General features: G+C 38.2%; 2 protein-coding genes across 6 annotated transcripts; one reads left to right on the top strand and one right to left on the bottom strand.

Annotated features, from left to right (window-relative positions):
- Window positions 1–17,532: 17,532 nt before the first annotated feature.
- Window positions 17,533–53,901, top strand: LOC105186416 (heat shock factor protein). 5 transcript variants are annotated; one of them, XM_011146593.3, is made up of 12 exons: window positions 17,533–17,777; window positions 22,011–22,119; window positions 22,207–22,331; window positions 22,464–22,802; window positions 22,883–22,965; window positions 28,566–28,757; window positions 33,079–33,141; window positions 35,220–35,756; window positions 38,244–38,346; window positions 41,020–41,122; window positions 41,337–41,575; window positions 53,655–53,901. In XM_011146593.3, the coding sequence occupies exons 1-11, from the start codon at window positions 17,628–17,630 to the stop codon at window positions 41,537–41,539; spliced, it is 2,007 nt and encodes a 668-aa protein (XP_011144895.1). In that variant the 5' UTR covers window positions 17,533–17,627; the 3' UTR covers window positions 41,540–41,575; window positions 53,655–53,901. The 5 variants fall into 5 exon arrangements, with proteins under 5 accessions (XP_011144895.1, XP_011144893.1, XP_011144894.1 ...); XM_011146591.3 differs by having other exon boundaries at window positions 53,494–53,901; XM_011146592.3 differs by having other exon boundaries at window positions 53,482–53,901.
- Window positions 53,902–63,663: 9,762 nt separating this feature from the next.
- Window positions 63,664–65,167, bottom strand: LOC105186415 (UPF0184 protein AAEL002161). The gene is made up of 2 exons (XM_019842892.2): window positions 64,906–65,167; window positions 63,664–64,143 (listed from the first exon to the last, which is right to left on the bottom strand). The coding sequence occupies exons 1-2, from the start codon at window positions 65,090–65,092 to the stop codon at window positions 63,959–63,961; spliced, it is 372 nt and encodes a 123-aa protein (XP_019698451.1). The 5' UTR covers window positions 65,093–65,167; the 3' UTR covers window positions 63,664–63,958.
- Between the last annotated feature and the right edge of the window lie 72,706 nt (window positions 65,168–137,873).

Genomic DNA, 137,873 nt, shown 5'->3' with positions numbered 1-137,873 from the left:
GACGTACGTTTGTCACAATTTCGGACATAGGACGTCCGATGGACGTACATCGGACGTCCTACAAGTTCGATGTACGTCCACAAGTCCACAAGGATGTCCAATAAGGACATCCTTGTTACGTCCAATTTATGTCCATGGACGTAAATCGGACATACGGACATAAATTGGACGTGAAACGTACATCCATTGGCTGTCCGGTGCTGTCTGGGTAGTTGCGTCTTCCTTGACTGAAAACGTTCAAAACTTTCCCAGACTTAAGGCTCGTCTACATTAGTTGTAAGAGTAAGGCTGTAAGGCTGTAACGTAAGCTGTCAGTGAATGAAAATATTTCATTTCGTGTTTTACAACTTTACAGCCTTACTCTTACAGCTAATGTAGACGAACCTTAAAGGTCATTCTACAATACGGCCTGGTCTACAATAGATGTTGTAAGCTGTAAGCCGTAAGAACTGACCAATTATAGCTGATTATTTTTGTAATAATCGATTGTGATTCGCCAATTCTTACGGCTTACAACTTACGACACGTATTGTAGATCAGGCCTCAGTGTCGTAAGTTGTAAGTCGTAAGAATTAGCGAATCACAGTCGATTATTACAAAAATAATCGGCTATAATTGGTCAGTTCTTACGGCTTACAACTTACGACACGTATTGTAGAATGATTTTAACCCCTCGTCTACAATAGAAGTCGTAGAGTCGTAAGTCGTAGAAATTGACCAATCATAGTCCGGTAAGAGAAAAATAATCGACCGCGATTGGTCAATTTGTACGACTTACGACTCTATGACTTCTATTGTAGACGAGGTATTACTTGTATAAAGGCTCGTCTACAATAGCTGTAAGAGTAAGGCTGTAAGGCTGTAACGTAAGCTGTCAACGAATGAAAATATTTCATTTCGTGTCTTGCAACCTTACAGCCTTACTCTTACAGCTAATTAGACGAGCCTTAAGGCCTGGTCTACAATACGTGTTGTAAGCTGTAAGCCGTAAGAACTGACCAATTATAGCTGATTATTTTTGTAATAATCGACTGTGATTCGCCAATTCTTACGGCTTACAACTTACGACACGTATTGTAGACCAGGCCTAAGTTAAAATTCCATTTAACGATAGTATAAATCACGAGCGTTAGGGCAAGAGCACAGGCTTTTGCACATAATACATAATACATAACGTATTCAATTCAATTCAATAAATGGCTCTGGGCAAAATAGGGTACTGCTCCAACGCTACTCTCACGGTATAGATAGATTAAATTCTGTAAAGCCCGTGTCACACTACGGATTGAAGATCAAGGATTGCGGATTGGAGATTAGATTTCGACGAATCAACGAACTTCGGTTTTGATTTGCTTCATTCCGATTGGTCAAATATCAATCTTCAATCCGCAATCCTTGATCTTCAATCCGTAGTGTGACACGGGCTTAAGACTATTTTCCAGTAGTATGGAGGTTGTTACGTCCTGGACAAGCATAGAACATGCAATGTCTAGATTTGTTTGGTTTATTTCCGATCAGCACTATTCTTGTCCAAATCTTTATTATTTGAATCTGTTGCCTTTGGAAGTGGGTTACTGTTAGGTTTAAAAATAATAATATTCTCGCTAGTGTTGAATTTAACTTCAAATATATTTCCCTTTATTTCAGATTTTATTCTCGGGACCGAAGATTTTGATGGATCTGTTTGGAAAACAGCCAGGTCGAGCGTGCCTGGATTATAATAACTTTTTAACAGACGTCTAAATTGAATCCGCCGTCCAGCTCTCCTTGTTCTTCTCGATATAAGAGGTTTTTTGGTAATACTTATTTTAACAATATCTATTATAGGGTAGGTGGAAGGGACGTGGTTAAGTTTAAAGAATAAAAAGGCGAATGGTGCTCGTGGTTCAAGCACTATCGTTCTTAGGGAAATGAGGAAGAATGGTGCTCGTGGTTCAAGCACAACACTCTTAAAGTAAGGAAGAGAAGAACGGTGCTCGTGGTTCAAGCACTGCGTTCTGGAAAAAGAATGAAGATGATAATCAGTGAGGGAAGAGAGGTAAAGAAATCTGTATACATACATATATATATATATGTATATATATTAGGTGTACAAATGTATATACATATATATATATATATTTATATATATATATATATATATATTAGGTGTACAAATGAATAATCCAATTTTTTCAGCTATATTCAAGATTTATTTTAAAAGAAAGTAAATTAAATTGTTCAATCAAAGTATTCGTCGTTGCTTTCTATAACTTTAAGCCATCTTTCAAGCAGCTGATGAATTCCATCTCGGAAAAATGTTACGTCTTTGGACACGATAAAGTCGTTAAGCCATTTTCGGATCTCATCCACTGATTGGAAGTGCATATCGGACAGTGATAATCGGATGGAGCAATGTCTCGTGAATACGCCGGGTGCTGCAAGACGTCCCAGCCAAGACTCATTATGGTGTCTTTTGTATTGGAAGCAATGGCTGCGTTCAGCAGAACAAAGTTATCAGTGAGCGCTTAGTGATTCTCGCTTCTGATTGGTAAATACTTCTGGATCTATGAAGAATCTAACAGAATGCTCCAATCACTAAGCGCTCACTGATCATTTTGTTCTATTGAACGCAGCCATTGTGTGGCCTGACGTTGTCATGCAACAATTTCACTGGACATTTTCCTTTGCCAGTATACGGGCGTTTTCTTTCCAATTCTTGACTCAAGCAGATTAATTGACGTTGGTAGCAGTCCGTAGTAACTGTTTCATCCAGTTCCAACAACTCATAATAAAGCACGCCCTTGATATCCCACTAAATGCAGAGAAGAACCTTCTTTCCGAAACGATTGGGTTTTGCGACCGAGTTTGATGATTCGCCGGGATTTACCCATGACTTTCTGCGTTTCGGATTGTCATAGAATATCCATTTCTCATCGTCCGTAACGATTTTCCACAAGAAAGACTTTCGACGCTACTTATTGAGAAGAAAAAGATACGCTGTCACTCGTTGATTTTTGTTGGTTTCAGTGAGTTCATGCGGTTAGGTACCCATTTTCCTTCTTTCTGGATCTTTCCCATCTCATGTAGGCGTTTGGAAATCGTTTGCTGCGTTACTCCCAACTGTTCTGCAAGATCTTTTTGTGTTTGTGCCGAATTCTCAGCGAGCAGTTGTTCCAAATCATCATTAACGTACTTCGGAGGGCCTCCAGGGCGTTGTTTGTCGATTAGACTGAAATTACTGCTTTTAAACCGCTTAAACTGAAATGCGCACACATAGTACGATGCAACACTTTCGCCGAGAAAGGAACAAATCGATTTGCATGCTCTTGCAGCATTTTTTCCTTGTTGGAATTCGTTTCGTTCGTTGGATGTCGTGCAAAAGAATGCAGTGTTGGATTTGCACCTTATCTGTTACCATTTTCGACTGTACTGAACTGAATACTTTTGAAAGTTATGTTGGGCCTTTCGCCAAACTATATGTCCTTTTTAGTAGCTATATGTCAACATTGCGTAATCACAAAAGAGCGGGAAAATCTATCCAATTTAAAATTGATTTCATAACTGCTTAAAATAATTTGGATTATTCATTTGTACACCTAATATTATAAAATTACTCTATATATATTGTTAAGCTTTAAAATTCATACACTAAGTTTAATATAGCTAATCGCTGGCTCAATACTTATTCAAATAATAGAAATGATTTTCTTAAGTATCATTATGAGGAAAAGAGGCTCGTTCGACCTCTACCCTGGCCGGCTCCCCCCCCTCGTGGAGCTCCTGGCTCATGAGAGGTATACCCTCTACTGGAGAGTCAAAGCGCTCCGCGAGGGAGGGGAGGGACCAATGGCCAGGGGCCTGGCGACCCTGAAGTTACAGGCCAGAGCCCGGGTACTGGAACGGTGGTCGGACATATTAGCTGACCTCTGGGGACCCGGGCTTCGAACGGCCGAGGCCGTCCGCCTCTGTCTGCCCGAAGTGGCGGACAGGAGGGGACGGGGAACCACTTTCCATCTGGTGCAGGTGCTGACGGGATACGGGTGTTACGGTAAGTACCTGCATCAGATAGGGAAGGAGCCCACCACCGGTTGTCATCACTGCCCGGAGCCTGTGGACACGGCGCACCATACGCTGGTGACATGCACTGCATGGAGCCAGCAGCGCCATGTGCGGGAGCGAGGAGACATGGGGGGCGGCGGCCTCCTTCTATCGCGATGTTATGTCGCGAAAGGAAGCCGCCGAATGGGAACGCCGCCTTGTTATCCGCCGCCGCAAAGAGCGGCGACGGCAACGGCGGCGCTCTCCAGGAATGGATAGCGGGCCGGAGGTAGCGCCGGCCGAGGAGAAGTGGCCACCAGCTCGCCGGAGGCCGCCTCCTCGGCCGCCTCGGGCCCGTCTTCGGACGCGTGGGGGGAGGAGGGTGACGGGTGCGTAAAACCCACCCGCCTCCCCCTAGGCGTCGGTAGGGGTAGGCGAAGGGGGAGTGGAAGCCTGGTTGGGGCCGGGCTCCACTCCCCCACCCCCCTTGATGACAAGGGGGCGTGGAGCGAGAGTGGATGTCTCCTCCCTCCAGTAAGTAAAACTAGAAGGCTAACCCGGCCGGGCAACTGGTTGGGGATCGCGCCCCTGACTCCTTTTGTGGGAGGGGGCGCGGTACATAGGTGGGGAGCTCTTAGTACGAGCCCTGGGGCCGGGGTGTTGGGGAGGGAATACGAGAGTAGTTCCCCTGACTCTCCCCACCACAGTTCGAAAGATAGACACCCCGCAGGGGTTTTAGCCGGTAGGAATCCGGCATAATCCCTGACCCTTAGAGAGAGGGTCGGGGATATCCATAATGGATTTCCCCTGCGTGATAAAAAAAAGGCTCGTTCAACCTTTAGTGATTTAGATTTTACGTCTTGACAAATGTTTTTTTTTTTTTTTTTGATGACCCAGGTGAAACCCCTTATGGGTACCACCGGGCCTTGCGGGAGGCCCGGTGGTTATGTGGGACTCGCACCTACTAAAACGCCTGGGGGACATCTCCGGCAGGGTGCCTCGCGGCGGCCACTGAAATGATTCCTCAGTTCCTCAGCTTAAGTCGCCGCACCCTATGCTCGCAATAGCGAGGTGAGCTTCCACCTAGAGTGCTGCGCTCCGCAGGGCTCACCTAGGGGTGGGATTATGGGGAAGGAAGGGAGAGTCGCCTTACCTCGCAAGCCAAGGCTCCTCAATCGCCGTTCCTATAATTCTCCGTCTCCGTCCCTCAACCCCGTCCAGCAGGGGAAGGTCAGTCTAGACTGCTTGACGTGACCATAAAGGTAACAGACCTCCTTAACCACTCGATCTCCGTGATCTGACCGTACTGGACAGTTCCGCCCTTTACTGTGGCGCGCGACTCCGGTCGGCCGAGAGGACCTCGATCGACCGCCGCACAATGGGATAGAATCCCGAAAAAGTGGCCAAAATTAATATCTCGTAAAATATGTGAAAATACCTAATACCGATATACTTATATAAGGTTCTCAGCATCGCTGATTCCATTTTTGATGTCAAAATTGCGAAATTCAAAATAGCGGATCCAATATTATATGGCGGACCAAAATGTAAAATTTTCTTGGATTTGAATGAAATTCATATTCCAGGGGTTTTTGGGGTTGTTGATTATGAATTTGAAGTCAAAATTTCAAATTTCAAAATGGCGGACCCAAAATGGCGGGCAAACTATTGAATTTTCAATCGGAGCCATCTGAGATTACGTATACATAGGTTTTCGACACTGCTGAATATGAATCTGAAATAAGAATTTCATAATTCTGACCCAAAATAACGGACAAACTTTTGAATTATCAAGCAGAGCCTTTACAGAGTTTTTAGTGAGTCCCTTCGCCTCTCGCGAATCGGGGTGCTTCTTTTACACGAGTCCCCTCGCCTCTTGCGAAACGGGGTGCTTCTTTTACGCGAGTCCCCCCTTGCTCCTCGTCCATTCGAATGCTTTAGTATTTTGGTTCTGTTTCACATTCTCCTTCTTCGTCGGTTAATTGAACTTCATCTAATAACTCGAAAGTTTCCTGAAGTCCAGATACTTCTTCTAACTCGTCAGCGTCAGTATCTGATTCGCTATCAGAATTTAATTTAGGAAGAGCAAGTAGATTACAAACTTCAGCAGGAAGAGGTAATTGCTTTCTTTTACTGCTTTTTTGAAGACGTGAACTCAAATTCATACTTGAAATAAATGGATCGGAGGTGTCCATGACTCGATTAAATAGATCTTGTATATTGCATAGTCGATCATGCTTGCGGCTGTGACTGAGTCTATAATTTTTGTAATGCTTGTTCCTACTTTCGCTGGCTTCTTCACCAAGCATTCCAAGAGGCAATTTACAATATTTAATGATGTCTGCGCCGTGTATTAATACTTTATGTACAAAAGATGGCATGTTGTACCAAGGATAAAGTTGAACGAAAAGTTTTGCAGTAGAAGTACATAGAATGTTAAATCAATTTACGTCAATTAGCAAATGGCAAGATAATGATATTAGGATAAATTTGAAATTCGAAAGAAGCTGTTTATCCAGTCCAAGACAATCAGCGAAATCATCTGGCTTTTCGAATGTTCTTCGGGCAGTATTACCGTCATTCGTAGTACCGCTTCCACCTACCTTTGGTAGATCGACTCGAAGACCAAATTTGCTCCAAAGAATACTGCCATTCGCCCGAGGCTGCGACGCGCGGCGGCGCAGCATTGATGCGTGATGACTGTCGTAAAGACTATATCGAAATTTTTCAAAAGGCGCATATAGGCGTAGGTAGTAGCACACATCGGGAACAAAGCATTGACATTTCATTTTTATGATTTGAAGGTGGGGCATAGGAGGACATTGAATCGAAAGTTGGCGTAACGTAGTTTTATCGACAAAATCATGTTCAATTATGTGCAAACATAGATATTAAAGCCAAATATTTTAATTTGTAATTACATTATCAACATAAAAAATTATTTTTAACTACTTTAGTATATATAGATACTGATAAGAAACTTCACGAACGTATATAAAACAGTATATATATAATAGACAAATCCATGTTAAATTAGTGCAAGCGAAGACCACAATGCCAGATATTTCAATCTGTAATTAATATATAAACATAAAGTTTGTTTTTAATTACTTTAATATGTGTAGATAACGATAAGAGACTTCATTAATGGATATAAAATAGTTGACTTTTGTGACTTTTGGCCACTTTTCCGGGCTTCTATCCCATTGTGCGCCGGCCGGTACTGCACAGAGCCGGCGAGGGAGGAGGGATGTCCAGCCCCCTCCCTCTCCCCACCTCGGATGGTCTGAGGTGAGGGGTGGACGGAGGGAAACGGGGCCGGCCCGCACCGGTTATCCCGCTCCCCCCTAACCTCCCCCTTAGCTGCACAGGAAGGAGAAACTCATTCATCCCCCCCGTGGGCGGCACGCACCAGGGGGGAGGGGAGAGAAACCCGCACGCCACGGGAGAGATCCTCCCTCCACACGAAGGCGCAGAGAGGCGGGGTCTTAGTTTAACCGGGTCGTGCAGTAGATCTGGGGGCGCCACGGAGGGGGACACAAGCCCCCCCTTACGCTTACACAAAAAGGGAGGGGCAAGCGTGCCACCCCCGATACAATCCCCAACCAGATCCTTAGTCGTGAGCGCGTTATCGCGCCCGCCTCCACCGCCAACCGGCTACTTTCCACCCCCAGTTGCAGGCGTGGAAACGCGCCCGCCCCCAACGGTTCCCTCGCTGGGAGGACTCTTGACAAATGTCTTAGCATTTGCAGACGGAGTCCCCAGAACAATAATCTTTAACACCGACCTTCCTGATTCCAGGCTCAAGACCCTTTGGCAAACGGGTGACAAGAAGCTCAGTGAAAGACTGGCTGAAGACTGATTAGAGGCTAACAAGAGACTGCCTGCGCACGAAGGGCCGAGCCCTTTTATACCCAAGCCCGATATGGGTGTCAATTGAGGTGTCTTTTCCAAATTCACTATTTATTATTTATTGGTTCAAAATATAAAAGGTGTTATTATCTAGTGATTAAAATTATACTTAATCATATCAGGTGTAGTAAAAAGAAATCCATTATTTTTGCATGAAATTGAAGGCTTTAATTACCATAGTTAGAATGATCCGATTTAGGTCAAATATGCGCCGTTTTGTTCGATAACTTGTTGCCATTTTGAAGGTAATTTCATTATGCCTCTCTCATAGAAGCCCTCGTCCCTATTGGCAAAAAATTGAGACAGTCGATTTTCACAAGCCTCTCTTGAAGCGAATTTTTAACCAGCAAAATTGTTCGCCATGGACAGGAACAGATGGTAATCACTTGGTGCCAGGTCCGGACTATAAGGTGGATGCATAAGAACCTCCCAACCAAGCTCCTGGAGCTTCTGGCGAGTCACTATCGATGTGTGTGGCCTGGCGTTGTCCTGATGGAACACAATTTCTCTCCTATTGGCCAAAACTGGCCGCTCCTGGGCGATTGCTTCCTTCGGACGGTCCAATTGTTGACAGTACAGTTCCGAGTTAAGAGTTTTGCCGTAGGGGAGCAGCTCATAGTAGATAATTCCCTGCCAATCCCACCAAACACACAGCAAAACCTTCCTGGCCGTCAATCCTGGCTTGGCCACCGTTTCCGCCGGCTCACCGCGATTCGACCACGACCGTTTTCGCTTGACGTTGTCGTAAGTGATCCACTTTTCATCACCAGTGATCAACCGTTTCAGAAATGGGTCGATTTTGTTGCGATTCAGCAGCGATTCGCAGATGGAAATTCGGTCCATGAGGTTTTTTTTCGTTAACTCGTGTGGCACCCATACATCGAGCTTCTTTTTGTATCCAGCCTTATTCAAATGGTTCCAAACGGTTTTTTGTGCAATCTTTAGCTCTTGGGCAATCGAAATAGTGCTTACATGACGGTCGGACTCGACAATGTCCATGATTTTATCGATATTTTCGACAATTGGCTTTCCAGTGCGTGGTGCATCTTTGACATCGAAATTACCGGAACGGAATCGACGAAACCAAAATTGCGCGTGATTGGCTGTTACAGTATCAGGACCATAAACACTATTCACATTTTCAGCCGCCTGGCTTGCGTTTTCGTCTTTATCGAAGAAAAACTGTAAAATATAGCGTATTTTCTCTTTGCTAGTGTCCATCTTTGACGCGCGCTCAAACAAAACTGAGTTAACTAATCACAAAACTGTCAGAAAAGTATTTTTAGTACGAAATCTCATCTTTCTAACGCCATCTAGTGGAACCCGATCGGACTTATACAACGCGAGATACAGATAACTAAAGCCATCTATTGGAAAAATAATGGATTTCTTTTTACTACCACCTGATATGTAGCGTTTAGTATTTCAGTTGTCTCGTTGTTGGCTGATTTATTAATAAAATTATGTTTTACGAAGAAATGGAGACGTTGTTATTAATTTCCTTTGGTGTAATATAAGAATTTGGAAATTTTGAATATTTAAAAACGATCTCATTCGGGCGTAGTAATTGTTAAACTTTATTTATATGAATAAATTCTCTTACGATTCTAAAGCGCATATACAGGGTGTTTGATAGCTGATCATGCAGACGAAAGTTGGAGATAGATTGGGTGTAGCCGAGAAGAAAAGTCATGTACCACAATGTCAAATTGGCAATAGTTACCGAGTTATTAATTAAAACATGTGAGCCAACGAGCGCGTAGAGAGCGGAGGGCGGCCGCAGTAAGCACATAGACATTTGATATAGGCGGAGTCAGTGAGTAGCGGTAGACAAGCGCGCGCGGCGAGGGGCAACATAAGCGATAAGAGGCGATCGCGCGCGACGAGGAGCGAGCGAGCTTTTTCTTTATAGCTCGCTCCTCGTCGTTCGCGCTCGCTCGCCTCTTGTCGCTTGCGCTCGCTCGCTCCTCGTCGCGCGCATTCGCCTCTTGTTGTTTAGGTTGCCTCTCGCCGCGCGCGCTCGCCTACCGTTACTCGCTGACTCCGCCTGTATCAAATGTCTACGTGCTTACTGCGGCCGCCCTCCGCTCTCTACGCGCTCGTTGGCTCACATGTTTTAATTAATAACTCGGTAACTATTGCCAATTTGACATTATGGTACATGACTTTTCTTCTCGGCTACACCCAATCTATCTCCAACTTTCGTCTGCATGATCAGCTATCAAACACCCTGTATATTATGATAGGCGGTTTCCGTTCACGTCGGGCCGACGATAAAATATCTCGGCCTGACGTTGGACGGCCGATGGGACTTTGGGCCGCACTTCAAGTTCTTAACCTTCCGGTCCGCAAGATAGGTTTGGCTTTGGCCAACCTAATGAGGACCCAAGGGGACCAATAGACCAATCACAATTGACTACTACAAGAATAATCTATTGTGATTGGTCTATTTTTATTCTTATTGCCTGTTGCCTGGCATTGTGCAAGGGGCTTTACTGCTCCGCCTGTGGAGCACGCCTGCGCAGTGACTCACGACGAAAGGTGAGAAATGAAATATACGCGGTGGGACATATTATAATAATACAGACTCAGATGAAATGAATATTCCAGTATTAAATGGAAATGAGGGAACACAGAACAGACAAGAATCATCCGATGTAAGTCTTATATTCCGGGGGACACCCGAAAAAGGTAAAATACGAAGTTAATTAAGAGAATTAAGCTACATTACGATAGTTACGATTCTGTTATACATTTATATGTGATTTATTGTTCCAGCAACAGCCATCTTCTATAGCAGAAGCAATGATATTATAATATCATTGCATTATAATCATATCATTGCATTATGGCCATTATGCATTATGCAGCCAATGGCTGCATTCAGCAGACTCAACAGTTGGACAACATTACTAGATTTTCCACTGAATCTCGCTCCTAATTGGTAAATACTTCTGGGTCTATGAAGAATCTAAAAGAATGCTCTAATCACAGACAATAATCACTAACCCCTCGTCTACAATAGAAGTCGTAGAGTCGTAAGTCGTAGAAATTAACCAATCATAGTCCGGTAAGAGAAAAATAATCGACCGCGATTGGTCAATTTGTACTACTTAGGACTCTATGACTTCTATTGTAGAGGTATAAGCACTCTTTGATCACTTTGTTCTGCTGAACGCGGCCATATGCTGGATTCACACTGCATCCGACGTACATCGTACGACGCTCCGCAACCAATCAAAAAGCAGGATTTTACTTCGTATCATCGGATCGCTTGGCCGTCCGTCATCGTCCGATGTCGGACGAATGTTGGTCATGATTCAACATTTGTCGTACGATAACGCATGATATGAAGGGCAATCTGGACAAAATTGGGAAAAGATGGTATACCTTACTCATCTTAATATATTATAAAGTTTATGTCATTAGAGTTGTCGATAGACAGAATAGAGTTTTCTTACTTAGTTTGAGACATTTTAGCACACAAGACATTTTTTCATGTCAGACTTTTTTCATACAAGACATTTCTTATGGTCGGAAAGTAGGCGATAAAGTAGAGTTAACAATAGTGAAGAAAAATATTACACATATCTTACACATATATATATTACACATATCTTGTTGACCGTACATAACTACGCTTATGCGTATTTCTTGCTGTCATGAGTCTGTGCCATTGGCTGTCACTAGACGATTGCGCATTCGACCTGCGCAGACAAGGAAAGAAAACTTCCCCGATATCTTGCCTCTCTCTCCGTCCTGCCAAACCCGCTATGCTAAGTCTATTATATATGTCTATGGAATAAATAAATATCAATTCTAACTTTTTAGGTTATGCGCATATTACTATTAGAGGAACTGTAGTCACTATTAACCATTTACGCCACCTACAGACTTTAAATCGTATTAGTTAACGTATGCAGTATGAACAGCATTTCGCACGGCTTCGTACCGTCGAATAACGGACGACGCACGTCGGATGCAGTGTGAATCCAGCAATTCTTCTCGAGTCGGGATGCGTTCCGAAAGTTGCAAAACAACGGTCACAAACCTTTATGTCCGCGAGTGTACAGTTTTAAGATGTCGTAAACTGATCACAACAGAGACGTATGAGCGTCTTAAAAGGCATTACTTCCCAAACAGCATCGGACATCCAATGGATGTACGTTTCACGTCCAATTTATGTCTGTATGTCCGATTTACAGTACCGGCCAAAAATATATCACCTTTAAGATTTTTTAGCATAACTTGGTTTAAAGTGTATGGATATCTATTAGGTCATAACATGTTTTGACAACAGGTGTAGCTTACCGAACAAAGTACTTTTCATCAAATAATATAAACAACTCGTGAAAAAAATAACTTTATTTCAAATGTCCAAAGTACGTGAAAATGAGTAGTAAACTTTAAATAGCCATAACTATGTTCAATGTCAACAGAGGAACACCAGATTCATAATTTAAATTAAGTAACTCTAGTATTTTGTAGCAAAGCCTTTTGCATCGATTACAGCTTGACAACGTCTGGGAATGGAATCAATGAGTGCGTCGATTGTAGCTTGAGGGATCTTTTTCCATTCTTCTTCAAGTTGAATTTCTGGGTCGTATTCGTAGCTCGCTTTCCTGCCAAACGTCTCTCCAGCTCTTCCCACAACGATTCTATAATATTTAGATCGGGCGATTGACTTGGCCAATTCATGAGAATTACGTGATGGCGTCGGAACCACTCCTGCACTTTAACTGCTCGATGTTTCGGATCATTGTCTTGTTGGAAGATGAAACCGCGACCAAGGAAACGTTTTGCATATGGAAGCATTACATTCTGGAGGATGTTTATGTAGACTGTTTGATCCATGATACCGTCGATTTTATGAAGGGGACCCATTCCTTTTGCGGAAAAAGCACCCCACACTATAACCGAACCGCCTCCATGCTTCATTGTAGGAAGTTGATATTTGGGATCAAAGCGTTTGCCTTCAGGACGACGAACCCACTTTATTCCATCACTACCGAACAGCATAAACTTACTTTCGTCGCTCCAGGGAACGTCAGACCATTGCCGTGATGTCCAGTTAAGGTGTGCTTTGGACTACTCTACTCGCGCCTTCCGATTCTTCGCAGAAATGAATGGCTTCTTCACAGGTCTTCGACTATGTAGTCCTGCGTCTTGCAGGCGACGGCGTATGGTATGTACAGATGGATTAGACTGTCCTGGAATCAATATTTCTTTAGCAATGTCCGGCGCCGTGAGATGTGGGTTGCTACGAGATGTACGCAAAATGTTGCGATCGACGAGAGAAGTAGTACAACGCGGTCGGCCACGTGTTTTCTTATTAATAGAACCTTTAAACCTGAATCCTTTAACCTTTAAACCTTAAATCCTGAACCTTTAAACGCTTAAGCAACTTGGTCACCGCTGATTTGGAAATGCCAAATTGCTGGGCGAGTTCTTTATGCGTCCGTCCTTGTTTGCGACCCTCTACGATAGCTTTCCGTTGTCGTTCGTCCACATTTCGAACACCACGAGTCTTCGCCATCTTCTAAGATACTAAACTAATGTTTACAGCCGTGTAGAAGTAGCGACAGAATACATAAACATAACGAGTACACAAAGGTTGTCAACGGACGATTTTGGCACAATCAATAAATAACTTTGAAAATCATAGTATATGATGTCAAATTTTTTTATACATTACACACACAGTGTACATGATACCAGCTATCTGCTGTAAAAATTTGAATTTATTTTCTTTACTGTGAAAGAAGTTATGGTCAAAAACCCTGAAGGTGATATATTTTTGGCCGGTACTGTACGTCCGTGGACTTAAATTGGACGTAACAAGGATGTCCTTATTGGACATCGGACCTGTAGGACGTCCGATGTACGTCCATCGGACGTCCTATGTCCGAAGTTGTGACAAACGTACGTCCTATGAACGTCTTTTGTAAAAAAAATGGACATATAACGGACGTCCAGTGGACATCCGTGTGCTGTCTAGATTATGAATATTAGTCACTGATTAGGTGAACTCGTGAATTAAAAGGTATGTGCACCGATTTTTTGTTGACTTCGGAACGCGCTCCAACTTGAGGAGAAAGACAACCACTGCTTCATACGTCAGCGCTGTCACTCATTACGAGAGCAGGAGGATGGCATATACGAGTGTCAAATAAGTAGTGATTGTGGCGTAGACACAAATGTCTTGGAGACTTTGAGTTATAATTGAAGAAATGAAGAAAACAAATAGTGATTGTGAAGAAAAGTGGCAAAAGGCTTCATAAAATTTGTAAAACAGCATATTAAAGGAGAGTATTAATTGTCTAATAATATTTTAAGTGAAAAATATTTTTAGATTTGAGTGTAAGTTAAAAAAGTTATAAACCATAATTTCTTTAATGTTAATAATTGTATAATTATAAATTTGCCATCGACGTTAAATGAATATGTACCAGGTGTGTCGGTAATAGTAACGGGATAATTCCTTTCCGGTTTTTTCGCTAAAGAAAACACGTTATTTACAATGGATAGTTAAAATATATTTATTCAAAGTATTGGCCATTTGATTTTATACATTTTGCCCATCTCTCAGGCAATTTATGGATGCCATTCCAAAAGAACTGTTTCTCCTTTGAGCTAAAACATTCATCGAGCCATTTTTTAACTTCTTCGAAATCGGCGAAGTACTGCTCTGCAAGCGCGTGCCCCATCGGTGCGAAAAGGTGGTAGTCGGATGGAGCCAGGTCTGAAGAGTACGGCGGGTGCGATAAAACTTCCCATCCAAGTGATTTCAACACTTCTTTGACTGGTTTTGCTATATGAGACGGCGGGTTGTCATGCTGCAAAATCACCTTATCATGTCTTTGAGCGTATTGTGGACGTTTTTCGATCAATGCACAGTTCAAATTGATCATTTGTTGTTGGTAGCGAGTATTAACTATTTCTCCAGGTTTCAACAGTTCATAATATACGACACCAACCTGGTCCCACCAGACACAGAGCATGGTCTTGCGACCAAAGCGATTTGGCCTTGCAGTCGATGGGCCGCCTTCGCCAGGTGATAACCATGATTTTTTTCGCTTGGGATTTTCGAAATAAATCCATTTTTCATCACCCGTTACTATTCGATGCAGAAATGACTTCCTTTCATACCTTAGAAGCAGTATTTCACTGACGATTTTTCGATTTTCCAATTGCCTGTTATTCAATTCATGTGACACCCATCTTCCCATCTTTTGGATCTTTCCCATCGCTTGTAATCGTTCACAAATTGCTACTCGGCTCACATTCAACTTTTCTGCCAATTGTTTTTGAGTTTGTTGGGTCTTCACCTAATAACTCCTGCAATTCCGCATCTTCAAACGTTTTCGGCCTACCAGGACGTTTTTTGTCTCGAACGTTGAAATCACCACATTTGAATTGTCGAAACCACGTTTCACATGTTCTTATGGTTGGAGCATGCTCACCGTAAGTCTCTATCAGCAAACGATGACTTTCAGCGGCTTTTTTCTTTTGATTAAACAAGAAAAGTAATGCGTGCCGCAAATGCATGTTTTCAGGCACAAAACTCGACATTTTCAAAAAATTATTAATCTATAACGCTGTTATTTTGGCGGAACGTAACTTGTGTAGTTTTGAGGTTAATGTCAGTAGAATAAATGACATATGTATCAAATCATAACATTGTATACTTATGGCTAGTGACATCTGTTACAAAAACCGGAAAGTAATTACCGACATACCTGGTATGTAATGCTATCATTTACATAGGTGGAAAATTATGTTATTGCGCTCATAAAAAATAAGCAGCAGACCAAGTCGAGTGATATTTTTTTAACAAGATACTCATATCACTCAACTTGGTCTGCTGCTTATTTTTTATGAGCGCTATAACATAATTTTCCACCTATGTAAATGATAACATTACATACATATTCATTTAACGTCGATGGCAAATTTATAGCTATACAATTATTAACATTAAAGAAATTATGGTTTATAACTTTTTTAACTTACACTCAAATTTAAAAATATTTTTCACTTAAAATATTATTAGACAATTAATACTCTCCTTTAATATGCTGTTTTATAAATTTTATGAAGCCTTTTGCCACTTTTCTTCACAATCACTATTTGTTTTCTTCATCTCTTCAATTATAACTCAAAGTCTCCAAGACATTTGTGTCTACGCCACAATCACTACTTATTTGACACTCGTATATGCCATCCTTCTGCTCTCGTAATAAGTGACAGCGCTGACGTATGAAGCAGTGGTTGTCTTTCTCCTCAAGTTGGAGCGCGTTCCGAAGTCAACAAAAAAATCGGTGCACATACCTTTTAGTTCACGAGTATACACGCGCGTGAGGCGCGCGCGCCGGACCTAAGCACCACATAGAAGAGCACTTAGGCCCAGTTCCACAACTTGCTTTAAACGGAGTTTAAAGCAAGTTGTGGAACTGGGCCTTATTCGTTAACTTTAATACGTTCTTCTACAAAAACTACTTGTCGGACGCAATTTTACTAAAGGAAAAAGTAGTTTATTTTAGCATAAAGTATTATTTGCTGTACTCCGAATGCAGAAATTTCGGATCACCCTGTATATATATAAATAATTCTAATAGATATGATACATCAGGTAAATAATTCTAATAGATATGATACATCAGCAAATTTGATTTTGAGTTTTCTTTTGCTCACTTTCCTTGTTTTCAATAGTGGATTGATGTTAGGTGAACTTATATGAGGTTAGGTGGTGTCATCTTTGTCACTATATTGGTTGCGTTCAGAAAACAAAGCGCTCACTGAGCGCTTAGTAACTATTGGTCCTTACTATTAAATCCTTACATTTAGACCAATAACGTTGACGAATTACTCAACCGTTGTGTAACCGTTGTGTTTTCTGAACGCAGCCATTAGCGAGCATTATGGGCCTTCTACAATAAGCTATTAGTCATAAGTTGTAACCAAATTGACCAACCACAGTCGATTATTTTTGAAATAATCAATTGTGATTGGTCAATTTGCTTATAGCTTATGACTAATTGCTTATTGTAGAAGGCCTCTATTCATTAGTGTGATTACTGTTTCACGAGTCCCAAGGGTGATATATATAATGAGGAGACACCCAATTCGATACAGCACGATTGGATACAACCAACCGGTGCAAAATATTATCTGGTAAATTACTAGATCCAACCAATCATTTACTTTGTGTCTGATCATGCTGTGTCGAATAGATTTACACCCAATCATGTAGATGGTGTAGATCTGTCTGGAGCAGTGTGCCAAAATTCACTGCTAGTACTGAAAATATATAGTTTGTGTCACTTATATTATAGATTTTTAATGCTGGCAGTAAATATTGGAACACAGCCTAATAGTTTGTTCTTTTTAGCTGCACTGCGGAACTAGTGCAATAAGTTAGAATGAGACAACTATATTTTTTTTCACTTTAACTTATTGCACCAGTTCAGTAATGCAACTAAAAAGGATAGACCATAGGTCTGTAAAGCTGAGTTCTGCTGGACTCAACCAATGGATTGGTTATAAGCGACGTATCAGCATGCATTTGCCCCCTCTTTCTTATCCCTTTCGGCACTGGTAACGGATGATCATAGCAGAAAACATCATCGCCAGCCATTATATCAAGAGACGCGAATGTTTCGGTGTCAACGTTACTGAGCTGATTTGTACGCAAAATGTACGAAGGGGAGTTTTCGAAGATACTGAATCCCCCTGATGGGGAACAAAATCCATCACAATTGCCGAAGAATATAGCGATGTTCCTTGTAAAACTTTGGAGGCTTGTCAATGATCCGAAAACGGATAAGTTCATTTGCTGGTCGGCGGTAAGTGCAATTTTATTTTGTATCTCGCACCGCGTTGACGGTTGATTGGCACGAATTAGCGAAGTAACATCTGCGTATAACCAAATATCGACGCCGCATTCAGTTTCCTTTGTTGTTGAATTCCTATCGTTGTCGGCACGTAATTATAGTTCAAACAATGAAGCATCCGACGTTTCTACTGCGACGCTCGTACAGATTACGTTTGTTATTCGCTGATATTGTAAAGCTTTTACTACCTTTTTAAGCTATTCGAAGGGCTCATGCGTTATTACGATCTAAGAATCTCCTTATTTTCCATTTTAATATCAGATTGCTTCTTGTAATACTGATATATGCTATCAACTTGGTGGCATTCAAGTAGACTAAATAGAAAATATTTACATTCTTATTGCTGAATAAGCTTATTATGAATATATGTATAGTTTTAATTTAACAACTGCAACAGACTTTTATAACTAGTAATTGGCCTGACTAGTAAATGTAAGGGATGGGTATTTTTGTAAGCAAATGTGAAGTTGATATATATATATATATACAGGATGTTCCATTTTAAATCCCCCAGGCAAATATCTCGAAAAATATGGAAGATACTGAAAAATATTTCAGACAAAAGTTGCATGATTTTAAGAGGGACATAAAACAACTATATTAGTTTGTTTGCACATAATGCCACTTTCGAGATACTCACTGATCGTTTTATTTTCCTTAAATAGAAATTCCAATTTTTTATTATATCATCTTCTTCTATCAATTAATTTGAACAACTTTTGTCTGAAACATTTTTTTATTTGCTTAATATTCTTTGAGATATTTAAGGAAAACTTGATAACTTTTTCAATATTTAACTTACAATATCTCGCTAACTTATTGTCGAAAGAAAAAATGGTACTAGACCTTTTTTACTCTACTTAGTTTTAAGAATATATTGTTACAATAGCATCCTGATTTTTGTTAATTTGATGATTTTGAAATTTCCAAAAGTTGATAAGTTAACAAATGTTAGGGTACTATTGTAACAATATATTCTTGAGATCAAATAGAGTAAAAAAGTCTAGTATTATTTTTTCTTTCAACAAATAACGAGATAAGTTAAATATTGAAAAAGTTATCAAGTTTTCCTTAAATATCTAAAAAAATATTAAATAAGAAAATATTTCAGATAAAAATTATTCAAATTAATTGGTAGAAAAAGATGATGTAATAAGAAGTTTAGGTTTCCATTTAAGAAAAGTAATGATCAATGAATATCTCAAAAATGGCTCCATCTGTAAACAAATTGATATAGTTATTTTATGTCCCTGTTGAAACTATTTAACTTTTATCTGAAACATTTTTCCATATCTTCCATATTTTCCGAGATATTTGCCTGGGAGATTTAAAATGGGATACTCTGTACATGCAGGGCCATTTTAATTTATCCACACTGATAACCTCGAAGATTATGGAAATATCGAAAAATGTCCAAAAGAAAAGTTATAGGGTTCGTGCGGGGTCAACTGATGGTGACCTTGACTTTGACTTTGAAGGGCATTTTCAAGGTCAATCGAAGGTCAACTTAATTTTTTAAAATAGAAAATATAATTTTATATTATATCTTCTTCTTCTACCAATTAATTTTAACAACTTTTATTTGAAACATTTTTTTATTTGCTTAATATTTTTTGAGGATTTAAGGAAAACTTGGTAACTTTTTCAACATTTAATTTACGATATCTCGCTAACTATTCGTCAAAAGAAAAAATGTTACTAGACATTTTTACTCTATTTAATATCAAGAATATATTGCTGTAGTAGTGCCTTTACTTTTGTTAATTTATCGATCTTTGGAAATTTCAAAATCATCAAATTAACAAAAGTAAAGGCACTATTGTAGCAATATATTCTTCATATTAAATAGAGTAAAAAGTCTACCATTTTTTCTTTCGACAAATGATTAGCGAGATATCATAAGCTAAATATTGAAAAAATTATCAAGTTTTCCTTAAAAATCTAAAAATATGTTAGGCAAATAAAAAAATATTTCAAACAAAAGTTGTTCAAATTAATTGGTAGAAAAAGAAGATATAATAAAAAGTTGGGCTTTCTATTAAAAAAAATTAAGTTGACCTTCAATTAACCTTGAAAATACCCTTCAAAGTCAAAGTCAAGGTCACCATCAGTTGACCCCGTACAAACCCTATAACTTTTCTTTTGGACATTTTTCGATATTTCCATAATCTTCGAAGTTTTCAATGTGGATAAATTAAAATGGCCCACCCTGTGTATATATATACACATATACATACATATATATATATACATATTATAGAACTGTATATGTATATTGATGATGCAAGTACTGTTATATTTCATAAATTATGAAATTGAGAAAAATGTATAAATATGTGTGTATGTGAGGTATGATATATGTGTGCATATGTGCGTATGTGAGGTATATCCGTGTGTGTGTATGCATTTAAACCTAAAGTTCTAAGGCTAAAGTTCTGGAAATTCTAGGATGAGAAGTTATAAGATTTAACAAATTAATTACATGGTCTTTATATGTAGCAAATATTATAAATTAGAGAAATAGTTAATTAGATAATTAGACAAAACTAATAATATAAGTTGTATTAAAAGATAGCTGGAGATAGGATAAAAGAAGGGAAAGTAGAAGAAAAAATATTAAAACTTGCATGTAATTTTATTATTAAAACAAATAAAGTTATTTTAAGTATGAAGGAAACAAAACTATAGCTTAGAAAATGGAAACATATTGAAAACGAAAAGTTATTGACTGAAAACAGAATAACATATTCTATGATTGATTAATTTCTCATTTTTTTTTGTTCTATATGATTTTTTTATTCTATATAGCCATATGTATAATTAAATGTTTCAAACTTGCAATATATATAATGCAATGAGTTTTACAATGTATCCTGTATTTAATAGAAAAATTTACTTTTTTAGTAATTCTCAGCAAATAGATATTTGTTTATCTTATGCTGCTTATTATGATGTATCTTATATAAACAATCAATAGATATATGAGATTCCTTAGAGCAGTTAAATAAAACAAAAATTATTATTACTTAGTTTACTAAGTAGTAATAACTTCTTACAAGTTAGATCTCTAAATTTTTAAGATTTTGGTTATAAGAAAAAAAAATATAATATTAATTGTGCATTGGAAAGCTAAAAGAGATATACCTCTATATTTTATAAATGATTAAAAGAATCTAAAAAAATCTTTAAACACATTTATAGAAACTTCGAGTATTCTTTTTAACTTAATATTACATACAATATTACAGAATACTTTTAGTTTTATTTTGTTTCAAAAACTCAGTATATATTTCTGAAACTTAAAAAGAAACAAGTATATAGTTTATATTCAATAAGAAAAAGATGAAAAGAGAACTATAGTACAAAATACAGGAGGTGCAATGAAAAAGAATAAATTAAATATAACCATACAACATTTTTCAAAATTGACCTATTTTGTGTTGATATATGAAAAATTATTTTAAAAAAATCAACATTATTAATTGCTCAAACTTTTGTGAAAATATATAAATATGCCCTAGATTGTACGAAAATTATATAATATGCTAAACTCTAACTAATAGTAGTTATAAAATAGAAGTTTATTATATTTTATGTTATATTGTTTTCTTTATTTTGTTTTATAATGTAGGGTCGAATATAATTTTGTGTGTGACTTTTGCATGTGATATGATGTGTATTTTCTGTGAAATAATTTTTAATGAAAAGATGGAATAAAACATCAAGGTTCTTGAATATATAATCAGTAAGAAATTTAGAAAAGTCAATAAAAACTATACAATGCAAGATTTAATTTATAAAATTTATTATTGAAATAAAATATAAAATAGAGTATCAAATGAATTTTAATCTTATACAGATTTTGAAATTTGGGTTGCCTTCCTAAGATTTTTGCTTTCTATTCTGGTGATAATCCTGATGATAATCTTTAATAAAAAAATTCTAGTTTGATGTTATATCTAAGCTTTTCCATTCAAGAAGATCAAATGATGACCAAAATATTTAGACAATTCTTAAATTCAATTTCTTTGTGCATTTCTATTTAACTTTAATGATTAAGTTTTACAAATTAAATTTTATATTGATTTTTATTATATTTTTTTATTTCTTGTTAATTTTTAATATTTATATGCTACATACACATATGAATAAGTACTTTAAAATGTAATTTGATATTTCTTCTAGGATGGAAAAAGTTTCATAATCAAAGATCCGGCATTGTTTGCGAAAGAGTTATTGCCACATTATTATAAACATAATCATATGACTAGTTTCGTGCGACAACTGAATATGTGTAAGTACAACCAAGTTTTATATAATTTTTTCGTGGTTTATTGATATAATAAGAAAACATGAAAAAAATGGATTCTTTACTTTTAAGATGGCTTCCACAAGAAGGTATCTCCAGATCTAGGTGGGCTACGATGTGATAAGGATGAGATGGAATTTGCACACCAGTACTTTTATAAGGAATGTCCTACTTTAATGGCTTATATCAAGAGAAAGGTATATTATAAATATGTGCTTTATATTATATATTAAATACCATAATTACATTACATATATTTATGTTACATTAAATATATTTATTTAATTTATTAAATATATTTATATAATCAAATATATTTATATTTATAGGCTTCAAGTAGCAAAACTTCAAATCAAGATACTGCAAAACAACCTTTCAAACCAGAATTAATGTCTAAAGTATTAATGGAAGTAAAAAGTTTACAAGGACGTCAAGAGCAGTTTGATACTAAATTAGGTACGATGAAGACTGAAAATGAGATATTGTGGAGAGAAATAATATTGCTAAGGCAGAAGTCTATGACACAACAAAAGGTCATAAACAAACTTATTCACTTCCTTGTTACCGTTGTACAATCGAGGAGAGGCGGTCTCACTGTCAAGAGACGTTTGTACCCGTTAATGATAGACAATTCAAATCGTCCACGTAAGAAAAATAAATTGTCAGAGGTAAGATCATTATTGTAATATTTCTCATGTATAATATCAATTATATCAATCTCTATAATTGTAAATATTTATTTTTGTAGTCGCAAGCGTCACCCACTGGACCAGTAATTCATGAACTCGATACATCTGAGCCAGGGTTGGATTCCGAATATATTGCTGCTGAGTTAGTAAATACATCTAATTTATATATCCTTTTTCTTTTATTTGAAAAATAACGGTTTTAATTTTTTGTTTAATTTTCTAAATAACAATTTACTTTGTCGCATCTTCATCTTTAGCCTTCCGAATTCCATTTCTGGATATAGGCTTCCATATTTTCTCCACTTCTGTCGATCTTGTACCGGTAACATCTAATTTTTCCCCGCTGTTCTCAACAGATCGTCTCTTCATTTCGCCTGAGGTATACCGATGCCTCTCTTGGTTTCTCTCGGTCTCCACTGCATTATCTTTACCCATTTTACATCGTCCCGTGCTACATGTCTTGTCCATCGCCATTTGTTTTTTTGCGGTATACTCCACAACGTCAGTGACTTTGGTCCTTTTTCTAATTTCGTCGTTCTTTATTTTGTTTCTCAAGCTAATTTTCAACATCGCACGCTCCATTGACCTTTGACATACTTTCAGACGTTGTGCACTCTTTTTCGTTAAAGTGACCGTTTCCAGTCCATACGTCGTCACTAGTAGCACGCAAGTGTCAAAAACTCTATGCTTGAGATTAATCAGGATTTTTGAATTCATGAGGATATACTCGAGTTTATCAAAAGCCGCCCACGTTAAACTAATTCTTTTCGTTATTTCTGCTGTTTGGTTATCCTTCCTCAGTTTCATAACCTGTCCGAGATATACATACTCGTCAACTATTTGTAACTCGTAGCCGTCAATTACTACATGTATGTTACTCATATTTGTCTTGAGGAGATTCATCTGCAAACCGACTTTTTTGACGCGTTTTTTAGTTCCCTTATTATGTTTTCCTCTTTGTTATTGTTCCTCTTCGTTATTGTTAAACAGTACAACGTCATCCGTTTAGGTATTTTCCATTGATGCAGACTCATCTTTCCTCCCATGCTAGTCTTTTGAAGACATCTAATGCTAAGGTAAATAGTTCTAGAGAGATTGAATCTTCCTGTCTAATCCCCCTCAGGATGAGTATCTTTCCTGTAGTCAGGTCTTCATTAATCTTCATGTGTAAAGAAGTCCTTTCGTATGTGTCCCTGATGATTTTAGTGTATCTCGAGTCGGTTCTCGCTTTATCCATAGTTTCCAATACCGCCCAGCCTTCAATTGAATTTTGGTAATTGATGAAAATCAAGTGTAACGGAACGTTATACTTGGTGCATTTTTCAATAAGTGTGCATATAGTTTATAGATGGTTTGTCTGATGGATCCGTCGTGCCGTAACCCTTCCGGAAACCTGTTTGGTCCATTGGTTGGTAGAAGTCAAACTCTTTATCTAGACGGTTTGTAATCATTTTCATGAATACCTTATATAGAGCTGACAAGAAACTTCTGGGTCTATAGTTCTCGATGTTCGCACGGTCCCCCTTTTTAAAAAGTATGATCTCTGCGTTTTCCCATACTTCCGGAACTTTCCCCTTTTGTAAACATTTATTGAGTAGATCCAACAATGTTCTCTCCAATGTTTCTCCTCCCGACTTCAGCATCTCATTCGCTCGATGTGATCTTTGGAGTTTTTCTATTTCTCATTTGCTTCAACATTGTTCTTAACTCTGAAGCCTCAATTTCCGTGATATTCCACATTCAAAACAACTTGAAGTTTTATGTCTCTAACCAGTGATGGGACAGAGTAGTTGTATAATCTTTGGTAAAAGTTTTGCACAATAAAAGCAATTCCTTCCATCTCCGTCACAGTTTCTGCTTCTTCGTTTCTCATCTTGTATATGAACGTCCTTCCTCTTATTCTTTTGATGCGCAGGACTTTCATGTTCATATTATCTTTTATAGTTTCTTGGATGAGTCGCAGCGTGGCTGGCAGGTAGAGCGCCAGATTCGTAATCCGGGAAACTGGATTTGAATCCCGCTAGGCCACAAAAAAGAACTGTGCTCTTTATTTAGTGGTAAGAAGAGGTAACCTTCCTAGAAAACTGGGCTCCGTCTTCCGGAAAAGACGTTAAACAGTGAGTCCACTCATGGCTGGCACCCGCTATGAAGTACCTCAGTGCGTACTGACTTATGTCAACTGTTCACTTTTATGCCGATCTGTACCGGCTACCTAAGCCTGGCTAGCAACAAATTTAGGGAACTTCAAAATGCTCACAGTTCTAGTAACCGACCTCGGAATTGAAAAGCTAAAGAATACGGTTATTAACGGAAACAGGTTTTGACCTAGGAAGAGAGTAGGAAGACGAAATTTCTTGAATTAACTGTGTATTGTATACTCAAATCTTTTCTATTTAATAGTTCTCTTTACTGTTTTATCTAATTCCCTGTACGCTGGTGAATCTCTATCCATCTTTTTACGTTTCTGAAGGAGCTCAAGCGTAGTTTAGTTTTGAGGCCAACTTTTTTCTTATAGAGCACACTTTTTTAGTTGCTGTTTTTGAATGCTGCTAGTTTTCGCTAACTCATTGATTCCCATATTACTTAGGGCTTCTGTTGGTACAAGCCTCTTTTCCAGTTCGGTGTTATATTCTAATTTATTCCTTAGTTGAATTAACCTTGGTCGTTGTCCTCTCCCTATCATTATTTTTCGCTCCAGGTGAGTGTTTATGTTGATCTTAGTTCTGACGATTCTGTGATCACTTCTCACCTGTACTGAATCTGTTCAGGATTGACACATCTGTGCAAATGCTTTTATCAGAAGTAATTACATAATCAATTTCGTTCTTCACTTTCCCATCTGGGCTTCTCCAAGTCCTCTTTCTTTGTGGAGGCTTTTTAAAGAACGTGTTCATGCAATATATCCACTCTCTGCTCAGAAAATCCAGCAGTATTTGTCCCCTTCCGTTTCTTGTGCCCAGTCTGTAAAATCCAATTTACAGGGTCTATTATCAATTTACAACCTATCTTCGCATTCAGATTGCCGATCATAACTGTGAATTTTTTAGGTTCTTCACATTTCGCTAACAAAAGATCTTGAAGTGGATGTTGAAGTGGGTGCATAAGTCTGTATGATTTTTATATTAAATCCGCTGTTTAATTTAAGGGTGATATATATAACCCTATTTAAAACTTTGCATTTCGAAACTAAATATTTTAGTCTTCTGCGTACTAATATTGTTACCCCATCATTCCGATAATTTTCTTCAAAATTCTTTTGGAATAGCACATGCCCTAATTCTAGGATCGTATTTTCTTCTCCCTTCAACCTGGTTTCACTAATTCCCAATACATTCCATTTGATGTTTTCTAGTTCTCTCTCCAAGCTCTCTAAATGCTTCTCTAATCTCATAGTACGGATGTTGTACGTTAGTATATGTCTTTATTCTTCCATTGTCTTTTCTTTTGTATCGAAATTTTGCCTTCCCCAAAATTCTTAAGGCATCCTGACGAATCAGGATGAGATTCTGAATTGATAGCTCCATTCGTCTGAGATATATCCATGTTTGTTTTAAACTTCGACATCATGAAGGTTTAAGAAGGTAGTGACAACCAAGTGCCACACTTGCCGAACAGGTTTTATTAGCCACCCCAACTTGGGAAACAGACGCTGTTGGTAGTCTGCTCATTTTGAGACAAACGCTATCGGAGGGTACTTTTCTATCGGGGTCGTCTTCTTTAGAAAACGTTCCGGTTTTACGACACCAAAAATTCGCCGTTATCCTTTTCCGTCTGCTACAGACAAGTCGTATCCAGAGTTCACGACGCAATGGAGACATGGAAGTAGGATTTACTGGCAGAGCTACGAAATAAAGTTTCTTAGAAACAGTGTTCCGTGGAAATATATCAGATTCTGGTAGCAGTTTCCAAACAGCGGACATTGCTCTATTTTTTATAGATGAACGTTTTACTCAACATCAGCGGATAGAGGCTCTTTATCAGTCTTTGAGCCTCATCAGTCTTTGAGTTCCTTTTTGAACCTTTTTAAATTTTGAGATTTTGTTGCATAATATATATATTATCACTTTATATTGATCATGTTTTATTTATATTGGCTGCGTTCAGAAAACACAACGGTTACACACCGGTTGAGTAATTCGTCAACGTTATTGGTTTGAATGTAAGGATCTAACAGTAAGGACCAATAGTTACTAAGCACTCAGTGAGCGCTTTGTTTTCTGAACGCAACCATTGTTTTCAAATTTGACATACAGGTTGCGTGAAAGGTTCGCGGAGCGGCATCTATAAGTAAACGGTAGAATTATAAATTGTAGTCGGTTATATAGAATCACTCTTCACATGAACCTAAGTTAGGTTTCATTTCCATCTGTCAATTCTTTCTATGTTTACAAGCCAATTGTAGTTGACGTGTCAGTATATTTGTTTGCAATGGAAAATTTGAAACAGCGTGCAGTGATTGAGTTCTTTGTTAAAAGAGGTTTAAAGGCAATGGAAATTCATTCCGAGATGGTAAATGTGTTAGGGGAATCTGCTCCTTCAAAAACAATGGCTTGTAAATGGGTACTTGAGTTTCAACGTGGTCGTACAAGCATTGAAGATGATCCACGCAGTGGACGTCCAAAAAGCGCATCAACACCAGAAATCATTGAGCAAATACATGTTATTGTTTCTGAAGACCCAAGTGTGACTACGCGTGAAATTGCTCATACCATAGGCATTTCAGATGAACGGGTACAGCATATTTTGCATAAAGAATTACAAATGAAAAAGGTGTTTGGAAAAGTGGTGCTGCATACGTTAACAATTCAACAAAAACTTGCTCGAAAGCAAATTTCTCAGCGTCATTTGGATCGTTTTAAGAAGAATAAAACCGATTTTGTGCGTTGTTTTATAACTATGGATGAGACTTGGATCTATCACCATGATCCTAAATTGAAACAGGAATGTTTACAGTGGACTGAAGCTGGATGTTCAGCTCCAAAGCAAACAAAGCATGAAAGATCGGCAAAAAAGGTTTTGGCATCAGTTTTTTGGGATGCTAAAGGGATTTTGTTAATTGACTATCTGGAAAGAGATAAAACAATTAACTCTGAATATTATTGTAACTTTTTGGATCAATTGGATGTAAAAATCCGTGAGAAAAGACCTAGTTTGCAGTACAAACAAATCATTTTTCACCAAGACAATGCACCTGCTCATAAAAGTGTTTTGTCAATGTCTAAATTCAATGAATTGAAGAATTGCTTGATCATCCACTGTATTTGCCAGATTTGGTACCCAGTGACTTCTATCTGTTCTGAAACCTGAAACAATTCCTCTGTGGAAAGCATTTTTTGTCGAATGAAGAAGCTATAGCAGCCGTAGAGACATATTTCGCAGACCTTCCAGAAACACACTTTTGTGATGGAATAAAATTGTTGGAGAGCCATTGGGCCAAGTGTATTGAAGTTAATGGAGACTATATTGAAGAATAAGATCATTTTTAGAATTAGGTATTCTTTATTTCAGTTTCGCTCCGTGAACTTTTCATGCAACCTGTATATTAAATAGTTTATAATGCGTGCGCATAAGCGTTATATATTAGTATTGATATATTATTTACCACTGTTGATATGAACATAAGATAATAAAATTACTGTCGCTATGTGTATATGACGTCAGTATCTCATAAAAATATATGCACTACACATATATGTCATGTAATAATGAAGAAATTAAATTTTTTATACTTTTTCATTCTAGCATAATGCAAAGTGGAACTCCAACTGTCCAGAGTCCGGAGTCTACCCATGAATATGTTGAAAAACAGGAACCGGTAGGTAATGAAGCTAACACATATGTTAATCTAACAGATCCTGGAAGATTTTTGGATGAGATAGACATGTCTGATCTACCAGAGCTAGATGAAACACAGAAATGTACTTCCGAACACAAGTAAGTTTTATCAATTATATTTTTTATTAATAAATATAGCAAATATAAGTATTTATATTTAAACTTTTACATATTAATATACTTATATATTTACTTTATATATATGTATACATATATATATATAAATTATATAAATATATTAATCCTTTAATAGGCGCACTCAATTTTGTCCTAACTTTAGGTGCGTGAATACTATCGTAGACCACGATATCTCGATCCTCATAGATGAGGCTAATTGCATCCGATTTTCTAGACAATTATATAAAATGTTAGGGAAATTCAGTACTTTCTGTGACATAAATAATAGTGTCCAAAAAAAAAACATTAGTCTACGTATGTGAGTTACGCGCCTACTGGAGGGTTAATATAATTAATATTATATGGATATAATAACACATTTCGTATAAATTAATTTATATACAGGATATTTAGTAACTCATGTGGCCATAGCTAGGAGGCGTAGAGCTGATTGAGATAAAGAAAAAAATCGAATACCGTTGTGCAAAAATCGTAAAAATGGTCGAGTTACATGTGGAGGAAACTCGGGTGAATTAGTGTGCGTCGCGGCAGTATTGGGAGGCGTGCTTAGCGTGGCGAGAGGAAGGACAGGTCGCACGTCAGCAGCTATTGCCAGGCGAAGTGGGCTGCGCTACAATCTCGAGCGGCTGAGCGACTGTTCCACTATTACTGTGGCGCACGATAATTTATTCGATTTTTCTCCATGCGTAGCTCAGACATTTTTGAAAACGATATTTGACTTTTTTTTCTATTTCAATCAATATTACGCTTCTATTGGCTATGGCCACATGAGTTAACGAATACCTTGTATATATTGATAGAATATACATTCTCGCAGTTCAAAAAATTGTGTATATTCTATATTCAATATTACATTTATAAACTTATTTACAAAGATTCGAAGGATCATCTTCAAATTTCTTGAATCTGGTTGTAAGGAACTATGACAAAAATAGGAGACATATCAGGCATAGTAGACTATGTCGGAGAAGGGGAGGATTATCGATGTTTTATATAAATTAGTTATATAACAAACTGAACAAAAAACTTCTTTACAATCGTAAAATTTTGAGTTATAAATTAGAGATGTGCGAGAGATTAGCGCGTGCGAAGTGATATCTCAAACCTTTACTTACTGTTTGCCAATTGGTAGTAAGTAAAGGGCAAAATAATGCTCTTTTAGTATAATTTAAACATATACAAGTGTTTTGCGTCATACGCTTTGTATAGAGGCATTTTATAACACGATAGGTTTTTAGTTTTAGAGATTGTATATAAGCTGTCTGAGAAAGAGAGAGACTCGTCGCATATGCACATCCGCTCATATGCAGGTCTTTTATGAAACTGAGTGAAAAGGTCTTTTATCATTTTGCAAACAACTACATGATAAAATTTCAAGTTATTGATATAAGAAAATTTACAAATAAATACGATAGGACGAGTTCTTAACACTTTGCCGGCCGCTTACTTCTCGCATCGCCTTTACGCTGTCGCCGGCGAATTTCGCGCGGGTTCTACTGCTCGCCGACGGTGATATTAAAGAATGTCAAGAAAAGATAATCGGGATAGTTAAAACAGAAGCATAGTGGAAATATTGTTGCCGCGCTGAATCGAAGTCACGCGTACATGACAGCAACCGATAACCGTCGGCGAACAAAAGTCACGCGTACGTGATAGCGCCCGGCAAAGTGTTAACAGTAATACATGATACTGGATAATATGATACATCTTCACTGAATTCTACTTGCACATGAGCAGACATGTGCAACATATCAGACAACCTATATACCAAAGTAACCCTACAGTAAAAAGAAAACTATAAAGAATGCAAATATTCTGAATCAAAACTCTCAAAATTTTATGGGAAATTTACATACGTTTTTAGCGATGTATAATATTCTGATGTCAAGATCAGTTACATTCTCTTCATTAATCGTATATATTGACCTCGATAATTATGTCTTACAAAGAAACATATGGAAATGTCCTTTTTCGATTTTGATGAGCTTGAAATAATTTAGAGTTGTAATCTGAATCAAAATAAGAAACATGAATTTTTTTTTATACGTGCCTAATCGACTTTTTAAAGGGTGAAACACTCTAAAAAAAATCGGTATTTTTTTTCCGAACATATACCATCAAAACATAATATATATATTCAACACATTCTCTTCGAACTTTCTCATACTAAGAGACGATTAATATACAGAATATATAATCAAAAAACATTTTAATATATAATAACAATAATGCAATAATAACGATAATAATGTTTATGGGCATTATATTCTATTATTATACACTTTGTATCCCGTTATATATATTTTATTTAGTTAAACAATGTCTTATACATGCGAATATTAAATTGTGGAAGGGTAATAATATCTGACAGAGTGTTATTGCATGCATTGAATATTTTTCCGGACTTACAACACGTTAATAAATACGAACAATCTTGCAACGTGAATAGCTTCCGTCGTAGTAGTTACGTCACACATTACAAAAATAGATACATAAACTTCTTATAAATAAAATTTCATTTTTAGACAGCGTATATATACAGGGTGCCCCATTTTAAAGGACTCACTCAAAAATCTCAGAAACACTGCGTTAAATCGAAAAATGCTTAAGACAAAAGTTGTTTAGCTTGAAGGGGGACATAGGATAGCAATAGCATTTTGTTTATAGATGGCTTTACTTTCGAGATATTCACTGATTATCAATTTTCTTAAATGGAAATCCTAGTTTTTTATTATATCATCTTTTTCTATCAATCAATTTAAACAACTTTTGTCTGAAACATTTTTTTATTTGCTTAATATATTTTGAGATATTTAAGGAAAATTTGATAACTTTTCCAACATTTACCTTACGACATCTCGCTAACTATTCGTCAAAAGAAAAAATAATATTAGGCTTTTTTACTTTATTTACTATCAAGAATATATTATTATAATAATGCTCTAACTTTTATTAACTTATTGATCTTTGGAAATTTCAAAATTATTAAATTAATAAAAGTTATGACACTATTATAGTAGTATATTCTTGATAGTAAATAAAGTAAAAAAGTCTAATATTATTTTTTCTATCGACGAATAGTTAGCGAGATATCGTAAGGTAAATGTTGGAAAAGTTACCAAGTTTTCCTTACATATCTCAAAATATATTAAGCAAATAAAAAAATGTTTCAGACAAAAGTTGTTCAAATCAATTGGTAGAAAAAGATGATATAATAAAAAATTTGGATTTCCATTTAAGATAATTGGTAATTAGTAAATATCTCGAAAAGGGAGCCATCTACAAACAAACTGCTATCGCTATCCTATGTCCCACTTCAAGCTAAATAACTTTTGTCTTAAGCATTTTTCGATTTAATGCAGTGTTTTTGAGATATTTGAGTAGGTCCTTTAAAATGGGACACCCTATATATCTTTTCAGAAAGACGAAGTGGCGATATGATTATTGTTGCATATAAAATAATTAGTATTATTATTGTTGTTATTATATATTAAAATGTTTTATGATTACATATTCTATACATTAATACTAATCATCTCTTAGTATGAAGAAGTTCTAAAGGAACGTGTTGCATATGTATATCGAATGGAATAGGCAGCTATATACAGTGTTACAAATATATAGAGGTGTTCCTATCTATCTTTCGAATAGTCTCTATGTCGGAAAGCAGCGTTAATATACATGATTGGATTCGGCATAAAATATCCTTTCATTTGGTAGAAACAAAATGTTTGGATTATAAAAAAATTGGTAAATGGGGAGAGAACGTTTATAATTTATTATATTATAATTTTAATAATAAAAAAGACCGCTTTAAAGTAACTTTTTTTAACTATTTTTTTATTTGCTTAATATATTTTGAGATATGTAACGAAAACTTGGTAACTTTTCCAGCATTTACCTTACGATATCTCGCAAACTATTCGTCGATAGAAAAAATAATATTAGACTTTTTTACTTTATTTACTATCAAGAATATACTACTATAATAATAAAAAAACACCGTTATAAAGTACTCTCCAAACCATTAAATTTCTATTCGGAAAGTTCTTTTCTGCCTCTTGTATTTTTGTCGATGGTATATGCTCTGAAAGAAAAATATCAATTTTTTTTTCAAAAGAGTGTTCTCTTTTTATAAGGTCAATTGAGCATAAATAGATTCATGTCCTTTATTTTGGTTTAGATTACAATATATTGTATAAGCTCATGAAAATCGGTGGGGGACGCTTCCATGTGTTTTCTTGTTAATAATTTATTGTACAACTCATTTAAATATTATCAGGAGGAAAACCAAGGTGCCTGTTAAAATTTTGATTCCACCTTTGGGAAATGGAGAAAAACCAAGGTCAAATATAATATTTTACTCTCGTTTTTCTTACTTGGTGTTTGGTACTCAGAAATATAGAGAAAGTATTTGCACGTTTTGTGAACATAATATTGAGATATCAAAGAAAACGGTTGCTATAAAATGCGCTTTTATCCTCACACACACACGCATATGAAAAATTGACTTTAAAGTACAAAACATACAAATATTTTAACTCACTGTACTCTTGTTTGTAGAACAGTTTGAACACGTTTTTTCGACTCACTCTGGAATGTAGCGGACGTCCAATTGACGAATTTACTTTTGAGTAATTCTCATAAAATGGCTTTATTCATTGGACGTGTCGGATACACTTTCAAATATGTAGGAAAGGAAATGTTCGTACCGTTCTGCAATAGAGTGTGCAATGTGTCTACAGTTATTTTGTTTTAGTGAATTGCCATACGTTACTTTGCATGAAATTCATTCATTTGTGATATCGTTTTGTAGAAATATATTAGATGAAAATGATGGCACCACAAAACTTATTCGTTATTCGACGAGATCGATAATGATTAAAAATGTTTTAGAAAACGCATACTTAATGACGTCAGAATAAAATATCCTTCATTATTTCATCGTTACTTCCTATAGCATGTTGACTTTTTTAAAATTGTTTACAGGAACTCTTAATTGTTTCTGTTACACTATACTTCATTTTTTTGCATTTCAATATTAACATATTTGTTTCAAGGAATGGAATATTCCGCCTAGAAAAAAAGTGTCAACTATGAGAAAGATATGGCACTTTATTGTCAAAAGCAATTTTTGCCTTCTATGTTTTTATTTCCCTGTATAATATCGACTTACATTCAGCATAATTATATTTATTTGATAGCGATTGTATCGAGATATATTTTGTTGTTAATTTGATGAATTTAGAATATTTGCATGAATTTTCTTCTAATAGTTTCTAAAATATATGGTAGACTTTTTTTTGTATTTTAGTTATTTATCTTGAGTGGTAATATTGACCTTTTGAGTGCAAAATATCTCAGAATGAAACAATCGCTGGGAGTGAAATTTATGACTTTGGATTGTTGTACGTTAATTGATGAAAAAAAGAAATAACTTCCTGAATATCGAAAACAGGAGATTTAGACATATGAAACTTAATCTATCTTCTATAATTTATTTATTGAATAGTTATAATTTACTAATAATGAAATTTTTAATAACAATTATAATTTAATATTAAATATTTAATATTAAATATTTGTTACATATTTATCCATTTAACTAATTATATAGTTTATATATTATTAAACTGTACTAAATTAATTCTATTAGGTTATATATTATTATTGCTGAATTTATTATTATTATTGAATGATTTATAAAAACGCAAGAACAGTCAGTCAGTATGATTATCTAACAATAATTGATAATTATAAATAGCAATAATTGATAACTACTGTTTATGAGAGCGATGATACAAATTGAAGAAAATAATAGGATACATATATGCATCTATAGTGCATGTCATAGCATTTAACGCAGAGGTTTCCAACCGGAGGTGCTCGCATCCCTTAGGGGTGCGAGAAAACATTCTTGTGGGTGCGAGGAAAAGTGATTGTAATTGATAATGATTAAGATGAATTCTGAAATAATCTGGCATTTTTACTATCAAATAAAAAAAATGTTATTGAAATTATATATCTTTTATGTATCTGTACGTATATATTCATTACGTATCACTATGCGAAGCTTGATATCATGGATAATAATTTTATAATATTAAAATGATAGTTAATTTCTATAAAACAATACTATATGATAATAAATTACTATAAATTAACTTCTTACCTTAAAATTCCAACAACTAATTTTTACCATAGAACATACGAATAATTTTTTTTTGTAGGGGATGCGAAATGCGTTCATTAATAAATTTTTAGGGGTGCGAAATACAATAAAGGTGAGAAACCCTGATTTAAAGGATGCATATATGTATCCAGAGCACTCAAGAGGTTAATGAAACAGGAAGGGAGAAATGAATTTCCAATGGTGTTATAAATTAAAATTGAGGATTAGCATTAGTTTGTCACCACTTATAGGGAAGAGTTACATTTACTCGAAATACCGGTCGAGGAGGAAGCACCAGTACCTATTACTTTATTGAACAACAAGTCGATTGGTTCAAAGCCAGTACCCGTAGCGACGGTGCGCAGTTCGAAACTTACAGCAATGGCAGCTAACATGAAGAAATCTCAGCAAAACATTGATCTAGAAGTAGATATGGAAGCTTCAGTAGATCTAGATGATGAAACTTCAGACAATGATACTTCTAGTCCAGTGGAGTTTGAAGATATTCCAACAGTTTCGAAAGCATCCAACAATAAGAATGCACGTATTTACAAAAAGAAGCAATTAATCATCGATCGCAGACTTAATAAAGGGATTAACAAGGGATTTAATAATATTTATGGTGGTAAAAGCGTTCTGAAAAAGAATAGTAAATGGCACGAGAAAGATGCAGTGGTGAAACCTTTACATGAGGAGAAAGATAATCACAACATAGCGAGTACGAGCTCGTCCAAGGACTTGTCCTTGAGCTGTCTCAATTCATCCAGTACATCTGAGACTAATTACAGGTACTAATATAATCTGCGAACGATCAGTAAAGAAAACAATTTTGTTTAAATAGAATGAAAATCAAATTTATATGATGGACCGAATTAATAACGCATTATTTTTATTTTTTTTATGCTTTATATATTGGACATAAAGTTCTTCACATATATATAAACTTTATATATTGGACATAAAAGACTTCACTCATTATATTAGCACCAAAATTCTACTCAGTATAATTCATTCGAATTGATTGGGAAGCCAAAATTTGATTTGATAAATTCTATCTGAATCAGATAGAAAACAAAAATGATACTAGAAATGGACTACTATCAACAATATACAGGATGAATCATCTAAAACAGGTTACCTGAATAACTTTGAAAATATGCAAGATAGAAAAAAATGTTAAATATAGAAGTTGTAGGTTTTTAAGTGATACATCACATAGCAATATTAATATGATCTTGAATAGTGCCGAGGTCACATAAGAATCACTTTGAAATTTGTGATTGGAAATCCCCTTTTTTATTATATCATTTTTTTCTACTAATTAATTCGAAGAACTTTTATCGAAAACACTTTTTTTGTTTAATATTTTTTCATTCAAGATATTTAAGGAAAATTTAGTAATTTTTTAAATATTTGGTACGATACCTCGGTAATTATTGTCGGAAAAAAGTGGTATTTGACATTTTACTCTATTTGGTTTTTTAAGTTAATAAAAGTTAATGTAACTATTGTAACAGCATATTCTTGAGACTAAATACAGTAAAGAAGTTTAATATCACTTTTTCTCCGACAAATAGTTACTAAGATATTATAAGGCAAATATTGAAAAAATTATCAAATTCTTCTTAAATATCTTGAAAAATAGATAAATAAAAAAAATATTTTAGATAAAAGTTGATCGAATTAATTGGTAGAAGATATAATAAAAAATGATAATTTCCATTAAAAAAATTAAATTCTTCTCGTAATCTTGATGACGGTGTTCGAGGTCATACTAGTATTGTTATGTGACACGTCACTTAAAGCCTTACAATTTCTATTTTTAAAATTGTTTTCTATCTTCCATATTTTCAAAGTTATGCAGGTGGCCTGTTTTACGTGCCTCATCCTGTTATTTTGCACTATAATGTATAATATAATAGAGGTTAAATACATACCTCTCTTATCAAAATTATTATCGTGTATAAACTATATTGTTTGTGCGAATTTTTAGGACTATTCTATAATATCTTATATTGAATATTTTACTATAAGATTACTATAATAAGATATATGCTATAAGATTACTATAATTGAACATTTTATAAACTGCTGACTATAACTGCTGCTTTTATTTATTTTTCATTTAACGTTTTAAGATGCATGCTTGCTAATACTTGATATATGCTTTTGTTATATACTTGTACGACATAGAGTAAAACACATATCTTTTGTTAAAATTATGATGAATTGCATAGTTTATGTGATAATTTTTCAAGAAAATTAATTGCTCTTTCTATTTGATCTCTAATGATTCACGCTTGCTAACACTTTGTTACATACTCTTGCTGCACTTATATTTATATAATATAGATGTAAAATAATTACATCTTGTCACAAAATTATGACATCATCGTGAACTGTACTGCTTAAATAACCATTTTTCAGAAGCATTCCATAGCATATTATATTGGACATCTTTTATAAGCTGATTATAATTACTGCTTTTATTTATTCTTCATTTAATAGTTTAGGATATGCACTTACTAACGTTACGTTGATACATGCTTTTATTGCATTTGTATCTGTACAATATAAAGTGTTGGGTGAGTGCGAAAGTTTTGATGGATTTTTCAAAGATGTGACCGATGTGTGACCGATATAGTTTTATAGCAGCAGTTACAAACATGTAGATGTATAATATAACAAAAACAATAGAAAATAATGTTGATTACTTGGTAGAAAAAAAGAGAATACATCAATATACAAGTTTTCAATAAAATTACTCCATTATTTATTAGTTAATTCTTCTATGATGAAATCTATCAAAACTTTTGCACCCAATACATCATTCTTATCAAAATTATTATCACAAACCACACTTTAAACAATTATTTTTGAGGATTATTCTGTATCATTTAGGAACATTTTATATCATCTTATATAGAGCATCTATATAAATTAACCATAGTTGCTACTTCTATTTATTTTTCATTTAATAGTTTAAGACACGCACTTGTTAACGTTTGATACATACTACTAGTAATATATTTAGTCATACTTGCACTCTGAATAAGGATAAAGTATGTATCTCTTATCAAAATTATTATCGTGAACCACACCATTTGAACGATCATTTTTCAGAAGCATTCTATAGCATTTTACATGGAACATTTTACATAAGTCATCTATAATTGCTATTTCTGCTGCTTTATTTTCTATTTAATAATTTTCTTTCCGTTCATATAATGTTCTGTCCATATTAAAATTTCTAACCATTGTGTAATTATTTATAGAGATTTAGATAATCACCTGGAATCGATGCAAGCGGAGCTGGACAACATTTGTGATTTGCTGCATACTGAAGGCTGCAGCATTGATGCCAATGCCTTCCTTGGAGTTAGTATTAATACTGCAATAATACAAATAGATATATGTGTGATAATACTTGGTATATGATAATTTCCATATTTGGATATTTACTCTTAATAACTTGGTGCTTAATTTGAATATTTCGCTTGAACTCACAAATGCATACTCATTCTTATCATGAAATACAATTAAAGCTTATTTTTTCATCTTATTTTCGGGATCATTTCAAGATTAATGAAAGTATTTTTAGAGAAAAATATTATATAAATAAGAAATAAATATTATATAAATAAGAAAAATATTTGAGACAGAAAAGTTTCTTTTTTGCGTATAATCCAAATCTATAATTAAAAAGTATCATTAGTCATCAAGTACATTAAATGGTCGCATTAAAATATTACAAAAAACTTCAATTTTTGGTGTGGATGACATATTTCCGGACCGAATTGGAAGTTAAAAATATTATCCCTTGTATAAGCCTTAAATAGCATCCCTTACGGAAAAAGTACTTAAATATTGAGTTTACATTCAATTGTACAAATTTACTCTCAAATATGGATATATGTATACATTGAAATATATATATATTTGAGAGTATATACCCACATTTAAGAGTAAATTCGAACAATTGAGTATAAAAACTCTGAGTGTTTTCCTATAAAAGATCCGATGTAGAGTGTGTCTGATTTACTTATCAAAATTATTCGGAATTTTGATAAAAACTACTTCTACTTTCACGCTTAATTTTCTGAAAATGAGGAAATTTCACTTTTAGCAGATATGATTGAAACCATAAGAACAAATAATTATAATAGACATAATATAGTATTTCACAATTGTGTATTAAAATTTTTCGAAAATTTTTTTATTTATCAATTCCACTATTATTTTTATGAACTTTGAGATTTTTATAAGAGTAAATTAAAAAATAACATCAAATTTACTATATACAGAGTGTCCCATTTTAAAGAACCCACTCAAATATCTCAGAAACACTGCGTTAAATCGAAAAATGCTTAAGACAAAAGTTATTTAGCTTGAAGGGGGACATAGGATAGCAATAGCATTTTGTTTATAGATGGCTCTACTTTCAAGATATTCACTGATTATCAATTTTCTTAAATGGAAATCCCAGTTTTTTATTATATTATCTTTTTCTACCAATCAATTTAAATAACTTTTGTCTAAAACATTTTTTTATTTGCTGAATATATTTTGAGACATTTAAGGAAAACTTGATAACTTTACCAACATTTACCTTACGATATCTCGCTAACTATTCATCGAAAGAAAAAATAGACTTTTTTACTTTATTTACTATCAAGAATATATTATTATAATAGTGCCCTAACTTTTATTAACTTATCGACCTTTGGAAATTTTAAAATTATTAAATTAATAAAAGTTACGGCATTAATATAGTAGTAGGTAATTAGTAAATATCTCGAAAATGGAGCCATCTATAAACAAAATGCTATCGCTATCCTATGTCCCACTTCAAGCTAAATAACTTTTGTCTTAAGCATTTTTCGATTTAATGCAGTGTTTCTGAGATATTTGAGTAGGTCCTTTAAAATGGAACACTGTATAACAATGAAAAGTATAAAAACTTATATATACATAGGCGCGCGCGCGCTCCCCTCTCACTCTTTCTTTTTTAGTTTCGATAATATTACTAAAAGTAAAATTTCCGCATTTTCGGAGTTAAATATACAGGGTGTCTCAGAACTTTGGGACACGGGCTCCGTAGGGACATAGAGCTAAGTGAAAAGAACAAAAAAGTCCTCTACCATAATGAAAATCGTAATAATTTTTTAGTAATAATCGCGGAAAGTTTGGCGTTTTCCAAGCCCAGCGCGGCCTATAGATGCTCCGCAAGCTGTATGCGTAGGGGCTGAGCAATAATCAGCATCTCGCGCTGACTGTCGCGATGGCGTCTTGGCGCTTTGACGCCGCGCGACGGTCAACGCGAGCCGCGTTATCGCTCAGCCCCTACGCATACAGCTTGCGGAGCATCTATAGGCCGCGCTGAGCGTGGAAAACGCCAAACTTTACGCGGTTATTACTAAAAAACTATTACGATTTTCACATTATGGTAGAGGACTTTTTTGTTCTTCTCACTTAGCTCTATGTCCCTATGGAGCCCGTGCCCCAAAGTTCTGAGACACCCTGTATACAAGATGGGGGGTTATAAGTTTACAACCCGAAATGTAAAGGCTTAGGCCCAGTTGATCCAGCAACTGTTGCCGGTGCGTGGCGAGGGGAAAGACAATGCGCTGATATTCGTTGTTTTATCTCGCCGGACCTACGTCTCGCCGCACGCCGCCAACAGTTGCTAGATCGAGTGGGCCACGCTGCGGCCTAAGCAGCTGCAACGCTTCTCTAATTATTTATGCCGGCGCGCTCCCACTCCTCAGATTTCTGTCATTAATAACTCGATAATTATTGCGAATCTCGCAAAACGGTATGGGATTTTTATGTTTGTCTTAACCCAATCTATCTTCACACTTCTGGTTGTAAACTTATAACCCCCCACCCTGTATATAAAAAAATTAAACGATATTTATATATATATGTGATTAACAATGGATACAAAAAATGTTTAATACTTTTTACATATTTTACAAATATGTATTTAAAGTTTAGTGAAGCACTTCTCTCCGCGTCTTTTAACTTATAAAATTGATTTTTTTCTTGCAGTTATTCGATTCAGAAGAACCTATGGCATATGGAATTGCAGATTTACCACTGAATCCGGAATTAAATCCGGAAAGCGATAAAGAGATAGAAAATCGTTTTCCCGGTTAGTTATCATATTTTTTATAATTTTATAATAAATTCTTGGTAAGTTATCTAATTTTTTATAATTTACGGTAAGTTATCTAATTTTTTATAATTATATTTTTTTAATTTTTTCTAATTTAAATCTTGGAACTATCTTTAAATTTTTTTCTTAATTAAATAAAAAGAATGAAACGTGGATCAAATGGAAGTGATGAAAATAATTTTGATTATAGAACCGGGAAACGGATTCAATCGTGGACTCATGACGTATAATTCATCAAACTATGATTTTGAGGATATATTTTTACTTGAGGACCCATCATCTTCATTGTCAGTGCCTGAAACTATAAGTCTAGCTCCAGAGCAAATGTCCAATCCTGATTCTTCAAATTCAAAAGAGGAAGAAACACCTTCATTTCTCGAGAATTTTCAATAAAAGGATATGAACTCAACGTAAATTCTACTGTTTCTGGTAAGTCTATTTTTTTTAATCGATTTTTAAAGCTAATGTTTTTTTATACATTCTTCGATGGTAGATGTTCTTCATATTGGCAGAGGAGCCGTAATATCAGTGGCAAGAATAAAAACTTTCTCCAGCATAACAAATGCATTTTTCACCGCATAGCAAATGCGAGTAAGTTCTGTTGCGTGCTACGAGTGGTAAAGATAGACAGCAATGAACAGCAAATCTGTGTTTGTCCTTGTCTCACATAGGATAGCTGACATAGATTAGCAACGGTTGGCATGAGTCAGCGGCTTATTTCTCATGGTCTACCCTTCATGTATTCTTTCTTTCACGCGATGTCTTAACCCTTTAACGCCCGACTTTTTTATAAGTATTTTAAGAATAAAATTTGAGTTTTTTTTTAACTGAGACTGTAAATAGTGATAACCAAAAAAAATATCAGAATTTTATATGTACAGAAAACTACCTTCTGAATAAATGAGTACATGACGTTTCCGCTTTTCGTTTGTTTCGTTGGTTTCGTTAGTTGGGTTTTTTTTATCGTTCGTTTTCTGTTTATTGGTAAATATGACTTAGATCCTAAAAGCATATACGAAATGAGCAACCTATACAGAGAAAAATGAAGGATAATCTATACGACATAACTCTGATAGTTAGCTTGATATTTTTTAGCTGAAACTTTACTATATTTGTGAGTGAAGTTTATCATTCAGAGCGTCAAGCATACTATTTCAGAAGAATATCTTATAGATCACCATTTAGATAATCAATCGTCTCTTCATTTTTCGTCGCATAAAAAACTATAGGTCACCAGGTTTCACGAAAATAGGTTGATTTCTTGATTTTCGTGTCCATCATATTGGATTCGTCATTTTGAATTTCTGTATTCTTTTGATTTCACATTTTGTATCTGAGAAAGCTTCAAAATGTATAAAATTATAACAGATACCAACTATTCATTTATAATGCACTTCTAGATGTCAATAACTATGCCTACTTGGAATTTGACAACATATTATCATTAACACATTATCATTAATATATTATCATTAAAACTGAGCTAAAAACAGAATAAACCGAATCTATATACAATCTATGTATCATTTTTTAGAAGAAGAATTCACCTTTACAGTGGTGCAAAGAAAACGAAAATATCTTCTTTTTTGACTAAGTTATGGATTCTTAAATGCGTTTTTAGTAACTATAGTTACCAGTAGGCGTTAAAGAGTTAAGACCTGCGTATATATATTACTGTAATCCCTTACGCTATTTTCTGTTATGCGACATTCTACAGAAACGTAACGTAATGTAACATAATGTAAGACGTTACATTGTTTTTCCTTGTACATTGGGTTAGTTTATGTGTCACGTAACATAAACTTCTGACGTAAATAGTATATAAGATACTATACGACAATGGGTATGCTGTGGTCCTTAGTCAGATAGAAAAATATTTGGAGGCTTGGGACGACTCGTAACATTGGCATATCGAAGCCAGTAAACGCCCACTTTTTACAAATTTTAGTATGCTTGCATACGTACGCGCATATGTGTATAATTTATACATAATAATTATATGCGTTTGTTCTTACGTTATATAGGATAATAAGAAATAACATATTGGTTAATATGTTAAAGTAAAACATGCCAACAATAATAATTGACAAGGAAAGTGTACGAAGTGATGATTGCGAATGGCTATATATTATATATTATTGGAAAGATTTAGACTAGCAGACTTTACTTGTGCAATGGTTTGCTGGAATGGCACTTCTAGAAGGTGCTTTATGCAATATAAGTTATACAGGGTGAAGAAAAAGTTAAAAAATTTCCGAAAAGAATGTTTCATACTAAAGTTGTAAGATTGTAAATGACGTATTACATAGCAGTGTTAGTATAGGATCTTGAGTAGCGTTATCAAGGTCACGTGAAGGTCACCTTAAATTTTTTAATAACCCCTATTTTTTTATTACATATTGTTGTACCTCACCTTGAGAATTTTTCAAAACATAACGAAAAATTTTTTTTATAAAGTACTTTTCAAATTATGGAGCTTAAAAATTACGGTATCGTCAGTATTAGCATTATCCAAAGTGTTCCAAATTTGGCAAATTAGACAAGAGATTCGTATGAAATTTCTTCCAAAATGTTTTTAAATTCATCGTTGACCGAAATTCAGAAAAAAAACCATTCTGATTATATTGCATTATATTGCATTATTACTATTACAATAGATTCGTGGGGATTTGCGTGCTTATGCACACACACACACACACACACACACACACACACACACACACACACACACACACACACACACACACACACACACACACGCACACGCACACGCACACGCACACGCACACGCACACGCACACGCACACACGCACACGCACACGCATGCACACGTACACGCATACAGAGGTGTAAATTCAATCTCTACGCGGTACATTTTGGATAATGCTAATGCCGGCGGTACTGTAACTTCCAAGTTTCATAACTTGAACAATATTTTATAAAAAAATACTTTGTTATATAAAAAAAATAGTGTTTTGAAAAGCTCTTGAGGTAAGCTATAACAATATGTAATAAAAAATGGAGGTTTCACTTAAAAAATTCAAGGAGACTTTCACGTGGCATTGATAACGCTACTCAAGCTTAATACTGCTACGTAACGCGTTATTTAAAATCCAACAACTTTTGTATGAGACATTTTTTCGAAAATGCTTTGATTTTTTCCTCATCTTGCATACATTGCATATAGCGCCTTCTAGAAGCGTCATTCAAGCGAACTATTGTATAGGTAAAGTATGCTAGTCTAAACTTTTCCTATAATATATAGCCATTCGCAATTACCATTTTGTGCACTTTCTTTGTAAGAGACTTACTACGTTTTTACTTTCGAGGAATTTTAAATATAGATTACATATAGTTTTGATTTATTGACAAAAAGAGTACCAAGGATTGTCCTTTCCGGTTTTACCGAATTTGATATGTTTTAGTACTTCCCCATTAATTAAAAGTAAAGTGATTCGACATCATTCTCAAGTACTAGGTATGCAAATATGAAACCGGAATTTTTGTATAGAAAATACACGTTTATTGTATGAAAATGATAAAAAATATTTTATTCGAAGTATTGCCCATCGCTAGCTATACATTTTTCCCACCTGTCTGACAATTTGTGGATGCCACGCCAAAAAACTGTTGCTCTTTTGAGGCAAACCAGTCATCGAGCCATTTTCGTACATTTTCATAAGAAGTGAAGCACTGCTCAGCAAGTGCGTGTCCCATCGATGCAAATAAGTAGTAATCCGACGGAGCAAAGTCTGGTGAGTAAGCCACATGCGAAAGTATTTCCCAACTAAACGCCTCAATCGTTTCCTTGACCAGTTTTGCTGTGTGTGATGGTGCATTATCATGAAGCAAAATCACTTTGTGTTGCCTTTTTTGATATTCTGATCGTTTTTCACGCAAAGCTTGATTCAAATCGATCATTTGTTGTCGGTAGCGTTCAGTATGAACGGTTTCGCCAGGTTTTAGCAGCTCATAATAGATCACACCCTTCTGATCCCACCAAACACAGAGCATTGTCTTCCGTCCATAGCGATTTGGTCTTACAGTCGATGTCGATGGTTCGCCTGGAGTTACCCATGATCTGTTATGCTTAAGATTCTCAAAATATATCCACTTTTCATCACCAGTCACAATTCGATGGAGAAATTACTTTCTTTTGTACCTGGCGAGCAGCATTTCGCAAGTGGTTTTTCGGTTTTCCTGCTGTCTTTCATTCAGTTCATGTGGAACTCATTTTTCTATCTTCTGGATCTTTCCCATGGCTTTCAAACGTATGGAGACGGCTTCTCGTGTCATATTTAATTGATCCGCGAGTTGTTGTTGCGTTTGAGCGTCATCCTCATCTAACAATGCTTGCAATTCGCTATCTTCAAACTTTTTCGGTGGTCTTCCACGTTCTTCGTTTCTCACGTCAAAATCGCCACGTTTGAATTTTTTAAACCACTCAAAGCACTGTGATTTATCAAGAGCATGCTCACCGTAAGCTTCGACAAGCATTCGATGTGATTCTGCAGCAGTTTTCTTCAAATGGTAACAGAAAATGAATGCTGTCCGCAAATCGTAGCTTCCAGGCACAAAATTCGACATATTCAACGCTACTACAAACTATGCTGTTGTATGAAACTTGTATTGTTGTGAGTTGAAAATCTTTGTCAGATGTCAACAAATGGAAATGGCGCCAATGACGCGGTTTGACGGTAACTACATTGACAGCTAGGGCCATCTGTGGGCAAATTCCGGTTTCATATTTGCAGACCTGGTATTCGCAAAAGAAATTAATATTATGAATTTAAAGTGTACCTAATGTACCAAGTTATAAATAGTTATAACGTACCAAGTTATAAGAATAGATTTTCAAGAAACGGCGATAATTGAGATTATAAGGCAATTGATTGGTATGCTGCAATTCTGTATGTTGCGGATTCGAAACTTGTTTTTATCAATTCTTTTATCTACGGTAAAGCACAATATTGTATAATGTATTTTTATTAATAAAAACATAACAAAAATTAATTTATTTTATATAAATCAAAATTGCAAGTAAAAGGACAATCAAGAGTCAAAGATTAAAGAAAATCAGCGCATATAATCCAAATTACAATAGCTTACGCAGAACATTTCGACCATAGTATTTGATTATCATCAGCTGCATACAAATATCCAACACATAAATATATACATTATATAAATATATACATTATATATATAAAAAGAATGCAGACGCAGTCGACATCATGTTCCCAATGTCAGTTGATGAATTTGAATAAAGAGTAAGTCTAATAGATCTTCACTATTTGCGTAGCGATGTAGCGATTAAGCGCGTACGTATATTACCGAGCACCTTGCTTATGGTATCACTTTCACTTATAAAATTGCAATGTCCGTATAATTTAAATATAAAACATTATATATGGATGGATTCAGAATGAAAAATGCTAACTTTTTCTTCCATATAATGAATTTGAATGAATTTAAATTAATTAATTAAGGCTGATATGGTCATTTTGTTAATTATCAAAAATATTTCTTTACTTTAACCAAGTCTATTTTATTTTTCATAAAAAACCGTACAACTTTTGTTTAAAAAGTTTTTTTCTATCTGCAATAGTTATTGAAATAGTATAAAGGAGATGAAACTTTGAGGGGTAGTTTCACCCCTTAAACCTGCGCCATTGCCGATAAAAAATACGGGTCTTTTATTTTTGGCATATTCTACAAATATCCCAAATTTCATCGAAATCAGAGACACACACTTCGCGGATGTTCGTTATGAGTCTTTATTCAGACTCATCAACCGATATTGGGAACTTGTAGTGTCGATTACGTCTGCATTCTTTTTATATGTATTGTTGCATCTGTGTTTTCGAGAACAAGGATTGTTTCGAGAGTTTCAATTGTTGTTGGTCTTGATGCAAACAAAATGTCGAGTCCTAGATAAAAGAAGAGTGTATTTCCCGGGATAACGAGTCAACACATAAAACAACTGCGAACGACTGAGAGTTGCATACGAATCTCCGCGCCGCTGGGTTGACATATGGCGAGTTCGAAATCACGAAATTACAATTATCTTCAGCATGCTGTAAAGACGAGCTTATTAAGGGGCTTACCTAGTGTGACCACATGAAAATGAGGGCGATTTTCGAGGATTTAAAAAAAAACTATTCTACCAAAAAACTATTCTATTTTAAAAGTTTGAGGCTATATTAAGTAACATTTGAAGAAGTTATAAAAATTTTATTACGAAAAAATATTAACATGTATTGGAAATATTAATAATTTCTCGGAGGTAAAAAAAAAAAAGTAGCCCAACTGCTGCAGCGATAAGTGACGTCAGAGTGCCTGAAATAAAAAAAGACAAAAAAGGCGTTAAACGAAATAAGTTTTCCTTTACAGTGAACTAGGATTATGAAAAAATATTGAAAATTAAAAAAATTACGGTGTTGTAAAAAAAAAGTTCGAATTTAGCAAAAAAAGTTCGTTTTTTGCGTGGCAAATTGACATTTGTTGACGGATTGAAAAAATCCTAGTTTACTGTATGACAAAACATGTACTGAGTATGCCTATCAAATTTGAAGTTGATTCATTAATTTGTTCGCGAGTTATGACTGCAGCAAATTTCGAAAACGTTGTTTCGAGAAAAACGCGTTTCAAGTTTTAACTATTCAAGTTTTAACTATTGATTTTTTTGTTATAAAAGAAAATTTATCATACTTACAGCTATTCAGCTATTCCAGGCCCATATAATTCGCCTTCCTCTTGTTCGAAAAATTGTTGCTGGGCCGCTGAAGCTGTCCTGCGAGCTGTCCGAGCCTCCTTTGAAGCCTCGCGGTGCTGTTTTTCTGCTACCTTCATGTCTCGTTTTTCTGCATAATCTTTGGCAGAGGGCCCAATAATCATTCCTATTGTTCCAAATGCTTCCAAAATAGCTTGGAAACCTTCATTAAAAATTGCAACAGCAAAGAAATTGGCCAGTTTTATTGTTTTTAAACCACTGTGAAGGTATTTAGGAGCAAAGTGTCACAACAAACCATTATAACTTTCGTTATTATTTTGTGTATTAGTATCCTTGCACCTGTTTAATAATTCAGGCCTACTTAAATCACTATAAATTGGCTCTAGAACTTCTTGAATCTGTAGGTCCAGAGGGAGATAGTCATGTTTAAATTTCATCATGTCGTACTGGTGTACTCGGTCGACTGCTCCAACGTGTGTCGATTTCCCTGGAACTTTCTTTTCTTATTGGTACTTCTACGCGCTAGAGTATCGTGTGTGCCTTTTTGAACACTAGATTGACTTTTCTCACTCATTTTGAATGAAATTCGCGCTGCGATATGCTCTGCACAGTGGCTAAAAATAAACTAAACGGGCCACTTACGTATATCTGCGTCGAGCGGCTTCGAAATCTTTTGAGCTGTTAATAACGCTTTCGTACAAACATATAGGGATTATTGTGAGTCCTTGGAACTACCAGGCTCTCTTTTCTATCTTTGAAGTATAAACGATTACGTCAAAGCCTAAGAACTACCGCAACTGCCCGGCGTCCTGCCTCGCCGGCGAGAATCGAGTTTATGGTCCCCGACTAGCTGCACTGTCGTTTCATACCTGTCGTTTCTAAAATATTTCAGATACGACCATAACACTTCAGGATATTATTCTACAGATGTTAAACTGTCAAAAAATGCAAAAAAAAAATTCGATTTTTTCAAACCGTCACACTAGGTAAGCCCCTTAAACGTTGATTTTTTATAAACGTGTGTATTTATTTCCTGGTTATGAGTGAGCGCAACATTTCATGGGAGTCTGTCCGGTATTAGAATTGTCGGACGGATTGTGAGCGGGTTTACAAAAAGTGTAGTGAAAAGTGAACAGTGACAATGAAATGATGCACATGCTGAGGAAGACACGAGGATAGACCTCAGTGGTTCTAGAGGCGTCCTGCTTTCAGCTGACTGCTGCCGGAGAGCTACTGACCACGCAAGGGAAGACGAAGGACGCACTGCGAAAGATTCTGTAGGCAGCAATGGAGGAGCTACGGAGGGTGTATGAAGTTGGTACCCCGTTTTTCGAAATTTATAATTTTGAAAGTTGTTCCAAATTGTTCTGACTTTGTATTACATTGTTTCAAAGTGTTATTGCTTCATTCCAAACGGTTTTCGAATAAAACAAAAAAAAATGATTTTTTGAGCTGTCACTCCTTTTTTAAAAAATCGAATATTTCGATACCGCTATAGATTGTTTTAGTTGTTCCAAACATTGTTCCAAAAGGACAAATTCATAAGTTGAATTATAAGTCCGAAAAGTGAAAAAAATGTTTTTTTGACAAACAGTCTACCGGACCAAGAGTAAACTTATACTATCTTTCTTGTTCCAACCGAGTCCTTTTTGTTCTGAATTGTTCTAGACTTAAAAATTATAGTTCTAAAGTGTGCATCTCGTACCATTATTCGTTCTCCCAAAATTCGAAAAAAATCGATTTTCCAGCACCCGACGTCAAGAGTAAATACATATTTTTTTTCTTGTTCCAACTGAGCGCTTTTTGTTCTGAGTCGTTCTAGGCTTAAAAATTATAGTTTTAGAGTATGTATCTCTTAAAAAAAGTATGTGTTTACTCTTGACGTCGGGTGGAAAATCGGTTTTTTTTTTTTCGAATTTTTGGAAAACGGATGATGGTACGAGATTCATACTCTAAAACTATAATTCTTAAGCCTGGAACAACTCAGAACAAAAAGCGCTCGGTTGGAACAAAAAAGAAAACATGTATTTACTCTTGACGTCGGGTGCTAAAAAATCGATTTTTTTCTAATTTTGGGAGAACGGATGATGGTACGATGATACTCTAAAACTATAATTTTTAAGCCTAGAACAACTCAGAACAAAAAGCGTTCGGTTGGAACAAGAAAGAACATGTGTTTACTCTTGACGTCGGGCTGGAAAATCAATTTTTTTTTAATTTTGGGGGAACGGATGGTAAGACGAGATTCATACTTTAGAACTATAATTTTTAGGTCTAGAACAATTTAGGACAAAAAGGGCTCGGTTGTAACAAGAAAGATAGTATAAGTTTACTATTGGTCCGGTAGACTGTTTGTCAAAAAACTTTTTTGACACTTTTGTCACTTTTCGGACTTATAATTCAATTTATGGATTTGTCCTTTTGGAACAATGTTTGAACAACTAGAACAATCTATAGCGGTATCGAAATGTTCGATTTTCGAAAAAAGGGGTGCCAGCTCAAAAATAATTTTTTTGTTTTATTCGAAAACCGTTTGGAATGAAGCAATAACACTTTGGAACAATGTAGTACAAAGTCAAAACAACTTTGGAACAACTTTCAAAATTATAAATTTCGAAAAACGGGGTGCCAACTTCATATACCCAACTACGGATGTTGTGAGAGAAACAGCAGAAGCCGTGGCCGAGATGAGCCAGAAGAACATCTCTTGATAGGTCAATGTCATTCCTCTGTGATTAAATTTAGGCCGAACATTTATGACGAAAGTGAACCGCTATATGAATATCTCGCGTAGTTTGATTCGGTGGTGCAAACGAATAGGAAGAGAGGGGAAAAGTAATAATTCTTGAGGTAAATTTAAGAGGCAAGGCGCGTTCGGTATTAGAAGATTTAGATAAAGATCTTAGTCATTTAGAATTAAAATCTAAATTAGAATTATGTTTTGGAAAGGTCCTTATGAAAAATAGTAAAAAAACTAAGTGATGTAGTCTGTTGTATCCAGTTGTCTCCAAGATATAAAAAGAAAATAGTTCATGCAGATAGATTAGCGTCTTTTCAAGAAAGAAAATTCCGAAATTTACTATATTTTTAGGAGACCGATAGATTTTGGAAAAAAATGACACTCGTAGATGTAGATATAAAAAACAATTTCCCAATATGCCTTTTTTCATTATTTGTTTTAGGAAAAGGTTTTAGAAAAAGGTTGCTGGATTCGACGGGAGGATTTTTTTGTAGAACATTTAACTAACTTTATTGTAAGTAATTATTGTAAGAAGACTCCTTCATGGTTTTTGACTATAGTTTTTTTTTCTACAGAGCATTGGGCTATCGAGGCAAGGATTTGGAGTGTTCTTAAAAGAGGAACATTGGATCTATGGATATTAACCCCCTCTTGTCCAAAGATGGAGTTTGAAGAGCCAGTACGGGAGACAGTACACTAAACCCAAAAAGGATCGGCATCGCAACTGTTGGATTCTGGATTTGGGATAGTTTTTGATTGGGATTTGAAGAACGACGCTCATTATAATCTGCAGCACCGGTTCAAGGAAGAGCAGGAAGTCATTTTGGTGCCTTAGAGTCAGCACTTCGGATAAAGAATGTCAGAGTTGTCTTTCCTGAGACCTGGAATTGTCGGGACGACAATTCTGAAAAAGAGGAGGAGGAAAGCATGTTGCGTCCGCTCTTTCGAGAATAAGGATTGTTTCGAGAGTCAATTGTTGTTGGTTTTGATGCGAGCGAGGCATCGAATCCTAGACGAAAAAGGAAGTATTCCCCAGAACAACGAGTCAATGCACAAAACAACAGCTAACGACTGAGAGTCGCACACAAACTTCCAAGCCGGGTTGACGTGTGGCGAGTTCAAGATTGTGAAATTATAATTATCTTTAGCACGCTGTAAATATGAGCTTATTAAACTTTGAGTTTTTTTATGAACATGTGTATTTATTTCCCAGTCGTGTGCGAACATGAGCGAGCGAAAGAGTATAATGTATATATTTTTATGTTGGATACTTATACGCGGCTGATGATGGTGACCGCTTATTTCAATACATCATTGCTGTAAGTTGTCCCAAGTAGTGATGCGATTTCAAGTTCGCACACACAAGCATTTTTCCTCCTTCACTTACGTATGCAAAGCACTCTGTGCATCGGTATGATAACGTCATCACACGATTAGACAGAGAATATTTGTGTGCTAAGAGGAAGCGGGCAAACGCGTACATAAGCTTAAAAAAAAGCTCACTCATCCTGAGCCATGGAATGTTTTCCTGTTTCTCCGATTGTTCTTGCAAACCAGCGCGGTACGCGACGTGTGATATCCAATGAGCGTTCTTCGCAAAATATATAGAATTGCTAAAAATATTAACATCTTCGTCAGTTTCTGACGAAGAACCATATGCACATTAGATATCACGCGTTGCGCATTATGCTGGTCTGCGAAGGCCATAAGGCGTCATTCGAAAGGAGAGACAGATAAGAGAGATGGACTATGAGATAAGACCGCTGCTAGCTCATGCCTGCTAATGCCATTGTCAGTTGACCAATAGTGAGACAAAAACGGACAGAGATTCGTTGTTCATCTTTGTTTAACACATTTTATCCATAGACACAGCACGGAAAAGAACTCAAGAATTCCGACATGTTACATGCAGTGCCTCTCGCTGCAAAATGCTGGACTAAAAAGCGTGAAAAAGTGACGTATTGACAGCTGAATTTATTTTTACGTGCCATTTTTTATTATTCGTGGATTTCTGTAACATGTGATATATTCAGGGAACTTGTTAGAAATTCCGAGTTCTCGTTTTTCATGAAATATAATGTCTGGAAGTATAATTTCTATTCGTTTGATTAACTGTTAGACCATGCGTGAATAGCTCTCATTTTATGACCTATTTTACGATTCTGTATTAATTGTTCAGGGAAAAGGGGAAAACTCGGAATTTTTTACAAGTGTGTTGAAGCCATTTCGAATGTTATTTTTGAGGAATATCTTTTTATTTAAAAATGGCACGCAAGAATTCCCAGCATGTCAATTTTTGTCTATGACATCACAATTTCAATATGGCTGCGAAGTATTTAAGGGCCTTGAATCTGTCAGTTATTATGTACTATAGTTGTACATATATTTATCTAAGGATTCTAATACTGAATGGATTGGAATATTTTCCTTTGGAGAGACTGAGAAGAAAGTAGAACTTTCTTCTTGAATTTGTACCATTGCATATTTTATATAATAATAATTTGCTCACATAATGCTAAATATTGAATTTTAAATTATAGAATTTATCAATATATTTTGTCGAAATAACAATAATAAGTTAGGCAAGTGAGAGCTAACGCCCGTGGACAAACGTAAATAATAACGCCAATAATGTAAATAATATACCGCGTTATTATTTACGTTTGTCCACCGGCGTTAGCTCTCAGTTACTTAACTTATTATTGTTATTTTGATTTGTATCTTTGTGAGCTTAGTTTTTTTATATTTAATATAGTTTATATAATTATAAATTAAATTTCATATATATATATATATATAAATGTATCATTAACAATATGTGCATTCCCATCGTTTTATTGTATGTAATATGAGTTATTTTAGTTTGTTTTTCAGTTATAACAAAGTCACAAAAATTTTAACTATTTGGATAGAAATGGGAAAATAATGAAGTACAATATATCGACGTTTGGATGAAGCATTCTACGAGAAAATGATTAGAAAAAATAAGGGCAAATTACGGCACTTCGTATGGTTTCATATTGATGCACTTTCAGATACATTCGGTGAACTACCAGCTTGACGGGATCATGAAGTTCGCATACATGTATTTGTAGTCGAATAGTAGCGAGTCGAATCGAATGTGTGTGTGATCAAAATACTATTTTAACTTTCCTCTTGTTGTAACCCTCGTCACCAACAAAATAGTACTAAAGACTATTGGCCCTGACCATAAAATTTGATATGAGAGACAGGTTACGCTATGTATATATAATAATAATCTCCTATCGATATATTTTATATTAAATCAGCGTAGATGATAAAGATATAGATATATAATTTCACAAAAATATGTAATAGCATCATTTATACTATAGATAGTATATATTTATAAATAATGATAAAACATCGAGATAGTTGTAAATTACAAAATTTATACTTTACTACATACTGTATGTCCATTCATGTACGGGAAAATTATATTTGAACGATATCATCCTTCAAACATCTCCGAGTCTCTCAGAGCCTCTTCGATAGTTACGAACATTTATCCAAAGTTGACAGTCTTCAGTATTATTTCGTTGATGCCCTCGCCGAATGATGCCTGAGTTAACATGAATCCAATAGCATAAAGCCTTGTTATAAATCTGGTTTCATTATAAGTTGTTAGTTTTTAAATTTAGGTTTAAGGTTTCTGGTTGGAGATGAAATACGCACTTATAATATGCGATCGCTTCTTAGTGTCGCAAGAACTAATTCGCACTTACTACAGGCGAAAATATCCTGCATGTTCAAACACAAGCATTAGGATGCGCAGAATCATGATAGTGCTATTCTGTTTATCGACAGCTGTCGGTAAACGTACACGAAATAATACTCTAGGAACTGCATTTTGTATACGTTTGCTAAAAACTAATCATTCGATATGTGACACATTGTACAAGTATAATTATACTGTAAAACAGCTATGTAGCGACACAACAAATCGACAGGTAGGCAGGTATAAAATAACACTCCAAGAACGAATGTACGAAGAGAAGAGGATGGACTTATAACAAGGTTTTATTGTAGACTTTACAATTGATGTCTGTGCAGACAACATTGATGTCAGTATTACGAAGGTTAATTAATAGTACATGGTCAGTCCAGATAATTATATGTCGATAGCTGAGGTGTTATAGATATGGACTGGCCATTGTTTATGTTCAAAGTTTCTATATTAGAAGTAACATCCGGAGGAGGTAGAGGTTAAATAGATAGAAAAACATACTTTTCAGCATTTTTCTCTCTTGAAGAGTCCGGAAGTGTACAACAATGATAACAAACATATGATGCATGATATAGGTCGTGTTCTAATCTTTAGTACCAGTACTCAAAAACTTTAGTTCACGTTATATATATAATTGTAAATTTTCAGTGCTACCAGAGATTTTGTAATAAAAGCAATCTAACATAATCTGAATGTAATAATAATAACAATGTTTTTTTTGCTATCGTGATAATATGCTATATACGTTTTGTTTATGATATCACAATATGTATATCAATCAGAACTTATTATATAGTATAAGCCAAGTATATATATAGGCATATACAGGGTGTCCCATTTAACCTGACAAATCGTAATATCTGGAAAACTACATGTCGGATCAAAAAAAGTGGGTAATGAAATTTGTTCGTCTCGAAGGGGGACATCCAATGATATCAAATTCGACCTCCCACCCTACTCCCGGGGGGTGGGGATAGGGGGCAACTTTGAAATCTTAAATGGGAACCCCCATTTTTTATTGCAGATTCGGATTCTACGCCACAAAATACGTAAGTTTTGTCCGAAACTTTTTTTTTGATTCGTGACAGATGGCGCTGTAATCGCAAAAAATTAGATTTTCTGCAATTCTCCAGAAATGATCATTGGACTAAAAAATAAAAAAATACCTGTTCAATATTTTTAAAAATATTTTTAAAAAACATAATAACAGTTATTCCCTCCATCCCTTCGGGGTAGGGTGGGTGGTAACGTTCAAATCTCAAATGAGAACCCACATTTTTCATTGCAGAATTAGATTTTACGTGAAGTTTTTATGGAAACAATTTTTTTCATTCGTGATAGATAGCGTTGAATTTTTCCGAGAAACTACTTTTAGCGTTACCCAGGAACAACGACGAGGACGTAGTAGCTTTCTGTTCCCTTTGGGGTGCTTGTTTTAGGTGAACACTCTTCAAAAATTGATTAAGCACTTCTCCTGATTAGAAAGGTAAGTGTCTAATAATGATCGTCTCTTAAGTTGTATGGACGCGGACGATGGAGAGATGCCACTAACAAATTAATTATGCAAAATCACCCCGATGGTGAGAGGCGAGGGGATTCACATAAAACAAGCACCCCGAAGGGAACAGAAAGCTACTACGTCCTCGTCGTTGTTCCTGGGTAACGCTAAAGGTAGTTTCTCGGAAAAATTCAACGCTATCTATAACGAATGAAAAAAATTGTTTCCATAAAAACTTCACGTAAAATCTAATTCTGCAATGAAAAATGTGGGTTCTCATTTGAGATTTGAACGTTACCACCCATCCTACCCCGAGAGGATGGGGGGGAATAACTGTTATGTTTTTTAAAAATATTTTTAAAAATATTGAACAGGTATTTTTTTATTTTTCAATCCAATGATCATTTCTGGAGAATTGCAGAAAATATAATTTTTTACGATTACAGCGCCATCTATCACGAATAAAAAAAAAAGTTTCGGACGAAACTTACGTATTTTGTGGCGTAGAATCCGAATCTGCAATAAAAAATGGGGGTTCCCATTTAAGATTTCAAAGTTGCCCCCCACCTCCACCCCTCGGGAGTGGGGTGGGGGGGTCGAGTTTGATATCACTGGATGTCCCCCTTCGAGACGAACAAATTTCATTACCCATTTTTTTTGATCCGACATGTAGTTTTCCAGATATTGCGATTTGTCAGGTTAAATGGGACACTCTGTGTGTGTGTGTATATATATATATATAAAATAAAACCTCGTTATAAATCTATCCTCCTTTCTTCGTACATTCGTTCTTGGAGTGTTATTTTGTACCTGCCTACCGACAACTGTCGATTTGTTGTGTCGCTGCATAGCTGTTTTACAGTATAATTATACTTATGCAATGCGACATATATCGAATGAATAGTTTTTAGCAAACGTATACAAAATATAGTTCTTAGAGTACTATTTCGTGTACGTTTACTGACAGCTGTCGATAAACAGAACAGCACTATCATGATTCTGCACATCCTAATATGCTTGTGTTTGAGCATGCAGGATGTTTTCGTCTATAATAAGTGCGAATTAGTTCTCACGATACTAAGAAGATATTATAAGTGCATATTACATCTCCAATCAGAAACTTTAAACCTAAATTTAAAAACGAACAACTTATAATGAAACCGGATTTATAACAAGGCTTTATTATTCTATTGGGTTATATATATACATACATATATACATACATATTTCCAGACACTTATAGAGAAAAGGATGTTTATTTCTATAACTCTCTCCGGACAAATCCTATTAATTGCCAGTCCATAACTGTAAGGTCTATAGTCGATGGCAACGTATAATGTGTAATTACTTAGATTATGTATTATATCGATGGCTAAAAATTGATATCTCGAACTTAATTGACTAATTAAGCGTCAATTGACCGTGATTGTTTTAATAATTGTGGCAATTTTAACGACAAATGGATCTGGTTAATTTCAATGGAATAATTTTCAATGGAATTGGCCGATTAAGTTAATTGAAAATATTGAAATTAGCCTTGTGTAAAATTTCAAACGAATATAAATGGTAAGTTTTTAACAAATAAAGAGAAAAACAAATCTGGATTATGATAAAATAATCTCATTCTGACGCTGGTAGTGGAACGAGTTTTACATGTACGAGATATCATTTATTAGTTATCGATAACAGAACAGGACGCGATGCGCTATAGAAATGACAATTTAACAGTTTACAAAACAATCTTAATGCTTATAAGCAAAAGTAATTAGCAAATTAGATACTAAATAAATATTTAAAACAAATGAAATTTTCAAAATTCAAGATGAGATTTCCAAAATTTTGTTCATTTGCAACATGTAATTTCCGAAATGGACTTCTCAAAATTTTGTGAATTCAGTGAAAAATAAATTGAAGAAATCTTAATAAAATTCTTATTGTTGTATATAAGATTTAATAATTTTATGTTTGAAAAAATATGAAACATTTTGTAAAACCAATTTAAGGCTTCTGGGTGCTCGCTGTGGCCAAATTGAATAGTAACATTAGAGGTGAGACACTGAAATTTTTTGTGCCATTTTCAACTGAAGAAATATTTATATGAAAGGATGCTTTGGATCGATATCCTATATGAGAAAATATATGAAATTCTTGCAGATAAAATATTAAAATAAAATTTCCAAATAAAATGATACTTGTATACAAGAATTTTATGTATTTTCTCATTTCTAAAACAGGGAATTTGAGTAGGCAGAATTTCTTGCTTCATCAATTAAGATTTCTGCAACGAGGAGTCAGGAACCTTAAAATTTTGATCCTTGTTTATTGTTCAACAAATGTATCAAAATATAACGTTAGGATATAAAAATTTTCTACAGAGTACATGAGAAACATTTTCATTTCTTTGTAATAAATAATTTATCCCCGTATGGTACAACGTAATATAAAAAAGGTGATAGTGCAAGTTGAGGTTTCATTATTTTATATGCAATATAAATACGCAAAATGCTTTTCCGCATTTTCGTAAAACATTCAGTAGAAATAATATCTTCTGAAACTCAATGATAAAGATAATTGTCAAATATTCATAGTGTGGACTTCAGAAAATTAATTTTCTGAGGTCCATATAATTAATACTTAAATATTGATTACACAAACTTATTTGACTACATTATCAATGATAACATTAACTATGCCAATATTCTGTTCATTAAAACTGCTCGTTAACAGGCACAATATGCATCTCGAACCATGGCGGGAAAGCAAGTGTGTCATTGATTAAAATACAGGAACCTTATTCTTGAACCTCTACTAATAAGTTAGTGTGAGTTGCGTTTTCGTAAATTCTACGAGAACGCTCAGCGCAGATGCGGCGAGTCTCTTCGTTGTTTGCTCTATTTTTTAGTGCATCTGCGACGAATCGTGCGGATCAGGGAACATGAGTGCATATTAAGCAGCGTTCAACTATTACAGGGGTCGTACTCTCTCCCCTATTTCCTCTTTTTCCCTTTTTTATGTTGTCCTCTTTTTTCCTCTTAAATCCATAATCCTCCTCTATTTCCCCTATAATAGGAAATTCTTAAACTTACAAAAAATCAGACAACCTTATCAATGGCGAGTATATGATATTGGGTATTAATTGAATCCTTTTTGAATATAAGATAGTGTAAAAAAGCAGATATGCGCGCCATCTCCCGACGCGTATCTTTCCGGGGGCCAGAATTTCGAGACCGAGAATGTTCCGAAATTCTGACAAAATATGTGTCTGAAGATGGCGCGCTAATAATAAACAAAAAAATTAAAGAAATAGTATGCAATTACTTTTACAAAACGCAATGTAAAAACGTATCTCTATATGGAGAAAATATTGTAGTAAAAATTAACACAAAATTGGGCAATGCTGGATCACATTCAGAATAATGATTGAAATTATGATACATGTTCTAATTTTTAGTGATGTATATGATGTATACACATCACTGAAGATTACAACATATATTGTAATTTCGATAATAATTCCTGTATAATCCAGCATTACACACTTTTTTAATAATTTTTACTATAATATTTTCTCCGTGCACAGCTTATGTTCGTTTTCCTTTTAAATTACTTGGTAATTTTTTATATTTTGTTTGGAATATATTTTAAAAATTCATTTTATTATATTTCATACATAGATACATATATATGTACCACTCACAACTTATGTACAAACGTTTTTTTGTTATTTTAGATTTTATCAGAAGTTTTATGTTTCCCAGATAGCAGGGTAATATTAAATGACATATTAATAACGTCATTAAGCATCTTAATAACGTCATCTTATTACTTGGGATATTATATATTGATAAATATATATTGCGTTTTTCAATAAAGATATTACTGTTTTAATAAAAATATTATTTTCAATAAAACTATTGTTCAAATACATCAGTGTTATTAGTCTTTTGATATGAATCTGTTTTTCATCAATTAAAATTTCCTCTCTTTTCATAAAATACTTCTCCTTTTTCTCATCATAATTTTCCCTTATTCCTCTATAATAAAAAGAATAGAGAATACGATCCCTGCTATTATCATCATATGAACATTAGGTTAACATTATATTTGAATCTTTAGAAATAAATAACTAGATTTTTATATTCACAAGAAGCGTCATTTATGTAATGTGTTATGTAGAATACGAGCGCCACATCTCCTATCCTATTTTCTTTCCTATTTCTTCTCTTTCTCTCTGTCACGCGCATGTAGTAAAATGTCAGCCATATAAACTTTCCAAACTTTATGAAGGCTTAAATTTTACTATTTATAAAGCTTTAAGCATCGAAGTAAAATGAAAAGTCGCAAATGTAGCGTTTTTGAAAGAATATATGGACTTATTTCGAAAAAGAATCGCTAATGTGTACGATGGATATTTATTGTTAAAATAATTAATCATCGATAGTCATTCGCGAGTGTATTTTTGTATTATGTAAGATAGTATATCTATTAACTGTTTACATTAATGTCAAATTTATGTTAGATAAGAGGTGTCGACGACGTCGAGAGTTTATATTCGAATAATTGTATAATAATTAATATTGCACTCTGAGATATCAAATTCCGATACATTCGAATTTATAGTTGTTATTTGAGACTTGTATCACGTACTCAAGCCGAGTTTCTCCTTGAGATCTGTCTTGAGGCATGATATAGTAATCTGTTTTCAGACATGATTCACGTGATGTCGCAGTTACAAATCTGGCTTTGTTTATACTGATTATTTAATATGTGTAGCAACTAGTAACTTCGGTAATACATGATTTAGTATATTAGTATATTATTAGATATTATATTAAATTTGCGCGGTCTTGATACATATGATAATATAGCTAATGAATAGAAAAATCCATTTTCCATTATGATTCCTCGATGCTCGCTGTCATATCAAATGGTGATATCAGAGGCAAAGAATGATATATTGAAAATTCTTACGTGTCATTCCTAAATAAAAAGATATTTATATGAAAGTATACTACTCAAAAAAATTATGGCATCAAAAAATTGCGCTGAAAATTGCTCAACTTTGAACAATAATTACTCAGTGACAAATAGTTGTAAGACGATGATTTTTTTTTAAATTAAAGGTTGAAGTCTCAACTTTAACATGCTTTCGGTTGATTTTATATCCAATTCATTCCTACAGCGTGCGATTTCATAATTCAATGGCATGTTTTTGATTTAAAAATTTACAACTTTGACAAAACGCACAGGCTTGGGTAATTTTTTTTCGAAATTTTTATTTGCAGGGAATGAAAGTTTGATTCTTTCATTTAAATAAAATTCAAGTCTCTACGATTTTTTTTCGCGATTTTACAATATATTCTTGAGACTAAATAAAGTAAGAAAATCTAGTACCACTTTTTCTTCCGACAAACAGTTAGCGAGATATCGTAAGTTAAATATTGAGAAAGTTATCAAGTTTTCCTCAAATATCTCAAAAAATATTAGACAAAAAAAAATGTTTTAGACAAAAGTTGTTCAAATTAACTAGTAGAAAAAAATATTGTAATAAAAAATAAGGATTCCCATTTAAAAATGCAAGTTGACCTTTAAATGACCTTGAAAATAGAGGTCAAGGTCAAAGTCAAGGTCATCATAAGGTAGCTCACTTAAATCTCTATAACTTTTATTCAGATCATTTTCCTTGAAACTTCAATACTGAAGAGTTATTTGGGATGGGACATTAAAATGGGACACCCTGTATAGCAAACCCTACTTCCAATAACGAAAATGTAAGAGTTTCTTTAAAACGCTGCAAAATCGCAAAAAAAATCGTAGAGACATGAATTTTTTTTAATTAAATGGGAAGAATCGAACTTTCATTTCCCGTAAATAGAATTTTCGAAAAAAAATTACCCAAGCTCGTGCGTTTTGTCAAAGTTTGCAAATTTTTAAATCGGAAATATGCCATTGGATTATAGGATCGCACGCTGTAGAAATGAATTGGATCTAAAATCAACCGAAAGCATGTTAAAGTTGAGACTTCAACTTTTAATTTAAAAAGGAAATCATCGTCTTACGACCATTTGTCGCTGAGTAATCATTGTTCAAAGTTGAACAATATTCAGCGCATATATTTTAATGCCATAATTTTTTTGAGTAGTGTATATTTCAGATTGCTAGAGTACATTGGCAAGATATTCCGAACATTATATTTTTCTTTTAATATCTTTTAATATATTAATATCTTTTAATATATTAATTTAATATAATAATTTAATAATTTTTCTTTTAATAATCAACCATAAAATGAGCAACATGAGACTTAATTATGTATGCATGGTCATTCCGTACGACCGACCTCATGTTACAATCATTTTACAGCTATTGATTATCTTTCAAACGAGTAGCAGTATTCACAGCATCTTGCAAATATATTCTGATAACCTGGAATATCTTCCATACAACTATCTTTTTATCTGGAAATGGCATACAAGAATTTTGACTACATATTTTATCGCTTTTGACGTCATCCGCGGAGTTATGCGGCGAAAGACCAATCTTAGTTCTCAAAAGATACATTTCTCTGTTAGATAAAAATACATTGTGCAACTTGGAATGAAAATTCTACTTTTGTTCCATTGATTTTACATCATCTGCATATAAAAATTCAAATACTTTGTAAAAAAATAGTGAAGCATCATAAATATCAAATTAGCTCTTATGATAAATTTATTGTTCTACATGATAAATAGACAAAAAGTTGCAACATATCTCGATGGGTTTTGCAGCATATCTCGTCTAGTAGGAGAATCTTTCTTTAATAATTTTCAGAAAGTATATTTTTCTTTACTAAATGTGAGATACATAGGGAAACTGTTATTCACTAGCTGTATCATGTTTAAGGACAGGTCTTAGCTAAGGTACCTGTATTTAAGTATTTTATGTGAAGCAAGTTTTAAATGGCGACTATACTATAAAAATATAGATTTTAAAGATTTATATGAAAAGAATGTTAGTGAATAAGTTATAAAAATGGCAAGATGGTGGGGACAATCGTAAGTCTTTTTCTCTAATGCAAATTCATAAAAAATTGGAATTTTCTGATGCTTCTAAATTAGAAAATTTTCGTGAACTCACGAGGAAAAGATTAATGGTCGACCATCTGTACTCAGTGTCACGTTTGGTGGTAACAAATTAATTCGTAAATTGCACCTGATGTACATTCTGTTCGGTTTGAATATTATCTTCGATACAGCGTTCACAACGCAGTTCAGAAAACGATGTTTGTGAATAATTCTCAGAGAATGAGTTCTCTCACTGGACGTTGTTTCGAAAGGCGTCTTGAGTTATGTTCCAGAATGCATTAAGAAAGTGTCAATGCCGTAATGAAACAGAGTACATAAACTATGACAGATTTTTTTCCTTTTCTTTTTTGTCAAGGATAAATAACTAGGGGCCAGTAGTTAATAGTGCCGAAATTTTGAATTTTTATTCACCGATAAAGTGGTTTATCGAATTAGCATTTATCGAATAACGTCGAGAGATGCACATGCTGCTTGAATAATCAATGATAATGTAAGAAAAAATTATTTTATAGTAGATCTATAATATGTATAATTGGAATTTGTATTAGTTTCTCGATCTGTGCATCTGTCAGTAATTTATACATGTGTATGCGCATGTGTATATATTTATATATACATACATATACACATATAATAAAACGATTAAGTTCATTATAAGTGTGGCTGAAATTAGCGAAACTAAAATACTTTTACTACTATCGACAATTATGTTAAATTTGTTTGTTTACAAATAAAATTTATGTAACTGTTTATATGTATTCATTACGCCTCTCACAATATTCTCATGTGTTCAACACATTTTATTATTTTTTTTTATAATCAGGAATGTGCTGTTGAAAGTTTCATGTGCAACATCAATATGTACAATCTAAATTTTTGTTATAATCGTATAACAATGATCATCACACATATAAGAAATACTTCTTTTGAATAATTGGAATCAACATTACTTAGATACTTCTAACAATAAACATTTCTAGACAACATATTAACAAAGTATGTAATATTCTAAACATAAGATGAATATCACTTTGATTGATCTTTTTCGCCTTCAGGTTGTTCTAGGGATTCTTGAAATTGTTTCCTGGCTTCACGATTGGACTGCAATAAATCAATTAGCTCTGCCCGTATGTTGTCATTTTTCTTCTCTAAATGATCTAAAGCAATTTGCAGATAATCCAACTGGTCCTCTAATGCCTTTTCCATAGCACCTGTGAAATAATGTATATATATAGTTTTGTAAAAATTCACTTTTTTTAAATTATTCATTACTGTCATGCACTTTGACAAAGATAATTTCTTGTTACTGATACTTGTTATTAACATATTTTTAATTCCATATATATTCTACTGATAGTTATTGTTATTAATACATATAATTATTAATTATTCTGTCAAAATCTTTATAATTTTCATTTTTGCAGTATACAAATTCTTGCATAAAATAATAAAGAAAAACTCTATTTAAAATATTCTTAATCAAAATATATAAAATGAAAGAGAGAGAAATAAAAAAATAGAGAATAGAAAGAAATAGTAAGAGTTAACATTTACTTCTGAGTAAATTATTATTTAAATTATTATATAAACATATACATAATACTTCTAAATATATTATTCTTTTTTCATTCTAAGTATATTATTATTAAAATTATTATTTAAATATTTACATATATATTTATATGGGATTATATTATTACATCAAAATCATGACAGATAAAAACAGATAAAAACATGATTGGTCATTTATTGTAATTTTGATACAATAATATGATAGACTATCCATGCAAAATATAAAGAAACTTTAAATATCTTGTAAAAAAATCAACTTCCTAGCCTATTTCCGTGTGTCATTTTATATTCCTGATCTTAAATCCCTATATATATATGAAGTTTATATAAAGAGGTACGCCTTAAAATCTTCAGTTACCACGCATTTTCGAAAATATTTATTTTAAAGATCACATGCTTACCGATATCGTCAGAAAACACATCGAACTCGAGGGACCTTCCAGTGGTACTGGAATAATCTTCACCTTCGGCAAACTCCATTTGCTCATCGGCATTGTCTTGATTGTTTTCCTGCGGCTGTACTATTTCTTGAACCATCTCTTCCTCTTTTATTTCTTTCTCTGGAGCAGGATATTCGTTCCTAACCATACTCTCAGTGGAAACAATGGTGCCTTATAGCGGACACTTTAATCTTACATCTTAAAATAACAGGCCCAACACGTGATTGTCCAGCGTCATCAAGCGGTGTTCTATGAAAACCCGTTAAGTAAGCGGTTTGAGTCTTGATTAAATAAAGTTTGTGCAGAGAGAAACCTGAGAGCGGGCATGGCTGCATTTACAGCGTTATGGAAAAGTTAGCTGATTCGAAGCGCCAGCTGGGTCCATTTTTCATGGACATGAACTACTAAGCCAATGTCCACGATTTGTTGGTACTATTCTGTGCTATGTCCATAATTATTTGGTTCTGTTCTGTGCTATGTTTACGAGCGAGTTAGATTAGTTAGATAAAAACGAAGAATCGGTCTTTGTCTCACCACCAGCGAATAGAAAATCGCGACGAAGCAAGTCAGCAGTGATGTTATCGTAAGGCAGACGTCGCCATCTCCCCTTTCACCCCTTGTTTTCCTTTCCACATTGTTTTATATTCATAATTCGAGAAGAAAATAATTTCGAGGGTTCGGACGATTTCTAGCAATGACGCGACAGAGATAACGCGCGACAATATTAATTTGTCATGACTTTTATATTACTTATAATTACATAAACGCCCATATATGCAAATTATAGATAATTATTGCGCGTATGTTTTAATATTGTACAATGGTATATAATAACAACAACTTCATTTCTTGCAGTAATTTTTTTAAGATCTTCGTTGAGGTCGTGAATTAATTTTTTTCTTCATCAATCAGTTTTCTGCAAAAATTACGATTTTTTAAATAAAATATAAAATATTTCTCTTCTCTTCTCTCCGAAGAGTTAATTAAAAAATATGTACTCCACAGAGTCAACTAAAAAATGTGTAGTCAGAAGAGTCAATTTAAAAATGTACTCCGAAAAGTCAATTTAATAGCGTATTCTGAAGAGTCAGTTTGAAAGCGTACTCTGAAAAATCAAATTAATATTGTGATCCGAAAAGTCAATTTATAATAGAATATTTACTTCGATGATTCAGCTAAAGAAAAAAATATTTATTTATTATTATAGAATATATCAGAGAATAATATTTAATTTATTATTTATACTTATCTTACTTATGCTTACCCTACATATGCTTCTTTGAATGAAAAATTTAATTTGTTGACTGATTCAGATTCAGATTTGTTAAAATATCTCTTATGCGCAACTCTTGAACAGGTAGTAAAATAATTTTTTTTCTTTACGAATTTTATAAACTTTTCACGAACATAAAAATTGAAAGATTCTCAGAGAACAAATAACTTTTCTTGAACATTTAAACCAAAGGAAAATCTTTTCCCATTAATAAAGAATGAATAATTAATATCTCACATCTTAGAGGAATCTTCATCCTTGAAATCACCGTGCGATTTTGCTTTTAGAAAAGTATAATATTGATGTAATAGTAACAAATGCTATCCAAAAATGGTGCAAATCTTAAACGTTTTTGAGAAATGCAGTTTGAAGTTTAGTCTTTTCTGTTAATGTCGTTATAACAGAAGAATTACCAATTTGCTTCAGTAGCGCAATGGATCAGGCTTTGTGATATGAGTGTAGAGGTTGTTCAAGTGTGTATTTTTACTATCACAGGGAGAACTATGTAGAATGTATAATAATACGCAGACAAATTCTTTACATAATCATACTTATTTTTTTTAGCATGAATAAAAATGATCAATGCTAACATGATAAGTGTATATCGCAATTGTACGTGTACACATACACACGTATACCAATGATGTCAAAACCGAACAATTCATGAAAATTTTTTATTGATCGCAATTGTACGCAAAGACGAAAGAGAAGTACACGGGTCTCCGCGGGTATCTCGTCATATTAATTGTCTATGAGCTGATAAGTAATTGATCTCCGGTATTTACAAGTTACGCTTGTCCGCAGCTTGTTCGGTTTTGACATCATTGGTATCAGTGATGCGAATTTAGTGACGGGCTTGCACGAGGATTCTCCTCCCCCCCCCATATACGCGCACAGCCAGCTCGGTCAATCCGTGTGAGCCACGCGATCGACAATTGTCCACGCGCCGAGCGAGCGAGAGAGAGAGAGAATATCATTCCCTCCTTGTCGTTTTCGTTCTTGCTCAGCGAGCGAGCCTAATTCTTTCTTACCCATAATCTGAATCGCGGGCGCGACTGTCTCTCTCTCCTTTCCTCTCTATGACAATACTAAAAAGTTTTGTCTACTCGGCGCACCGAATTATTACAAATAATATTTTATTATTAATAATATTATTTGTAATATATATTATTTGTAATATTATTATTTGTAATTTTATTTGTAATTGTATAATAATGTTACAAATAATACAAATTTTTACAAATTTTATTTGTAAAAGTTTATATCATTTGTAATATTATTTATAATAGTATTAATAATATTCGGCGCCAAGAAAATGAAATATATTTTATTAATTATTTTGCGGAGTCGGTTTTGCGGAGCAGGTTTACAGGTTTGATTATTGAATTGTTTAATAATATTTTAAGAACAATTTTAAGTTATACAAGGATGTAGTATGAAATATAAAAGAATATTGTAACGGAATCAAGAAGTACGAAATGAAACCTCTTTGCTTTTATTACAATATCCTGTAAGTTAATAAATAGCAGGTTTTTATTGAATTAAGTGTTCAAATTGTCTTCCGTCTGCTGCTTGACAATAACCTTATCGTAGATGAAATTCATTTAAAACGTTTCGTCTCATTTCTGGTGAAATAAGATTTACTTGGTGCGTTCCCTAAGGTCTGCCAAGTTAGCAGGTTTCGTTCCGTACACATTAATTTTAACATATCCCTATAAGAAGTAGTCCAATGGAGAAAGATCTGGTGATCTAGAGGGCCACTCTACCTACCACTCACCTAAACCCGCCACGTTCCAAAACGCCACCTTATATACCTTTCTCACCCTTCCCTATTCCCTCCCCTCTCTCCCCTCTCCCTCTTCTCCCCCTGTCTCCCCTCTCCCCTCGTCTCACCCCCTAGTTTCCCTTTATCTCCCACCACTTCTCTCTTACTTCATCCCACCTCTTCATTTTCCCATTCACCCACATCTTCATATATCCTATTTGCACATTCTTGCCCTTCCTTCTCTCTACCTCTGCCTCTCTCTCTATCCTCCATTTTGTCTTCCTCTCTTCTTCTGTTAATCAAAATCATCTTTTATCCTCTCCCTTCTTCCTCTCAGCTCCTTCTTTGCCTCCATCACTTTCCTCTTCTGCTCTACACTACCTAGTTTTACTAGTACCATCCCTTCCCCCTTTTTATCTCCCTTTCCTATCCTCTTCACTTCTCTCACTTCTACTATCAACTCCAATTTCTGCCATATCTTCTTCATTCCCTCCTCCACTCCCTTCTCCCCTATCTCCACCCCCCTTACCACTACATTCCTTCTCCTCTCTATCCTTTCCTTTTTATTTATCCTTATCTCCAACTCCCTTATCTTTTCTCTCTCCTTTTCCCCTAATCTTCCTACCTTGTCCCTTTTCTCCTCTCTTTCTTCCCAACTCCTCAGCCTTTCTTCTATTTTCTTTATCTTTTCTTCTCCCTCCCCCCTCTCCCTCTTCCATTCTTCCCATTCTCTCCTTCTTTCTTCTCTCTCCCTTCTCAGCTCCTCTCTTAGTTCCCTGATCTCTCTTTCTCTCCTCTCCCCCTCCCTCTTCACTTCCTCCTTAAAACTTCTTACTTCCTCCATTAACTTCCACACCATTACTTTCACCTCTCCTTCTTTTATCCATCCTTCCTTCCCTTCTTCCTCTTCCTCTTCCTCCATCCCTCTTATCCCCCCCTCTACCTCCCACTCCTGTGGATCTGCTATCTTTCTATTCTTTTTCATGGCTCTTTCCTCTTCCTCCTCCTCTCTTTCTTCCCTTGTCTTCCTTTTCCCCTCCCACATTACTTCTATACAGCTGCCTGCACTTCCCATGCTACTTGTACTGTCCCTTCTTAACCTTTCCGCATTTGTCGGTCTTCCCCTCCTCTTTTCCATCTTGCCCTCCCCCCTCTATTCTTCCCCATCCTCCCACCCTCCTTCCCTCCTCCATCCTCTCTCCCCTCCTTTCCCGTTCTAACCTTTTCCTTACTTTCCTTTAACCCTCCATTGCCCTCGTATGAGGCAAACGCTCAGTTTACATTTCTTTTTTTTTTAATTACTTAGATGTGGCATAAAAGTTGACTCTGAAACTTTCTGACTTTTTACTTATAACCATTTAGATTATATCTGTATAGTTATTTTCTGAATTATGTTAATACAATTTTTTTAACACGAGAAAACTAAAATTCGTTTTTTTAATCGAGGGCAATGGAGGGTTAAATACACCGCTTCTCTCTTTTAGTTCCTCTTTTTGCTGCCAGCCCGCGCCACCTTTTTCACTCATCTGTCTCTCTCTGTCTTCCACACTCTCTCTGTTCCCTAACCTTATCTGCTCGCTCACTCCTCCGACCCCCCTATCACTTTCCCTTCATTTCCCCCCTTCCAGCCTTTATTCTCCCTTGTCTCTACTCCGTTTCCACACACCCCCCGCCCTTCTCCTCTCCTCCACCATCACTATTTCCCAACGAAATCCTCGTTCACTTTCTGCCCTGTCACTCCTAACTCACAATCCTTTGTCGCCGGAAACGGAACCACTAATAAATTAAATATTATTCTCTGAATATAATAATAAATATTTTTTTCTTTAACTGAATCATCGAAGTAAATATTCTATTATAAATTGACTTTTCGAATTACAATATTAATTTGATTTTTCAGAGTACGCTTTCAAATTGACTCTTCGGAATACGCTATTAAATTGACTTTTCGGAGTACATTTTTAAATTGACTCTTCTGACTACACATTTTTTAGTTGACTCTGTGGAGTACATATTTTTTAATTAACTCTTCGGAGAGAAGAGAAGAGAAATATTTTATATTTTATTTAAAATATCTTAATTTTTGCAGAAAACTGATTGATGAAGAAAAAAATTAATTCACGACCTCAACGAAGATCTTAAAAAAATTACTGCAAGAAATGAAGTTGTTATTATATACCATTGTACAATATTAAAACATACGCGCAATAATTATCTATAATTTGCATATATGGGCGTTTATGTAATTATAAGTAATATAAAAGTCATGACAAATTAATGTTGTCGCGCGTTATCTCTGTCGCGTCATTGCTAGAAATCGTCCGAACCCTCGAAATTATTTTCTTCCCGAATTATGAATATAAAACAATGTGGAAAGGAAAACAAGGGCTGAAAGGGGAGACGGCGACGTCTGCCTTACGATAACATCACTGCTGACTTGCTTCGTCGCGATTTTCTATTCGCTGTAGTGAGACAAAGACCGATTCTTCGTTTTTATCTAACTAATCTAACTCGCTCGTAAACATAGCACAGGACAGAACCAAATAATTATGGACATAGCACGGAATAGTACCAACAAATCGTGGACATTGGCTTAGTAGTTCATGTCCATGAAAAATGGACCCAGCTGACGCTTCGAATCAGCCAACTTTTCGATAACGCTGTAAATGCATCCATGCCCGCTCTCAGGCTTCTCTCTGGTTCGTGTCTTGGTTATAACTTATCGTTTGTTCCAAAGTTTGTTAGTTCCAAAGTTTCCGTTATGAGTCGCCACGATCTATCTATTTAGAAGTCTATTTAGAAATCGAGAACACGAATTCGTTTGTAAAAGAAAGACATGTTCAGAGCGGATAAAATAATAAAATACGAATTGATTATTTTGTATGACATTTTCATATTGTAAAGTCAAAAATGATATTCGAATAATTAATAGTATATAGGATCTCACAGACCACCCATATCACTCGATTTTTTGTAAACGCGACACTTCCCAGACAGCATAATGTTCAAAACTGGGACATGAGACATCTTTAAGACGTCTTTAAGACGACTTAAAGATGTCTTATTTTCAGACATCTTAAAGACGACTCAAAGATGTCTTAAAGACGTCTTATGTCCCAGTTTTGGACATATGTGCGGTCTGGGTTTAGAGAAAAATGTTTCAAGAAAACATTTTATGGTTTCAAAAGGGACATATAACAATTATATCATTTTGTTTACAGATGGTACCACCTTCGAGATATTCACTGATCATTACTTTTCTTAAACGGAAATTTAATTTTTTATTAGATCATATTTTTCTATCAATTAATTTGAACAACTTTTGTCTGAAATATTTTTTTATTTGCCTAATATTTTTTTAGATATTTAAGGAAAACTTGGTAACTTTTTTAATATTTAACTTACGATATTTCGCTATTTGGCGGAAGAAAAAGTAGTACTAGACTTTTTTACTCTATTTGATCTTAAGAACCCAGACAGCACCGGACATCCAATGGATGTACGTTTCACGTCCAATTTATGTCCGTATGTCCGATTTACGTCCGTGGACATAAATTGGACGTAACAAGGATGTCCTTATTGGACATCGGACCTGTAGGACGTCCGATGTACGTCCATCGGACATCCTATGTCTGAAGTATGACAAACATACGTCCTATGGACGTCTTTTGTAAAAAAAATGGACATATAATGGATGTCCAATGGACATCCGTGCGCTGTCTGAGAATATACCTAGATAGCCAAACCTGTGCGAGCAGATTTCGAGCAAAGCCTGCTATCATAGTTTGATGGCAAATAGGCAACAAATTTAATGCAGAATCTGTTATATTAAATTATACCACCAATCTGCGGTCAAATATGCGCCAGATCCTGCTGTCGGATATTTGACGGCAAATTTGTAGCAAAAACTGCGCAAGACTTGTAACAATTTGGTGGCAAATTGGCAGCAGAAACCGAGCAAACTCTGCGCGCAGACTCTGCACGTAGTTTAGCAGCAGGACCTGCACAGTTTCTGCCGACAATCTGTTCGCACGGCCTGTCATGCAGGTCCTGTCGACAAAACACGAGCCTAATGAGGACACAGCTATGGTTTTGATGTGGGGATCTGATCGAAATTGGCGTCAATCTGTGCGCATTCTGCTAGCATTTTGCTTACTGGGTATTGTTACAATAGTGACTTTTGTTAACTTATCGACTTTTGGAAATTTCAAAATCATCAAATTAATAAAAGTCAGGGCCATTTTTCTTTAAGAAAAGGAAGGGCTTTCCATTTAAAAAAAGTAATTATTAAAATATCTCGAAAGTGGTGTTATCTGTAAATAAAATGATATAATTATTATATATCCCCCTTGAAACCATACAACTTTTGTCTAAACAATTATTCCGTAAAATGTCGCGTTTATAAAAAAATCGAGTGGTATGGGTCTGTGACACTCTGTATAAATAACGTACTATATAATAATAATTAATTAAAATAATTAATAAGATATGAATCTGAATCTCTATATGTGTGTACGAAATAATTAATAAAATAAATTAATAATTAATAATTAATAATTAATAAACGAAAATTTTCTCCGTATACATTTTAGTCGTCCTTTGAGAAATTCTGCTTCTTCCGAAACGCGTTTAGCTACATCATTGTCATATTAATTCAATTGATCTTTTTTTTCCGTATAATATAAAACGAAAGGTGAAAGATCTATGCATTTGAAATTATGTTTTTCTTTTTTGGTAATTGGATCATCAGTTAATCTTCTGTGGAATAAATTTTCCATAGAAATCAGTACTACAGATATCAGTGCTAACAGACATCCATCTGTCTGCAGCTATGGCTAATTCGTTCTCCGCGGTCGATCGCGTAAACGGGTGCCTTCATTCTCTCTAGACACGGCGTCGATAGGTACAATTTCGAATGTAGCGTCTTCGGGAAAGTGCCGGTAGTAGAGCGCGAGTCAGTCTATTTCTACGACATTCCTCGAGGGGTATGAATTAGGCTCTTCTATGTATATTGAACATAATACACGTGACGATAGTTGTAAACTTGTTGGCTTGCTTGAAACAGCCGATCAGTGTGCAATGTTTCATATCATTGAGGCTTCTAAATCGACCAGTGTGAAGTTAGACGAATCATGCCGTGAGTCCGCGATCATCGTCGCGACGAGCGTTGCAAACGTAAACGGTATGACCACGGAGAAGTTGTTTGGTCGAACTTTGCCTATCATGTGATTCTGAAAAGGGCTGGTAGTGTGTATATTGACACACAAACACACGCATTCGAACTTTTTTATGGTCAAATGATGTAAAGTTTGGGATCAAATGAGGTAAAGTTTGGTCAAATAACATTCCTGCGGCGCCCGTCAGGTAATATTAATGTTGGCTGCAAATCAACATTAAACTCTTTTAACTCTTGAATTAAAGATCCGAATTTAACATTATTATAGTATTTTAGGAAAGTCTCGACAGTTATAATACTTTTGTCAGTTATATTGAGTATACAAATTAGTTCGGTCTGTTTTCAAAAGATGGCTCCGGCTGTTATGAATGTTTCATAGTGACTGTCGATTTTAGCGGTTTCAGAGAGATTAGACATCTGCCAATGATATTCAGTTTATATCGCTTTGAGCTTCATACAAAAACTTTGCTTTTTACAGTATTGAAAATGTCGAATTTTGTGTTAACTAAGCAGCATTTGTGGGAGGTTTTAATTTTCTGCCTTAATTGGAAGAAAAGTCCAGCTGAAGCCCATCGAATGCTTGTTGAAGTTTATGGTGACGCTGCTCCAACTGATAAATCATCTAGGGAATGGTTTCGACGTTTCAAGGATGGAGATTTCAGCGTCGAAGACAAGTCTCGCTCTGGACAGCCAAAAAAATTCGAGGACAAAGAATTAGAGGCATTACTCGAAGAAGATCAAAGTCAAACGCAAGAGGAGCTTGCAGAATCATTGGGAGTGACTCAACAAGCCGTTTTCGATTGAGAGACATGGGAATTATTCAAAAACAAGGAAATTGGGTACCTTATGAACTGAAATCGAGAGACGTTGAAAGGCGTTCTTCATGACAACGCTTCATGACAAATGTCGCAAAAGTCGTAAAAAAATATTTGGAAACGCTCAAATGGGATATTTTATCGCACCCGCCGTATTCTCCGGACATTGCTCCTTCTGATTATTTGTTGTTTCGAAGGAAGCAGCACGATTTGGCAGGGCACCGGTTCACTTCTTTCGCAGATATCGAAAATTGACTCCAAACTTGGATCGCCTCAAAAGACGAGTCATTTTTTCGAGATGGAATTCGAAAATTGCCTGAGAAATGGGAGAAAGTAGTAGCCAACGATGGAAAATACTTTAATTGATCTGCTCATTCATTTTGTTTTTAAATAAATACATCTTTTAACACAAAAAACAGACCGAACTAATTTGTACTTCCAATAATACTTTCTATAATTCTGTAATTTATATTTATTTAAATTTTCTAAGATCATCTTGCAAGTCATTTTGAGGTCATTTCAAGGTCACACAGCATTGCGATCTAGTAGAATTTTCTGAATACTACTTATTTCGTCTGAAACATTTTCCCATGAAACAAATTATTTCGGAGATAATTGATCATTTCCAAATGTTTTTGACTTGTGTATTATCTTGTATATAAAATGTATATACAGGGTGGACCATTTTAACCTTTAATGGAGAATAACTCGACCGGTGAGCGAAATAATGAAAAAAGTTTCATAGAAAAGTTGTTGGACAAGGAGGGGGACGTATGACCATATCCTTGAATTTGACCTTGACTTTGACCTTAGGGGTTATTTGAAGGTCAAATAACATTTTTTAAATGGAATTGCCTATTTTCGACTCCGGATTTGGAAAGAGCGGGAAATTTTAGAATAGGATATGGTATGATCGATAAGATCAAATGTCATGTTTTGAGGTCATTTCAAAGTCAAAAGGAACTTGCACGTGTATTCATGCGAAAATCGTATCTGTATACGGGGATTTCTAAATTATCTTCTACACTTAGCATTACCCAGAGACAACGACGTGGACGTGGTAGAATTCTGCCTCTTTCGGGGTGCTTGTTTAGAGTGAGTCCCCTTGCCTCTCACTATGCATACTTTGCTATTGTTAATCTAGCTATTCAAAAGGTTTTCGAAAGTTGCACCGTTAGCATTTATGCAATAATTGAGCCTTCTTTGGAAATGGGCCACTGTGCTGAGCAAGACATTTCGTGGAATCGCTTCACAAGCTCGTCTTATGCGATTTTCCATATCTTCTCTTGTTGTTGGTTCTTCTTTGAAAACAACTTCTTTCAAATAGCCCCAGAGATAAAAATCGAGTGACGTCAAATCAGGAGAACGAGGAGGCCATGCAATCGGACCCTCTCGACCAATCCATCGGTTCGGGTACCTTTCATCTAAAAACCTCCTGACTATACGTGCAAAGTGCGGTGGTGCACCATCCTGTTGGAAGAACATCCTTCGCCTGGTTTCCAAGTCTACGTTCTCCAACAAATGAGGCAATTGGTCTGTGAGCAAATCGAGGTACGTATTTGCATTCACAGTACGTTCGAAAAAGAATGGACCGACCAAGTATCCATTAACAATCCCGCACCAGACATTGAGGCTCCAGCGGTGTTGATTGTCAATCGCTCTATGCCAGTGTGGATTGGTATCGGACTAATAATGGCAATTATACCGGTTCAACTCCCCTGTGTTCTTGAACGTCGCTTCATCGGAAAACATCACAAATCTAAAAAAATTAGGGTCCCGATCGATCTGCTGTAAGGCCCACCGGCAGAACTCGAGGCGTCGATCAAAATCGGCAGGTAATAATGTTTGGGTCAAAGTGATATGATAAGCATGGTACTTCCGATCCTTCAAAATCCGCAAGATTGTGGACTTCGGTATTCCTGTGGATACCTCCAGTCTACGGCTCGAAATATGAGGATCGAGATAGACCGATGCCAAAATAATCAACACTCGAACGTCATTCTCGTCATATTCGTGATGACGACGTTGATGTGTCATTTGCCCAGTACGTGCCCTCGTGGTTAAATTTCTGATCGTCACGTTACACGGATGTCGTCTCCTCGGAAAGCGCTGAGCTTAAAGTGCTGCGGCATTCACATGTGGCCGGTAGGAGCACGCAGAGAAAGACAATATGTCCACGTCGCTTCCGAGTAATGCTCACATTTTTCACTCGTAAGGAATTATTCGCTGAGAATACAAAATAGTGTTATCATTGTTATTATTATCATTATCCGCCCAAAAATAATATTGATAATAATAATTATAACAATAATTATTATAAAGCTAGTATAATAAATATTGTTCATTGAGATAAAACTCAATTATTATCATACAGCTTGTCTCTTAGTATTAATAAGCAGAGATCTGGTGTGATTAAAATGGGAGATTATACACTCAATGAGATCGTTGATATGATTTATATTTTAGGAGAATGTCGAGGTGTCTATGTGAATGCCGCAGCACTTTACGCTCAGCGCTTTCCGAGGAGACGACATCCGTGTAACGTGACGATCAGAAATTTGACCACGAGGGCACGTACTGGGCAAATGACACGTCACGTCGTCATCACGAATATGACGAGAATGACGTTCGAGTGCTGACTATTTTGGCATCGGTCTATCTCGATCCTCATATTTCGAGCCGTAGACTGGAGGTATCCACAGGAATACCGAAGTCCACAATTTTGCGGATTTTGAAGGCTCGGAAGTACCATGCTTATCATATCACTTTGACCCAAACATTATTACCTGCCGATTTTGATCGACGCCTCGAGTTCTGCCGGTGGGCCTTACAGCAGATCGATCGGGACCCTAATTTTTTTAGATTTGTGATGTTTTCCGATGAAGCGACGTTCAAGAACACAGGGGAGTTGAACCGGCATAATTGCCATTATTGGTCCGATACCAATCCGCACTGGCATAGAGCGATTGACAATCAACACCGCTGGAGCCTCAATGTCTGGTGCGGGATTGTTAATGGATACTCGGTCGGTCCATTCTTTTTCGAACGTACTGTGAATGCAAATACGTACCTCGATTTGCTCACAGACCAATTGCCTCATTTGTTGGAGAACGTAGACTTGGAAACCAGGCGAAGGATGTTCTTCCAACAGGATGGTGCACCACCGCACTTTGCACGTATAGTCAGGAGGTTTTTAGATGAAAGGTACCCGAACCGATGGATTGGTCGAGAGGGTCCGATTGCATGGCTTCCTCGTTCTCCTGATTTGACGTCACTCGATTTTTATCTCTGGGGCTATTTGAAAGAAGTTATTTTCAAAGAAGAACCAACAACAAGAGAAGATATGGAAAATCGCATAAGACGAGCTTGTGAAGCGATTCCACGAAATGTCTTGCTCAGCACAGTGGCCCATTTCCAAAGAAGGCTCAATTATTGCATAAATGCTAACGGTGCAACTTTCGAAAACCTTTTGAATAGCTAGATTAACAATAGCAAAGTATGCATAGTGAGAGGCAAGGGGACTCACTCTAAACAAGCACCCCGAAAGAGACAGAATTCTACCACGTCCACGTCGTTGTCTCTGGGTAATGCTAAGTGTAGAAGATAATTTAGAAATCCCCATATACAGATACGATTTTCGCATGAATACACGTACAAGTTCCTTTTGACTTTGAAATGACCTCAAAATATGACATTTGATCTTATCGATCATACCATATCCTATTCTAAAATTTCCCGCTCTTTCCAAATCCGGGGTCGAAAATAGGTAATTCCATTTAAAAAATGTTATTTAACCTTCAAATAACCCCTAAGGTCAAAGTCAAGGTCAAATTCAAGGATATGGTCATACGTCCCCCTCCTTGTCCAACAACTTTTGTATGAAACTTTTTTCATTATTTCGCTCACCGGTCGAGTTATTCTCCATTAAAGGTTAAAATGGTCCACCCTGTATACTAGGTGCGCAACTAAGTTTCTGGGTTTTTTTGATCAATGAAAAATGGAAAATTTCAAGAGAAATACAAAAAATGGTTTATTCAAAGTACCGTCGCTCGCTAGCTACACATTTTTGCCATCTCTCTGGCAATACGTGAATACCGCGACGATAAAACGACGCGTCTTTGGACCGAAACCGTTCATCCAACCAATTTTGCACTTCTTCGAAATTGGCCAAGTGTTGCCCAGCCAAGCCATGCGCCATCGACCGGAACAAGTGATAATCGGAAGGGGCCAGGTTTGGCGAATACGGCGGATGCGGTAGCAGATCCCATTTCAGTATTTTGATGGTGTCCTGGACGATGGAAGTGCGTTGGCGCGTTGTCGTGACGGAGCGTTGTCGTGCTGCAATATCACTCGTTCGTGTCTCATGTCCCATTCTGACCATTTTTCGAGCAATGCATGGTTCAAATTGATCAGTTGTTGTCGGTAGCGATGCCCATTGATAGTTTCGCCCGGTTTCAGCAACTCATAGTACGCGATTCCTTTCTGGTCCCACCAAATGCAAAGTATTGTCTTCTTTCCGAAGCGATTTGGCCGTGCCGTCGATGTTCATGCTTCTCCAGGTGAAAACCGATTTTTTGCGTTTGAGATTCTCGAAATATATCCACTTCTCATCGTCAGTAACAATTCGATGCAGGACATTTCTTTTTCTTTCATGCCGCAAAAGCAAAATTTCGGAAGTGGCTCTTCGATTTTCCATTTGTCTCTCAGTCAACTCATGCGGCACTCATTTTCCTTCCTTTTGAATTTTTCCCATGGCATGTAAACGTTTGGAAATACCTTGGCGAGTCATGTTTAATGCCTCCGCAAGTTGATCTTGTGTTTGCGTATCATCTCCATCCAATAACGCTTGCAGATCGGCGTTCTCAATTGTTTTTAGTCTTCCGGAGCGCTCCTTGTCCTTTCCATCCAATAACGCTTGCAGATCGGCGTCCTCAATTGTTTTTGATCTTCCGGCTCCTTGTCCTCAGTGTCGAAATCGCCACTTCTGAAGCGTTTAACCCGTTTCGGACGAAAACGCCACTCTCGGTACACCGCTCTTTGGCGGCTCATAACTAATACTATTTGTGTCTGAAAAATTCGAGAGGTACATATTTTTATAGTTTAAGATGTGCCCTTTCTGATAGTGTCCATAAAATTTCTCCAAAAAATTGTTAATTATGGAAAAAAAACAGTTTAAAACAAAAAACATGATTTTTTCGCACTTTTTTTTTTTAAATCGAATTTTCAAATGGTTTCCTGTCTGCAATGACCCTAGAACCCCACTAAACGGTGGAATAAACGTTTAAACTTTAATAATATATGGTTTGGAGATCGATTTTACTCCTTAATGTATTCAAAATGGCGCCTAAACTGAAAAATTTTCGTGAAAACATTCATGAATTTTTTATTGAAAAATGATGCATTTTTACGAAAAATTGTCAAGAATAAAAAGTTCTTAAAATCACTCAGAAAATGCACTCGAATTTTTTGAAAATATTTTGAGCAATTTTTTTGATTTTGTAAATAGTCAATTTTTGCAAAATTGAAAAAATTACTCAAAAAATTCCGAAAAAATTTGGGTGCATTCTTTGGCTAATTATAATAACTTTTTATTCTTCACCATTTTTCTCATTAGTGCATTATTTTCAAGAAAAAAACTTTCAAATGTCAAAGTAGTATCGGATCATGAAAAGGTTTGATATATTCGCACATCTATCGTTAATCCGCCGCAAACAAAGTGTACATTGCGTTAAAATTTTAGAAGGATTTGCATGATGATTTTTGAGATAATTAATGTCAAAATTTCATTTTTATATACACGAGCTCTTATGGGAGGGACAAGAAATTCCGCAGTAAATCAATCGCATCTTATCAAATGATAAGAAACGAAAAAAAAAAATAAACATACGATAATTAAAGTGAAAAATTTTTCTTTTCATTTCCAAACATTAAAAACTCACTTACAGCACTGTCTTTTAAGTATTTGATAGAATAGACAATAAAACGACTTTTATTAGCCAGCAGCATTATAATCTATCACTTATACCAAAACTGTAGCAGGCGAAAATCATTAGAATCATTTTATTCTACGTGATCAACTTACTATTCAGTTTTTCGACATTTTAATTTAGACTATAAAATAATATAGCTTTGTGAAATAGTAGAAACAATTTTTTAAGTTTGTATCGCGCAACTGATCCCGTGTATATAGTAGATGAACCCAGTGATCCCACGTTTGGCCCGTTTGGTAGCACGCCGTAGCATGGAGGGGTAACGCACACAAGCGCGCGTCGCGTACGTGAGCGCGAGAGGCGTCGGAGTCCGACTTTTTCTCTTGAAAATAATGCACTAATGAGAAAAATGGTGAAGAATAAAAAGTTATTATAATTAGCCAAAGAATGCACCCAAATTTTTTCGGAATTTTTTGAGTAATTTTTTCAATTTTGCAAAAATTGACTATTTACAAAATCAAAAAAATTGCTCAAAATATTTTCAAAAAATTCGAGTGCATTTTCTGAGTGATTTTAAGAACTTTTTATTCTTGACAATTTTTCGTAAAAATGCATCATTTTTCAATAAAAAATTCATGAATGTTTTCACGAAAATTTTTCAGTTTAGGCGCCATTTTGAATACATTAAGGAGTAAAATCGATCTCCAAACCATATATTATTAAAGTTTAAACGTTTATTCCACCGTTTAGTGGGGTTCTAGGGTCATTGCAGACAGGAAACCCTTTGAAAATTCGATTTAAAAAAAAAAAGTGCGAAAAAATCATGTTTTTTTGTTTTAAACTGTTTTTTTTCCATAATTAACAATTTTTTGGAGAAATTTTATGGACACTATCAGAAAGGGCACATCTTAAACTATAAAAATATGTACCTGTCGAATTTTTCAGACACAAATAGTATTAGTTATGAGCCGCCAAAGAGCGGTGTACCGAGAGTGGCGTTTTCGTCCGAAACGGGTTAAACCAATTTTCACAGGTAGTTTTCGATGGTGCATGTTCGCCGTAGTCCTCCTCAAGCAAACGACATGCTTCAGCTGTACTTTTCTTCAAGTTAAAGCAGAAAAGCAAAGCTTCCTGCAAATGCTGTTTATTTGGCATAAAACTCGACATCTTTGTTGTTAGAAAAAATGTTTTTGCATTGCGATATATGTTGGTATTATGACTGGTTATTGTTAACAGGTGTCCAAGCTATAAAAAAACACAACTTCAGACATGTATGTCGACTACATGTGTCGTTAGCGCCATCTATGTGTGAAACCCGGAAATTTAGTTACGCACCTAGTAATTTTCATTATAATCATTTGTTTAATGCAAAGTTACTAAACTATAAAGATTTGCTTATTAGCGAATTTGTGGGCAGAAGATGCATCGACAAGAAGGAGTATTGACATCACCGTGAATCCCAGTGGTGTCTATTTAGCGGCTTCAAGTGGTTTTCATTGACCATATGTGAGATGTAAAATCGAATTTAAACGTCAGTTTGAATATAAACACCAATTATCGAGGTAAATATTAAACATGAACATATTCGGGGAGGGAATGCAGGCGTAGTTCTTCTGACTCCCCCTACCACGGTCCGAGCGGTAGGCACCCCGCAGGGGTTTTAGTCGGTGAAGTCCGACATAACCCCCGCCCTCCCCAAAGAGCGGGGACATCCATGAGGATTTCCCCTGCGTGATAAAAAAAAAGTATTAAACATAACTTATATAAAAATTTATTTTCTCTGAAACTAACAAACTAAAATACCGCTACTACGATCATATATTAGGTGTAGTAAAAAGAAATCCATTATTTTTCCAATAGATGGCTTTAGTTATCTGTATCTCGCGTTGTATAAGTCCGATCGAGTTCCACTAGATGGCGTTAGAAAGATGAGATTTCGTAGTAAAAAAACTTTTGTGACAGTTTTGTGATTAGTTGATTCAGTTTTGTTTGAGCGCGTGTCAAAGATGGACACTAGCAAAGAGAAAATACGCTATATTTTACAGTTTTTCTTCGATAAAAGCGAAAACGCAAGCCAGGCGGCTGAAAATGTGAATAGTGTTTATGGTCCTGATACTGTAACAGCCAATCGCGCGCAATTTTGGTTTCGTCGATTCCGTTCTGGTAATTTCGATGTCAAAGATGCACCACGCACTGGAAGGCCAATTGTCGAAAATATCGATAAAATCATGGACATTGTCGAGTCCGACCGTCATGTAAGCACTGTTTCGATTGCCCAAGAGCTAAAGATTGCACAAAAAACCGTTTGGAACCATTTGAATAAGGCTGGATACAAAAAGAAGCTCGATGTATGGGTGCCACACGAGTTAACGCAAAAAAACCTCATGGACCGAATTTCCATCTGCGAATCGCTGCTGAATCGCAACAAAATCGACCCATTTCTGAAGCGGTTGGTCACTGCTGATGAAAAGTGGATTACTTACGACAACGTCAAGTGAAAACGGTCGTGGTCGAATCGCGGTGAGCCGCCGGAAACGGTGGCCAAGCCAGGATTGACGGCCAGGAAGGTTTTGCTGTGTGTTTGGTGGGATTGGCAGGGAATTATCTACTATGAGCTGCTCCCCTACGGCAAAACTCTTAACTCGGAACTGTACTGTCAACAATTGGACCGTCTGAAGGAAGCAATTGCCCAGAAGCGGCCAGCTTTGGCCAATAGGAGAGGAATTATGTTCCATCAGGACAACGCCAGGCCACACACATCGATAGTGACTCGCCAGAAACTCCGGGAGCTTGGTTGGGAGGTTCTTATGCATCCACCTTATAGTCCGGACCTGGCACCAAGTGATTACCATCTGTTCCTATCCATGGCGAACAATTTTGCTGGTGAAAAATTCGCTTCAAGAGAGGCTTGTGAAAATCGACTCTCTCAATTTTTTGCCAATAGGGACGAGGGCTTCTATGAAAGAAGCATAATGAAATTACCTTCAAAATGGCAGCAAGTTATCGAACAAAACGGCGCATATTTGACCTAAATCGGATCATTCTAATTATGGTAATTAAAGCCTTCAATTTCATGCAAAAATAATGGATTTCTTTTTACTACACCTGATAATATAATAACCACTACTACATTAAGTGCGTTAGGATCCTCTGTGACATGACGAAAGAGTGGGGATGAGTAAACTTCTATAGTTTAGTAATTATGGTTTAATGGAAGCTATTTTATGTTTATTTCATCACGAACTATAATCGAAATTGTAGTTGTAAGGAAAATAGAGGTTTTAATGAAAATTAAAAAAGTTGATGACAAAAAAATTATTTTTACTTATAAAACAGTTAAACGACTACCAAACGATTAGTAAGGGTCAAAATTATGGTATAATAATAACGGTTAAGATGTCGTGGAAATCGATTTTCGAGCCGGAGGGACCAACTTCTCATTATAATTTGGTGCGAAAAATATTGCAGTTTTGACTACTAAACATTAGGAATAGATTACCAAATGCTATCAAACGACCACCAAACGATTGGTAATGGTCAAAATTATCCAAGACACCGTGCAAACCGATTTTCGAACGGAGGGGGGGCCAACTTCACATTATAATTTTGTGCGAAAACTATTGCAGTTTTGACTATCAAACGTTGGGAATGGACTACCAAACGCTACCAAACGATTGGTAATGGTCAAAATTATCCAGGACATGATGGAAACCGATTTTCGAGCCGGGGGGGCCAACTTCACATTACAGTTTTTTGCGAGAACTATTGCACTTTTGACTACCAAATGTTGGGAATGGACTACCAAACGCTACCAAATGACCATCAAACGATTGGTAATGGTCAAAATCATCCAGGACACTATGAAAACCGATTTTCGAACGGGGGGGGCAACTTCATATTATAATTTTGTGCGAGAACTATTGCAGTTTTGACTACCAAACGTTGGGAATGGACTATCAAACGCTACCAAACGACCAAACGATTGGTAATGGTCAAAATCATCCAGGACACTGTGAAAACCGATTTCTGAGCCGGGGGGGGGGGACAACTTCACATTATAATTTTGTGCGAGAATTATTGCAGTTTTGACTATCAAACATTGGGAATGGACTACCAAACGCTACCAAACGACCACCAAAGGATTGGTAATGGTCAAAATTATCCAGGACACCGTGGAAACCGATTTTCGAGGGGAGGTCAACTTCACATACAATTTTTATTGTGTGCGAGAACTATTGCACTTTTGACTACCAAATGTTAAAAATAGACTACCAAACGCTACCAAATGACCACCAAATGAATGGCAATGGTCAAAATTAAATTCTCGGTGGTCGGGGGGCCAACTTCACACAGCTGCTAAGGCGCCATCGTGACAGTCAGTGCAAGACGCATTATCGCTTAGCCCCTACGCACATAGCCTGCCGGAGAGCGTCTATAGGCCGCGCTGGGCGTGGAAAACGCCTAACTTTGCGCTGTTATAATTAAAAAACTATTACGATTTTCACAATATGGCACAGGACATTTTTGTTCCTCTCACTTAGCTCTATATCCCTACGGAGCCCGTGTCCCAAAGTTCTGAGACAGGCCCTGCACCAGGTCTGTAAATATGAAACCGGAATTTGCCCATAAATGGCCCTAGCTGTCAATGTAGTTACCATTAAACCGCGTCATTGGCGCCATTTCCATTTGTTGACATCTGACAAAGATTTTCAACTCACAACAATACAAGTTTCATACAACAGCATAGTTTGTAATAGCGTTGAAAATGTCGAATTTTGTGCCTGGAAGCTACGATTTGCGGACAGCATTGATTTTCTGTTACTATTTGAAGAAAACTACTGCAGAATCACATCGAATGTTTATCGAAGCTGACGGTGAGCATGCTCTTGGTAAATCACAGTGCTTTGAGTGGTTTAAAAAATTCAAATGTGGCGATTTTGACGTGAGAAACGAAGAACGTGGAAGACCACCGAAAAAGTTTGAAGATAGCGAATTGCAAGCATTGTTAGATGAGGATGACGCTCAAACGCAACAACAACTCGCGGATCAATTAAATATGACACGAGAAGCCGTCTCCATACGTTTGAAAGCCATGGGAAAGATCCAGAAGATAGAAAAATGAGTTCCACATGAACTGAATGAAAGACAGCAGGAAAACCGAAAAACCACTTGCGAAATGCTGCTCGCCAGGTACAAAAAAAAGTAATTTCTCCATCGAATTGTGACTGGTGATGAAAAGTGGATATATTTTGAGAATCTTAAGCATAACAGATCATGGGTAACTTCAGGCGAACCATCGACATCGACTGTAAGACCAAATCGCTATGGACGGAAGACAATGCTCTGTGTTTGGTGGGATCAGAAGGGTGTGATCTATTATGAGCTGCTAAAACCTGGCGAAACCGTTCATACTGAACGCTACCGACAACAAATGATCGATTTGAATCAAGCTTTGCGTGAAAAACGATCAGAATATCAAAAAAGGCAACACAAAGTGATTTTGCTTCATGATAATGCACCATCACACACAGCAAAACTGGTCAAGGAAACGATTGAGGCATTTAGTTGGGAAATACTTTCGCATGCGGCTTACTCACTAGACTTGGCTCCGCCCGATTACTACTTATTTGTATCGTTGGTACACGCACTTGCTGAGCAGCGCTACACTTCTTAGGAAAATGTACGAAAATGGCTTGATGACTGGTTTGCCTCAAAAGAGCAACAGTTTTTTTGGCGTGGCATCCACAAATTGTCAGACAGGTGGGAAAAATGTATGGCTAGTGATGGGCAATACTTCGTATAAAATATTGTTTATCATTTTCATACAATAAACGTATATTTTCTATACAAAAATTCTGGTTTCATATTTACATACCTGGTATACAGGTTGTCCCATTTTAAGGGACCCACTCAAATATCTCAAAAACACTGCGTTAAATCAAAAAATATTTCTGACAAAAGTTGTTTCGCTTGAAGGGGGACATAAGACAGCGATAGCATTTTGTTTATAGATGGCACAACTTTCGAGATATTCACTAATCATCAATTTTCTTAAATAGAAATCCCAATCTTTTATTATATCATCTTTTTTTACCAACTAATTTGAACAACTTTTATCTGAAACATTTTTTATTTGTTTAATATTTTTTTAAATATTTAAGGAAAACTTGGTAACTTTTTTACCATTTAACTTACGGTATCTCGCTAACTATTCGTCGAAAGAAAAAATAGTATTACTTTTTTATTTTATTTATTATCAAGGACATATTACTATAATAGTGCCCTAACTTTTGTTAACTTATCGACCTTTGGAAATTTCAAAACTATTAAATTAAATTATTAAAAGAAAAATGTTCAGAACATTTTACAAATTTGTAAAATCGATCATAAGTGTCGTTTTATGGAAATCTCTTATTTTAACGTACATGAAAAAAAGAAGATTAATATACCATTGTTTGTTTAGTTTTATCCAGTTCATTAAAAATATAATATGCATCGTTTATAAAAAATTACAAATTGGTCAATCGGAAAATAATTGTCTAAAAATATTTATACGTTACGCGAAGGAGAAAATGTTTATATATTTTTTCTAGTTTTATTTCACCTTCGTTAAAAATATAAAACGCATTATCAAGAGGCACACCGTGCCTATTATACGCGAAACTGCGAGTTGAAACGAGGTGAGATATGAATATCTCAGCAATGGATAAACCGATCGAAATTTTTTTAGTCCCAATCGATTCGGTCTTAAAAAATAGGAAGCAAAATGTTCTTGTGATTTTTGTATACGTTGTCTCTAAGTGGAGGTATTTTAAGTAAAAGTCCGAATTACGGAAAATTTCGATTCAGTAAGAAAGTAAGAAGCTTCGGACGCATAAGAGTGGGGATATGTGCATCTCGCTTTTCCGACACCAGGGGCGCTACGAGAGCGCTGAACAAGCAGACATCAGCGAATGCGAGCGTGTAAGCGAGGGATATGCTATAGAATACAATATAGGACAAAATGTGCAAGAGAGAAAGTGAGAGAGAGGAGTGAAAGAGAGGAGTGAGAGCGAGAGAGAGAGAGAGAGAGAGAGAGAGAGAGAGAGAGAGAGAGAGAGAGAGAGAGAGAATATAAAATAAATATATATACTTACGTATATACGTACATACGTACATAATCATTTTTAGGTATTTTCCGCATCTACGTCTACGTGTACGACAATATATTTTATATTAATTAGCAGCAAATGCGAGTGTGTAAGCGAGAGATATGTTAGAATACAGTACAGGACAAAATGTGTATGTGTGTGTGCGTGTGTGTGTGCGTGCGTGCGTGCGTGCGTGCGTGGCCAAATTCGTTTGGTCGTGGCCAATACGTTTGGTGGCCAAATTCGAGACAACCGGTTCGGTAAACGATCAGCCAACACCCGTACGTCAAAGGAACGCCGAATCGGCCGAGAACATCGCCGCTGTAAGTGAAAGTTTGCAGGAGAATCCGAGGCAGTCAATTCCTCGCCGTGCACAAGAACTCGGCCTTTCGCAGACTTCAACTTGGCGAATTTTGCGTCGGGACTTGGACCTGCACCCGTACAAGATCCAACTGGCCCAGGAGCTCAAAGTTAATGACTATAGACAACGCCGTTTGTTCGCTGACTGGGCTTCGGAACATTTGGAAGAGGACCCCAATTTTGGCCGAAAAATCATCTTTAGCGATGAGGCGCATTTTTGGACGAATGGCTATGTTAACAAGCATAATTGCCGTATATGGCACGACGCCAACCCACACGAGGTTCAACAGGTAGCAATGCATCCACAAAAAGTTACTGTTTAGTGCGGATTTTGGGCCGGCGGCGTCATTGGTCCGTACTTTTTCGAAAACGATGTTGGTGAGGCCATCATCGTCAATAGCGAGCGCTACAGAATGATGATAACCAATTTTTTTTGGCCCAAATTGAACGATATGGACGTGGACGACATGTGGTTCCAGCAGGACGGCGCTACGTGCCACACAGCGGACGCCACGATGGACATTCTGCATGCACGATTTGAGAGTATGGTTATCTCTCGTAGAGGTGACGTGAATTGGCCACCAAGATCGTACGATTTAACCCGGCTAGACTTTTTCTTGTGGGGTTTTCTGAAGTCGCAGGTCTATGCCAATAAGCTGCAATCGACCGATGTTCTTAAAGTCAACATAACCCAGGCCATCGCTCAAATTCAGCCGGATCTATGCGGCAGAATCATTGAAAATTGGACCACTCGGATCCGTGCCACCGTGAGAAGCTGCGGCGGACATTTGAATGATGTTATACGAGGGTAGTTTGATAAGTCAGTGACTTTTTTAATAAAAGATATTTTTTTCGGCAAATAAGCGTTTTATTTCTCAACGTAGTCTCCTTTTAGCTCGATACATTTAGTCCACCGTTTTTCCAATTTTTTTATTTCTTCCAAATAATAGGTTTTCTCAAGGCCCTCAAAATAGGCGTTTGTTTCAGTGATGACCTCTTCATTCGACCCAAATCTCTTACCGCCCAGCCATTTCTTCAGGTTTGGAAACAGGAAATAGTCGCAGGGGGCTAAATCTGGTGAATATGCTGCATGGGGTAGCAGTTCGTAGCCCAATTTATAGATTTTTGCCATGGTGACTACACATGTGTGCACCCGTGCATTGTCCTGATGGAACAGCACTTTTTTTCTTCGCCAAATGCGGTCGTTTTTGCTTCAAATCAATATAGAATCTGTCCAAAAGCTCTGAATAATATTCGCCGGTGATCGTTTTACCCTTTTCAAGGTAATCGATGTGAATGATACCGCGTGCATCCCAAAAAACTGTGGCCATGACCTTGTTGGCCGACAGACCCACCTTGGCCTTCTTTGGTGCACGTTCACCCGAAGAAACCCACTGTCTTGATTGTTCCTTGGTCTCTGGTGTGGTGTGATGGATCCATGTTTCGTCTACGGTAACGAAACGGCGCAAAAACTCGTTCGGATTGCGGCTGAACATCGCCAAACACTCCTTTGAAATGGTCACACGGTTGCGCTTATGGTCGAGTGTGAGCAATCGCGGCACCCATCGCGCGGATAGCTTTTTCATGTCCAAATATTCATGTAAAATGTGATGTACCCGCTCAGTTGAGATGCCTACAGCCTCAGCCACTTCACGCACTTTCATTCTCCGACCGTCCAATATCATTCCATGGATTTTATCGACGATTTCTGGCGTGACGACCTCTTTTGGGCGACCTGAACGTTCGGCGTCACTTGTGCTAGTACGACCACAACGGAACTCAGTAAACCACTACTTAACCATTGAAATTGATGGTGCAGAATCCTCATAGTATTTATCAAGCTTTGCCTTGGTTTCGGTGATGGTTTTTTTACGCAAAAAATAATGCTTAATCAGCACACGAAATTCACTTTTTTCCATTTTCGTTAAAATTCACGAGGTTGTCTGCTTTCAATGGCTGTCAAACACTAACTAAATGGCGCAGCTTGCCCAAACTTGTACAGTAGTCTATTAATAGATGGCAGTTGACGGGAGCAGTGCTGCATTTAAAGTTACTGCGCGGAAAATTCAAAAAGTCACTGACTTATCAAACTGCCCTCGTATTCCACACATAATGGCATACATGGGCCTTTCAAATAAAAAAAGAATTTCGTTAATACCTCACACACAGCTTGTTTTATTCCATTGCAACATCGACCCGCCCTTATTGAAAAATCCTTTAGTTATAAATTTTACTTGTAAAAACTTATGTTATGTACACATATATGCCTTAAAAAAATAATTTGAGTTTAAAATTTCTAAAAATAACACAATATGTGTTGCGCTTGTACTTGGCGCCTTTTTTTTACCTTTTTGTTTAAAAAGGTAAGTTTTATTTAAAAAGGTTTTGTTTAAAAAGGTAAGTTTTATATAAATTTTACTTGTAAAAATTGTATATACGTCATGTACATACACCATTAATATGTAAATGTCATTAATTTATACTTGTAAATTATCTTCACCTAATTCGCGTATTACCTGCACTACTGCGTTATAAATTGTATCAAATAGATCTTAAAATTGAAAAGCAATCTCCTTGGACGACGCGTCAATAAGCACCGGTATTGATTTTTCGGTGGTACATCTCATCACATCGTCTGCTCAGCATTATATGTACTCGTGTTTATATAAACACGAGTACATTTGTAATAAATTGCAGAGAAGTCATGTTGATCGCTTTGGTTGTTCTAATGGTAAAGAAAGCATTCACGGACGCGCGCGCGAGCTTGCCTCCTCTTTGTATCACGCAAGAGAGATATCCCACGAACGATTATTTCTCCACCGCAGGAGACAAACTTTACTACTCTCAAGTACAAAGGAAACTTCTGGAGCAGAATGAAGGGTAGAGATGACGGACGGACTTCCGCGACCCCTGACCTTGGCGACTACGAGCGCGAAACAAAGAAAAGTCCCGTCCAAATCCGCGACGAGAGAGTTAGGGAGGCGAAAAGAGCCGCCGCCACACCGCTGTGTTTCTTCGAGGCTTTGTACCGGCAAAAATTACGCTAAGTAATTTTAAGAACACGCTTTGTAACTTCCGCAGTCGCCGCTTTCTTTCGCGGTGCGGCGGTCCCCAGCAGCCTCGCGAGTTCCTCAGCCGTGGCCGGGCCGCTATCCTTTATATTACAATATTTACGAATCATCTCGTGAAATTTCGCGCCCTCCAAGAACTTTCCAGCCCTTAATCGTTACGGGACGTTGGAGAGAGCGTGTCCGACAAGTACACTCGTGAACTAAAAGGTATGTGCACCGATTTTTTGTTGACTTCGGAACGCGCTCGAACTTGAGGAGAAAGACAACCACTGCTTCATAGGTCAGCGCTGTCACTTATTACGAGAGCAGAAGGATGGCATATACGAGTGTCAAATAAGTAGTGATTGTGACGTAGACACAAATGTCTTGGAGACTTTGAGTTATAATTGAAGAAATGAAAAAAACAAATAGTGATTGTGAAGAAAAGTAGCAAAAGGCTTCATAAAATTTGTAAAACAGCATATTAAAGGAGAGTATTAATTGTTTAATAATATTTTAAATGAAAAATATTTTTAAATTTGAGTGTAAGTTAAAAAAGTTATAAACCATAATTTCTTTAATTGGTTAATTTCTACGACTTACGACTCTACGACTTCTATTGTAGACGAGGGGTTAGTGATTATTGTCTGTGATTGGAGCATTCTTTTAGATTCTTCATAGATCCAGAAGTATTTACCAATTAGGAGCGAGATTCAGTGGAAAATCTAGTAATGTTGTCCAACTGTTGAGTCTGCTGAATGCAGCCATTGTGTTCCCTCATTTCCATTTAATACTGGAATATTGAATATACAAATATTGAATGTTTACATTCAATTATTCGAATTTACTCTCAAATATACACTCAAATTTGTGCATTTTTTTCTATAAGAGTATTCTATAACTTTATAGTATTTACAATATTTACAGTATTACAATAATATTAGGTGCGCAACTAAGTTCTCGCTGTTTTTTTGATGAAAATGCAACTTTATTGTGAAAAAATGGTTACAAATGAATCATTCAAAATATTGCCCATCGCTAGCGACAACTTTTTCCCATCTTTCTGGTAGAGCTCGAATATCGTCACGGTAGAAGTGTTCGTCTTTTGAGGCTATCCACGAATCAAGCCATTTTGAGATGTCTTCATATGAGCGGAACTGCTGATTAGCCAGACCATGTGCCATCGAACGGAACAAATAATAATCGGACGGCGCAATATCTGGGGAATATGGCGGGTGGGGTAGGACTTCCCATTTGAGCGTTTCTAAGTAGGTTTTAACGGGTTTGGCAACGTGAGGCCGAGCGTTGTCATGCTGTAGAATCACTTTTTCGTGCCTCTGCTCGTATTGTGGCCGCTTTTCGCGCAGTGCTCGGCTCAATCGCATCAATTGAGTTCGATACCGTTCCCCAGTGATGGTTTCGTTCGGTTTCAACAGCTCATAATAAATAACACCGCCCTGGTCCCACCAAATACACAGCAAAACCTTCGCAGCGTGAATATTCGGCCGAGCCGACGACGTAGAAGTATGACCGGGCAGTCCCCATGATTTTGTTCTCTTTGGGTTGCTGTAATGAATCCATTTTTCATCACCCGTAACGATGCGATGAAGAAAACCCTTCCTTTTTTGCCGCTGGAGCAGTTGTTCACAGGCGAAAAAACGACATTCAACGTCTCTTGGCTTCAAATCATAAGGAACCTATGTTCCTTGTTTTTGAATCATTCCCAACGCATGCAATCGCTTGGAAATGGCTTGGCGGGTAACTCCTAATGCTGAAGCAAGCTCTTTTTGCGTTTGGCACGGATCCTCATCGAGCAATGCCTCCAATTCAGCGTCTTCGAAGGTTTTTGGCCTTCCTTCACGCGAACGGTCGTCAACATCGAAATCATCGTCTTTGAAGCGACGGAACCAATCACGGCACGTTGTTTCACTTAGAGCAGCATCTCCGTAAACTTTTTGGAGTTCTCGATGCGCTTCAGCCGCCGTTTTCTTCGAATGAAAGAAGAAAAGCAACACTTCCCGCAAATGACGATTATTTGGCACAAAATCAGAAATTTTCACACAACCAAAAGTATATGACGCAAAAACAAAATCACTAATGTGTCAAAGCGGTTTGTTTACCATATGTCTAAGCTTGGTTCATGACGTTTTGGTTATGTCACAATCGACCAGCACTTACTACTGGAGCCATCTCTTGAAAAACAGCGGGAACTTAGTTGCGCACCTAATATTATTGTAATATATCATTGTGACAATATTACTATGATATATTATCGCAATATTACTGTAGTATATCACCATAATATTATTAGGTATACAACTTTGCTTCCGCCGTTTTCCTATAAATGGCTTTAGCGGTAAGTAGTGGTCGAAATAAATAGATCATAGACGTCATGCAATAAACTTGGGCATCTGTCAACATAACCCCATAGAAACATTAGTCGACTTGTGTCTGCATCATAAAGTTATTCTCGATTGAAAATGTCAGTTTACGAAATTCTCGTCATTTGCGGGAGGTTTTAATTTTCTGCTTCAATATGAAGAAATTTGCGGCTGAGGCTCATCGAATGCTCTCAAATACTTATGGTAAGGCCGCTATTAGTGAAAGAATGTGTCGTGAGTAATTTCAACGCTTCAAGAACGGTGATTTTCACGTTGAAGACCGGCATAGCGGTGGAAGAGAGAAGGTTTTCGAAGATGCAGAATTGGAGGCATTACTTAATGAAGACTCGTGTCAAAGTTAAGAAGAATTGGCACGATCATTGGGAGTGACTCAACAAGTAATTTCAAAACGCGTCAAAGACATGGGGATGATTCAGAAGCAAGGAAATTGGGTGCCGTACGAGTTGAAACCGAGAGATGTTAAACGGCGTTTGTTTGCTTGTGAACAGTTGCTTGAAAGGCAAAGACGGAAAGGATTTCTGCATCGCACTGTGACTGGGGACGAAAAATGGGTTCATTACGATAACCCCAAGCGCAGAAAATTATGGGCATATCCCGGCTATGCTTCCACGTCGACGGCCAAACCGAATATTCATGGCTCCAAGGTCATGCTCTGTATTTGGTGGGACCAGCTCGGCGTAGTGTATTATGAGCTGTTAAAACCGACTGAAACAATCACAGACGATCGTTATCGAACGCAATTAATGCGTTTGAGCCGAGCATTGAAAGACAAACGGCCGCAATACAACGAGAGACACGATAAAGTGATTTTGCAGCATGACAATGCTCGATCCCATGTTGCGAAAGTGGTCAAGATATACTTGGAAACGTTGAAATGGGAAGTCCTACCCCACCCGCCGTATTCTCCAGACGTTGCTCCCTCTGACTATCATTTGTTTCGATCAATGGCACACGGCCTGGTTGACCAGCACTTTCGGTCTTATGAAAAAGTAAGAAATTGGATCGATTCGTGGATCGCTTCAAAAGATGACCAGTTTTTTCAACGCGGGATTCGTACGCTGCCCGAAAGATGAGAGAAAGTAGTGGCCAGCGATGGACTTTGAATCATAAATGTATAACCAGTTTTTTACAATAAAGCCTCGAATTTCGGAAAAAAAACGGCGGAAGCAAAGTTGTATACCTAATACTATGATGCATTTTGGTGGACATTTTAATATTACTGTGATATCATTGTAATAATATTTCTACTATATTACGTTGTAATATTGCAATAGAGAAGTAATATTACTGTGATGTTGCTGTAATATTATGTGCTATGTGGGTTGATAGCAAGGATTATTGGTAATTATTGGTAATTGATTATCTCGTAATTTATTTTACTCATTTACACTCTCCTCCTCCTACTTTTTAGGCTTTTAATGATATTCTTGTATCATTTTTACAATTTTTACTTTTTTTTCAGTTACAATTAACGTATTTCTTTTCTTTTGATAATGGTAACACAATTATATTTTTTGAATAATAATTATAATAATTCGTTGATTAAATGATTGTAGAGATTTTTAATTAAAAACAAAAAGTATATAAAAACTGCTGTATTATTATCGTTTATATATATTTTTTAATTAGTAATAATTTGTTAATTTGTGAGTAATAATAATGATAATGTGATAATCATCTTGCAAAATAAGTGATGGTATGACTTGTTTTACTTTTAAAAAGTAAAACGAGTAAAATTTTTCATCTCTGATTATATTCGATTATGTACTCGATTTATAGAGTTGTTTAATTAAATATTTTATTCGCTAGATTCAATTAAATTCAATTCAATTGGATTTAATTATTATTCATATCTATATGCATAAGAAATTCGGAAAGGTCTTAGATTGGATACACTTGGACCTGATGAAATCGCGACAAATTTCACGTGGTTCTGTCGTTCGCGCTCCTTTCGGCTCTTTGAGCATTTTTTATTAAAAATTCGATAGTGATATGAATATGTTGAACTTTGAACCCTGAATCTTGAACTTGTTACTAGGCACAATAGCCGTCATATAACTGTAGGTTAGGTCATTCTGAACATAAAGTTTTTTACCATTTTGCAAATAAATACGCAAATTTTCAAGTTATCAATTAAAAAAGCTTCTAGTGGTCATGTGGTCATTTTGATGTGGTCATTTTCAATTATTAATAATTTAATAACTATTGCAATTTTTGTACAATGATACTTAACTTTTTTTCTCAGTTTGCTCTGATTAATTTTCACAATTTTTCATTTCCAAAAGATTCTATATATATATATTGGGAGTACAAATTAGTTTGGTCCGTTTTTTTGTGTTAAAAAATGTATTTATTTCAAAACAAAATGAATGAACAGATCAATTAAAGTATTTTCCATCGTTGGCTACTACTTTCTCCCATTTCTCAGGCAATTTTCGAATTCCATCTCGAAAAAATGACTCGTCTTTTGAGACGATCCAAGTTTGGAGCCAATTTTCGATATCTGCAAAAGAAGTGAACCGGTGACCTGCCAAATCGTGCTGCATCCTTCGGAACAACCAGTAATCAGAAGGAGCAATGTCCGGAGAATACGGCGGGTGCGGTAAAACATCCCATTTGAGCGTTTCTAAATATTTTTTTACGACTTTTGCGACATGAGGCCGAGCGTTGTCATGAAGAAGAATAACTTTATCATGTCTTTGCTCGTATTCCGGCCGTTTTTCTCGCAATGAACGGCTCAAACGAATCAATTGTAGTCGACACCGATCGTCCGTAATGGGATCTCCACACCGAAAAAATTTTATTCTACATTATAAAAAAGTAACTAAAGTATAGAGTATTTGCTACTAAAATACGCGCCAAGTATATATTATAAAAAAGAGAGGATTTCCTTCTAATATAAGTATAAGAAAATATTCTAATGAGATATTCTAATAAGAGTTAGAATATCCCTCTAATATGGATAAATAGTAGTAGCCTCACAAAAACGTACGTCGAATCCACGTGGAATGCACGTTGTATTCATGTGGCGACACACGCTCGACTGTTAGATAGACTGTCGACGAGGTTTGAGTGTGCATCAGTACTTCTCAGTCAGAAACGTCATCGTGTCGAAACAACATCGACATCGTTTCAACGTTGTTTCGCTATTATTTTGACGAATCATTTCAGTCTAAGTTACGTAATACTCATATACTTTTTCAATAATTCGTACTTACTTTCAAAACGGCAGACTAATTCCGATAAATTATGTTCAAGCAGCCACTTTTTCACTTCTTCCATGTTTCAGCACTACATCACAAGATTAGACTTCCTTCGAAACACGTTCAGGACACGTTCACGATACGGCAATGCAATAAAAGCTGCGTAGACTATAGTTTACGCATGCGCGAGCGCGAGTGTCGTTCATCAATCAACTGGCGACGAAATATATATATATATTTTAGAATATTTTCTTTATTTTAGATGTTGTTCTAAATAAAAGACTTTTAGAGGGGAATATTCTGAACTTTTTACAATATTCGATTAGAAGAAAGCTTTAGAGGGAATTTTTCTAAAATTAAGAATACGATTTTTTCGGTGCAGGTTTCAGCAGCTCATAGTAAACAACACCCTTTTGGTCCCACCAGATACAGAGCATGATCTTCGAACCATGTATGTTCGGCTTTGGTGTTGATGTTAAGGTTGATGACAACAATTGATCGGGCTTGGCGTAGTATTTTTTCTTCTTGAGGTTATCGTAGAATATCCACTTCTTATCTCCAGTTACAATCCGATGCAAAAAACCTTTTCTTTGTTGCCTTTGAATCAGCTGCTCGCAAGTGAAAAATCGCCTTTCAACGTCTCTCGGTTTCAGTTCATAAGGCACCTAATTTCTTTGTTTTTGAATAAATCCCATGTCTTTCAATCGTACAGAAACGGCTTGTTGAGTCACTCCCAATGATTCTGCAAGCTCCTCTTGCGTTTGACTCTGATCTTCTTCGAGTAATGCCTCTAATTCTTTGTCCTCGAATTTTTTTGACTGTCCAAAGCGAGGTTTGTCTTCGATGCTGAAATCTCCATCCTTGAAACGTCGAAACTATTCCCTACATGATGACTGATAAATATCAGTTGGAGCAGCGTCACCATAAACTTCAACAAGTATTCGATGGGCTTCAGCTGGACTTTTCTTCCAATTAAAGCAGAAAATTAAAACCTTTCGCAAATGCTGCTTGGTTAACACAAAATTCGACATTTTCAACACTGTAAAAAGCAAGGTTTTTGTATGAAACTCAAAGCGATATAAACTGAATATTATTGGCAGATGTCTAACCTCTCTGAAACCGCCAAAATCGGCAGTCACTATGAACTATTTATAACAGCCGGATTCATAACATTTTTTGAAAACGGACCGAACTAATTTGTACACCCAATATATATGTATACATATAATTATAATAAGTATAAAATATAATAAGTATAAAATAATTATATAGTTGCATTCTCATTTGCGTTACAGGTTTCGCGAATTATCAGACGGAAGCCGGCAACTTGGCGTACGGAGTCCGCAAAGTACTTCAGAGCGGCGAAAAAATAAAGAATAAAGAATAAAAGTATCAACGACTACATAAAGTAGTCACAAATGTCAAGATCATTGGACGAATGCAACAACGATAATGATGCACTCGATAACTTCCAAACAATTGATAACGAACGGTATTCGATATATTCACGCGTTCTCTTCAGGTCGATAGTGGACAGATTCCTAGCGATTCACGGAAATGTAAACAAAAGCTCAAAGAGATGGAGAAAAGAGAAAGGAGAGAGAAAGAGAAAGAGAGAGAGAGAGAGAGAGAGAGAGAGAGAGAGAGAGAGAGAGAGAGAGAGAGAGACAGAAATAGAGAGAGAGAGAATGAGTTTTTCTCGAGATATACTTCCCGACAAATTTTTACCCTCATCTCCTCCGCATCCCTTTGAGATAAATAAGCTGCGATGTGCTCGACTTTCGGTGCACGACAAATGGACGACGCGGGCGGAATTGCCTCCGCGGCGTCGTTAAGGAGACAGCGAAAAACCCGGGGCCAGTAGTTACAATAAGTCTGCGGTCGGGCCGGACGTATCTGAAGATTCTTTCGGATACGCTCTCCACATTCCGGGGATCTGCGGAGAAACACTCAAGGTGAACCCGAGTAATCCCGGAAGCGCAAGGTAATCAGGAGAGTCGGAGACGAAATTAATGGCAGCGGATCGAACTGATGCATCTGTACCCGGGGCGATTCGGGGTTGGGGATTCAATCTGGACCGTTAATCGAGAGCGTCGGGATGAGATTCGATACCGCTAGCACTGCCGCCATCGCCACCGTGGCTCGCGGTAGCAGATAGGCTAGGAGTAGAATCGTCAGTGCCGGAACGACATGCCGCTAATTTCTCCACAGCCGTTCGCCTTCGATTCGAGCCCGTGCAGTGAAGTTTCGATTAGCCCAGGGATTCCTGCTTAAACAATCGGGGGAATGCCGCAAAATTATGAGCGAACTTCGCAGCAAGTTGCGTGATCAGGCTCCCCGAGTGCCGACGTGTTGGATAAACTATTAACTCGCGGCACTTGACTGGTCGCCTCGATTTTCAACAGTACTCCGCAATCGATTGAAACGGGTCGAATCGAATCGAACTCTCCATCGTGACTATCCATTACGGGGAGAAAGGGAAATCACGATGATGCAAAATGACGTCACAATAACGAGAAAATAGGTCTGTAAAAACTAAGCTGACCAGCCTGTTCTGTAATTTTCACCGACAGTGCCGTTATTGTTATGTTGCTGTTGCATAGATTTTTTACCATTTATTGGGCTCGCGCAACGATAATATAACAATGACGATACCGTTAAAACATCGTTTTACACCGACGACATCGTCAAAGGTTAGACCACATGTGTCTGACTCACAGGATATAGAATTAGGATAGAGAATTTTTCTTGAGAGTTTTTTCGAGATAGGGTAATTAAGTTGGTAATGCTCAGTTGCCGCTGATATTAATAAAATATTAAAGTAAAGATGAGATAAGGATTTTATCTTGGTAATAACATCTATTTTTATTGTATGTAGTAGAGAACTTGTTCAAAGATCGGATAAAATTAATAAAATACTCAATTTCTTTCGATATTAATACAATTATTGCTAAAATAACACAACAGTGTTATTTTAGCAATAATTTTTAATCTTACGTAGTAAAATTAAATTATTTAATTTTATTATGTAATTATTTTTTTATGTAGTAAAGTTTTATTGTTTTAAACTATTTTTCATGTCTATAAGTAAAATATTTTTTTATATTTTTTTGTATATACAAGGTGTCCGAGATCTTTTGGAAACGAAAAATTGTGAAGATTAATCAGATCAAACTGAGAAGAAAAGTCAAGTACTATTTTGTAAAAATCGCAATAGTTATTAAGTTATTAATGATTGAAAATAACATCTAGAAGCTCTTTTAATTGATAACGTGAAAATTTGCGTGCTTATTTGCAAAATAGTAAAGGACTTTTTTGTTCAGAATAACCTAATCTATTAGGTGTACAAATTAATTCTCGGCCTTTTTGACCAACTTTGACATTCATTTATAAAAACATTTATACAAACTCAATCTTCAAAATAATCTCCTTCGTTTCCTGTATATTTTTGCCATCTCTCAGGTAATTGTCGGATTCCAGATCGGAAAAATGATGGTGGTTTTAATTCAATGAATTCATCGAGGCTTTTTTCGACCTGTTCAACTGACATGAATTGAGAATCAATTAGGTGGTGCTGTAAGGATCGAAGTAGGTGGTAATCCGAAGGGGCCAAATATGGAGAATACGCCGCATGAGGGAGAATTTCCCAGTCTAAATCTGAAATGGTTTCTAGAGTTTTTTTTGCTATGTAGGGCCGGGCATTATCCTACAGCAGTATCACCGTCTTTCTCCCACTGCCAGTAAACGGTCTTTTTTCTTCAAGTACGTCATTCACGTGGATCATCTGTTGTTGGTAGAGCTCAGAAATGACGGTTTGACAAGTTTAGTAAGGATTTTTGTCCAAAATTTGCTCCAACTTTTCGTCTTGCACTCTTTTTGGTTGACCAGGGAGTTTACTATCTTGAAGGTTGAAATTTCCCTCTCGAAACTATTGGAACCATTTTTTACACGTGCTGTATGATACAGCGTTTTCAAACTGAACAAATCATTTCTTTCGCCGCATTTTTTTTAAGTTGAAATGCGAGAAAAAAGCAGCTCTTCAAATGTTATTTTTCGAATGACATCGCGTCTACAACTGATTTTTCAGGTTATGTTCACAGTAGGATCAAATATTGTACCTCATCTTAAAGCTAAAAGATGGCACTTCAAAATGACTACATAGCAGGAAAAATATTCTAATTTGAATAGATTCTGTAATCGATGAAAGGTAGAGGCCGAGAATTAATTTGTACCCCTAATATAATTACATGAGGACTATTATGCCTAGCGACAAGTTTAAGATTCAGGATTGAAAGTTCAATATATTCATATCTACTGCTAGAAACTTTTTGATCACGCTTCGATTATTCTCTCGTCATTTTGAAATCATCGTGACTTCTGTTTTACCACCTGTAACGAAGAGTGGAGGAAGTAAAAAAGAAGAGAAATATGCATCTTTTTTTTGTGAATGTTAAAGATAGCAGGTTGACATAACGATGGCAATGACACGGTCGATCCGGGGAAGTTGTATTTACATAACGTAGGGAAGAGAGCAGTAAACTGTGGCGCGGTAACAGCGTCGGAAATGACGTTTTGCTGCGTTCTGCAGGTCATTTTCACGTACAGGCGCGTAGCCCGATGTTACCCGGAGAAATCACTTCCAGCCATAGACGTATAATAAATAGACCGCGCGTTCAGCGGAGGGGGCGTTCTATATTTGAAAGAGACAATATGCTTTCGTTGAGCAATCTATCGCTTCTAACGATGCGTGGTGGGGGTAAAGCAGTCTTCCGTGACAGGGGAAACAAATACGAGATTATAGAGAAAGGGGAATTGTGAAAGGCAAAGAGAAGAAAATATGTCTGATATAAATACACGCATATGGAAAAATGATTTTATATGGAAAAATGATAAATATGGACATATGACGATGGGTATAATTACATACCGGTGGAAAATAATCTGTTTGTCACTTTTATATGTATTACTGCGGCATACACAACAATATAGACTCATTGTGTTACGATTATACTTTTTGTATTATGATTATACTATTATGAGTAAATACGTTTTATAATATTTAATGTCAATCGTCTTGTTTACATACGCTTTGTTTCACGAAAAGAAGGAGAACCGGAGACATAACACTCCACTCTAAACAGGCGGAGGGGCCAAATGTCCCACCACGCATCGTTAGAAAGAGACAGACTGCTCTACGAAAGCATGCTACCTCTTTCTAATATTGAACACGTGCAGACAAAGGAAACGTTGCGAATGCGCGGTTTATACCCAAGTAACACAGTCTGGCAATATTCGCTGTAACAGCAAAAATGTGGCTGGAATAACGTCCCACCAACCTTAATTACAGCTATTGGGCAACAAAAGCTATTTCGCTGAATTTTTAGCTGTAAAAACGTTGCCACGGCTAATGAGAAAGTTCAAATGCAGCCCTAGCTATTTTAGCTATATCAATAGCTGTAAAGTAGTTGTGACAGCTAATAAAAAAGTCAAAATACAGCCGCAACTATTGTAGCTGTATTAATAGCTGTAAAGTTGCACCAGCTTCTAGAAAAACCAAAATTTTTTTTGGGCATTTTGCTACTTATTTTTGCTCGTCTTCAGTATCATCAAACTGACTCAAATATTTTTCAGCTTTAATAGCTTAAAATGTTGTAAAATTCCTCCTCTTCATAGTACACTTTTGTTTAGACTAATTATTAAAGTCTGGCAAAATTTTGTCATTTTTGCGAAGGTTCAATCCCTTTCTTCCTGGTGGCTAAAATAAAACGCCGTTTTTTCCCAACTCTCGGGCACAACACATAAATTAATTTCGCCATCCTCAATCGTTTCTACTATTACAAACATCTTAAAATTTTTCCTTTACTATACAGCACTTGTCAGCTCTGTTTCTTAGATTATATCATAATCGAATGTATGTATGGTATATGTGCATCAGGTGAAAAATTATCATGCACGTGCACCATGAGTGGTGACCGCGCATGCCCATCGAATGAAGCTAGAAACAGCCAAAATAGCTGTAATCTTGCTGTAATTTGTATGTCGCAGCTACAACGAAGTAACATGACTATTAATTTGACATTAAGCTTAGCATGTATCAGCATTGGTCAAGCGGACCTAAGCGTTAGGCTATATGGCTTTAAAATTATTACTAAAAGATCTGCGTGTAGTTCTATAATCAGTACTTATAATATAATACCTATACTTATAAGTTTGCGTCCGCGCTAGTATACTTGTATGTCATAAAGTGACAATTTGCAATGATTAGGTAATCTCGAAATTTAATCTTAGTTTATTGTAACAAAGATTCTGTACGGTCACAGGTTCAATTCTGTATTCTTGTATTCAGTTGAATACAATTTTTTTTCTCTTTTTAATATTTTAAAATTTAAGCAAATCTTAAAACTTAAATTTATTAGATATTAACTTACGTATAAAAAAAAACGTTCTCCGTTTATTAGCTATTTTTATCTTTTCTTCAAAGAGGCTGTCATAACTTCTTTACAGCAAAATAGCTGTGCAGCCAAATAGCTGTAACAACATTTTTAAAGCTTAAAAATGTTGTCCCATTTTTGCTGGTACAACGTTGTTAAAACATTATAATAACGTTGTGGTAGTAACTGTGCTGGACAAAAATGCTGCGATTTGAGCTGTAATAACGTTATCGCAGCCGTTTTAAAACTTTAACTGCTACTTGGGTATATTATATGTCTATGCTTCCAGCTCACTGAGCCGGAAATTCGAACCAATTCCTGCCTAGTGTTTCTCTCTCTGTAGCGCGAATTGCAGGTGGCCGGAAACGTCGGCGCTAAGATTTGTGTCCAACTCTCTGTATTTGTATCTCTCTTTATCCCTCCCTCTCACCCTCTTTCTCTCTCTTTTCCTCTCTCTTCCTCTCTCCCCATTCTCCTCTTTTCTATCTTCTTCTCTCTTCCCTCTTCCCTCTTCTCTCCCTCTCCTTCCTTCTTTGTTACTCCCCTCCTCCTCACCTCTCCTTCGCCACCACTCCCTCCCTTTTCCTTTGTACATCCTTCCTTAGCATCTGTCCTAAATGATTAAACTATTAAGAGTGTAATTTAGTTTTGAGAAGCAACATCACAAGTTCTTATCAGAATTTTATGACCTTTAGCCGCCGTTTTCTTCTGATTAAAAAGGAAAAACATGTCGAAAATGCTCTTTGGGAAGCTCCATCTTTAAGATGATATTAACACGAATTTTACTGCGTCTATTGTTAGTAAATGAATCTTGTCTTGGATATCTTATTATCTTGGATTAATATTAAAGCATTAAGAAACAATAGCTATGATTGGCAAAGATGGCATTAAGCTACGCATTTATATTTTTATTATGAGAGATAGAATGGAATAAGAAAATATATTTTTCTTAGTATATAGATTTTTTTCCTCTTGAGTTTTATAAAAATTGGCAAAATGTCAGTAGTTAAAGAAGAAAAAGCTTTATTCAAAAGCAATTGAGTAAACTTTATAGCATTAATTTTTTCATTGCCATTGCAATAAATCCAAATGACATATTATTGATTAATATGAGATTTCCTGCAGCTATATGCTATACTATCCTGCTATAAAAGTATCTTTTGCTAATTAAGTGATTAAAATGAAATATAAAGCAGTCCGTGTCATCTTTTTACAGTCAGGCACAATTAATTGTTATAATTGTGTTATAATTCTATAAATATTTATATTCGTATTTGTAGAGATGTGCGAATCAAGAATTTTTATGTCGATCGAATCAAATCGAATGAAATCGAATCGAATCATTAAAAAATTTAACATAATTGTTAAACATGCAATTAATGATGGAAGATTTTAATATGAAAGGGAATATTGATATTGTAATATCATCTTAAAGTAAAATATATATTAAAATATTTAAAGTAATTTATAATTAACTTATTTATTATAAGTTAAGTTAATTACAAGTTAAGGGTTCAAACATATATGCCCAGATGGCCCGTTTTGTAGCTGATGCACGCAAACGATAATGTACAATATTTTATTCCCATTCGTATTATTTGGATTCGAATCATAGGGATTCGGAATCGAATTACATTAGATTCAATTCGATTCGATTCGAATTTGGATAGTTCGCACATCTCTACGTATTTGTAAACGCATTCCCTTTAACATACGCACTTTAAATTTACGTTTAGCAAACTCTTATAGAAACAACTTTGGAATTACTCTTATAGACTTTGGAATTACTCTTATAGATTTGGACGGAATTTTTGATTGCATATTATAGAACTTTTATTCAGACTTCTCTCTTTTTATACAGGGTATCCCAAAAGTAACGGACCACCCTAATAACTCTTCAGTATTGAAGTTTCAAGGAAAATGATTTGAATAAAAGTTATAGGGATTTAAGTGAGCTACCTCATGATGACATTGACTTTGACCTTGATCTTTATTTTCAAGGTCACTTGAAGGTCAACTTGCGTTTTTTAAATGGGAACTCTTATTTTTTATTACACTATTTTTTACTAGTTAATTTGAATAACTTTTATCTAAAAAATTTTTCTATTTATCTAATATTTTTTGAGATATTTGAAGAAAACTTGATAACTTTTTCAATATTTAACTTACGATATCTTGCTAACTATTTGTCGGAAAAAAGTGATAATAGACTATCTTGCTTTATTTAGTCTTAAGAATATATTGTTACAATAGCGCCCTGATTTTTGTTAATTTGATGATTTTGAAATTTCCAAAAGTCAGTAAGTTAATAAAAGTCAAGGCACTATTGTAACAATATATTCTTGAGACTAAATAAAGCAAGAAAGTTTAGTGTCACTTTTTCTTCCGACAAATAGTTAGCGAGATATCATAAGTTAAATATTGAAAAAGTTATCAAGTTTTCTTCAAATATCTCAAAAAATATTAGATAAATAGAAAAATATTTTAGATGAAAGTTGTTCAAATTAACTAGTAAAAAACAGTGTAATAAAAAATAAAGGTTCCCTTTTAAAAAACGCAAGTTGACCTTCAAATGACCTTGAAAATAGAGTTCAAGGTCAAAGTCAATGTCATCATAAGGTAGCTCACTTAAATCCCTATAACTTTTATTCAAATCATTTTCCTTGAAACTTCAATACTGAAGAGTTATTAAGGTGGTCCGTTACTTTTGGGACACCTTGTATATACAATTAATTAATTAATTGTCTGAAAAACGTGCTAACTCGTCCCACTTTCTCCATCTCGGAATACAAAACTTTCGAATCGTACATTTTATGCCGCGCTGCGTCCCACGAAAAAAATCAAATGGTATAATAAGATCAATTCGTACGCCCATATTTATTTGCAGCGGATCAAGGACTATCAATCGTTCAATCTTTATAGGCTGACGTGCTGGATACAGGTACTTACGAAGCTTTATCAGCTTTCAAGCTTAATTGTGATAGATGTGATTTCTTTCGCCGACGATTAGCTCCAACTTTCAATCCGTGCGCTGTTTGTTTTCCAACGGTACCGAAAAACGTCAACTTCGATGCGTCAATAGAGTATAAAGTAGAGTATAAAGTAGAGATATGTGAATCAAGCATTTTTATGTCGAATAGAATCGAATCGAATCTCATCTTTTAAATTCGAATTCGAATCGAAACGAATCTCATTTTTAACATTCGAATTCGAATCGAATCGAATCTATGAAATTTCATTCGAATTTGAATCAAATCGAATGAAGAATCTGTTCGGGGTTCATAGCGTACACGATAGTTTTCTGGAAGAACCCAAAGATTCTTTTAGCTTCGATATCACGAAGCTCACGCGTGATCGATGCGTGCTCAGCGCTAGTGGAGATCTCGTCGCCGAACGTTGGACCATGAGATCCCCAGCGAGGAACGCTCCTCAAAACAATATTTATTCCCGCGTTAGCCGTGTATACCGGGCAGACCCCAAACATGCGGCGATCACGGCGTGAACGAGTTACAGCCAATCATTATCTGCTAGCTAGAACTGCAAAAAGATATAAGTGAGACCGAAGATTCTCTTCGCACTCTGCTTATTTGTCTTTTCTTCCGAGCGGTTTTTCCTTCCGATCTCAAAGGGCGGGCGAGAGCTTCACTCGTTTTCTGTTCGCGTGATCAGTGCTTTATTTCGTCGTGGCTGCATCGTTGCACTCGGATTTCATGAAGTTGTTCTCTGTTCTACGCGCCTGGTTTGCGCGTCATTCTCCGACGCTCGATCGCGTACCCATCGGTACATCGAGCACTCAACGCGTTAACTTGTATTACTTTGTGTCTGTATTATATCAGGTGAAATTATATCCATTTTCCGTGCGCCGTCGGCGAACGTCCCGTCCGCGAGCACCGCTTGTCGCGCAACACCTTACGTCCGCCGGTCTACAGCGAAGATTTCTGTCGATCGGGCATCCAGTCAGACGCTTCCCAAGATCTCCGTCCGCGTCTTACAAACGAAAAACAAGGTGTCGCAAGATTTCCGCTCGATCGAAGAATTGTTCGCCGCCGGGTACGGCTGTTTGTTGTAAATAAGAATAAACTCAGTTTAAGCGTAATCTTGCGCGATCGGCTTCTCTGTTCTCCTGCACTTATAGCGATTAAGGATCGCGTACTTGCGCCCTCCGCGCACAGCGCTGTGCGATACCGCGCGATCGCCGTCGGCGGAACCCGACGAGAACAGATCGAATCATTAAAAACTTTAACATGACTACTAAATATGCAAATAATGATGGCAAGATTTTAATATGAAAGGGAATATTGATATTGTAATGTCATCTTAAAGTAAAATATATATTTAAATATTTAAAGTAATTTATAATTAAGTTATTAATTATAAGTTAAGTTAATTACAAGTTAAGGGTTCAAACATACAGGCCGAGATGGTCCGTTTTGTGACTGATGCGCGCAAACACTAATGTATTTGATTCGTATTCGAATCTTCGCGATTCGAAATTTTCGAATTATTCGGATTCGAATCATAGGGATTCGGATTCGAATCGAATCGAATTATTATACATTAGATTCGATTCGATTCGATTCGAATTCGAATAGTTTGCACATCTCTAGTATAAAATATGGACGAAGATAACGAAGAAATCGCCTGCGCATCGTCGATTTTCATTTTTGCTACGTATGCGTAGGTTCTACAATCTCCGAAGAGATGTGTCGAAGGACGTGAAAGGTAGCGTGATATGTCAGGTTCCGTGCGAAAGGGACAAACCGAAGAACCAAGTCGGTGGTGTTATCACGTAAAAGTTTCGCAGTTTCAGTAGTGATCATTAATCGATTAGTCTCGGCTGATTAAAACAATCAGTTTATCAATAATCGGAATTAATCAATCGTCATATATATACGGTGTTTGCTCTCATCTATATAAAGTTATATAGATGATTATCCAGATAAAGCTCTATCAAACTTATTTTTATCTAGATACTATAAATCAATATCATCTTCATTTGTATTCATTTATTGTCTTTATCTAGATCTCTATTATCTTTACCTATGTTTTAAATAAAAATGAAATGTTATTTTCGCAAATTGACCTAAGATGACATTGATAGGTAATTTGTTTACATCGCTGTGGGAATTATAAATATCGAAACATTTGTTCTGATGTTGCAGACGTTGCATTAGTAGACAAGGAGCATGGATCAGACGGTATTGAAATTAAAATAAAACACACACATATTGGAGGATTCACCTACAAACTACAATATTAAGAATATTAAGAGGAATTTACAAATTTCATCTTATTATTTGGTTGATTTTAAAATCACCTAAACGTAATACTGCATATATATGTAATTATAAATAATTAATATTTAAAAATTAATTTTATTTAAAAATTAATAATTTAATCGATCGATGAAATTGATTACTAGTCAGTGTATCATCAATGAAATCAAAATGATCGATCGAAACAGTCATTATATGTAATTATGTATATTATTCGCTCGATGTTAATTTTGATTATTTCAGTTGAATAAAATTTCGATTGTTTAATGCCCATATCACTGCCACAATTATATGAGTGTACCGATAAATATATTGGATCAGTTTTATAATTGATTTTTATTGAACTGGACTTCGAATTTGTTCTATACAAATTAAAAGATTGCAAAAACGTGAAAATTTGCTTGAAATAATTGAAGGAAACAGCGATAAGATGCTTCGCGTATTACCGTTTCTTTTATGTGCAACGCATTTTACGAATAAAGTTCGTGTTTGACCTATGTACATATAAGGACCGATCTCTGTTGCACGAGTTACAGTTAGTTGCAGCGTTACAGTTTATTTAAAAATGCTTCACACCAACGTTTCCTGTTAACCTCTGATTTAACTGAAGAGAGTCTGCAATAGACTGAAATATTTGTTAAAAAAATTAAATGAATCGCAACGCGCGCGCTTGTATAACAGCGTTGGCTTTCACGGGTCATGCATCCGCTTTATTTGTTATTTTTCGCAGGCAGATCTGTATTTCTCTTTCGAAACATTTTACATTGCAAATGTCAATCTGTGTGAATAATAATAAGTTCGAGATGTCGTTGCTGTTTCTTCGAATAATTAGCCATGATCTCACGAAGAGTTCGAGAGAATGCGTGTAATTGGAAAAAATCCAGCGGCCATAAATTTGCTAGATGTTAATTACGATTGGTTGAAACCAATCGAATTGATTGCGAGATCGATTGATTTCTTTCACGACAGTACGATAAATTTCCGCGGAAAATAATTCAATAATAACAATTATACCAAACCAAAAAATATCAAAAAGAATATCAATGACTTTAAATCTTGGGATGTATGCATTTGCAGCTTGGGATCATGCAGCTTGGGATCATGCAGCTTGGGATCATCGTAGTCATCCACTCGTTCCTGCACATACTCCAACAAAAAGTACCAAAATAAATAGTATATGTAGATTTAAAAAAACGCAAATGTTTCATTAATTTTGTTAAAAAAAATGCTATCAATATAATTAACCAAGTACATAATTAACAAGTACATAAGTTTGTTTATTACCAAAGTCTCGCAAATATTTCTGAACGATATGTGCTACAATACATAATATGTTTTTACGAAATATACCGTAATTTATTATATATTTATTATATTATACTTATTAAACGGTGAAATATCTAAATAAGATACTGAGGAAAAACTTAACATCGAGATCAAAAACTCGGCGTGCCCTGAGCGTTAAAATATATACATATATATATATATATATATACATGTATATGTATATACATTTCAACGCTCAAGGCACGCCGAGTTTTTGATCTCGATGTTAAGTTTTTCCTCAGTATCTTATTTAGATATTTCACCGTTTAATAAGTATAATATAATAAATATATAATAAATTACGGTGTACTTCGTAAAAACATACTGTGTAGCACATATCATTCAGAAACGTTTGCGAGACTTTGGTAATAAACAAAATTATGTATTTGTTAATTATGTACTTGGTTAATTATATTAATCGCATTTTTTTAACAAAATTAATGAAACATTTGCGTTTTTCTAAATCCATATATACTATTTATTTTGGTACTTTTTGTTGGAGTATGTGCAGGAACGAGTGGATGGCTGCGATGATCCCAAGCTGCAATGCATACATCCCAAGATTTAAAGTCATTGATATCCTTTTTGATATTTTTTGGTTTGGTACTTCTTTTCATATGTACTCGGCGTTTTTTTTCTTTTGTAAAGACTTTTTGTTATGATTTCACTGCTTTTTGTGTAAATTATTTATGTACAAATCTTATTATATTACTCTTTTTCAGCAAAGAAAATATATGCATTTTTGAAATTTTGAGGCCAACTACATTTTTTTATTTTAGAATTATTAATTAAAATGCATTCTGTGCACTTAACACGCACAACGTTTGTATGTATAATGTCCATCAGTTATGTTTTCACCATTGTGGAAAATTGCACTAATGATTTTATATATATCCGTGCCTAAATTATATTTAACTATTATCTAAAATGAAAATAGTCGGTTCCGCGAGAGAAAATTTGACTGAAAGAAACGCGATTTGATTCTTGATTAATCGGTCCTTCAAGAAACTTCCTTTCGCATATAATGAGCAATAAAGAATAGAATGACGCTTACATAAATAATGCGTAAGCGTTTAAAGCGAACGCAGAGACAATAAAATGCTTATTTTATTTCAACCTGTATGTTACAAATATATCTGATAACAAACTCGCATTACTTGTGTCCGTGCATATACGTATAATCTGAAGCTGACATCGCGTGGCAATGCAAACGCAGTTTGATGGACAAACTCGCTTTGCTTGTGTGCGTATATGTGAGATTTGAAATCTGAAATTCGTAACGAAAAAAAGGACCTTTTTGCACGTGAGATTTCGAGATCTCCGTATTTCCTGCACCAATCTTGATCGGGCTTGTTGCAAATTATGCGCGAGATAGACATTATATAAGAAAAATGTCATCAGATTTTTGGTTATAATTTCCATGCTTGAGATATTTGACTCGGAAGACCAATCGATCCTGAAATTCCGGAAAAGCTATCACGGTCGCTTTTGTTTCATTTGTATAATACTTGGCGTCGCGCCGCGACCGCGGCGTTTGATAGACATACTCTCAGACGTACCTGCTGAATGGAGGATGAAACATTGGGACTGAAAGGATAACTAGATAATGCGATGCAATTTGGTGTACACATGACGATGTACGCGTTACGTACATTATTGTAACTATAATTATAATACATACGTGCGTTTCATTTTCCGACGGTCTTACATTAGTGGAATCCCACGCGCACCAGGAGAAATTACATAATGACGTGCCCATGACTGCCGTCGATCAGCTCTGGTTTTTAATCTTCCGGCTCATGGGAGCATTCGATAGTATTTACTTAGTTATAACATGCCAGGATATTACGTACTCGCGGCATATGAGAGTAATACCGGATGCTTCAGATGGTGATGTATGAGGTATAGCTATATATTACGAGATAGCATCCCAATGCGGGCATCCTGCATTATTCTGTCTGTCGTATTTTCGCTATATCCGCGCGCAAAGTGGTCTCATAAATTGCGCCAGTTGAAAAACAAAAGAAAGGGACCGAGCGCTTGTATGATTATCTTCTCCTTTCTTCGTCCGTTATCTCGTTGCTTCTTTGATAATGTACTGTATATAACGTTTGGAAGGAATTCGTTGAACATGCATTGTCGTGAAAAATCAAAATATCCAAATAGGAAATCTTCGGAAAGTGAACGGTTTTGAAAGTTTTATATGAAGGATTTAAGGAGAAACTAAGAGAGAGAGAGAGAGAGTTTTTATTTCCCTAAAAGATATTATTCCGAATATCAAGAGATTATTTCTTCCAAAACACAATTTTCCAAAAAACATGAAATTGGAAATATGAAATTGTCCTGAAATGTTGTAATATCGAGATGAGCTCTACGTTTTTAATAACATTATAACTTAAATATTAATTTCATTTAACATTATAACTTTTAATTAGTCATTTTCCCACGTTGAATTGACTCTATTTTTAATTGCTCGTTTTCGGCATTAAGTGTCAAATATTGTTTATAATTATCTGGACATCATCAACAGACTCGAGATATCTTGAATGATATTCTGACCTACAGTCACCTTACCATGTCACTTTCGTATATTTATTCGATAATATTTGTTAATTAACTCTTTGATATTTAAATTGTGAAATTAGCAAAATGATAAGAGACTTTTCTATGCAGTTTGATGCACTCTACCTGCACATATATCTTGTGTCATTAATAGTCACACTTCTCTTTACAAATTAATTTTTTATTATTATTATTTAGTCAATAGATACAGAATTAACAAAAAAGCTTGAAATAAATATTTATATACGATTTGGCAAAAATATAGCATGATACTTCATACGCATGATAGCGTATGTCGAAGATTAATTGTAAGCTAAAATTTTAATTCAAAAGCGTTATATTTACTTTAGAACTTCTGGATTTATTACTTTGGGATTTACAATTCAATTATAAAGACAAACTTTATGCAAATGAAACTTCAGGAAGTCAAATAAATAACAAAATTATTTCTTTAGATAATATCAGAGAAGCATACAAAAAGTGATTTTGCTTCGTAAACTACAGTGACTACAGTGACAAACATGTACAACATCAAAAATTAAACGTGTAACATATACTGGGTGATCCGAAATTCCCGCATTCGGAATACAGGACATGATACTTTATGCTAAAACAAACAACTTTTTCCTTTAGCAAAATTGCGTCCGACAAGTAGTTTTTGCAGGAGAGCGTGTTAAATTTAACGAATAAGCGCTCTTGTCTATGTAACATTCAGGGCCGGCGCGCGCGCCTCACTCGCGTGTATCTAGTCCGCGATTAGTAATCATAAGTAGTCTTTTAAGACGCTCATACGGTTCTTTTGTGATTAGTTTACGACATTTTAAGACTGTGTTTAAGACAATTTTAAATAATAAGAATCAATTATGAACAATACCGGGATTTGACCTGCTTTCATATTTGTATTGCTTAAATAATGAAAAGTTAATAAAATAAGGGTAAAAGTGGGGTTTAGGGGACTCACCTCCGATAGTTTTCATATTGATATATGTTATAGAACTCACTTTCCTAAATAACACTAAAAAAGCTTTAGCCGTCGCTTATTGTTTATTAAAAAGTTACTAACAAAAGAAGTTGTATAAATATAGCATATATGTACTTGTCCGCTCTTTTGGCTAAGCGAACAAGAGGCCGGGACGGCTCAGCACTGAGCGCGGAGTGCGATTTAAAAGGAAGAGAATGATCTTTTGGTTTCTCGTGGGATCGTTCCTCTGTTCCTTCCTTTTCGGCTTCGACGTTCGTCGAGGCGCTGGGAGGCCAATGCTCGCAAGTTGAAGCGCGAGCACCACTCGAACACACGATCCCAATTTTTATTATATAAAAAAAAAATACAAAATAAACTTTGACAATGTGCGATTGATATGATCGTACGCAGCACGTCCGCTCGAAGCGCAGTGCATTGAGGCCGCACTCGTATTTCGTACGTTGAGGTTCGACCGGAGCGGTCAAGCAGCTGATTTGGCGATCAAACGAAAAACGGAGCGGAACGAGTTGAAATATTACTTGCGAGCGGTTTCGCGCGGAGAGAGAATCTGGTCGAAGCGAGGAACCGAAAAACGTTCGTCACTTCGATCTTACATTTATTTTAGTTTTTTCCGTCGCTCGGAGAAGATATGGTAACCGCTATTGTCGAAAACGTGACCATATTTGGCAGTCACATGCGGACCAAACGTGACAACAACAACGCGGTGCTCGATAGCAAACATGCACGGCGTTCTCACGCGCGAGTCACGCAGGATATCTCGTGATATCGAGAATTCTCGATTTTGTCGACACAAAGAGCGGCGCCTTGGACGGATCGCAAACAGTACTCATGTGTATATTTTTGCACTTAGTATATACAAAGAAATATAGTAAATAGTATACGTATATAGTAAATAGTATACGTAAATAGTATACGTAGGGGAGGGGCTCCGCCCCTCCCCCCGCATATACGTATCCGTTTTATATATAGGGTGAGTCAATTAAAATGTTACAGACTTATATCTTGGAAATTAATAATTTTAGAGAAAAATGTTTCAGACAAAAGTTGTATGGTGTCAAATGGGACATAAGAAGGTATCATTGATTAGACCTTCATTAGCCATTTGAAGGTTACGTGAAGGTCACTAACAATTTTTCAAATGGAACGCCCTACTTTTTTTGACATATTCTTATAACGTATTTCAAGAGCTTTCGAAAACATTACAACAAAGTATTTTTTTGTTAAGTACATCCCGAGTTATGAAGCTTCAAATTTACAGTATCGTAGGCATTAGCATTACCCAAGATGTACCGCGTGAAGGTGTTGCATGATCGGATTTACACCTCTTGTGTGTGTGCGTGTATATGTGTGTGTGTGTGTGTGCGTGTTCGCACGCACCCACACAGACACACACACACACACACACACACACACACACACACACACACACACACACACACACACACACACACACACACACACACACACACACACACACACACACACACACACACACACACACACACACACACACACACACACACACACACACACACACACACACACACACACACACACACACACACACACACACACACACACACACACACACATATATACACGCACACACACACATATAAAGAGGTGTAAATCCGACCGTGCAACCTCCACGCGGTACACCTTGGATAATGCAAATGTCGGCGGTACTGCAACTTTGAAGCTTCATAACTCGGGATGTACTTAACAAAAAAATACTTCGTTGTAGTGTTTTGGAAAGCTCTTGAAATACGTTATAAGAATATGCCAAAAAAAGTAGAGCGTTCTATTTGAAAAATTATTGGTAACCTTCACGTAACCTTCAAATGGTTAATCAAGGTCTAATCAATGATACCTTCTTATGTCCCATTTGACACCATACAACTTTTGTCTGAAACATTTTTCTCTACGATTATTCATTTCCAAGATATAAGTCTGTAACACTTTAATTGACTCACCCTATATATACCAGGTGTGTCGGTAATTCCTTTCCGGTTTTTTCGCTAAAGAAAACACGTTATTTACAATGGATAGTTAAAATATATTTATTCAAAGTATTGGCCATTTGATTCTATACATTTTGCCCATCTCTCAGGCAATTTATGGATGCCATTCCAAAAGAACTGTTTCTCCTTTGAGCTAAACCATTCATCGAGCCATTTTTTAACTTCTTCGAAATCGGCGAAGTACTGCTCTGCAAGCGCGTGCCCCATCGATGCGAAAAGGTAGTTGGATGGAGCCAGGTCTGGAGAGTACAGCGGGTGCGATAAAACTTCCCATCCAAGTGATTTCAACACTTCTTTGATTGGTTTTGCTGGTATGAGACGGCGCGTTGACATGCTGCAAAATCACCTTATCATGTCTTTGAGCGTATTGTGAACGTTTTTCGATCAATTTACAGTTCAAATTGATCATTTGTTGTTGGTAGCGATCAGTATTAACTGTTTCTCCAGGTTTCAACAGTTCATAATATACGACACCAACCTGGTCTCACCAGACACAGAGCATGGTCTTGCGACCAAAGTGATTTGGCCTTGCAGTCGATGGGCCGCCTTCGCCAGGTGATAACCATGATTTTTTTCGCTTGGGATTTTCGAAATAAATCCATTTTTCATCACCCGTTACTATTCGATGCAGAAATTACTTCCTTTCATACCTTTGAAGCAGCATTTCATTGATGATTTTTCGATTTTCCAATTGCCTGTCATTCAATTCATGTGGCACCCATCTTCCCATCTTTTGGATCTTTCTCATCGCCTGTAATCGTTCACAAATTGCTACTCGGCTCACATTCAACTTTTCTGCCAATTGTTTTTGAGTTTGTGTTGGGTCTTCATCCAATAACTCCTGTAATTCCGCATCTTCAAACGTTTTCGGCCTACCAGGACGTTTTTTGTCTTGAACGTTGAAATCACCACATTTGGATTGTCGAAACCACCGTTTCACATGTTCTTATGGTTGGAGCATGCTCACCGTAAGTCTCTACCAGCAAACGATGACTTTCAGCGGCTTTTTTCTTTTGATTAAACGAGAAAAGCAATGCGTGCCGCAAATGCACGTTTTCAGGCACAAAACTCGACATTTTCAAAAAATTATTAATCTATAACGCTGTTATTTTGGCGGAACGTAACTTGTGTAGTTTTGAGGTTAATGTCAGTAGAATAAAATGACATATGTATCAAATCATAACATTGCATACTTATGGCTAGTGACATCTGTTACAAAAACCGGAAAGTAATTACCGACATACCTGGTATACAAGGAGCAACTAATTTATAATTGTAATTTTTCAATTACGCCAAATTAAATAATGCAAAACTATTATTTTCGAGCATAAATTATTTTATTGTACTAGAAACATCAAAATCTAAAACAAGCCTTAATTTGAAAATATTAATGAATCTGAATATTTTAACTTGATAAATATAACAAAAAATATGGAAAACTTAAAATTTATATTTTAAAGAACAAAATACTTATTTTTAAACCACATAAATACTTTATATCTACACTAGATTTATTTTGCAAAAAATGAAACTTTTATACATATTGATATAATTAAAATGGTCCAATTGTTTTGTGAAAAAATTAAAACTATTTATTTTAAATCCACTAAAATTAATAATTCATTTGGTATGATAAGTCTCAGAACAATTATCAACACATAAAATCGACATCGCGTTTTCTGCATTCATATCGTATATTTCTCAGTTTTTTCATGTTTCTAGAAACACATTTTATTCTTGCTAATCATGCATTGCTCGATTGACCCGAACATTTTGATACGAAATACCTATTTGTTAAACGAAACAGACAAAAAATAGCCGATATGAATGGAATTTTCTTTTGTTTATTATTGTTGTTAAGGAATGCACATGCATTCATCTCATACATTGATGATTGTCAGTACAGTACGTGTGGGATTGAAAAAAACTAACAAACGCATATATCCGTTAATACCACTCACAATGAGATGACGCCAATTAGAAAATCGTTTTTCGAACGAGTCATAGTGCGTTCGATAGCTTGTATGTAGGTGATGAAAACCCTAGAACCGTTCGTGTAAATGCGTCTTTGTTTAAGAGAATTTAAGAGACAAAGTTAGAGTCACGCAACTACGTCGCACATAAGCAGAACTTTACGACCTCTTTTGAGTAAGCGGCGTAGCTGAGGGGACTAATGCTCCCACACATAGATTTTTGCACCGACGGCGAGCATTCGGATCCCACCGACGACTGCTTCACTTCATGGTTTTTTTTCTTTTTTTCTTTAATTTTCGACATATAGTAATACGTTATTAATAATTATTTATTTATTTTTTAATTTATTTCGTTTTTATATAAAAAAAGGACATTTCGGGATATTTGAACGCAATAAGGAATAAAAAATATAAATCGTATGAACTGATTATATATTTTTCAAGCAACGTATAAATTTTATACATGTCAAAATCAAATACGAACTTTATAAATGTCTACATATTATAAAATGTTTCTATTGCTTCGCAATATTGTGGATGAAAATTCATGTAAAAACATTGGAAACATAAAACTTTGTCGCACCACGAACATTTTATAAATGAATTATGTTGTTCACATACGCATTTTTTATTATAAATATTTGGAAGAAAGCATAGTTGGTTAACATTTAGAAACATTTTTCTTTCGTCAGCTAATTTGGACGCATACCATGCATATTGAAGCATACATTTAAATCTTGGTGCTGATAATATGCGTATGTAACGTCCTAAAAGTAATCACTAGTTCATATTTTGTCTCTCTTATATATACAGGAAGTTTCAGATCACCTAGGTCACTCTTTTTCTCGTAAACGCGACATTTTAGAAAAAAATGTTTGAGACGAAAGTTGTAGGGCTTTAAAGAATCTATTTACTGATGCTATAAACTTTACTTTGGGATGATCTTGAAAAGCCCAGTCAAGATCAACATAAAAATTTTAATGGAAACTCCAATTTTTTATTACACCGTCCTTTTCCACCAATTAATTTGAACAACTTTTGTTTGAAACATATTTTTGCCTAATATTTTTTGAGATATTTAAGGATAACTTGTTAACTTTTTCAATATTTAATTTACGATATCTTGCTAACTGTTTGTCGGGATAAAAAAATGGTACAAGATTTTTCTATTCTACTTGATCTCAAAAATATATTGGTACAATAATGCTCTATTCTATGTTAATTTATCAATCTTTCGAAATTTCAATCATCAAATTAACAAAAATCAGGGCGCTATTGTAGCAATATATTTTTGAGACCAAATAGAATAGAAAAGTCTAGTGCCATCTTTTTATCCCGACAAACACTTAGCGAGATATCGTAAATTAAATATTGAAAAAGTTAACAAGTTATCCTTAAATATCTCAAAAAATATTAGAAAAAAAATGTTTCAAACAAAAGTTATTCGAATTAATTGGTGGAAAAAGACGGTGTAATAAAAAGTTGAAGTTTCCATTTAAGATTTTTATATTGATCTTGACTGAGCTTTTCAAGGTCATCTCAAGGTCAAATTTATAGCATCAGTGAATAGATTCTTTGAAGCCTTATAACTTTTGTCTGAAACATTTTTCTCTAAAATATCACGTTTACAAAAAATTGGGTGATCCGGGCGGACTGAAATACCTGATATACAGGGTGCACGATTTATCTGAAGACATTGAAATATCTCGAGAACTATGCATTGGATAAAAAAGAGTGGTTAATGAAAGTTGTTAGTCTCGAAGAGGGACATCCAATGATACCAAACTCGACCTCCCACCCCACCCCCTCGGGGTGGGGGTTGGGGGTAACTTTGAAATCTTAAATGGAAACTCCCATTTTTATTGCAGATACGGATTCTACGCCACAAAATACGTAAATTTTGTCCGAAACTTTTTTTCCGATTCGTATGTTTATGTAAGGACATAAACATTGGCGCGTCGTCCTTCCTCTCGCTGCGCGCCGGCAACAGTTCCTTTGTCGACTGGGCAGTGCTCTTTAGCCTAAGCGGCTAGATGCTCCTCCCATAACGTCTCGACGTGCACTCATTCCTCAGATTTCTGTTATTAATAATTCGATAATTATTGCGAATCTCACAAAACGGTATGGGACTTTTATATTTGTCTTAACCCGCTCTATGTCTCCACGAGCTCTGCCAGATTAGTTAAGATACCCTCTATAATACATATAATGAGAACAAGTAAGAATATATAAGTGTTTAGATAACTTATTTAATATAACTTATTGAAGTTGGTACTTATTAATCTAGAGGATGCCAAATAACAGTAACATCAATCTTAATTCAATATAACTACAATATAATATAATACAATATAATAATAACTACAATATAATATAATACAATATAACATATTATAACGCGTGCATAAACAATGCAATGTAAATATAAAAAATGTTATTAGCAAATATTGTATGTACTTAATATAAAATGTGTGATCTGATTAATGATCCGATTAAACTCAGATAATAAAATTTCTTTTGTTATAACACGCATGTGTATTGCAGTATTGCATGTGTATTGTAATCACCAACAGTTATAATATACGGTTGAACATCTTCAGAGTCTCAGCATATTTCTTCGTTTCAAATCTGAGACGAACAATGTCACTAAGTACCTGTAGGAATTATTCACTTCATTATTTAAGCATTAAAATAAATTTACAAAACGAAATAAACCAAAGTTAACTATCAATTAACATGTTTTATTATATTATCTTTAGATGCTCCAATAGAGGCTTTATAGCTATTTTTACCGGACACAACCACTTTCTTCGGTGGAATAAAGTGCGGTAACAATTGTAAAATAATAGCAACTTTAACATCTATAAAGTAAATATAAATAAATCAAATATTACATTACTTTATTTTAAACAATATTAATATAACTGATCTCTACCTTCATTTACTTCTGCATCTTCAACTTGTTGTAGTATAAAATTTATATCATTATTTTTATAATTAATATTCGTGTGTTGCTTAAGAATTTGAAAAAAATTAAACCACATGTCATAATTAAGATTAATTATTGAAACATTCATTTTTTTGAAATCCAGTGCTATTAATTCGTGACCTTGCGGATGCTTATAAATATCAAATATTTTCGTTAAATTGTTGTCTTCAAATTGCTGTAGATCTTTAGAGCGAACAGTGTAACATATATTCCAATGTTGCAAGACTAACTCCCATGGAGCTTGATTATGTTGTAACCAATGTATACTTTCTTCTAGTGTATCATTTTTAATATTTATAACATAAAAATATGAAAACTGCGCATAATCTTAAGACTCTTGGACATTTTTATGTTATTTTAATTGATACGTCAGAAGTATAAAATGACACGCTGAAGATTCTTGCATGCTATTTGCAAATAAAAATATTTGTATGAAAGAATACTTCTGATTACCTAAATATGTTTGCAAAATGGTCTAAAAATATATTTCTTCCTCTTTCTTAGTTATAACATCTTTTATCGATCGTTCAATGCTTCCTGATTATCTGTCAAGAAAGAACAGTAGTTTAGAGGGCACTTTACAAATGTTTGAGTAATCTTCAATATCTTTCATACAGATTGTATAGGTCTTTTTATTTGAAATTGATTCGCAACAATTTTCAGCGTGTCACTCATCTCAAATATCACAGTGGAACATAGCTGCGGATGAATATCCAAAAACTTTAAAGCAAAGGTCGCGAAACAATACAATTCAATACAATTTCGGTCAATTTTTAAATAATTCCGCTTCCTAATGCCGTGTTTCCTAAACGCTCTGCAGCGTAACAAGCTGCTTAGAATTCGCTCGAAGCGTGGTTTCCGCATATCATACTATCAAGCTTACAAAAGGAAAAAAAAAGGTTATTGCGGATTATAGCATGATATGTGGAGATGTGGATATTTCTTATTATAAGACAGACATAGGATAGGCAGTAAAGGCGCTAATTGCTATCGAACATGCATCATTACATGAGACGTATGTCGTGTTTAACAGTGAATTATGTTACCACTACATATTTCCTACATCCGTTCCGTAATAAAAAAAATTCATTTCCTAACTTTAATTTAGGTTTTGACCAGAATGTGTTAAAGGAAAAATAGTTTCTGGTTTCCAAACAGGATTGTTTTCTTGTCGAAGGTACAAAGTTGCTTTAAATCTTTTTCTCTCTCTCCCTCTCTCTCTCTCTCTTACTCCTTCTCACTCCCTCTCCCACTCTCTCTCCCTCTCGCTCCCCCTCTCCCTCCCACTCACTCTCTCTCTCTCTCTCTTTCTCTCTGCGCACGCACGCATGCACGCACGCACGCACGCACGCACGCACGCACGCACGCACACACACAAAAGGTGTAAATCCGATCGTGCAACCTCCACGCGGTACACCTTGGGTAATGCTAATGACGACGGTATTGTAACTTTGAAGCTTCATAACTCGGGATATACTTAACAAAAATATACTTTATTGTAGTGTTTTGAAAAGCTCTTGAAATACGTTATAAGAATATGTCAAAAAAGTAGGGCATTCCATTTGAAAAGTTCAAGGTGACTTTGCCCTGACTTTGTTGACGCTAGCCAAGGTCAAACTGATAAGATCAATAATTAGATCATTTTAAACCTTACAATTTTTGCCTGAAACATTTTTCCACAAACTGATTGTTTTCGAGATATTTTAACGTTCGGAGACTTTTTGAGAACCCTGTATAATGGCAATGTAAATATCGTTTTGCAACGCAATTCACTCTGTAAGATATTACAATTCGTCCCTTTATATTTTATTTGGTCAAGTTGCAGATGATACAAATGCGAGTGTTGAGAAACTGACGGAGCCTTATAACCTTTCTGAAGGGCCTCATTGGAACCACCGTACTCAGAAATTGTATTTTGTCGACCTATATAAGTATATACGTAGACTAAACCCTGCAATAGGTGGTGTAAGTAATGCATACTGGTAAGACTATATTTTTTTTTATTTATTTAGTTTCCCGGATTCTACTTCGAAAATTGATTAGACTAAGCTATTTCGATTCGCTTTTACACAAAATGAACGAATTTTAAAGAAAAAAGTGTTATTCTACTCCGTAAAGCAAGATGATTTTGATCAATATTGCAAGTAAGGCTCGGGAATCTAAATAAATAGTTGAATACACAGTTGAATACCGACAGCATAAATGTTCAAGAGATGTTCTGCAATCTTCAGAAAGACATTTAAAGGATATACAACATCCTAAGAATATCTTCTACATAACATAATCTAACTGAACTTGGTCCTGAGTTGCATACCGAATTTATTATTATAAGATATTGCTCTATATAGTTACAAAGTGTGTAAATATATAACATTTATATTACATATACACATACTTATTTTATGGACTTAGGTATATGTAACAAATCATTATATGTGTTTCGCAAGTTCATTATCCAGTCCTCTTTACTCGGCATATACCAGGTCTGTAAATATGAAACCGGAATTTGCCCATAGATGGCCCTAGCTGCCAATGTAGTTACCGTCAAACCGCGTCATTGGCGCCATTTCCATTTGTTGACATCTGACAAAGATTTTCAACTCACAACAATACTTGTTTCATACAACAATGTAGTTTGTAATAGCGTTGCACATGTCGAATTTTGTGCCTGGAAACTACGATTTGCGGGCAGCATTGATTTTCTGTTACCATTTGGAGAAAACTGCTGCAGAATCGTATCAAATGCTTGTCGAAACTTACGGTGAGCATGCTCTCGGTAAATCACAGTGCTTTGAGTGGTTTAAAAAATTCAAACGTGGCGATTTTTACGTGAGAAACGAAGAACGTGAAAGACCACCGAAAAACTTTGAAGGCAGCGAATTGCAAGCATTGTTGGATGAGGATGACGCTCAAACGCAACAACTCGCGGATCAATTAAATGTGACACGAGAAGCCATCTCCATACGTTTGAAAGCCATGGGAAAGATCCAGAAGATGGAAAAATGAGTTCCACATGAACTGAATGAAAGACAGCAGGAAAACCGAAAAACCACTTGCGAAATGCTGTTCGCCAAAAGAAAGTCATTTCTTCATCGAATTGACTGGCAATGAAAAGTGGATATATTTTGAGAATCCTAAGCGTAAAAGATCATGGGTAACTCCAGGCGAACCATCGACATCGACTGCAAGGCCAAATCGCTATGGACGGAAGACAATGCTCTGTGTTTGGTGGGATCAGAAGGGTGTGATCTATTCTCCCCCGTGGACGCCACCTTGCCGTGGTGGGGGAGCTTGCGTGCCCCGATGAGATACAGAGCTGTGCCAGCGGGGGTTTCGACCCCTGGCAGGTTCTACCATGCCGGAGAGATCTGTACTGAGAGGCCAGACAAAGAGCGTCCTTATTCACTCTCGGAGGGGCAGCTGCCTCCGAGTTTCATACAGGGACCGGAGGATCGCACTTGTATTTGTACTTGTGCGACCCAAAGGACCTTACAGCGCGGGCAGAACGGGCTCGTGAGCCGAGTGAAGGCAACCGTTCTAGGGGAAGGAAAACCCTGATTGCAAACCCGTACTTGTCAGGACGTATAACCTGACACGATTGCGAGGGGCCAGGATGCTTCGGCATTCTGGTACAGGGGGCTCAGGCATCCCCGGCCTATCACCCTAGCCTATCACACCATAACCCTAGGTTATGTCTCTGGGGCCGGACCGCGAGGCGGGTCCTCTATAAAACATCACGTAATCCTACGGTTGAGGCATGCCACGCCTATGGGATGAATGGCAGGTGCGTGACCTGTCGCTAGTGGTTCCTCACCCTGGGCACCTGGCGAACCCAGGGGACACGCTAGCCTTACCCCCGGCAATGCGGGGGCTCTGCCCGGGGTTGATGACCTATTCCTGCCGCACTCGTGGGACTCAAAATGGATTCCAAATTTATAAAAACAAAACCTAACGAGTCTTCGGACTCTGAGTCTTCGGACTCACGGTCGCTAATGGACGGGCGTAGCAGCCCGTTCTTGGACCAACCATCCACCTTGGTGGGTGATTTTTTGAAGGTAAGAAAGGGGGGGAAAGAGGTGGTAGGAATCTGTATGGCAGGCTCCTCCTCCCCTCCCTCCAGGGAGGTAGAGCGAGCAAATTCCAGGGGGCTAGCCCCTGGAGGGTTGCTTATAGAGGATCGACCGTCCTCGACACTGCGCCTCCCTGACCGTGAGGATGGCGAGGTGAGCTCGTCGGGTAGGACGACACGAGCGGCCACTCAACGAGGGAGTAAGAAGGGGTCAGGGTCTGGAGGCCCGGTAAGCGGCCGAGAAACCTGGTCCCCTCTGTTCTAAGAGGGGACATCAGGACAGGAGTTGGGATGTTGGGACCTTGGGGCCTGCGAGGGCCGAAGGGGCATCGGAGAGGACCACCGGTGGGCCGGTGGTCATCTCCGATGTCCTGCTCTCGCAGGACTCGAGAATCCCGGCATCCCGACTAGAGAAGAGGACCAGGGAGCCGACAAGCTCCAATGCGAGCAGTAGCAGCGGCTCATCGCTCATGCGTCGTCACCGAGGGTCCAACGCTGATACAGGTGAAGAGGGGACGCGGTAGGCCCGTCGTCACCGGTCACGACGTTGGGATAAGGGAGAGAAAGGAGGCGGAAAAAGAAGAGAAAAAGAAGGCGGAGAGGACAAGATTGGAGAAGGAGATCCAGGCGATACTGGACGCAGGGATGCTCCGGTCCCTCGGTGATAAACGCCCCATGGAGGAGGTGTTTAGGGACAGTGCCGCTATGGGGCTCCTGAGGGAAGCAAGGGTGAGTGAGCTGGCCTCGGAGGCAGGTCGCGCCCTCAGCGCGATTCTCGCGAGACTCGGCTGGTCTCACGGAGGTCCAAGACCCTTAAAGGGACCTTCGTGGGAGCGCTGAATCGCGCCATGGGGGTCTCCGAGGCCGTGCTCACCACCCTGATGGCCAGGGTGGCTAGCAGGGAGAAGGATGGGGACGTTACCCTGGCTGAGAGGGAGGCGGAAGAGCTTCGAGAGGAGCTGAAGAAGATGAGGGTGGAGAACAGGCGGCTGGCGGAGGAGCTGGAATGGACGAAGCGACTTGTCGCTACGTCGATTCCTAAGGCTCCTCCGGCGGCTGCCTCTTCTCCACCAGTCTTGTCGAGGAGGCTGACCTACGCGGAAGTGACCGGGGGGTCGTCTTCGTCGTTGTCGGCCGTGATAAGTGAGGAGGAGGAAAAGAGGAGGAAGGAAAGGGAGGGGAGGGAAAAGGTTAAGAGGCGCACGAAGAAGAAGAGGAAAATAGCCACAACCCTTCCCTCCAGTCCCACACCCACCATAATAGGGAGGAAGGACCTGGACATCCCAGTCCTGGACGACACCATGGAGGACCTGAGGGAAACCCCTCCCCCCATGGTGAGAACGATAGGGGCGGAGAAGGAACTCGACGCTGCTGTGGGAGCCAGGCTCCTGGACTGCAGCTGCAAGGCGGAGGTCGACCGGCTCAGAGCCGTGGTCGACCGCCTTGCGGCCGCGGGTCCGGGAGTCGGGACGTCGCGGCGTCGGGAACCTCGATATCTACCCCCTACACAGGATCAGGAAATGGGAGTGGGATACGGGAAGCGGCCCCTCCCAAAGAGGTAAGGATAGTCCTCGAGGCACCTGGAGGACAGAAGGGCAGGGGAAAGAAGGAGAGGAAGAAAGAAAATAAGAAGAGGAGGAAGATCAGGGCCAAGATGATGAAAGAGGAGGAGGAAAAGAGGGCTCGTGAAGGAGGCAAAGGCATTGCGGCCAAGGACCTAATGGACGCAGGTTTTGACTCTGCCCAGAAGGCGCTGAGGTGGGCGCTCCATGTTGGCCAGGAGCCGAAAGAAACCTGGGCACAGGTGGTCGGCAGAAAGGAGCAGCAGAGGAGGAAAAAGGAGGAGAGGAAGACGAATGGCCCGGCCGGTCAGTCGACCCCTCCTCCTCCTCCTCCTCCTCCAAAGACTAGACCCGGGGGAAGGGGGGCCGCAGTGGCGGGACGGGGCAGACCTAGGCCCGCCGCGCTCGGCGGCCGTCACTGTCATATGCCCCGAGGGAGAATATAACAGGTTTATGGTTGAGGCCAGGAGCCGCGTCATCCCGGCGGAGCTAGGGATCGGGACGTCCCTGAAGGTCCGCCGGGCCCTGAGCGGGGCGTTGTTGATTGAGGTGCCTGGCCTCAACGTCGGGGCATCCGCCGACCGGCTTGCGGGCGAGCTCCGCAAGCTGGCGGCGGGATGGGCCCTGGTTTACGCATCCAGAGACCGGTAAAGGTCGCAGCGCTGCGACTTGCCGGCCTGGATGCGATAACCGGAGCCGACGAAGTGACGGCCGCCGTGGCCCGCCCTGGGGGGTGCTCGCCCGAGGAAATTTCCCCGGGCGAGATGAGCATCACCCAGCGGGGAACGGGCGCAATGGTGGTGCGGTGTCCGTTGGCGGCGGCCGCAAAGGCCGTCGTCACGGAACGGGTCCACGTAGGGTGGACCCGGGCCGGGGTGACAGGCGCTGCCCGCTCGCACAGTTCTATTTTTCCGTGGCTTGTTACCGGGATACGTGCGCGAACGGTGCACGAGCGCCGTCAACCGCAGCGATCTATGTTATCGCTGCGGTACCCCCAGCCACCGCGCCAAGGGGTGCCCGCGGGCGGCCAACTGCCCCGTCTGCGCGGAGGCGGCCAGGCCCTTCGGTCATAAGATCGGAGGGCTTGCCTGCGGTCCTCTCCCAGGCAAGAAGAGGAAGGGGAAGAAGAGAGGAGGAGCGAAGGATGCAAAGGCGGTGGAAGCCCGGAACATCGCTGATGCATCGACACAGCCCCTGCCGGAGCAACCAAGGGAGGGGAGCAACCCCCCCTCCCCCAAGGAGGACCATGAGAAGGAAGGGGAGGCTGCGGATTTGCTGCCATCCGCCCTAGCTGCAACCCAAGAGGGGGACCTCATAGACCTGGACTAGGAGGAAGCAACGCCAGGTACAGAGGGATGGGGCGAAGCCCAACCAGCTGCAGCCGGGAGGAAAAGAGAGGATAGAGGAGACCTGGACCTCCTAACAGGAAACGAAGAATTGAAGGTAAGGAGGGTGGAGCCTACGGGCCCACCCCCAACTACTGTAGAGAAAAGGGAGATGGAGGGAACGCCACCCCCATCTCCCCAGGTTGCCGATTCCTCCTCGTACTCCCGAGAGGAGGAACTCGCACAGGTAGGGACCCCCCGCCACTTCGCGGAGGCACCTGCTGAGGCACCCGCTGAAGAGGCCACCACGGCCGAAACCTCCCCCGGGGAACCCGAGACGGCTGAGCCGTCGGTGGGTGACCAGGGGGAGGTTGAAATAGGTAGCCCGGAGGAGGCGTGCAAGTTGTAACCTTCACGCCACTCCGGGCCCTACAGGCCAACGTCGGCCACGGCGCCCAGGCTCAGGACCTCTGCATGCAGAGGATGACTGAGCTGGGCGCCGGGCTGGCGGTGGTCATCGAACCGTTCTGGATCCCGGTTCGTAGTGCGAACTGGTTCGGAGGTCCAGACGGCTCGGTGGCCTTGGTGGCAAACCCTGCGACGGGGGTCCCACCCTGTACATTCAGGGAATCAGGGCCCTCGTACGTGGCAGTCGACTGGGGGCCCGTCACTGTGGTGGGGATATATCTTCCCCACCACAGGAACAGGGCCGGTCTCAGTCGTTCAACCCCGATTAAGGCGGTCCTGGACAGGGTCGGGGAGCTGGTGCGAAGGTGCCATCTCCGACCAGTCATAGTTGCCGGGGACTTCAACGCCCACTCGGAAGGGTGGGGTTGCAGTTCCCGGCAACGGGACCGCCGAGAGGACACCGTGATCGGCTGGGCTGCGGGACTGGGCCTCATTCTAATGAATGAAGGCTCAGAGAGCACCTGCGTGCGGCCGGGGGGGGGGGTGGAGCCTCGGTCATTGATTTGACCTGGGCGACCCCCTCGGCCGCGGGGTTCTTCCATGAATGGAAGGTGGAGGCGGAGGGGGAATCACTGTCTGATCACAGACATATAGTGTGGACCCTCCGTCTCCCCAAATCCCAGGTGCTCATCCGCCGCCCCGGGGAGAGGGAACTCCCTCTCCCCAAGAGATGGGCCCTCGGTAGACTGGACGCGGATAGGTTTCGGGCGGCTGTCCTCGTGGCATCCTGGCACCTCCTCGAAGTGCCAGGGGGGCGGGACCCCGACCCCTGCAAAGGGGCCGAGGCAATAGTGGGCATCGTGACGTCGTGCTGCGACGTCGCGATGCCCCGATCCCGCCCCCGCTCCCGCCGGGCAATGTACTGGTGGGGCGAGGAGCTTCGCAAGCTCAGATGCTCCACCATCGCAGCCAGGAGGCTGCTAACACGGGCCCGGCGGGATGATGGGAATGTCACGGGGGCAAAAAGGGAATACTTCCGGGCGAGGAAGGCCCTGAAAGCCGCAATCGCCGAGGCAAAACGAGCGGCCTGGGAGCAACTGGTGAACTCCCTGGACGACGATCCGTGGGGGCGCCCTTACAAAAGGGTGACCGGGAAGGTCCGCCCGTGGGCGCCCCCACCGACCGAGCAGATGGACCACCAGGCTCTCGACGGGCTCCTGGATGCCCTCTTCCCGAGGGCAGAAGGGGGCCTACCCGTTATCCCTCCCCCAGAAATGGGGGAGGGAAATTGGGACGAGGGCCTGGAGGTCAGTCCAGAGGAGCTCAACGGGGCCAGGAAGAGCCCCTGGCCCCGACGGAATTCCTGGCCGCGCCTGGGCCCTCGCACTCGGCGAGGGAAACCTATTCGCGGCCATGCGCAGGGTTTTGAGCGGGTGCCTCAGGGAGGGAGTATTCCCCCCAGAGTGGAGGAGGGCCAAGTTGGTCCTCCTCCCCAAGGAGGGCAAAGCACCCGGTAGTGCGTCGGCCTACCGGCCGATATGCCTACTGGACGAGGCGGGCAAGTTGATCGAACGCATCATTGCCGACCGCCTCGTCCAGCACCTGTCCTCGGAGGGGTCGAACCTCCACGACCGCCAGTTTGGGTTCAGGCCCGGGAGATCAACGCTGGACGCAGTCCAGTGTCTCCGGGGCCTGACTCAGGCGGTCGTGGAGAGGGACGGCGGGGTGTTGCTTGCCGTTTCCTTAGACATAAGGAACGCATTCAACACCCTGCCGTGGCCGGAGATAGGGCGGGGTGTATTACGGCGTGCCCGCCTATCTCCGGCGCATCCTGTCGGCCTATTTCGGGGGCAGGGACCTCGCCTTCCCAGTGGAGGGCGGGGTCCAGGGCCGGCGCACCATGGAGCGCGGTGTTCCGCAGGGGTCCATCCTGGATCCCCTGCTCTGGAACATCGCGTTCGACCGGGTGCTGAGAACTCCGCTCCCCCCAGGCTGCCACGTCATCTGCTACGCAGATGACACCTTAGTGGCGGCCGGGGGGGAGAACTGGGGGGAAGCCCGCCTCCGCGCGGAGGCGGCACTGGCATCGGTGGTGGGCACCATAAAGGACCTGGGTCTCTCGGTGGCACCCCAGAAGACCGAAGCCGTATATTTTTACGGCCGAGGTCGAGGGGCGCCCTCGGAGATACAGGCCCTTGTGGATGGCGTCCACGTCCACGTCGGGCCGACGATAAAGTATCTCGGCCTGACGTTGGACAGCCGTTGGAGTTTCGGGCCCCACTTTGGGAACCTGGCCCCCCGGGTGTGCAAGGCGGGTCTGGCTGTCGCCAGCCTGATGCGCGCCCAGGAGGATCCGGGATGGATGGCACGCCGCCTGTATGTCACGGCCGTGCTCTCGATCGCCCTATAAGGGGCGCCCATATGAGCGCCCAGCCTCTTGGTCTGCCGGAGGGGAAAACGCTCCCTCCGGCAGGCCTTGAGGCCAGTATTGATCAGGGCGATTCGAGGGTATCGGACAGTGTCATACATGGCGGCGACCACCCTGGCCGGCGTCCCTCCCGTAGAGCTCCTCGCTGACGAGAGATATATCCTCTATTGGCGAGTGAAGGAGCTCCGCGCGGAGGGGACGCTAAGGGCCAGGGACATAAAGGGCTTGAAACTCCAGGCCAGGGACCGGACGCTTCGGAAGTGGGCGGACGAGTTGTCAGACCCGAAAGTGTCCGGTCCCAAGACGGCCACGGCTGGTCCGCCCCCGCCTGTCTGAGGTGACAGGCAGGAGGGGACGTGGAATGACTTTCCACCTGGTGCAGATGCTGACCGGGCATGGTTGCTTCGGTCGGTATCTGCACCAGATAAGAAAGGAGCCCACCACTCGATGCCATCGCTGCCCCATTCTCGAGGGCATGGCGCATCACACCCTGTCCGCATGCTCGGCATGGGACGGGGAGCGCCGTGTCCTCGAGGAGGCAGTGAGGTGCCGAAGGGGGAGCTCTCGCTCCCGCGGATGGTCAAGGCCATGCGCGGGAGCGAGGAGGCGTGGGACGCAGCGGCCTCCTTCTGCAGAGAGGTCATCTCGCAGAAGGAGGCCGCGGAGTGGGGACGTCGACCGGGAGTGCGTCGCAAGAGGCGACGCTCCGGTCGACGCTCCCCAGGAGGAGGAATCGGCAGCGGATCCGAGGTGGCGTCGGCCGAGGAGGATTTGCCCGTCGATAGCGACGGGTCGGGGACTCCTCGGCCGCCTCGGGCCCGCCACTGTCCGCGCGGGGGGGACCAAGGGACCGTAGTCCCCCCCGCGCGTTCGGATAGCTAGGGCAAAGGGGGGGCGGTGTCCTGGTTGGGGCCGGGCCCGCTCCCCTCAAAGCCCTTCCCTCCTTGATTGACAAGAAGAGGGGGGCAAAGGAGGAGGGGTGGGTGTCCCCTTCCTCCTAATAGGTGTGACCAGAAGGCCAACCGGTGGGGCAACTCACCAGGGACCGCGCCCTGGACTCCCTCAGTGGGACAGGGCGCGGTATATAGATGGCGTGGGGCTCCCGGAGAGCCCTGGGGCCGAAGGGTTGGGGAGGGAATGCGGGAGCAGTTCCCCTAACTCCCCACCCAACGGCCCGACAGGTAGACATCCCGCAGGGGTTTTAGTCGGTAAGAGTCCGACATAACCCCCTCCCTCCCCAAGGGGAGGGGGTATACATGATGGATTTCCCCTGCGTTACCAAAAAAAAAGAATGTGATCTATTATGAGCTGCTAAAACCTGGCGAAACCGCTCATACTGAACACTACCGACAACAAATGATCGATTTGAATCAAGCTTTGCGTGAAAAACGACCAGAATATCAAAAAAGGCAACATAAAATGATTTTGCTTCATGATAATGCATCATCACATACAGTAAAACTGATCAAGGAAACAATTGAGGCGTTTAGTTGGGAAATACTTTCGCATGCGGCTTACTCACCAGACTTGGCTCCATCCGACTACTACTTATTTACATCGATGGGACACGCACTTGCTGAGCAGCGCTTCACTTCTTACGAAAATGTACGAAAATGGTTCGATGACTGGTTTGCCTCAAAAGAGCAACAGTTTTTTGGTGTGGCATCCACAAATTGTCAGACAGGTGGGAAAAATGTATAGCTAACGATGGGCAATACTTCGAATAAAAGATTTTTAATCATTTTCATACAATAAACGTATATTTTCTATACAAAAATTCCGGTTTCATATTTACATACCTGGTATGCGTAGTGAATATTTGTGCTATTAAGTGTACAACTTTGCTTCCGCCGTTTTCTTATAGATGGCTTTAGCGGTAAGTAGTGGTCGAAATAAATAGATCATAGACGTCATGCAATAAACTTGGGCATCTGTCTACATAACCCCATAGAAACATTAATCGATTTATGTCATAAAGTTATTCTCAATTGAAAATGTCAGTGTACGATCCAAATTCTCTTCATTTGCGGGAGGTTTTAATTTTCTGCTTTAATATGAAGAAATCTGCGGCTGAGGCTCATAGAATGCTCTCAAATACTTATGGTGAGGCCGCTATTAGTGAAAAAACGTGTCGTGAGTGGTTTCAACGTTTCAAGAACGGTGATTTTCACGTCGAAGACCGGCATAGCGGTGGAAAAGAGAAGGTTTTCGAAGATGCAGAATTAGAGGCATTACTTAATGAAGACTCGTGTCAAAGTCAAGAAGAATTGGCACGATCATTGGGAGTGACTCAACAAGCAATTTAAAACGCCTCAAAGACATGGGAATGATTCACAATCAAGGAAATTGGTTACCGTACAAGTTGAAATCGAGAGATGTTGAATGGCGTTTGTTTGCTTGTGAACAGTTGCCTGAAAGGCAAAGACGGATTTCTGCATCGCATTGTGACTGGGGATGAAAAATGGGTTCATTACGATCACCCCAAGCGCAGCAAATCATGGGCATATCCCGGCCATGCTTCCACGTCAACAGCCAAACCGAATATTCACGGCTGCAAAGTCATGATTTGTATTTCGTGGGACCAGCTCGACGTAGTGTATTATGAGCTGTTAAAAGCGACTGAAACAATCACAGACGATCGTTATCGAACGCAATTAATGCGTTTGAGCCGAGCATTGAAAGACAAATGGCCGCAATACAACGAGAGACACGATAAAGTGATTTTGCTGCATGACAATGTTTGACCCCATGTTGTGAAAGTGGTCAAGACATACTTGGAAACGTTGAAATGAGAAGTCCTACTCAACTCGCCGTATTCTCCAGACGTTGCTCCCTCTGACTATCACTTGTTTCGATCAATGGTACACGGTCTGGTTGACTAGCACTTCCGGTCTTATGAAGAAGTAAGAAATTGGATCGATTCGTGGATCGCTTCAAAAGATGACCAGTTTTTTCAACGCGGGATTCGTACGCTGCCCGAAAGATAGGAGAAAGTAGTGGCCAGCGATGGACAATACTTTGAATCATAAATGTATAACTTTGAATCATAAATGTTTTTTATAAGCCTCTATAAAGCCTCGAATTTCGGAATGAAAACGGCGGAAGCAAAGTTGTACACCTAATATCACAATATTTTAATGTTCAATACTACATGATTATATACTAATTATACTATACTATTCAATATACATATAAACACCTAAATATTTGTTAACGCTTTAACTCTTACGGTCGAGATAACTCGAATGTGGAAACAAATGGTGGCCTTGCTACGATCGAGTTCACTCGATTTGGACTTTCAATGTGTGTGGTATTGCGTGTGGTATTTTTTTTTAATTAAAAAATGTGAATTTGTGAAAATCTGGATCATCCGCAAATTATAAAATATTTTATAATTGTAAAAATTACTCAGCAAAGAGGGTCATACTGGTCATTTAATATCTCAGCAGTTAAAGGGTTAATATGCTGCAAATATATATATCTTATCTATATTTTTATAGTGTGCTTTGAATGTAAATATTGCTTATAAGAAATATGTATAACATAAATAAAAATTACGGATTTGTTTGCAAGCGCCATAATAGACGAATAATTGCCAATAATACTGAAATAGATATTGCTGGCAGTTCAAAACAAATTTTAGATTCTTATACTGTCAATACATCTTCTAAATATAGTACTCATGTAGATACATATAATAAAACTGATATAAAGGTTGACATATATAATGTTCATCATCAATAATAATGAATTAATGCATATTGACAATACACCTCCAGAGGATCATAATCCCATCATGGATTACGATGGGAAGATGGAACCGTCAAATACTGCAGAGCTGAACATTTGATTACTGCAGCTGTGGTGGGTGATATGTATGGCGAGCTTGAAGATGTTGCATCTCAACTTGTGTATGTAAAGGGGCATAAGAAGCGGGAATGGTTGTTACATCTTCTGGATGATAATGTGAGAAGCAACGTGATTATTAGGACCGTGGACACCGATTACGGTGACATGCCTTCTCTGCAAAAATTGAATAATACTTTTCAATGTAATAATCATATGAAAAATTGTGCATTATAGAACGTACTAAACATTTTCAATTGGTGGTCTTAGAGAGAATTGTACGACGCTTAATAAAACATTATTTCAAATGTACAGATGTTTCTTCCAACACGCTTATCCCCTTTCACCTCTTAGGATTTTATATGATAATTGTGTTTGATAAAAATACAGTTCTTTATTTGCGGTATGATGATTATTAGACGTTCGAGAGACGTTCGAGAGACGTTCGATAGACGTTCGATAGACGTCCGATAGACGTCCGATAGACGTTCGAGAGACGTCCGATAGACGTTCGATAGTAATCGCGGGGTCCAGGTTCGATAGTAATCGCGGAGCCTAGGTTCGACCCTACCTACACCGCCGCCATGTTTGTTCTTTTGACATATGCGTGACGCTACGGTCGCCATCTTACCCGTAAACGTGAAGTCTACTAGCAATAGGCGGTGGTCTAGGAGGTTCGATATACAGGATTTTTCAATTGGTGCGGGTCGATGTTGGCAGCCTGTGGCGGCCATGTTGTTTTGGCGGCGTCTGTCTAACCTGTTGTTTATTATTCAGTCACTGATGCCAAATCACCATGACAAGTTACACGATTGAGCAGCACGTCCAAATGATAAAACTTTATTATCAAAATGATTGTTCGTTAGTGCAAACGTTGCGCGCGTTGCGCCCATTTTACGGCAGATGCGGTGGCCCTTCAAAGTCGACTCTCCAACGTTTGGTGGCCAAATTAGAGACGACCGTTTCGGTAAACGATCAGCCAACACCCGCACATCGAAGGAACGCCAGATCGGCCGAGAACATCGCCGCTGTAAGTGAAAGTGTGCAGGAGAACCCGAGGCAGTTAATTCCTCGCCGTGCACAAGAACTCGGCCTTCCGCAGACTTCAAATTGGCGAATTCTGCATCAGGACTTGGGCCTGCACCCGTACAAGATTCACGGCGAGGCTGGAGAGGACAAAGGAGGGGGCCAAAAAGGAGAAGAGGAAGAGGCAGAAGAAGAGGAGGAAAGAGAGAGCCATAAAGATGAAGGAGGAGGAAGAGAGAAGGGCCCGGGAGGGAGGAAAAGGGACGCCGGCAAAGGAGCTGCTGAAGGCGATCCGACGGCCAACCGGACCCCAGCGGGAGCCAGCAGAGAAGGACGAGCCGAAGTGGTCCCAAGTAGTGGGGAGGAAGGCGAGGCAGGGGGAAAAGAATAGGACCTCCACCTCCTCTGCCATCCCCCCACTAAAACAGAATGGATCCGGGAGGGGGACGTCGGCGGCAGTGTCGGGCAAACCGAAGCCACCTCGCTCAGCGGCCGTTACCGTAATGTGCCCCGACGGAAAGTTTCACGAATTCATGTTGGAGGCCAGGCGCCGAATCAGACCGGCGGACCTTGGGATCAACGCGTCCCTGAGGGTCCGCCGGGCCCTGAATGGGGCCATGTTAATAGAGGTGCCTGGCCTCAACGTCGGGGCGTCCGCCGACCGGCTTGCGAAGGAGCTCCGCAAGCTGGCGGAGGAAAAAGGCCCCGGTTACCGCGTCCAGCGGCCGGCAAAATTCGCAGCGTTGCGGTTTGCTGGGCTGGCCGCGACGACCGGGGCCGAGGAGGTGGCGGCCGCGGTGGCCCTCGCTGGGGGATGCACGCCCGAGCAGGTTTCCTCGGGTGCGATGAGCGTCTCCCAGCGGGGGGTTGGCGCCATAGTGGTACAGTGTCCGCTGGCGGCGGCCGCTAAGGTCGCCGCCGCGGAGCGGGTACCAGTAGGTTGGGCCCGCGCCGGGGTGACGGCGTTGCCCGCTCGCGCAACGTTGTGCTTCCGTTGCTTAGAACGGGGGCACGTCCGCGAGCGGTACACCAGCGCCGTCAACCGCAGCGATATATGTTACCGCTGCGGTAACCCCGGCCACCGTGCCAAGGGGTGCGAGCAGGCGGTGTACTGCCCAGTGTGCGCCGAGGCGGGTAGGCCCTCCGGTCACAAGATCGGAGGGCCTGCCTGCAAGCCCCCTCATGGAAGGAGAAAGGGGGAAAAGAAAAAGGAAGGAGAAAGGCGAAAGGGGAAGGAAGTCACCGACGGGGGGGAGGCCCGAACCGTCATCGCCGGAGGAGGAGCGAACCCAACCAAGCCTGAGGAGGGGAGTCGACCAGCCTCCCCCCTGCCGAAGGGAGGAGCTGGAGCGAGTCCGGCCCCTCCCCTGGGAAAAACCCCGGAGGAGGAGGGGGACGTCGTCATGGATTTGATCGACCTGGATTGGGAGTCGGAGACGACCCAGGAGCCGGAAAAGCCACTACCCCGTAGGAAGAGAGAGGGGAAGAGGAGGACGACACGACCGAGGACGGCCTGGAGGTGGAAGCCCAAGCGACCAAGGTGAGGAGAGTGGAGCCCTCGGGCACACCCCCAACGAAAGTAGATAAAGGGGAGTCGATGGGAGCGCTGCCCCCGACTTCCCTACAGGTTGGCTCCCCCTCGTACCCCCCCAGAGGAGGAGACCACGCAGGTAGGGACCCCCATGTCTCCGCGGCGACACCCGCATTGGAAGCCACCGTGGCCTAAACCTCCTCTGGGGAGACCGAGACGGCGTTGCCGTCGGGGATCTCCCAGGAGGAGGTGGACGTAGGCGTGTAAGGCTTAACCTTCACGCTACTCCGGGCCCTACAGACCAACCTCGGCCACGGCGTCCGGGCTCAGGATCTCTGCATGCAGAGAATGTCTGAGCTGGGCGCCGAACTGGGGGTGGTCGCCGAGCCGTACTGGGTGCCGGTATCCAGCGTGAACTGGTTCGGCAGCCCGGACGGCTCCGTGGCCATGGTGGCTAACCCTGCAGCGGGGACCCCTCCCTGTATATTCAGGGAGAACGGATCCTCGTACGTGGCGGTCGATTGGGGGCCCATCACTGTGGTGGGAGTGTATCTCCCCCACCACAGGAACAAGGCCGGTCTCGGGGAGCTTGCCCCAGTCAAGAGGGTCCTCGACAAGATCGGGGAGTTGGTGCGTAGGTGCCATCCCCGACCTGTCGTGATTGCCGGGGACTTCAACCCACTCGGAAGGGTGGGGGTGCAGTCCCCGGCAAAGGGACCCTCGGGGCGAGATCGGCTGGGCAGCGGGGCTGGGCCTACTGTTAATGAACAGAGGTTCAACCAGCACCTGTGTGCGGCCGGGGGGGGGCGGTCGGTCATAGATTTGACCTGGGCTACCCCCTCGGCCGCGGGGATGTTCCAGGAATGGAGGATGGAGGCGGAGGTCGTCGAGGCGAGTCGCTGTCTGATCACAGACACATAGCGTGGGCCCTCCGCCTCCCCAAACTCGCACAGGTGCTGGCCCGCTGCCCAGGGGAGGGGAACTTTCCCCTCCCCAAAAGATGGGCTCTCAATCGGCTAGATACGGACAGGTTTCGGGCGGCCGTCCTTGCAGCCACCTGGTACCTAGATGTGGGGCCAGGTGAGTGGGACCCCAGCCCCGCGGATGGGTCTGGGGAAATTGTGGGTATCGTGGCGTCGGCCTGCGACGTCGCGATGCCCCAATCCCACCCCCGCCGGCGCCGGGCCATGTACTAGTGGACGGAGGAGCTGGAGGTCCTCCGAGCCTCCTCCGTCCACGCCAGACGTGTGTACTACCGGGCCCGGCGACGAGGCGGGGATGTCGCAGGGACAAGAGAGGGCTACCTGCGAGCAAGGGAAGCCCTCAAGGCCGCCATCATCGAGGCCAAGCGAGCAGCCTGGGAGCAAATGGTGAGCTCCCTGGACGACGATCCGTGGGGGCACCCATACAAAAAGGTGATGGGAAAGATCCGCCCATGGGCGCCCCACCAACGGAGTCGCTGGATCGCCAGGCCCTCGAGGGGCTCCTGGATGTCCTCTTTCCGAGGGCAGAAGGGGGCCCCCCCGAGATCCCGACCCCCCTGTTGGGGGAGGGTGATTGGGACGAGGGTTTGGCAGTGAGTCCAGAGGAGCTCACCGCGGCCAGGAAAAGGCTCGGGGCCAAGGGGAAAGCCCCTGGCTCCGACGGAATTCCTGGCCGGGCCTGGGCCCTCGCCCTCGGCGAGGGAAACCTGTCCGAGGCCACATGCAGGGTTCTCAACGGGTGTCTGAGGAAGGGGGTATTCCCCCCAGAGTGGAGGAGGGCCAAACTGGTCCTCCTCCCCAAGGAGGGCAAAGCACCCGGGAGTGCGTCGGCCTACAGGCCGATATGCCTGCTGGACGAGGCGGGCAAAATGCTGGAGCGCATCGTTGCCGACCGCCTCGTCCAGCATCTGTCCTCGAAGGGGCCGAACCTCCACGACCGCCAGTACGGGTTCAGGCCCGGAAGATCGACGTTGGATGCGATCCAATGCTTCCGGGACCTGACCCGGGCGGTCGTGGAAGAGGAGGGCGGGGTGTTGTTGGCGATTTCGTTAGATATAACGAATGCCTTCAACACCCTGCCCTGGCC

This window comes from Harpegnathos saltator, unplaced genomic scaffold (assembly GCF_003227715.2).
Source record: "Harpegnathos saltator strain DR-91 unplaced genomic scaffold, Hsal_v8.6 scaffold846, whole genome shotgun sequence".
Lineage (NCBI taxonomy): Eukaryota > Metazoa > Arthropoda > Insecta > Hymenoptera > Formicidae > Harpegnathos > Harpegnathos saltator.
The sequence above is the reverse complement of the archived record's forward strand: the minus strand, read 5'-3'. Positions and strand labels throughout refer to the sequence as shown.

Bases quoted from the DNA above. Each gene is read 5' to 3' on its own strand.
- LOC105186415 (XM_019842892.2), bottom strand. From the start codon at position 65,092: ATGGTTAGGAACGAATATCCTGCTCCAGAGAAAGAAATAAAAGAGGAA. The intron at 64,144-64,905 runs GTAAGCATGTGA...ATTATTTCACAG, and splicing joins TGTGTTTTCTGACGATATCG to GTGCTATGGAAAAGGCATTA.
- LOC105186416 (XM_011146593.3), top strand. From the start codon at position 17,628: ATGTACGAAGGGGAGTTTTCGAAGATACTGAATCCCCCTGATGGGGAA. The intron at 38,347-41,019 runs GTTAGTATTAAT...TTTTTCTTGCAG, and splicing joins ATGCCAATGCCTTCCTTGGA to TTATTCGATTCAGAAGAACC. The intron at 41,123-41,336 runs GTTAGTTATCAT...TTTTGATTATAG, and splicing joins GATAGAAAATCGTTTTCCCG to AACCGGGAAACGGATTCAAT.